General features: G+C 47.6%; 3 protein-coding genes across 11 annotated transcripts in view; all 3 read left to right on the forward strand.

Moving 5' to 3' along the window:
* Nucleotides 1-46,102: 46,102 nt before the first annotated feature.
* LEMD1 (LEM domain containing 1) lies at nucleotides 46,103-118,874 on the forward strand. Of its 5 annotated transcripts, none has more exons than XM_073011560.1 (8): nucleotides 46,103-46,207; nucleotides 82,556-82,675; nucleotides 83,781-83,903; nucleotides 87,147-87,211; nucleotides 99,350-99,433; nucleotides 106,180-106,218; nucleotides 112,890-112,966; nucleotides 115,700-118,874. In XM_073011560.1, exons 2-8 carry the CDS (start codon nucleotides 82,594-82,596, stop codon nucleotides 115,896-115,898), a joined length of 669 nt encoding a protein of 222 aa, XP_072867661.1. In that variant the 5' UTR covers nucleotides 46,103-46,207; nucleotides 82,556-82,593; the 3' UTR covers nucleotides 115,899-118,874. The 5 variants fall into 5 exon arrangements, with proteins under 5 accessions (XP_072867661.1, XP_007986927.1, XP_007986926.1 ...); XM_007988736.3 differs by lacking the exon at nucleotides 46,103-46,207 and adding an exon at nucleotides 46,423-47,306; XM_007988735.3 differs by lacking the exon at nucleotides 46,103-46,207 and adding an exon at nucleotides 53,242-53,337.
* Nucleotides 53,248-67,614, forward strand: BLACAT1 (BLACAT1 overlapping LEMD1 locus). 2 transcript variants are annotated; one of them, XM_073011561.1, is made up of 2 exons: nucleotides 53,248-53,337; nucleotides 62,106-67,614. In XM_073011561.1, exon 2 carries the CDS (start codon nucleotides 62,142-62,144, stop codon nucleotides 62,241-62,243), a length of 102 nt encoding a protein of 33 aa, XP_072867662.1. In that variant the 5' UTR covers nucleotides 53,248-53,337; nucleotides 62,106-62,141; the 3' UTR covers nucleotides 62,244-67,614. The 2 variants fall into 2 exon arrangements, with proteins under 2 accessions (XP_072867662.1, XP_072867663.1); XM_073011562.1 differs by lacking the exon at nucleotides 53,248-53,337 and adding an exon at nucleotides 53,345-58,155.
* A 22,079-nt stretch (nucleotides 118,875-140,953) lies between the features above and the next one.
* KLHDC8A (kelch domain containing 8A) overlaps nucleotides 140,954-142,806 on the forward strand; it is a 20,577-nt gene continuing 18,724 nt past the window's right edge. For 2 of the 4 annotated variants that reach the window (XM_037985653.2, XM_073011563.1), the window contains exon 1: nucleotides 141,325-141,709. The gene's annotated coding sequence lies outside the window, so the exon portion shown is untranslated. Of the gene's footprint in view, nucleotides 141,038-141,217; nucleotides 141,271-141,324; nucleotides 141,710-142,806 lie in introns of those variants that run through there. The other 2 variants (XM_037985654.2, XM_007988752.3) reach the window with 2 other exon arrangements.

The raw sequence follows: 142,806 nt of genomic DNA on the forward strand, positions 1-142,806 counted from the left end.
TGCTCTTTGGGTCATCCTAATTTTTCTGCTTCTCATCTGTATCATTCCAAAAATTCCCTCTTTGGACACCCTTGGTGTCCCCTGCCCTCCGATGCCAACTTTCTTTCTGTGCATCTCGCAATAAGCCCAAAACAGTCGAAGCAGCACTACCTAGGTCTTCCACTAAGGAGGGACTCCTTCCCTGCTGCCTTACCAAGCAATACTTTGAGCTTTAAAGCCACATAAACTGTGTGACCTTGGGCAGTTACTGATGTATCTGACTTCCTTTCCTGTCCATAACATGGAGATGGTAACAGTCCCTATGTCATGGGGCTGTTATGAGGTTTTAATAAGATGTAAACTTGGCACCCAATCAATGCTGTTTCTCTTTTCTGCAGCCCATTAACTCCCTCCTTGCAGAGGGACAGAAAACAGACTCTCAGCTGGGGGTTTCCCTGGCACCCCAGTCCCTGGGGCCCATCCCCTGTGGGCCCTGCAGCCCCCTTCCCCTCTGCTAGTCTAATGGATCTGTGGCATCCCTGGGAGGCCCTGGTCACCCTAGCCGTGAAGCAGTGTAATGCTGGCAGGCCTGAGCAGCATGACAATGGTGGCCCCAGCGGCAGCTCAGCCCACTCCCCGCTCTGCTCCTGTCTCTCCTCCCCACTGCCAGTGACATGCCACTGCTCTGCAGATAGGACAGGCATCCCTGGGTGCCTGAGGGCTGAGCAGGGAAACTGGAAACAGCTCTCCCTCACAGACTGTGTGGGCAGTGCATTTGAATAGCTTTTGAAAAACCAAAGTTCACGCCCACCCCACTTTCCCCTGGGAGGCACAGCATCCAGACAAGGAGAGTTCAGCCAACAGAGAATCTCCTTTCTGCACATTGTCACGGGCTCCCTTCCCCTCTGGCCCTGCATCCAAGCAGGCACAATCTCTGAAAGCCCTGCAGGGACCTTTAGGAAGCCGGAGACTTGACTCTGCCCCTAAGGTGCAGAAATCACTTTGTTTATCTGGGCTTCTGTTTTCCTCTATAGCAAAATGGGAATAGTGTGAATACCTGCCTTTCAGAATGTGAGAATTAAATGCAAAGGTGACTGTCAAAGTGCTTTGCACACTGTAGAACGATCTGCATGTGTATGAGATCATTAGTGTTTGGCCAAAGGGCCCTTCTTAGGGTTCCAGGAATCAAGTGAAGACATGAGAAATGAGAAGCCAAGTGAGAACAGAGAAACTCACCTCAACAGCCTGCCTTTGGCAGGCAGGAGGGAGATTGGCAGCAGAGACCTGAAGATGGACTGACCCATTATGGCCTAGCTAGTTAGAGGTCTGTGAGTCATTGGGACAGCAGGACTTGGCTAGACTGAGCCAACTCTTACTCCTCCTCTGGCTAAACCTAGGCCATTGTTTTCCAGTGATTTATGAGAAGTGGGGATGATTAGGAGAAAAATATCATTTACCTCATTGCAGTGTGATTCCAGCAGAGAGCCTGGGACTTTCTGCTTTATCACTGCACCAAGTGTCATATCCTTCCTTCACTATTTGCGGTGAAAGTACAGGCATGTGTGCACTCATGCATGTGTTTACACATATGCACGCATGCGTGCACACACGCACACACCATTCTAGATTTCAGATGAGGCAACAGCTGCATCCCCAGAGGGTTCTAGGACAGGGTGGACACATAAATAGAGTCAGCCAATCACAGACCAGTTGACCCTAGCAACTATCAAACCAATTAGAACCCCACCACTGCATCCAGTGGTGCCTTCCAAACTTACACACACACACACACACACACACACACACACACTCCCTTCAGGTTGACGCATTGCCATGACAACAGAATCACCACACAAAGCTGGTGTAAATGGGAAAGTGGTCCTTAGGAACAAGACTGAAAGTCTTTGGGGTGAGGCTGCAGGCCACACTGGCTGGGGTGGGCCGCTGAGAGGATCTCTATGCAGGGTGGGGGAGGAGAGACAGCTGGTTTACCTGGGCTTTCTAAGCCCATTCTTTACCCCTAGAGAATGGGGTCAAAGGCTCTTACTTGGATTATAGTGAAATATAATGAAATTATTTCTCAACTGATAAGGATAGGTACCATAGATTTTCTTTTCAGCAAACCTTAAGAATTTTGAGACTTTTGGACACAAGAGAGTTGATTGATCCCCAGGAGGACCTAAAACCAAACCCTAAAACCCAGCTCATGAGTTCATTGGACAGCTGGATCTCAGTTCAGTTCGAAAGCAGTTACTCAATATCTGCCATGGGCCAAGCACAGGTGCTGATTTTAGCCGTAGCCAGGTAGAACTTGAGGAGTCAGTTGAACATATTGGTGAAGACTTTTAGAAATGCTCCGGAGGCCTGTCGGATGGTGCTCTGGAGGTGGCTGACTGGGAAGGACTTAGCTCAGGGCCAAAGAAGAAGGCCGAGGTTCGAACCCTGCAGGCCCCACCGGCCCAACTGGCCTTTAGCTTCCAGGCTCCACACCCCTCCTTCAGACAGATGCCAGAGAGGCCTTAACCTTAGCCATTGACCAGTCTGCCAGTGGCTCCTCCTCTGCCCAGTTGCTTCCAATAACTCCCCAACAGGGGGCCTTTGGGTCCCCAACCCCTCTTTTAGAATCTGATGAAATATGAGGAGTCAAAACACATATGCACAATATTTTCCATTCATTTTCAGAAGCTATGGGCCTCCTTGTGCTCATTCACAGACTCCTTTGTGGCATATGGATCTCCTGCAACCCAGCCCTGCCTCCCTCGTCAACTCATCTTGATTTTCTCCCTCTCTTGTTCTGTCCGGCCACATAAAACTATGAGTACTTCTCTTGTACACGCCGCTGTGTTTCACTCCTTCCTGCCTTGGTACATGTTCCCACCTACAGGAGAGGTTCTCTCCTTCACCACTTACCTAGTAAACTCCTATTCATTCTTCAAAACCCAGCTCAAGAGTCACCGCCTCCTTGGCACACACAGGCTCAATGTTATCTGTGCAGGCTTGATCACTCCCCAGTCGAAAGCATGTCTGTTCTATATACTTCTCTCACTGTGTGCCTCCCGGTGCATGGGGGCTCCATGTCTTCCTCCTTTACTGGGCTGAGAGCTTCCTGAGGCTGGAGACCACATCTTTAGCCTTTGTATGCCCAGGACTAGTATATATGAGGTGCTCACTGGGGTCTAGGACAGGGGTCCCCAACTATTGGCGGCCTGTTAGGAACTGGGCTACACAGCAGGAGGTGAGCAGCAGGCAAGCAAGCAAAGCTTCATCTGTATTTACAGCCGCTCCCAGTTACTCACATTCCCACCTGAGCTCTGCCTCCTATCATATCAGTGGCAGCGTTAGATTCTCAGAGGAGCACGAAGCCTATTGTGAACTGCGCGTGTGAGGGATCTGGGTTGCGTGCTCCTTATGAGAATCTAATGCCTGATGATCTGTCATTGTCTCCCATCACCCCCAGATGGGACCATCTAGTTGCGGGAAAACAAGCTCAGGGCTCCCACTGATTCTACATGGTGGTGAGTTGAATAATTATTTCATTGTATATTACAATGTAATAATCATAGAAATAGAGTGCACACTAAATGTAACGTGCTTTAACCATCCTAAAACCATCTCCCTGCCCGGTCCGTGAAAAAACTGTCTTCCATGAAACTGGTCCCTGGTGCCAAAAAGGTTGGGGACCACTGGTCTAGAGAACCGACATGGCAGAACTGAATTGGCCGAGGAAGCAAAACTGATGAAGGAAGAAGAGAACAAGCAGACCAGAAGTTAGGACAGAAGCAAGGGGGAAGAGAGGTGTCGGAAAGGAAAGGGGAGTCAGGAGGTGCCCACAGAGCAAGATTGAAAGACATCATTGAATTTGGCAACTAGGAAGCCATTGGTAGGGTGGCCACAGGCCCAGTTTGCATGGGATTCTCCCAGTTCTAGCATTGAAAGTCCTGGGCAAACAGAGATGGTTGGTAACCCTGGATTGGTGACCTTGACAAGGGCAATTCTGGAGATGGGAGTAGGACAGAGACCTGAATGTGGTGGGCTGAGGGGTGAATGGAAGGCGGGAGAGGGAGACTGGGAGAACTGGTGGTTGCTGAGCTGTTTGGCTGAGCTGAAATGAGGCAGGAGCTAAGGACTGTGCCAGTCTCCTGGCCCTTCTCTCCTGCCCACCGCCAACCCCCACCCTGGAGAGAAAGCAAACACAGCTGCTGTCAGGAACACCGTGTACACCCTTAATGAATTCTTCTTGAAAAGCTCCAAGCCCACCACCTGGGTCGCCCAACTAGTCCCCCACCACCCCAATCCCCGCTAGACCAGCGGTTCTCTGTTGTCTGACTTCCTGCAGTAAGTGTTCGGGGGTTTTATCCAGTTGGTGCAATGGATCCTGCTTGGACTGGAGGGATGGTTCTTCTCTTCTTTTGAACTGTTATTTACAAGTCTCATTTGTCTTTGCATATTAACAGACTGTCTGACTAATTCGATTCTGGACGTTTTCTTTTTGAGACCGAGTCTCGCTCTGTTGCTCAGGCTGGAGTGCAGTGGCGCCATCTCATCTCGCTGCAACCTCTGCCTCCTGGGTTCAAGCAATTTTCATGTCTCGGCCTCCCAAGTAGCTGGTATTGTAGGCGCCTGCCACCACACCCAGCTAATTTTTGTATTTTTAGTAGAGATGGGGTTTCACCATGTTGCCCAAGCTGGTCTTGAACTTCTGACCTCAGGTGATCCACCCACCTTGGCCTCCTCAAGTGGTAGAATTACAGGCATAAGCACCTTGCGGCCAGACCTCTGAACTTCTTGAAGGCAGGGATCATGCCCTCCCTCACTGCTTCCCTTTTTCCCTCTCCTTCCCCTTTCCTTCCTTCAGTAAACACTAATTAAGTGGTGTTTGAATTCAGTAGTCCTGGTGACGGCCACAGTTCCTGCCCTCAGGCACCTCATAGTCTGGATTCCAGCCTTCTAAATAGGAGAGTTTTATATACCTATTTATATCCCTATTGTATCCCTGAGCAGCAGAAGAGGGTCCTTGCAGGGCTTTAGTGAGTCTGAAAACCCATAACATATGCCAACATTGTGAGTGTAAGTGTGTATGTGTGTGTTACGTGAGATAGAGAAACAGAGACTGTATGTTTCTAAAGAGAGAATCTCAGCTGGGTGCAGTGGCTTATGCCTGTAATACCAGCACTTTGGGAGGCAGAGGCAGGTGGATGGCTTGAGATCAGGAGTTCGAGGCCAGTCTGGCCAACACAACATGGTGACACCCTATCGCTACAAAAAAAAAAATGCAAAATTTAGCCCAGCATAGTGGTGCATGCCTGTAGTCCCAGGTACTCGGGAGGCTGAGTTGGGAGAATCACTTGAACCTGAGAGGCGGAGGTTGCAGTGAGCTGAGATTGTACCTCTGCACTCCAGCCTGGGTGACAAAGCGAAACCCTGTCGAGAGGTGGGGAGAGAGAGAGAGAGAATCTCTACAAATTAACATGTTCAAGTGGAATCAATCTGCCATATTCAAGTCCTGTCTATGTGATATGAGGAAATTATTTGGTACTCTGTACCTCCATTTCCTCATCTGTAAAATGGGGGTATAGCACCCTTCTCATAGGGCCATGATGAGGGTTAGATGGGATAAGTACGTAAATTTAACATAGATCTTGGAACATACTAAGAGGACAATTAACACTAGTTATTGTTCTTTTAGAGAGAGAGAGGAACTTTTGTGAAATTCTCAAAAGGTTCCAAGAGCCACTGGTCCAGTGAGTGAGCAACCTGAGTGCTGAACGTGGCATCCCACTGGGACAGATGCTAAGGGGAGTTAGTCTGAGGTGCACTTAAGGCACCTTGAACTCCCCTCTGCATCTCCCAACCCCCAAGTAGCTCAGGACCCTGCCCTAAACAGCTACTCAGGAGGAAAGAGCATTTGAGTGGACTGTCCCAGTGACACTGAATAGCGTGTCCAGGTTAAAACACGTTAGGAGAGAAACCAGAACTCTGCTTCCCCCAGGGGAATGGATTTTAAAAGAAAAAGAAAAGAAAAGAAGGCCTTTGCTCTTGATCATATTAAAAGCAATAGCCTCCACAGCAATTAGGCACCCGTAAATTACACAGCCTGCCTCTGTCAGCTGGCTCCACACTATCTCATTAGCCAGGGTGCCGGCAGACACTGCACACCCTGCTGGGAGCCGCCTCATTGCCAAGTTCCTGCTCCATAATTAAACACAAAATCCCAACCTCATGGAGGCACCCGCACCCCTCCTGTCAGAGACAGAGGCAGTGAGGGAGGGACAGAGCCAAGGTGAGGCCTTGCTTCTAGGAGTGAGCTGTGAGCAGACAGCCCAGGGCTCTCCCATGACCTTGGGAGGGGATTTGGGACAGGAAGTGAAAGGGCATGGAATGAGAGGAGGGAGTCCCACCTTCTTCCTACCTGAACGCCTGGGACCAAGAGAGCAAATGGGCCACGCTGGCTTCTGCAGGATATTCTGAGGTTCAACTTTAGGAAATGAAGTCCTAGAAAGAGGAGGATTGTCTGAGAACATCTACTCACTCCACCACCCACATCTGAGCACACCCACGTAGACTCCATTGGTTCGGAGCCAGACAAAGGCTGATGAGATGCATGCTGGGGCACTGTCAGGTTGCTAGACAAGGTGGACCCCAAAGGGCCTTGTAGCCAGAACTGAAGTAAGGGGTGTCCAGCTGGCAGGTCCACAGAATGCCCTTGGAAAGTATCAAGATGTATGGTTAGAGAAATTGTTTGGGACCGGGTGCAGTGGCTCATGCCTATAATCCCAGCACTTTGGGAGGCGGAGGCAGGAGGACTGCTTGAGTCTAGGAGTTTGTGATCAGCCTGGGCAACATAGTGAGACATAGTGTCCCTCCCCCACTGCCTCCCTGCCAGCCCCCCAACCCCCTTTCTACTAAAAGTTAAAAAAAAATTAGGCCGGTGCAGTGGCTCACACCTGTAATCCCAGCATTTTGGGAGGCTGAGGCGGGTGGATCATTTGAGGCCAGGAGTTCAAGACCAGCCTGGCCAACATGGCAGAACCCCATCTCTACTGAAAATACAAAACTTAGCCAGGCTTGGTGGCACAAGCCTGTAATCCCAGCTACTCGGGAGGCTGAGGCGGAAGAATTGCTTGAACCTGGGATGCCGAGGTTGCAGTGAGCTGAGATCACACCACTGCACTCCAGCCTGGGTGACAGAGTGAGACCCTGACTCAAAAAAAAAAAAAAAAAAAAATTAGCCAGGCATGGTGGCTTGTGCCTGTGGTCCCAATTGCTGGGGAGGCGGAGGTGGGACGATTACATGAGCCCAGGAGGTCAAGGGTGCAGTGAGCTGTGACCGCACCACTGCACTCCAGTCTGGGTGACAGAATAAGACCCCGTCTCTAAAAAAAGAAAAGGAAAGGAAAAAACAAATTGTTTGACAAGTGTGTAAGCTGTAAGCGAGCCCCTCACTATAGTGACTTCTCTAATGACAAGCTGGTGGGACTGGCTGCACAGCAGGGCTCTTACTTGCTGGGTGAGGAACACAGACCAGATTGGGGAGGGGAGAGGGACAAAGGCTGGCCCCAGCAGTTCTTCGCTGCCCACCCCACAAAGCCCTTGGCATCTCTTCTAAACCTACTTTGAACAAATATTTAAAAGATGTCCCCATGAAGAGGTGGCAAGTGACTAGCCTGCCCTGCTCACCCACTTGTCTCCTGCCAACCGTGACCATGGGGGGATGGAGAAGTTGCTCCAGGCTTCTAAATCCCACCCAACTGCTGCTGCCCAGGGAGAGTCAGGATGGGAGCAAACACAGAGGAGAGAGGGCAGCTGCCTGGAGCCTGGGGAGGGGAGCACTCCCACCTGCATCCCCACCTCTGGGTTCTCTGGTTGCCCCGCCTGGGCAGCTTGGGCCCAGATGACGCCAGGCTCCAGCTCCAGCCACTGGATCTTGATAGGGAAGGACAGAGCCTGAGAGAAAATCGTGCAACACAGGGAAGCAGGCGAGTTTACTGGAGACAGAGATGGGGGACGCAGAGGCCAGAGCCTCTGAAACCAGGGCATGGGTAGAAGATGTGGATGCTATTTGGCAGAGATTTGCATGGCATTTTATGTTAAAACTGAGTCGCTGCATTGGTGCCAGCATTCAGCTAGAGCCCAGGGAACTAACTCTGCTGATAGCATCAGAAAAGTGCACAGAAATTCCCCCAGCCCCTGCTCTTCTCCTCTGGTGGTTCTTCTGGCTCCAATTGGCCCCAGCCCAACACTGTGATTTTTGGCCCCAGACCTTGCCTCCTCTGCTCACTCCTTGCCTCCCTCCATCTTAGGGGCAGGGGTGAGGACAGCCTTGTGGTGGTGACTCACAGTGTTGTCTTCTGAGGTTAGCACAGCCCAGAGAAATGCCCGGGCAGGCTGTGCTCCTCTCACTCCTCACGCAGAAGCTCAGTTTGAGAAGCAGCCCTTGACCAGGCTTGGGGCCTGTGCCCAAGACTGAGGAGAAACAGCTGTCATCCCCCACCTCAGCCTGGAGGCACCCAGTTCCCTTGCCTGTGGGACCAGCACAGAGTCCTGAGCCCAGTCCTGGGGATATTGTTTCCTGGAGTTGCAGCTAATTTCCCTAATTTCCTCCCAGACCAGGTTCCCCTTTCCCTGCAGCCTGGGAGGGGCTGGGGCCCACAGAGCAGCCAGGTGTGGCCCCAGGGATGGGAGTGGGGCCTGGCAGAACAGGGAGGGGTCAGGACGTGGGAACAGTCTGGACAGGCGCAAGGTGGGAACCACATGGGGACCAGCGAGGAAGAGGTCAGGGTTTAAACTCACACTTCCTTTTCCTCTCGGCTGAGCCCCGGGAGGTTCGCGTTACCAGGGCTTCCCGGGCATGCAAGCGGAGTGATGGGGCAGATATCAAGCCTGTTCAGCTCAGACATCCTGAATGATCAGCGAGACTCAGGGGCCTGCACCCACATGAACAGGTATATCCAACCAAAATGCACCTGAGTGTGTAGGTTACTACCAGGTGCCACTACCTAAGTGGCCAGGCAGTGTGGTACCTGGTAAGTTTACCTGGTATAATACCTGAATATGTCAAACTGCCTCCAAATCAGACCATCATGCCAAATGTCCTGGCAAGAAAGACCTACGCCAGGGGGCCAGCTCCTCCAGGGCCAGCCTAGCTCTGCAGGTTGGTATCTGGCAGTACCTGGTGTAGCCAGGGAAACAAAGGGATTGGTCAGCCGGAATCTGTACTTCCCCAGGCCCACTGTTTGCTCCAGGAGCTCTCCTGTGGGTCCCCTGGGGCACTGATATTTCTCAGCATGTCTTCCCTGAGATCCCAGCCATTCACGATCCCACAACTGACTTTGCTCTTAGTCGAACAGCTGGTGACTGAACCTGATCCAATATTTACTCCTGGAAAGAGGGCAAAGGGGCAGGTGTCACTCCAGGCAGCCTGGAGTTGCAGTTGGCTGGGTCTGGGGGAGGGGAAGGGAGGATTTGCTGTTTTCTCTGGTGCCAGAGGCTTTCTCAGACCTTAGGTATTCCCCACCTAACCATCTGCCTCCTCTTCCTGACATGGGCTGGGGAGGGGACTGGAAGGGGAACTTTGTCCCCAGGGGACTGTCCCTGAGAGGAGTGAAGCCAAGTAGATGAGGAACCTCAGCCAGGAGGTGAGAAACCCAGACCACCAGCTTGAGAGGAAAAGGAGCCTCCCCAGTCGGAGGCTTCCAGGGAAAGGAGGCTGTCCTGCAGGAAGCGGCCTTTCCCTGAAAGGGGATGGGGAGGAGGAAAGACCAGGGACTGGAGTGAGACCCTTAGTGAGGAATGGAAGTGGGTGGTCCATGAGTACCAGGGCCGGAGCTGCCACCTCAGAAAGCGGTCAGGCCACAGCCACTCCAGAAACCTGGTGAATCCAGAAACTTGGTGATTTCCCCACCCTTGGCCTTGTAACTGAATTCTCCCTGGTGTGATTAGCAATGAATCTTGGAACCCAAAGGGCGATTGCAGGGAGAGGCAGCCAGGAGCTCTCCCTTACCAGTGCGGCCTCAGGGAGAAGCCCTAGGGACAGTGAATTTGGGGTGCTTCAAAAGCAGCAGGAGCAGGTGGGCTGGGACTTGCTGAGGAGAGAGGGCAGGGGCAGGGAGGGGGCAGTGGGGTGCTGTCCTGGGGAGAACAGGCTTTGCCATGCACCTACCGTGTGTCAGGCACCCTATACACCAGACTACAGTGAATCTTCAGGACAGCACGAAGTTGCTGTGGTTAGCCAGTCTTACAGACGAGCAAACTGAGGCTCACAGGGGTTATCTGACTTTCCTAGTCACTCAGTATGAGGCAGAGCACCCAGGTCTGAGTCCCAAGCATGTGTGCCTTTTGTAACAGCTCCAGACCCAGGGAGGGATGCCAGCAGCCCAGCACAGGGCAGGTCAGACTCGGGAGGGCGTCTCTGCCACACCTCAGTGTGCCCATATTCTGGTGCACGCCTGCTTCCTGGCAGCCCCCTAAAGACTCTGAATCAGAGGCAGCGCCACTCAGGAGAGGACATAGGCTCTGACCTCAGAAGACTCTGGATCCCGATGCCACTCATGAGCAGATGTGACCTTGGGCAAGCCATTGAACTTCTCTATGTTTCCACATCCACAAAGAGAACCTCGTCATGCCTTTGTCTAAGGTTGTTTGATAATTAAATGAGATAATGCATATAAAACATCTGGCACGGACCACGTGTGGTGGCTCACACCTATAATCCCAGCACTTTGGGAAGCTGAGCAGGGAAGGATCACTTGAGCCTAGGAATTCAGGACCAGCCTGGGCAATATGGTGAGACTCCGTCCCTACAAAAAATTTAAAAATTAGCCAAGCATGGTGGCACGTGTCTGTAGTCCCAGCTGCATAGGAGGCTGAGGTGGGAGGATCACTTGAGCCTGGGAGGTCAAGGCTGCAGTGAGCTGTGATTGTGCCACTGAACTCCAGCCTGGGTAACAGAATGAGATTCTGTCTCAAAAAATTAATTAATTAATTAATTTAATTAAATAAAAACATGGCACATAGTAGGTGCTTAAAAAATGATAGTTCTCTGCAGAGCTGGCTTCAATGGGCACGCATCATGCAGTCTCTCAGGGCCTGTGCTCAGAAAGGCCCCACACTCAGAGGGCCTCCTGCTTGCTTTAATGCTTTATTGTTCTGTTTAAATTCTTAATACTTTTTGAACAAGGAGGCTTGCATTTTCATTTTGCATCAGATCCTGGAAATTATCTAGCTCATCTGCGTTATTGGTGTGGGTTTAGTTCCTTGAATCCAGAAAGGACTACCTGTGACCCACACTATGAAACAAGCCACCATTTCATCATTTCATGATTTTGTCTGCCCAGGAAATGCTTCTCTGCTTATCCTCCGTGCATCTTGCTGTTGCTTATAAGAAATCAGAGTGAGCCAGACAGAACTGCAACTCTCCTTCGGTCTCTGGCACCTCAGGGAGATGAAAATAGATCATACCCCTGCTTGTTCTGAGGAGAGGGACTTTTGAGGGAGAATCCTGAGCCCTGGTTTCTGGCAACAAAGGGTGGTCTCCCTGATGCCACCAGCCCAACAGCAAGATATTAAATGCCTCGAAAGGTTAGAGGCCCCTAGCTTCCAGGGACTCACATCTTCCACCGGGGCCCAGCACTGTGCTGTGGCCCCTCCCCACCCACTAGGGTGAGGGCTATAGGCCCGGGGCACACACAGAGCTCTGAGCAGCAAGGTCAGGAAGTGATCACCTGGGCAGGTGTTCCAGGAGCCGGAGCTCAGCCCACCACCTCCCTCCATTGCATCCTGTGTGGAAGCATCTGACCACCACAGTGCCTGCACCTTAGCTGTTCTCAGACTCCTGTTCCCAGGGGCCCAGGCGTTTGCTAAATTGGCAGTCTTGACCCATCTACTGACCCCTGAGAAGCACGGCTGTAGGGGAAATGAAAATCGGGAGGCTGTCTGTCTGCTCTTTCTTTCTCTCTCTGTCTCTCGAAAGACAGTTTAAGCCATTTCTAGGTCTAGCAGCCTTTTGCAAGGACACTGGAGTTGTGGGGGTGGTGATGAGGGAGAGGACAGTGGAAGAGGAGTCTGAGGTGCAGCTGCAAGCCTTGGGGAGGAGAATCATAGGCTGACTCAAAGATTATGAAATGTCTCAGCTAGAAGGGAACTTTGAGAAACTGAGGTCAGAGAGGGAAAGTAAGTTGCCCAAAGTCACAGAGCCAGGACTGGAACACGGGTGACCTAATGCCCAGCCCAGGGTTCTTTCTGCTTCACCATTTGACTTCAGGATCAGGGACAAACTGGAGTGGTCAGAGAAGAGGAGAGATTTCACCCCTGTCCACCTGCACCCCCGCCCACACACACACATTTAGGTTTATTCTAGATGCAGTTCTTCCTGGACGCTGGAGAAAGGGAGGTGTTACACCCTGGTCAAGTAAAAAACAAATCAAGGTAAGGAGGTATGTGGCCTCTGACCCTACCCTTCCATTGGCATGACCTCTGAAGTCTGAGGCTCCTAGAATGGCATGGTGTGGTACCTGTCTGCTAGGACCCTTCTCCCAATAGCTGATCTTACATGACTGGTACCTTTCTGAGTCCCAGACTTAGATCTTGGGGCCTCTTCATAGGAAAGCAGGACTTGAAGGGTTTCCTATTCAGGGATGATTTTAAAGATAATAACATTAATCACTAATATTTATAAGCACAACATTATAAGTGCCAAGTGCTGTTCTAAAAACTTTTCACATGTCAACTCATCTAATACACAGCCCTATGGAGATAGATACTATCATTGTCCCTATTTTATAGTCAAAGAAACTGAAACATAGACAGGTTAGATAGATTGCCCAAGGCCACACAGCTAGTAAACAGTAGAACTGGGATTTGAACCTAGATACCCTACCCTTTGGGCTCCTAGTTAAGTGCTTCTCGCAATGTAACATCTTGATCCCCATCCAGTGAGGTTTGTGTTTTTGCTTTTGTTTGGAGACAGGAGATCTTGTTCTGTTGCCCAGGCTGGAGTGCAGTGGTGTGAACACGGCTCACTGTAACCTCACCCTTCTGGGCTCAAGCGATCCTCCTGACTCAGCCTCCCAACTCCCAAGTAGCTGGGACCACAGGTGCACACCACCACACCTGGCTAATTTTTTAAAATTTTTTTGTAGAGACATGGTCTCACCATGTTGCCCAGGCAGGTCTTGAACTCCTGGAATCAAGTGATCTGCCCATCTCAGCCTCCCAAATTGCTGGGATTACAGGTGTGAGCCGCAGTGCCTAGCCTCCAGTGAGTTTTTAGTTGGAAAAATCTACTTCCCTCTGATTCATCTCCACCTGCTTCATCCCCCACTCACCACACCACCTGGGTGCCAGGCACCACTGCCCAGCTAGCAGGTAAATCTAAAGTTTGGGACACCTGCTTCTCTCTCCTGAGTGCCCCTTTCCTGCCCCTCAGAACACCCCTTAATGGCATATACTGCCACCTCCTGGCCACCGAGGGTTAAGACTGACCCTATGTGCATATTTCAGGACTCTGTCCCTGGTACTCAACTTCTCTCTGGGTGACGACTCCTCGCCACAGCTACGTGACCATCTGTGGCATGCTTATCCAGCCTGCAGCCTGTGGGCTGCATGTGGCCCAGGACGGCCTGGAATGTGGCTCAATATAAATTCGTAAGCTTTCTTAAAACATCATGAGATTTTTAAAACCTCATCAGCTATTGTTAGTGTATTTTATGTGTAGCCCAAGACAGTTCTTCCAATGTGGCCCAGGGAAGTCAAAAGATTGGATAACCCTGATCTATAAGCTGTTGACTCCCAAATATTTATCTCTTTCTTTTTTTAAGAGTCTCGCTCTGTTGCCCAGGTTGGAGAGCAGTGGCACAATCTCAGCTCACTGCAACCTCCGCCTCCCGGGTTCAAGTGATTCTCGTGCCTCAGCCTCCCGAGTAGCCAGGATTACAGGTGCACGGCACCACGCCCGGCTAATTTTTGTATTTTTTAGTAGAGATGGGTTTCACCATGTTGGCCAGGCTAGTCTCAAACTCCTGACCTCAAGTGATCCACCTGCCTCGGCCTCCCAATGTGCTGGGATTACAGGTGTGAGCCACCGTGCCTGGCCCCAAATGTTGATCTCTTTTGAGATCAAGGTCTATCCTGATGCAAATGGCTTGAGCCCTCCAGCACCCTGTAACTTCCCTCAAGTCACAGGGCTACAAAATGCAGAACTGGAACCAGACCCCGGGGCACCTGGCTCCTACTCAGTGCTCACATCACAGCACCACACTGCTTCTCCAACACTAGCATAAAACATGGACACAGTGAGTGCCCAGAGAGGGAAAGGATAAAGATCGCGTGCTGGCTGGTGGGACAGTCAGGATTTAGATCCAAGTTAGAGTGGTGGCAAAACCAGTCTGCTTTCTGTAGCGTGCCATGTCTCTCCTGAGGATTTGGAGAAGGCAAATGGCTTTTTTTTTTTTTTTTTTTTTGAGACAGAGTGACAGAGTCTTACTCTGTCACCCAGGCTGAATGGTACAATCCCGGCTCACTGCAGCCTCCACCTCCCAGGTTCAAGTGATTCTCATGCCTCAGCCTCCCAAGTAACTGGGATTACAGGCACCCACCACCAGGCCTGGCTAATTTTTTTTTTTTTTTTATTTTTAGTAGAGATGAGGTTTCACCATATTGGCCAGGCTGGTCTTGAACTCCTGACCTCAAAGTGATCCACCTGCTTTGGCCTCCTAAAGTGTTGGGATTACAGGTGTGAGCCACTGTTTTAAGAGCAAATGGCTCTTAAAACACACAGATGTCGAGGTGAGGTATGAGGCAAGCTGAAGGATGGGTGAGCTGTCGGTGGTCAGAAAAGGCTTTGTGGCTGAGGAGTGAGGGCAAAGGGGCATACGCTGGCACTTCCTGTAGCTGACTGTGACAATGGAATGAAAAGTCCCCTGGAAGGGAGGACAGAGAGGTGAGGGCAGGACCTTGGATTCTGACATCACTGAGGGCACTGGAAGAAGAAATGGAACAAGGGAAAGGGACTTGGAACAGTTACACGAGAGGAGCTGAAGCATCAATACTTTAGAGATGGACTCCTGCATCTTAGGGCAGGGATCAGGAAATCACGGACTGCCTCTGTTTTTGGGCTGCCTGAAAGCTAAGAATGGTTTTTACTTTCTTACATGGCTGGAAAAAAAAGCTAAAATGAAAAACAGTCTTTCATGACACATGACAATTATATAAAAACTCGAATTCTAGTGTCTATAAATAAAGTTTTATTGGAACACTGCCGTGCTCATTCACTTATGCATTGTCTATGACTGCTTTCTGCTACAACAGCAGAGTTGAGTAGCTGCAACAGAAACCACAGGGCCCACAAAGCTTAAAATGTTTATTATCCGGCCCTTTACAGAAAAGCTTGTCAACTCCACCTTAGAGGATGAGGGTCATGGGCCACAGGTTCAGCCCTTGTATTGGAAGGGAAGTCCAAGCTGCAGACAGAGACGGGGGGAAGGGGGTGGGCTTTCAGGGGGTCTTTGCCAGAACACCAGCTGTCCAGATTTTCTTTTCTTTCTTTCTTTCTTTTTTCTTTTTTTTTTTTTTTGAGATGGGGTCTCACTATGTTGCCCAGGCCGGTCTTGAATTCCTGGGCATGAGCGATTCTCCCGAGTCGGCTTCTCCTCTCAAAGTGCTAGGATTATAGGCATCAGCCACCGTGCCTGGCTTTCCTGACAATGAGCCCATATCCTTCCCACTCCCAGCTCCACGAGACCTGGCCTAGAGGGACTCAGACCACCCTCCACATACCCTCTGGTGCGGAGAGGAAGCCCAACCCCACTATTATGGCTTTGAGTGATTCCATACCCTCCGAGCCTTAGGATCCACCTCTGTAAGAGGTGAATAATAATGCGAACCTTGAAAGGCTGTTGAGAATTCCAAAAGATAACAAAGTTCATGCCACAGTTGTTGGTGCCAGATGGCATTCTGCAATCTGTAGATCTTGCTGCTGTTAGGCCAGGCAGCCCGCAGGCCGCTCAGCTTCAGAAGTGGGCGCACCTCCTAACTATGTCCACTAGAGGGCAGGAAGGCCCTGCTGGCGGCCGGGAGGGTGTCAGATGGAGCTGGTCTGCAGGTCCCCTTGCCTGGGGAGAGGTGCCCTCCCCTGCTGTTTACAACCCTGGCCTTTGATCAGCTCCTGTTCTCCCCATGGCCTGCTGAGGGCCAGACGGGCGCAGAGCCTCCTGCTGGGGGCAGGACAGGCTTCCTTCTTGCCCTTTCTCCTCTCCCACTGGCAGGCCAGACTGAGGCCAGGCCACTGGGTAAACACTCCTTAGCCAGTCTATTTGCAGAGTTTTGCAAAGCCCTTCCGTGCACATTGCCTTACGTGCTCCTCCAACAGCCCAGGGATGTAGGCAGAGCACGCGACATGATACCCCTTCATCCAGGTGAGGAAACCAAAACTCAGAGAGGCTAAATGACTTCTCCAAGATCCCACGGCTGGTGAGCAGGGTGGCTAGGATCGTAGCTGGTGTCTTCTTCTTCTTCTTCTTCTTCTTTTTTTTTTTTTGAGACAGAATTTCACTCTTGTCGCCCAGGCTGGAGTGCAATGGCCTGATCTTGGCTCACTGCAACCTCCGCTCCCGGGTTCAAGCAATTCTCCTGCCTCAGCCTCCTGAGTAGCTGGGATTACAGGCATGCGCCACCACACCTGGCTAATTTTGTATTTTTAATAGAGATGGGGTTTCTCCATGTTGGCCAGGTTGGTCTCGAACTCCAGACCTCAGGTGATCCACCCGCCTCAGCCTCCCAAAGTGGTGGGATTACAGGCGTGAGGCACCACGCCCATGCACCATGCCGGTCGTAGTTGGTGTCTTCTGAAGCCAGGATGTGGCTCTCTCCTGTAAGCAGGCTGCCCTTAACAACTGCACCCTCCCTGAGGAGACTCTAATATCTGCAGTTTCTTTCAATGGTCCTGCTCCTGACTTCCTCCCTGGTAAAACACCAAACCTCCTTTTCTGCCCTGTCAGAACTCAGAATGGTGTAAGGTGCTTCCATGCACAGGAGCTCATTTCTATCAAGAACAGGCTCCCCCAGGGCATTTGAGGACAGCACTCTTACCTCAAGGGGCTTTGGATGCAGTTGGGAATACAAAGGCAGACGGTTCAACACACACAAAAATGGGAGGCTGGGCAGTGAGTCTGAGGGCCAGGCAACTGACCCAGACAGTGACAGAGAGATTGTGGGGCTGTGGTGGTCAGGGAAGGCTGCCAGCAGCATGGGGGCCTTTGGGAAGCTACAGGGGAGTGAAGAGGCAGGAACGCTCAGGGTCTTTCCAGGTATATGGTGAACCAGACAGACATCTGTACCAGACGGCAGAGCGAAGTCCATCAAGTTAGAGGAGGCTGGTTCTCAAATAGCTTCAAATGCCAGGCGAAGGGAGGTGAATGTAGTCATGTGGGAGATGGGGAGTCACTGAAGGTGTTTGAGGGAGGCGGGACAGGAAGCAGTGGCATTTCAGGAAGGCTGACACCAGGGGAGGAGGAGACTGGGAGCATGTCTGGGACGGAAGGGTAACTTTTGTAGACTAGGGGAGTATGTTTCTATGGCCCAGGCTTAAGATAACTAACTGTAGACGCAATGAAGAACTGCCAGGGTGTCCTGTAGGATGTGATGTTAGGGGTAAAGGAGAAGGACTAGCCCAACATGGGAATAACTGGAGAGCCAAGCAGTGTGTGTGTGTGTGTGTGTGTGTGTGTGTGTGTGTGTTGGGGCGGGTGTGTGATGTCAGGGAAAGGATCATTAGTTCTTTTTATATGAGCGTGAATTTGAGGACATCAAGTAGAAATGCTTTGTGAACAGATCAAGATACAGGACGGGATGTTGGAAGAGAGTCAGGGCTTCAATGTGGATGAGGAGGGAGTCAGCCACAGGGGCATGGTCTTGCAGCTGGGGAGGGACTCTGGACGCCGGGGGAACCAGTGTGGAGAGGGAGGCTGCGGCCAGCAGGAAGAGAACTGGAGGCGGGAGGGGTCAGGGCAAGGGTATGTGTTGAGGTCTCCCCGGTGGCCGGTCCCCTTCCCCACCCCAGCAGCTCCTATTTTCATTTGGAAGATCCTGGCAACTCTGGGGACTGGAGGCATCTCTGGCTCTGGAGTGGAACACATGGTATCATGATTGATTCGAGGGGGACATGTCTTCTAAGTCTTGCCAACCAGAGACTTACAGGGCTTTTGAATGACATCCTGGGACAAGAAGCTCTTTCTGTCACAAGTGTGTGAAGGAAGAGGCAGGTGGCACCAAGAGCACCAGCCTAGGAGGGAGGCTGAGGCTGAGGAAGACAGAGGGGCAGAGAGAAAGAACTGGCCCGATGTGACATCCCTGAGTTGCTCCATCAGTCCTTGCCGGAACCGTTTGTGAATGAATAGACGTCCTTTACTGTTTAGCCTGTTAGGAAGAGAGGTTGTCTGTTTCCTGCAAATAGAAGATTCCTAATTCCTATGGAAGATGGAGGAGAGCCTGAAGAATGTTGCTTTCAATAATTAAGGAAGAACATTTCAAAATGGAAGGAGGGGTGAATAGTATCAAACGCTGTGTCAGATCAGATACTTGTCTGAGGGGGAGCGGTGAGGGAGAACAGGGTCTTGCTCTGTTGCCCAGGCTGGAGTGTAGTGGTGTGATTGCAGCTCACTGCAGCCTTGAACTCCTAGGCTCAAGTGATCCTCCCCACTCAGCCTCCCAAATAGCTGGGACAGACGTGTACCACCATGCCTGACTAACTTTTTTTTTAAAAAAAATTTGTAGAGATGGGGTCTTGCTGTGTTGCCCAGGCTGGTCTCAAATTCCTGGGTTTAAGCGATCCTCCTACCTCAGCCTCCCAAAGTGCTAGGATTACAAGCGTGAGCCACCGCACCCAGCCCAGAGATGTTTTATAGTTACTCAAAAACTGTGTGACAGAAGAGCAACCTGGGAGTCAGAGAGGCTTATAGAATCTGGCAGCCCCTACAGCCAGGACTCAAGACTCACAGTCTGATCAGTTACCTCAAGGGGGAAGGGGAGCTGTGTCTTGGGAAGCTATTTCCAGAGCTCCTCCTCACCCATGTCTTTGCTGTAGCCCTCCCACCCCCAAACCCAGCCCCACTCAACTCTTTTCCAGGGGCTTAGTGGCCATCACCCTGCCCCCAGGCCAAATGCACCTGATTGTACCTCAGATAGAAGAATAGCTACTATTTTTAAAACTGTTTAGGGAAAAAGAAGCCACCTTCCTCTTTACTCACCATCCCAACACTGGGACAGTTCTTCCTCGTGTCTAACCTAATTCCCTTCAGCTGGGAGGGACCCATCGGTGCTCCCACTGACCCGCCCTTGTTGGGGGGCCTGTAGGGCATCTGAAGGTGACACATTGGACAAGGGAAAAGAGGCAGGCAGAAAATAGGAGTGGCTGCAGAGGCAGCAGGCGCTCTGCCCCAAATACGGCCCCCCGGGCTGCTGCGGCGAGGGCCGGGCTCTTCCTGAGCGGATTACCGCTGTGGTCTAAGTGACTGAAGCTGCTGAGAATGCTATTGTAGCAAGAGGCTTACCGAAATGTAGACACCCAGCCCTGGCATGTCTCGACACACAGATGGAAAAATAAGCAGAATAAGCTCCCAGCGCTAAGCCGCTCTATTGTCCTGTTGCTGCTAAAACACCTTGCTGGGTTTTCTGCCAAGTGCCCACCCCTCCAGCACTGCTCACTGTGGCTCTGTGGGCTTCCTCTCTCCTGATGGCTGAGAGGCCACCCTGCAGAAGGGTGAGACCGGGAGGTCCAGAGCCCAGGTGTATGGCTGCCAGGCTATGCTGTTCAGCCTGTGTATGACAGAGGAGATGCATGCGGTTGGGTAACATGCCCAAGGTCACACAGCAGCGCAGTAGCAGGGCCAGGGTTAGCATCTAGATTCCTGACCTCTGGTGAGAGGTCTCCCCCAGGGACACTGGGTCCCATCCCATCCCAAGCTCTGTCTGCCACATGTCCCCGTTCCTGATTCCCCTACCCACCCAGTCCTTTCCCCTGCCACAGTGCAGGTGGCTGCCTCTAGGATCCCTGATGAGCAGACTTGCACTATCAGTGTGCAGATTGGCACAGAATCTTCCTCAATTCGGTGTTGGTTCACTTAACAGGGATGGAGTCACGGGCTGTGGCCACATGATGTGGAGGGAGATCAAGTCCCTACTGCTGCCAGGGCAAAACAGACTGGAAAAGTCCCATCCCAGCAACTGAGGACATTAAGGGCAGGCAGGAAATGGGTGCAGATCTGCGATGCCCACTCCACAGGAGGCGAACTGTTGCTGCAGGGAGGAGGCCCTGGTGTCACACAGGTGCAGGGCCTTGCAACCCAGACGAAGCACTGGGACTTTCCAGGAATCTGGTGGCCCTAGGGTGGAGGGAGGAGGGGGGTGAGAAAGATGGGGCTGGGGGAGGGGGCAGGGTGGGTGGGGAGAAGGTGGGTCCGGTGTAGCAGCAGGGCTGTGAGGTTCTCCTGACTGCTGTGCACCTCCATCTGGGCGTCCCGCAAATACTTCCAAGACAACACACCCCAGCCTCAACTCAGCGTCACTCCGACAGCCTTTCTCCTATGTTGGGTGGCCTGGCCGGTGGTGCACCCTCCCCCAAGCACCCAGCCAGAGACCGGAAAGCCCCTCTTCACACCTCCCTCTTCACAAGCTTTCATTTCCTGTCAGTCACACATTTGGCCAAGTTTACCTTCTTGGTTTTTCTCAAATTCATCCTGTCCTCTCCCACCGCTGCCTTGGCCCTCTTCTCACCTGGCTGCAGCAACAGCCTCCTGGCTGCCCTCATGCCTCACCCCTGAAACCCATCCTCCAGTCTCATCCCTCTTTCCCGTTCAAACTTCCAGGGTCTCCCCATCCCCGGGGAGAGCATTTTTAGGCTCCTTAGTATGACCAAAAGAGTGGCTATGGTTTGACTCCTGCTTGCCACAGCCGTGCAGTATGGTGGTTAGAAGCACAGATGCTGGAGCCAGATTTCCTGGGTTCAAATCCTATTTGTGGCTGGGCGCGGTGTCTCACACCTGTAATCCCTGCATTTTGGGAGGCCAAGGCGGGCAGATCACCTGAGGTCAGGAGTTCGAGACCAGCCTGGCCAACTTGGTAAAACTCTACCTCTACTAAAAATACAAAAATTGGCCCAGTGTGGTGGTGCACGCCTGTAACCCTAGCTACTCAGGAAACTGAGACAGGAGAATAGCTTGAACCTAGGAAGTGGAGGTTGCAGTGAGCTGAGATCACACCACTCCACTCCAGCCTGGGTGACAGAGCAAGACTCTCTCAAAAAGAAAAACAAAAAACAACAACAAAACTACCTGTTACTTTCTAGCTGTGTATCCAAGGGCAAGTTACTGAAACTCTCCGTGCCATGGTTTTCTCACCTGTGAAATCGATATTTTAAGATTACCTGCCTCATAGACTTGTTGTGAAGATTGAATGAGTTTTTCTGTGTAGAAGCAGTTAGAACTGGGATTATTACCCCCCTACTCCTGCCAACCTGGCTTCTTCTCCTGCCCTTCTCTGTCTCACATGTTTGCGTCTGCGGCTCAGCTTTTCTTGTAATTCTCTCTCTAGCAATTGTGCCATTTCTCAGCTCGGTGTCTGGGCCCCTCAAAGGGATAATTTCACCCTGCAGTCTTCAGTCCACCCCCAAGAGTCAGCCACTGGTCTCCCCCGTGCCTTGGCTCTCCCTAGTGTGTGGCTGCCTGCTTTCTTCTTTATCTCCCCTGCTGCACTAGAGCTCCTTAAGGGCAGATCTGGGTTCCTGGTGCCTAAATCCTGCATGGTACACAGTAGGCCCTTGATAAATATGTGTTGAATGAATGGATGCAACATTGTTCCCGGAGAGTTCTGGGAGCCCTCTGAGAGTTTGTAGTGGGGGTGCTTATGTCCATGTAGGAGGATTTTTCCCGGGTGTCACCATGGTCCTGGGGATACATGTTAACATTCGTGCCCTGGCCAGGTTTGATGGCTCATGCCTGTACTCCCAGCACTTTGGGAGGTCGAGGTGGGAGGATTGCTTGAGCCCAGGAGCTCCAGACTAGCCTGGGAAACATAGCAAGACCCCATCTCTACAAAAATAGTCCTGGCTATGCCAGAGGCTGAGGTGAGAGGATCACTTGAGCCTGGGAGGTCGAGGCTGCCGTGAGCCATGATTGCGCCACTGCACTACAGCCTGGAGGACAGAGTGAGAACTTGTCTCAAAACAAAAAACAGGGCCAGGTGTAGTGCCTCATGCCTGTAATCCCAGCACTTTGGGAGGCCCAGGCAGGCGGATCACGAGGTCAGGAGTTCAAGACTAGCCTGGCCAACATGGTGACACCTCATCTCCACTAAAAATACAAAAAATTAGCAGGGTGTGGTGGCAGGCACCTGTAATCCCAGCTACTTGGGAGGCTGAGGCAGGAGAATCCCTTGAACCTGGGAAGCAGAGGTTGCAGTGAGCTGAAACCATGCCACTGCACTCCAACCTGGGCAACAGAGTGAAACTCCATCTCTAAAAAACAAAAAACAACCCCACATTTGTGGCCCTCAGGCCATGTGTCTGCTCCACTACTATGGGTTTCAAGCACACAGTGACGGGCCAGGCCAGGGAAAGGGACTACGGCCTCCTGGGGGACCCAGCAGAGGGAGGGGGCGAAAGGGAACGAAAGTGGGAGCTGTCATAGTGAGAGGTCTCCACCCCCAACTTTGTTTGGGCCTTCACTGGTTCCTATGACCGTAGGGACCTGCCCCCAGAGTGACCCAACAATGTTTCCTGGACTGGAGTCAGAACAGGGATCTGGTCCCACAGCTCTGCCATGCCACTGCCCAGGGCCCATGACATGGGGATAATAATACCTACTGCGCTTCCCAGGGTGATTGGAAGGCTCACGTTCATCTACTTGTCCATTCTTCACCCATCCATCCATTCATTCGGCAGCTTCATTAAGTCATTATCTTCTATGCCAAGCATGGTGCTAGTTGCAGGGGACACGACCTTGGTTAATACACACACAGCCCCTGCTCCCGGAGAACTTGGAGACTTAGGAGATAGACAGGCAATGAAATAAATGTGGCGAGTTATGATCAAGAAAGTATAGAGTGTAATGGAATGAATAAAATAAATGGAGGAGAGGCCTCATTAGGACCTCCAGGACTGCCCTCTGCTCATGTGGTGATATTGATGCCAAAGACAGGGTGTCTTAGCCAGGAGTAGTGGCTCACTCCTGTCATCCCAGTACTTTGGCAGGCTGAGGTGGGAGGATTGCTTGAGCCCAGAGTTCAAGACCAGCCTGGGCAACATAGCAAGACTCCACCTCTGCAAAAAATTAAAAAATTAGACTGGCATGGTGGCACACACCTGTAGTCCCAGCTACTTGGGAGGCTGAGGTGGAAGGACAGCTTAAGTCCAGGAGTTTGAGGCTGCAGTGGGCCTGGCCTGTTCCACTGCATTCCAGCCTGGGCAACAGAGCAAGATCCTGTCTCTAAAAAAATTTTTTTTTAAAGACATGATATCTTGTGGTTACAGATTCTTGGCACCATGGCCCTCCTCCTTCCCTGCCCTCCCATGCCAAGGGGCAACTTTGCTGCCCTTTAGTACCTGGAAGGGCTTTACATCATTAAGGGCTTAATACTGTGAGGCCCCAAGGCCCCTGCCAGCTCACTGTGTTTAGAGCCATATTTAAATCAGTTCAATGTCTCGGGGAAGAAAAAGCCAGCTGCCCAGTGATCCCTCATGACCTCTCCAGGCAGCTGAGATGCCCTCTGAGCTTCTTCCTCCTGGGTTCATCTGGAAGCAGTCTAACATTGTTTAAAGCTAGGCTCAACAGGCAGATCACTGGAGGTCAGGAGTTTGAGACCAGCCTGGCCAACATGGTGAAACCCTGCCTCTATTGAAAAATACAATAACTAGCCGGGTGTGGTGGTGCATGCCTGTAATCCCAGCTACTCTGGAGGCTGAGGCACGAGAATCACTTGAACCCAGGAGGCAGAGGTTGCAGTGAGTCAGGATAGTGCCACTGCACTCCAGCCTGGGTGATAGAGTGAGACTCAGTCTCAAATAAATAAATAAATAAATAAATGCTAGGCGCGAGCTGGACAGCTGGACAGCCTGGGTTTGAATCCTACCTCAACCCTGTAGTAGCCGGGTGGCCCTGGACAAATGTCCTCACCTCTCTGAGCCTCAGCTTCTGTATTTATAATGAGACTCGCACCATGGAGCTGTGCAACTACATGACCTAATGTACATAAAGTGCTTACAGCAGTGCCTGCGCGTGGTTAGCTCTGTTTTATGAACAATGCCCTTGCTTTTACTACATTGCGTTCTGTGTTACTTGCATTCCTCTCCCGAGTCCTTGTGGGCAGTACCCTCTAGCTTCCTCATTCATCTTGGTATCCCCAGGGCCTGGCACAGTGCCTGGCTCAGAGCAGGGAGGCCAAAAATATTTGTGGAGTGACGTCTGACTTAACCGTCAGAATGAGCACTGGGATGGGCTGGGGCCGAGAGCCAGTGCTGCCCAGAGGTAGCCGGGGGGCACGCTGCCTGGGGAAGGGTCTGAGGGAAGCAGGCCAGGGCCAAGGGAGGCCCAGTCAGGGGACGCTTGGTGCTGCTTTTCCTGCTTGCAGATCCCAAGGCGCAGGGGCCATCTGCCAGGGGTGGGAAAGGCAGGCCCGTCCTCTGAAGCAGGTGCCCAGGCAGGTAGAGTCTGGAGCCAGCCTAGAAGATTTACAGTTCTGCCACTGAGAGCCTGGACCAGGGACAGCTAGAGGGAGTCCACATGGCCCTGCAGAATGGAGGGGGCAGCTGGCCAGGCCAGGCCTGGGGCAGAGGGCACCCCTGGAACTGCCAGGGTTTGAAGAAGAGGGGCAGTCCTGATGGCTACCCCCTCACGGGGAAGGGCAGAGGATGTATCCTGTTGGAAGGACTCAGAATGTCAGCAGACAGCCAGCCCCGTGCCTCACCACACTCTGAGGAGACCGGGGCCAAGGTGGGAAGGAGCCTGCTCTGCACCTTACAGGGCCTCTACAGGCCCAGGGCTCACACCCTGCTCACCTGCGCACTCCTCACCCCACATATAGCCTCGCAGGGCACACATGGGGCCACGTGGTCTTCACCTTTGGAGCTCAGCTAGGCCATGGCGGGTAGGGGTAGAGGATGGGGGCAGGGACCTGACAGCGTCACTCAGTTGAGAGGGATGTTGAGTGACAGATGTTGGGAAGCACATTCTAATGGTGACTGGAGTGTTCTAAGTCCCTCAAGGACTGGCTTTCTTGCTAACAGATGAGAAAGGGTCTGGCATGTTGGATCATGGGTGAGGGGTGTCCTCTGCTCTAAACCTGTTCAGAGTTGGGCTCCATTTTCTCTTCTCAGCCTTTGAACTCCGAAAAATGGGACTGGCCAACCAATGGACGACTGAGGATGTCGGCCAAACCCCTGCGGGTGGGGACATCCTGCAGGGTGACAGTGACCTGCTGCAGGGGCCCCATACCACACACATATAAACATACTACATGAATATACACACACACCACACGTACACCACACATGCATATGTACAGCATCATATATACACACCATACACACTATATATACACACACTACACATACGTGCACACACACACCACACCGCACACATATACACATACTACACATATATACACACACAACATTCACACCATACACACTACACACACATCACACACACACATCCCCAACCCCATACACAGCACACACATCCCTTTCCCTCCCTCAGCATCTCACTAACACAGAAACACACCACTCCGCTCCTTTCGCAAGCTGACATAATTCCAAACAGACATGCCTGCAGACTTGATGTTTCCAGTAGGGAATGAGGTGGCAGTCGAGGCCTGGCTTATGGGAATGGAGGTATGGTTCTATTAGCAGTTGTGTGTGTGTGACGTATTAAACCTGAGTTTGCTGTTGTTCAATATTCAGTCAGTCATTCAACATGTATTTCCACGTTGATTAAACACCTACTATGTGCTAGTCACAATTCTAGGTTCTAGGGAATCCTAGTTTAGGTTTCCCAAGAAGTGAACCTTGAGACAAGGGCTTTAAAAAAATTAAAAAGCTGGCTGGGTGCAGTGGCTTATGCCTGTAATCCCAGCACTTTGCGAGGCTGAGGCGGGCAGATCACTTGAGGTCAGGAGTTTGAGACCAGCCTTGCCAACATGGTGAAACCCCATCTCTACTAAAAATACAAAAAATTAGCCAGGTGTGGTGGTGGGCATCTGTAATCCCAGCTACTTAGGAGGCTGCAACAGGAGAATCACTTGAACCTGGGAGGTGGAGGTGGCAGTGAGCTGAGATTGCGCCATTGCACTCCAGCCTGGGAGACACAGTGAGACTCTGTCTCAAAAAAAAAAAAAAAAAAAAAAAAAAAAATTAAAAAGCTTTATGAGCTATAACTCACATACTATATAATTTACCCCTTCAAAGTGTATAATGTGGTGACTTTTAGTATATTAAGAGTTGTGCAACCATCACCACAATTTTAGAACACTTTCATCACCATATAAAGAAACCTCATACATATTAGCAGCTAGTCCCATTCTCCTCTTCCCCTGACCGCTAGCAATCACAAATACACTTTTCGTCTCTATAGATTTCCCTATTCTGGACTTTCATATCAATGGAATCATGCAATATGTGCCCTTTGTGACTATCTTCATTCATCTAGCATAATGTTTTCAAAGTTCATCCATGTTGTAGCACATATCAGCACTTCATTCCTTTTTATGGCTGAATACTATTCCATTGTATGGATGTACTACATTTAGCTTATTCTTTCACCATTTGATGGACATTCGGGTGGTTTCCACTTTTTTGCTATTATGGATTATGCTGCTCTAAATATTTATGTACAGGTTTTCGTGTGGACATATGTTTTCAATTCTTTCAGGTATAGATACCTAGTAGAAATGTTGGGTCATATGGTAGTTCCATATTTAACATTTTGGGAACCTGCCAAACTATTTTTCAAAGCAGCTGCACCATTTTACATTTCCACCAGCAATGTATGAAGCATTCCAATTTGAAATAAAGTTTTAACTGTAGAATTTTACTTAGGAAGTGATACCAGGAACTACCAGGAGTGGAATAGGGAAGGGAAACTGGGAAGGGAAGGCAGCCAATAAAGGATCATTATCAGGCAAATTACCCCTGGGAGTCATCAAAGCTCAAGGCCACTGAGTAACTCTGGGAGCCAGGTTAGAACTTGCACCACAGAGTCATTTTACCTGGGAAGCAAAGGGGCAGAGGTATGTTATACACCAGCTCCCAGCAATGATTAGTTTCTACCCTAATCATCACCCACTGAGGCAACCAACGAGAACACCTCAATCCAAACTCATACTTCTTATTTTACACACTAGTAGGATCCTCTCCTCTACTTGTAACACTTGTTTATACTCAAAATACCTCAGGTTCACGAAATATGCTATTAATAATACTTGCTACCCAAGAGCTATTAACCGCCATTGGTTGAGGGTTTCTGGGGTGTGTGTTAGTTTCCTGAGAATTACCTTTTGCTGGACGCAAGGTGTATTAGTCCGTTTTCACACCACTATACAGAACTGCCTGAGACTGGGTAATTTAAAAAGGAAAGAGATTTAATTGACTCAGTTCCACAGGACTTGGGAGACCTCAAGAAACTTACAATCATGGCAGAGGGGGAAACAAACATGTCCTTCTTCACGTGGCGGCAGGAAGGAGAAGAATGAGAGCTGAGCAAAGGGGGAAGCCCCTTATAAAACCATCAGAGCTCTGGTGAGAACTCACTCGCTATCATGAAAACAGTATGGGGGAAACCACCCCCATGATTCAATTATCTCCACCTGGTCCAGCCATTGACATATGCAGATTATTACAAGTCAAGGTGAGATTTCAGTAGGAACACAGAGCCATACCATATCACAAGGCAAGCAAAGCAGGTACAGCAGGAGAAAGCCATCTGGCAAAGAAATGCAGATGCTGGTGGATGGTTAAGCACAGCTCTGTAGTTAGAGCAAAGGAGGTGAGCAGAGTACCAACAGCACCTACTACCTGGGGTGAACCAAAGTTCCTGCCCTCATGGAGCTTACACTCTAATGAAAGAGCTATAAACAAACATAAGTACTATACAGTCAGGTAGCCCCAGAAGGGAAAAAGCAGGTCAGGGGATGGAGAGGGATGGGGGATGCTGTGTTAGCTCAGGTGGTCAGGGCAGGCATCTCTGAGGAGGTGAGATTCTAGCTGAGACCTAAATAGAATGAGGGACAGGCTATCTGAAGCCAGTTGCCTGCCTGTATTTTTTTTTTTCTTTTTTTTTTTTTTGAGACAGAGTCTCACTCTGTCGCCTAGGCTGGAGTGCAGTGGCACAATGTCGGCTCACTGCAACTTCCACCTCCTGGGTTCCAGCAATTCTCCTGCCTCAGCCTCCCAAGTAGCTGGGATTACGGCCAAAATAGGGCTCCCGAACAGGGACTTGAACCCTGGACCTTCAGATTAAAAGCCTGATGCTCTACTGACTGAACTCTCCGGGCTCACCTGCCTGTATTAAAGTCTGGGCTGTGGTGCTAAAACACTGAGCGGGGAATAACCTTGGTAGGTTGGGACAAGGGTTGGAGAAGCTGCAAGAGGTCCACAGTGGCTTCTGCAGAGTGAAAGAGGCAGAGCTTAGTAGGAAATGAGATGAAAAATGCAGCCAGGGGCCTCGTCAAGTTGGGCCAGGTTGGGAAATAGTTTGAGTTTTACTCTAAAGGTAACAGAGGCCACTGGATGGGTGAGAATCAGAGGAATTTTAAAATCTGGTTTCTGCTTTTGTTTCTTGGTAATGAAGCCATTGGATCTCAGTACTGAAACTTCCCTATCCCAGTCTTTAGTGAACCTGTTAGGCACCCATAAGGTGCCAACACTTTGCTGCTGGGCATCCAAACCCAACACTGCAACACTCATTCATTCTACTTATGTTCCCAGCACTGTCCTAGGCGTGGGTATGCAGCAGTGAGCACATCCGACATAAGCCCTGCCCTCCCAGAGTATTCTACAAGGAGGAGACGAATAAACAACATAAATACGCATTATAGGTAACACATACAGAGCCCATACTAGAAAATGGGCAAGGGTTTAGACTAGAGAAAAATGAAGTAGATGCAAGGGATACCAAGTGCTGGGGGGTGCTTTGAAATTTCAAACACAGGGGTCAAGGATGGCTTCCCCATGGGGCTGACACACTGAGACAGCACCTCTCAGCCCAGCTGACTTCCGGGAAACCTTCTTCCCAGCTCCAGGGAATATGTCCATTTCCTCCCTAGCAGGGACCTTGCAGCCAGGAAGGAGGGGCATGGCTGGATCTGCCGAGGAGAGAGAGGACAGCAGGGACCCTGGAGTGGAGGACTGGGGTGTGCTCATCAGATGGTCCAGGCACATGGCCCTGGGAGGACAGTGTGGGGGGTTGGGGTGGGGGCAGGGGAGGAAGGGGGCTGGGTCTGACAAGCCACAGGGGAATATTGATGAGTTTTCTGGCAAGAAGTGACGGGGCTGGTGGGGACGGTGTAATGAAGACAGATGATCCCAGGCCAGCTCTGCTCATCTTCCTGCGGGAAGAGGAGGGGCACAACCTGGGCAGGGGGTGGGGAATGGGCTTGCCAAGTGCCCACTGTGCCCTCTCCTCTGGCACCTTAGCGCTCCAGCTGCCCCAGCTTCTCCCTGCTGCCCCTCCTTCCTCCTCTCACCTCAGCCCGCCCTCTTCTCTCCTTCCTGCCCTGCTTTCTCTGGAGAGAAGGCCCTTTCCCCTTCCCCACTTTTCTCTCTTCTTTCTTGTGTTTTTCCCTGTTTCTCCCATTTGCCTGTCTCTCCACAGCTCCCTTTTCTCACTTCTTTTTCTCTCTGCCCCTTCCGCCCCCAGCCTCCTGACTGCCCTCCAGAGCAATGAACTGTCTTTTCTCTGGGGATTTCCTACAAGTCTCTAAAACAGTGGCCACCCCCGATTCTATCAACAATTTATTCAACGCCCCCTGCATGGTAGGTAATGCTGTGCCATCCTGCAGACCAGGGCTGCACAGTACCAGGGAGGAGGGAACATGGAATATTCGATTTTCCCTGACTTCCTTTCTTCCTTCCTTTCTTCCCTCCCTCCCTCCCTCCTTCCTTCCCTCCTTCCTTCCTTCCTCTTTCTCTCTCTCTTCTTGCTTTCTCCTTCTTTCCTTCTTTCCCTCCCTCTTTCTTTCCTTCCTTCCTTTCTTTCAATTGTAGTAAAATACACAGAACATACAATTTACCACTAGTGACATTTATTTTTTATTTATTTACTTGAGACGGAGTCTTGCTCTGTCACCCAGGCTAGAGTCCAGTGGTGGAATCTCAGTTCACTGCAACCTCCACCTCCCAGCTTCAAGCAGTTCTCCTGTCTCAGCCTCCTGAGTAGCTGGAATTATGGACATGTGCCACCACTTCTGGCTAATTTTTGTATTTTTAGTAGAGACGGGGGTTTCACCATATCAGCCAGGCTGGTCTTAAACTGATCTTGTGATCCGCCCACCTCAGCCTCCCAAAGTGCTGGGATTACAGGCATGAGCCACCGTGCCCGGCCACTAGTGACATTTAGTACATTGGATGTGTGTCGTCACCACCATCTAGTTCCAGCACATTTCATCCCCCCAAAAGGAAACCCCATTCCCCTGAGCAGTCACTCCCTATTGCCCCCTTCCTCTCAGCCCCTGGCGACCACTCATCTGCTTTCTTGTTGGTGGACTTGCCTATTCTAGATATTTCATATAAATAAACATGTGCTTTTTGTGTCTGACTTCTTACACTTAGCAGAATGTTTTCAAGGTTCGCCATGTAGCATGTATCAGTATTTCACTCGTTTTTCTGGCTGAGTAATATTCCACCATAGGGTTATGCCATATTTTGTTTATCCATTCACCCATCAGTTGATGGAATTTGAGTTGTTTAGGACACTGAATTTTGAAGCAGAAGCCCTAGTGTTGAGTTCCACGCCACTCCTACCTGTGTGGCCTTGAGCAGCCATGTTTGTCTTGGAGCACTGATAATTTCACCTGTGAAATGGAACTGTAAAATTTTAAGTCTCTATGCTTTTTTAGAGCATAAGAAAAATGACCTATGATCTTCTAGCTTGATAAGTTGGAAACTGCCTCTCATCTCTCTCCTTCTGTACCTCTCCCATTTGCTATTGAATTTGGGATCAATGTTGAGTAAAAGAATTCATGTGCCAGACGGACTCAGTGGCTCACGCCTGTAATCCCAGCACTTTGGGAGGCCGAGGCGGGCAGATCACAAGGTCAGGAGATAGAGACCATTCTGGCTCACACAGTGACACCCCGTCTATACTAAAAATACAAAAAAAAAATTAGCCAGGGGTGGTGGCAGACGGCTGTAGTCCCAGCTACTCGGGAGGCTGAGGCAGGAGAACGGTGTGAACCCAGGAGGCGGAGCATGCAGTGAGCTGAGATCATGCCACTGCACTCCAGCCTGGGCAACACAGTGAGACTCCGTCCCAAAAAAGAAAATTCATGTGCCAAAGTCAGGTGGACTAATGTTTATTGTTGTGTTCATTGTCACCTAAACCATTTTCCTGATTTATTTATTTATTTTTATTTATTTATTCTTTTTTAGATGAAGTCTTGCTCTGTTGCCCAGCCTGGAGTACAGTGGTGTGATCTTGGCTCAGTGCAACCTCCACTTCCCGGGTTCAAGCAATTCTCCTGCCTCAGCCTCCCGAGTAGCTGGGATTACAGGCACCTGCCACCACACCCAGCTAATTTATTTTTAGTAGAGACCGGGCTTCTCCATGTTGGCCATGCTGGTCTTGAATTCCTGACCTGAAGTGATCTGCTTGCCTCGGCCACCCAAAGTACTGAGATTACAGGCGTGAGCCACTGTGCCTGGCCCATTTTCCTGATGTCAACATGCATTATTTTTCAAATTTTAGTATCTTTGAAATTGGCACATAGTTTACAAGCAATGGTTGTATAGTAACTAATAAAGCTCTTTATTTTTCTAGTGGTTTGTAAAATGATTGTGCTTATTCCAATCAGCGGTTCAAGGTTAGTGTAATATGCTAGGAATAGGTCAGTGAACATCACCATGAACAATAAGAGAAATAAAAACTGACTTCCTAATGAAACATTTTTGTGTAAGTTAACTGATATCCTGGTATGTGAACTCCCAGCTAAATGAGTTGGTTGACATGGAAATATTGATTTACTTGAGCTGACATAATGTCAACATCATTTAAAACACCATGCGGGCACACCTTGCTGGCACAAGTGGTTCTAAACCACTTGGCTGCTGTGGTGGGGCCATAGATTCCATGAGAAAATACATGTGAACAGACTTTGTGAACTGAGACGCTAGATGGTAGTGCAAGGTGCAGTTATTAGTCTCTCATTCTCCCAAAGCACCGCCTCCCCGCCCTGCCCCCTCCAACCATCTCCAACACGGGAGAAGTCGCATACAAATACTGAATATTTTTGCCTTCATTAAAACAGGCCAGATATTGTAATTACATCCCAGAGAGCAGAGGGTTTCATCTGAAGGGAGGAGAGGGAAGTGGATGAAAGTCAGTCAGACATGCAGAATTCATGAGCTTGGCTAATTGGGCACCTCCACTAAGAACAGATCTTAGCTGACTGGGGAAGAAAACCATATCCGGTTGTCCTGGCCCTGCTCAAACCTTGTCTGCTCCCGGAGCCTTGAGCTGGGCCAGCCTGCCTCTGAACTCCCATGGCAGCCCTTCGGTCAGGACCTGAGCACTAACTGCTCCTGTGGCTGTCCTCTTTCTCCAGCTAGACTGTGAATTAGTTGAGAGCAGAGGCGTTCTGTGAACTCTTTTCTGTGAGTTTTCTCATGGGTATGTGGCAGGAATGTAGTCGAAATATGGAGAGGAGTCAGGAATCAGGGCAGTGTTCCTCAAAGTGTCCACCCAGACCACCCGCATGGGCTATCACCTGCTGGAGCTGGTTACAAATGAAATTCCTGGGAATCCACCCAAGAGACTGTATTTCAGTAGGTAGGGCCCTGGAAAATGCAAAAAATTAGCCAGGTGTGGTGGCGGGCACCTGTAGTCCCAACTACTTGGGAGGCTGAGGCAGGAGAATGGCGTGAACCCGGGAGGCAGAGCTTGCAGTGAGCCGAGATCGTGCCACTGCACTCCAGCCTGGGTGACTGAGCGAGACTCCTTCTCAACAAAAAACAAAAACAAAAACAAAAAAAAAAAAAAAAGAAAGAAAGAAAGAAAAAAGGCATCTGCATTTAAACAATCTACTCTAAATAATTCTATGTTCAGTAAAGTTAGAAAACCACCAAGTCTAACGATTAAACTAGGTAATCCTGTAGGTGCTTTCCAACCCAATAGCCTGTGATGTACTTTGCTGTCTTCTAAGCATTCAGTCCTCCTCTTCCCTATCCTTGAAAGCCTACTGTGTGCCTCGCTTCTGCCAGTGTAGGAAACTGATGCTCAGCCAATGTTCAGGAAGAGTCAAAGGGGAGACTAGCATTGCTGTCCCTGCTCCCAGCAAGAGAGCAAGGAGGGTGGAGGAGGACAAGACGGGGATGTGGGCTGGGGAAGGGAAAGGACCAGGACAGGAGGGGGCTGAATGAGCCAGCAAGAGGTGCCTTGGACCTTGGCAGTCACTGGGGGCCCTGCTGGTCCCATGCCCCTGCACTCCCTGCCCACCCAACTAGCCTGCCCAGAAGGAGAGAAAGCTGCTAGCCAGACACCTCTCCGCTTTGATCACCAAGAGAACTTACTGCCACCCAGAAAATGGGCTGCTGAGGTTTAACAGGACTCATGTCAGAGGATGAGGAACAACTTGCGGAGCCTTTGGCTGAACTAAGCTACCACACAGAGCTAGTGGCTCTGGACCAATGCCATGGAGATCCCTGTCCTTGATCCTCCAGCCATGTCCCTGATGCGCCCCTTGCCTGAGGTGAGCATGCTCAGGGTTTAATAACGGCTGGTGCAGCTAACGTTTATTATGTCCGGCCCTGAGCTAAGCACTTTACATGCATTACCTCATTTAATCTCTATGCCAACCCTACTAATAAGCCCCTTTTGCAGATAGGAAAACTGACGTTGTGATGTATAATGTAACTTGCACAATGTCACCTGGTTCTTTCTCTTTTTTTGGTGACAGATTCTCTCCATGGCCCATGCTGGAGTGCAGTGGTGCAATCTTGGCTCACTGTAACCTCCGTCTCCTGGGTTCAAGCAATTCTCCTGCCTCAGCCTTCCAAGTAGCTGGGACCACAGGTGCCCACCACTGCACCTGGCTAATTTTTGTATTTTTAGTAGAGACAGGATTTCACCATGTTGGCCAGGCTGGTCTCGAACTCCTGACCTCAGGTGATCCACCTGCCTCGACCTCCCAGAGTGTTGGGATTACAGGCATGAGCCACCATGTCTAGCCTGGTTCTTTCAACTGGTGAGTGTTTCACCTCTTCCTCAGATGTCCATCTCTATTCCTGTTGTTCTCCTCTTTATCCTCTCTGGCCTGTCCCTGTCCCTCTTATAGCAAGGGGCCTGGAATTCAACCTAGTGCAAATGCTCTAAGGGTTCTGCCCTGGTGTGGGACACTTCCCTTCTGTTGATGCAGCCCTGTGGTGGGCTTTTCTGGAAGCCTCACCATACTAGTGTTCAACCTGAGCTTGCTGTCAGGCGAAGCCCCTAAATTGATGCTTTTTGATCCTAACTCCCTATTCCATTTTTATATAATGGGGATTCTGTGACCAGGTACAGGAATTTACATCCATCCCTATTAAGTATTTTCACCTACATGCTTCTTGGTTCTGTCTGTTACCTGTTACATCCCCTATGGACACACACACACACACACACACACACACACACACACACACTCCTCTTTCCCAGAAGACAGATGTATATTTTGGACAATCTACTCCAAGGGGACTATCCGTTTTCCACTCTTATCCTTCAAAGGAAGGAAACATGAGTTGTGTACATGTTTCCCTCAGGGTTTTCCTGGTCACATTGCATACTCAGGCAAGAAGGCTTCATGACCAAGCGTGCAGGCCCTGGGCCAGACAGTGTGAGTGGAATCCCAACCTGAGCATGTAGCCTTGTGGCCTTGAGATATTAATGTAGCCTCTGTACTTCAGTGTTCTTCTCCGTAAAATAGAGATAACTGTATCTATCTCACTTGTTATTCTGATGATTAAATATGATAGTTGGCCGGGTGCAGTGACTCACACCTATAATCCCAGCACTTTGGGAGGCTGAGCAGGTGGGTGGCTTAAGGCCAGGAGTTCGAGACCAGCCTGGCCAAAATGGAGAAACCCCATCTCTACTAAAAATAAAATAAAATAAAATAAATAGCCGGGTGTGGTGGCATGTGCCTGTAATCCCAGCTACTCAGCAGGCTGAAGCATGAGCATCACTTGAACCTGGGAGGCAGAGGTTGCAGTGAGCTGAGATCGCATCACTGCACTCCAGTCTGGGAGACAGAGTAAGACCCTGTCTCTCTCACACACACACCAAAAAATGTGATAGTAATTAGGCAGTAAATGTGTCCACCTCCTTGTTGCCTCTTCTGGCTTCTCTGGGTCCCCCAATCTTGCTTTCCCATCCTGACACCCTCCCACATCTCTTTGACCTTAGTTACAAAGGGGAACACAGAATTTCTGCAATGAAAGGGCTGCAGATGCAGTCCAATCCAGCCCCTTTGTTGTACAGATGAGAAACCTACAGTCCCTCCTGCCATTCCTCTGTTGCTTCATTTTTGTTCCAAAGTCGTTGTATTTCCAGCACTCCAGCTACCACCTTTTCTCTCTCCAGCTCACATAGCAATCAGATCAGGCTGCTTTTCCCCAGTGCAATCAGTGAGCTCCCAGCCTCTAGCTTGCTGGATTTATGGCTCTCTGCCGGCTCACGGGGTCCTTAGGGGTCTGTGCAGCTCAGGAGTTATGGGCCAGCCGAGACAGGGCTTTCAGTGCACTTGGCCCAACTTGTCAGTCACTTCCTGGGGCCGGTTGCATAGAAAAAAGAAAATCAAATACCAAGGCCAATATGCTGACCACATTTTTATGCTCTTAATTCAAATCCAAAATGTTCCCTATGGGGCATGCTGGGAGATGTGCAGAAGAGAAAGGCAGAGATCATTCTCCAACCGGCCAGGAAAGGAGGACTACAGGGAGGATGCCGCATATCTGAGTAGTTTGTGTCCCTTCTCAGAAGACATTGTGCCCATGTGCCAGGGCAGTGTAATGACAGAGGGTGGCGGGGGAGAGGCTCTGATTTCTCTGAATTCCCCATTAATTCCTTCAAACAAAGGTTAATAGTTATGTAACTAGCTTTTAGACAATTCCTCAACTTCCTCTTCCTAACCGAAGCATCAACTTTAGCCCCTCTAATACAGAAATTCTGGGGCCAGCCTTCTGCCAGAGACAAGGAGGGGCAGCCTACCTAGGCTGTTTAAGGTAGTTTTGTAATGGAGAGGGTGGATGTTGTATAGCTAGCTTTCTTTCCAAGTAAGGAAAAAATACAACAATCATTTCTTGAGATAAAGGACATTCTAGGCTGGGCACAGTGGCTCACACGTGTAATCCCAGCACTTTGGGAGGCCAAGGCAGGCAGATCACTTGAGGCCAGGGGTTCAAGACCAGCCTGGGCAATATGGCAAAACCCCATCCCTATTAAAAATGCAAATAATTAGCTGGGCATGGTGGCACATGCCTGTAGACTGAGCTATTCAGGAGGCTGAGGTGGGTGAATCACCTGAGCCCAAGGCTGCACTGAGCCGAGATCGTGTCACTGCACTCCAGCCTGAGCGACAGAGTGAGACCCTATCTCAAAAAAAAAAAAAAAAAAAAAAGAGAGCGAGAGAGAGAGATAAAGGACATTCTAACACTAAGGGCAGTGGGGAGAGGGGGAGAGAGAGAGAGAGAGAGAGAATGGACAAAATGTCAGACTAAGGAACAATCTTTAAATTGAATTAATTCACATTATTAAAATGCCAACAGATTGTCTTTGCATTTGCTTTTTACAGTAGCAGCACGATCCCCTGGGGCTGGAGTCTGAGATATGAAATTAACTCAGGGCCTGTCACTTAGCAACATGTGACTTTGGGCAAGTTAACTGACAGACTTGAACGTCAGTAGACTTGCCTTCAGTTTCCTCATCTGTAAAACAAGAAGGATAGCACTGATCTCATCAGGTGGCTGGGGAGAGAGGGGCAGAGAAAGGAATGGACCATTCACTGAGCAATTATGAAAAGACAGGCATGTTGATATAGGATGTTTCGTTTAATCCTCAAGACAACCTAATGAGGTAGGTGTTATCATGACCATTTTACAGATGAGGAAACTGAGACTCAGAGGTTAAGTAATTTGCCCAAGGTCACTCACAAACCCACAGTTAGCACCTGTGTTTGCTTGAGTGCAAAGCCCATACTCTCTCCAGAAGGTCAGGCAGAAAGGAGGAAAGGGAAGGAAATAGGTTGGGGCAACAGTTCCTGGTCCAGACCTCAATTTTCTCTGCGAAGTAGAAAGCAAGATCATCTACTGAGATGGGGAGGCAGGGAAGTGTCAGGAGTGGTGTAGGTTTGGAGAAGCTTCAGTGACCCCAAGACAGAGAACTTACCCATCCTCAGAGATAATGTTGCTAACAAGTTGTTCGGCACCTGGTTTTCTCTGGGACATGCTCCTCAGGGGAACGGTTGCTGTCTCGTTCCTACAGAAGAAACATATTTTATTGTTTGCTTATTACAAAAGCAGTACCTAGTACAGTGCCTGGCATGTAGTAGTAAGTTTATATATTTAATAAATAATATGGAGTCCCAGACCGGGCACGGTGGCTCTTGCCTCTAATCCCAGCACTTTGGGAGGCTGAGGCAGGCAGATCACGAGGTCAAGAGATCGAGACCATCCTGGCCAACGTGGTGAAACCCTGTCTCTATTAAAAATACAAAAATTGGCCAGGCGCAGTGGCTCACGCTTGTAATCCCAGCACTCTGGGAGGCCGAGGTGGGCGGATCACAAGGTCAGGAGATTGAGACCATCCTGGCTAACTCAGTGAAACCCCATCTCTACTAAAAATACAAAAAAATTAGTCTGGCGTGGTGGTGCTTGCCTGTAGTCCCAGCTACTCGGGAGGCTGAGGCAGGAGAATGGCGTGAACCCAGGAGGCAAAGCTTGCAGTGAGCGGAGATCCGGCCACAGGACTCCAGCCTGGGTGACAGAGCGAGACTCCGTCTCAAAAACAAAAAACAAAAAACAAAAAACAAAAATTAGCTAGGCATGGTGGCGTATGCCTGTAGTCCCAGCTACTCGGGAGGCAGAAGCAGGAGAATCGCTTGAACCCAGGAGGTGGAAGTCGCAGTGAGCTGAGATCGCACCACTGTACTCCAGCCTGGCAACACAGTGAGACTCCATCCCAAAAAAATAAATAATAATAATAATAATATGGAGGCCCTGCTGTGTACTGACTCTGCTGTAGGTATTGGGGCCCCTTACATTCTAATAGGAGAGTTGGAGAGTAACACAGAAGCCAATAAATAAAACATTCTCAGTTAGAAATAAAACTATGAATAAAGAAAGATAGAGTAAGGGGATAGAGAGTGCCTGTTGCAATAGGGAGCTTCTCTCGGGGGTAACATTTGAGATACACCTGGAATGATGAGACAAAGTTATCCATGCCAAGATAACGGAAGGGTGTTCCAGGCAGAAGGAACAACAAGTGTGAAGCCCTGAGTGAGAACAATCTTGGAATGTTCAGGGGAGCCAGAAGGAAGGCTTGTGCAGCTGGAGAGGAGGTGAGTGTGGGGGAGAGTTGTAGTAAACGAGAGAAGAAGGGTCAGACTGTGTAAAACCTCATAAGCCAAGTTAAGAAGCTTGGATTTTATTCTAATTCCAGTAAGAAGTCTTTGGAAGGTTTTAAGCAGTAGGAGGGATGTGATCTGATTTGTGCTTTAAAACACTCACTCTGGCTTTTAGATGGAAAGTAGACTGTAGTGGGAAGAATGAGTGGAAGCAGGAGGCCAGGGAGGAAGCTGGCACAGTCGTCCAGGAGAGGGGCGAGAACACTAGACTCAAGGGGCAGCCAGGGAGACAGAGAGAAGTGGTTGGATTTGACCAATGGGTCTTGCTGATAGATTGGCTGTGGGAGGGTGAGAAAAAGAGAGGAATCAAGGATGTTCTCTATGTTTTTGGACAGAGCTGAAGGTCCTATTATTGGAGGAGGAAAGATTGGGAGCAAAAGGTATAGAAATAAAGAATTCCATCATGGACATGTTCAATTCGAAGTTCCTATTGTAGACATCTGTTATGGGTTAACTTGTGTCTCTCCAAAAAAAGTCCTAATTCCCAATACCTGTCAATGTGATCTTATTTGGAAACAGGGTCTTTGCACATGTAATAAGATAAGGTCATGAGGGTGGCCCTAATCCAATATAACTATCATTTTTATAAAAAGAGATCGGCCTGATGTGGTGGCTCATGCCTGTAATCCCAGCACTTTGGCAGGCCGAGGGGGGCGGATCACCTGAGGTCAGGAGTTTGAGACCAGCCTGGCCAACATGGTGAAACCCCGTCTCTACTAAATATACCAAAAAATTAGCCAGGGGTAGTGGTAGGTACCTGTAATCCCAGCTACTCAGGAGGCTGAGACAGGAGAATCACTTGAACCCAGGAGGCAAAGGTTGCAGTAAGCCAAGATGGCGCCATTGCACTCTAGCCTGAGCAACAAAAGCAAAACTCTGTCTAAAAAAAAAAAAAAAAGGAAGAAGAAATCAATTAACCAGGCACAGTGGCTCACGCCTGTAATTCCAGCTACTTGGGAGGCTGAGGCAGAAGAATTGCTTAAACCTGGGAGGTGGAGGTTGCAGTGAACGGAGATTGCTCCATTGCATTCCAGCCAACAGGAGGGTAACAGGAGTGAAACTTTGTCTCAAAAAAAAAAAAAAAGAGAGAGAGAGAGAGATCAATTTCAGCAAAAATACACAGAGAAGAACAGCATATGAAGACACAGACACATAGAGAAGATGATCTCACGGTGATGAAGACAGCAGCAGAGACTGGAGTGATGCTGCTACAAGCCTAGGAACACCTGGGGCTAGAAGAGGCAAGGAAGGATCCTCCCCTAGAGGGTTCAGCCTGGCCCTGCCAACACCTTCCTTTTGAACTTCTAGCCTCCAGAACTGTAAGACAACACATTTCTGACATTTTAAGCCACATAGTTTGCAGTACTTTGTTAAAGCAGCTCTAGGAAGCTAATACAACAGCTGAGTGAAGAGGTCAAATGAGCATTTGGATATGCAAGCCTGGAGCTTAGGAGAGAGCTTGGTTTCTAAAGCCATAGGAATAAAATTGCCTACAGAGTGAGTTTGAGAGAAGTGAAAGGAGAAAAGAGCCCAGGGAGAGACAGGAATGGCCAGTGAGGCAGGGGTACCAAGGAGTGTCTCAGGGGAAGAGTTGGAAGGAGAGAGCAGTCAATTATGACGATCGGTGAAATGGAACTGGCTTCAGCCTTTGGATTTTGCAAGATAAAGACTGTCGGTGATTTTGACAAGAGAAGGGTCAGCAGGGTGGTGAAGACAGAGAAGTCAAACTGGAGTGAGCTGAGGAGTCAATAAAGGTAAGAAAGTGTAGAGTAATTACAGAGAACTATCTTGAGTTTTGCTGTAAAATGACAAAGAAAAGGGCTATTACCTAGAAAAAGGTGTGGGAGCCAAGAAAGGTTTTTTAATTTTATTTTAATTTTTATGAGACGGAGTCTCACTCTGTCGCCCAGGCTGGAGTGCAGTGGCATGATCTCGGCTCACTGCAACCTCCACTTCCTAGGTTCAAGCAATTCTCCTGCCTCAGCCTCCTAAGTAGCTGGGATTACAGGTGTGTGCCAACATGCCCAGCTAATTTTTTTGTATTTTTAGTAGAGGTAGTGTTTCACCATGTTGGCATGTTGGCCAGGTTGGTCTCCAACTCCTGCCCTCACGATCCGTCCACACCTCGGCCTCCCAAAGTGCTCTGATTACAGGCTTGAGCCACCGCACCCGGCTGTTTTTTTTAAGATAGGCAACATTAAGGAATGTTTTTCTGTATGTGAGGATGATCTAGGGTTGAAGGGGAAACATGACTCAGGAAAGACAAGGTATAATTTCAAGGAGCAAAGACACAGAAGTGAGAGTGAATGGGATCCAGTGCAATAATGCAGGAGTTGGCCCTAAGTAGGAATGGAGACTTTTCATCTATTACAGCTGCAGGGAAGGCAGAGAATATGAGCAGATATTGTGTAGACAGGTTGGTGAATTGTGATGGGAACATGAAGTAATTCTCATCTGTTTGCATCCATTTGTATTTATTATATCAGTGAAGTATGGGTTGAGGGATGGTATTAACATGCTTGATATGGTCATCCAGGAAAGTGGATGGTCAGTTAAAGCTACACACAGTCCAAACTCTTAGGTGGCAATGAGGACTCTCCTGAAGAAAAGGATGAATGAAATGAATCGTTGTATCCATGAAGTGTCTGGGGCTGTGCTAGGCACATGACATATTCACTGATGAAAACTGTGGCTTTCTATCTGGATCCCAGAGCTGATGCTCTGGTGACTATAACAGGGACAGGCTCTAGTCCACTGTGCTACACACAACAGACTCAGGATGCTGTGAGTGACGGTAATTTATAAGTACTTCTGATTGCTTAGCAAGGAAAGCATTTGCATTTTGTCCCTTCTGATGAAAGTTATCCCTGTTTTCAAGACTGACCAGGGACTGGGTTACAGTGTGTTTTGTGTTAGTTAGGAGAAGGGGGGCAGGAGGCAAAGGCAGGGGTCAGTAAGGAGACCTGTCCAAAGTTGGAGCTGCAGGATATCCCTGCCCCAGACTAAAACACCACACCCTCTGCCTCAGAAGGGAAACAGAGAGCTTCCCTTCTTTGGAAGCTCAGAGCAGAAAAAGGAACAGCCATATTTTTTCTTTAGATGAAAATATGACCACTCCAGTCCTGAGCCTTTGCCTTCCCTTTCTCTTCCTTCTTAGTTGCTTCTACTCCAGAATAAATTATTTCTATTTCTATTTCTTTTTTTTTTTTTTGAGATGGAGTCTCGCTTGGTCGCCCAGGCTGGAGTGCAGTGGCGAGATCTTGGTTCACTGCAACCTCCGTCTCCCGGGTTCAAGTGATTCCCCTGCCTCAGCCTCCCGAGTAGCTGGAATTACAGATGCACACCACCATAGCTGGCTAAGTTTTATATTTTTAGTAGAGCTGGGGTTTCACCAGGCTGGTTTCGAACTCCTGACCTCAGGTGATCTGCCCGCCTCAGCCTCCCAAAGTGCTGGGATTACAGCCATGAGCCACCATGCCTGGCTATTTCTATTTCTTTTAACTCTTTTTTTTGGGGGGGAAGGGGGGCAGGTAGAGACGGGGTTTCACCATATTGGCCAGGCTGGTCTTGAACTCCTGACTTCAAATGATACGCCCACCTTGGCCTCCCAAAGTGCTGGGATTACAGGCATGAGCCACTGCGCCAGTCCAACTCCTATTTTTCTAGCTTTTCTGATTCCACGTGCCCTCCCCCACTTCACTGAAGCTGGGGCCTGTCTTTGCCTTTTCTTCCCCAGGATCTCCCACAGAATGCTTCCTTCCTGTCCCAACCCTTCCACCAATACCACTAGATGTGAGAGTCCAAAGGTCTTTTTTTAAGATGCCTCTAAAGTTCCCACTGATGTTATGCCCCAGTGTCTGAGGTGACTGGACCTGGTCTCCGTGTGGCTGAGAGAGTGTCTCTTTGTGCTGGCTGATGAATGGCTGCCCTGCACTGTCCCAGGACCTCAATCCCTGGAGGGTAACAGGAGAAAGCCCACTCCCCTCCTTAGGCTCTGCACCTGCTGCTCTCAGCTTTCTTTGGGGCCGCAGGGTGGCTGGGCAGGGAGCTAACTCACTAAGCCAGAAAAGAGCAGCACCAGGTCAGCAGATCAGGAGTCTCTCTCTGCCTTATCCTCTCTGGACAGAATGGGGCCTGCTGAGGGGTTGCCCAGACCCACAGCCTTTCCTCCCCATGACTCCTGCTTTGTCCCCACACATCTCCTATTACCTGTAGGGATTTGGATCTCTCAATAGAAAGTGAGCCTGCTGGGATGCTATTTACCTCTGTGAGCGAGGGTTTGAACTGTAGAATTTCTGGGCTGGAAAACATCTCACCTGGATAGCCATCTTCACCCTTGCCTGAAGACACGGCACTGTGCAAACCTTCAGGCCAGCATCACTTTCTGAAGGAGACTCTGTGATTCTCCTTGATAATACATCTCGGTGCTTCAAATTACAGAACTTCATTCAGTTCAACAAAAGTGTATGAAGTGCCTATTTTAGTATTGTTGTTACGTTGTTTTACATATTATCTTATTAAAGTACTTCATTATTTATTTTGAACAGGTAGTACATGCACATGGTACAACATCACAAATACTAGAGGGAGAACCATGAAAGTAGATGCTCCATCCACTCAGGTCCCCTTCCAGAAGTACCTATCATTAGCAGTGTATTGTGTATTTTTCCAAAGACATTCCACACATATACAATTTCACTTAATCTTCACAACAGCCTTCCCAGATGGATATCTTAAATCCCATTTGGCAGATGAGGGAACCATGGCTCAGAGTGTGTTGGTAACAGTGGCAATTCCCATCAAAGTGCATGTTAAGTCCAAAGCCCAAACAGTTTCTGCTATAACATCTTCCCAAATCTACTATTTAATCATTTCCTTCCCTTCTACCATAGCCACTCACATCAGCAGGGTTGGCCCCAGAGCCTGGGTGTGCAGGGCCCTGTCCTAGGTGCTGAAGGCTCTGGTAGAGGCAGGGGATTACTTAACCCCTACCATCACCGGCTCATAGATAAACTGGGAGGCTAGCAAATAACTGAAGTCTAGTAGAGAAAAGGCAGGGAGCCAAACTATTCTGCTGGCCAATGAATTTGTTCATGGTACTAAGCAAGCCACTGCCTCTTTCTGACTCTGTTTCCCTATCTGTCCGATGGAGATAAACTTAACCCTCAGGGCTCTTGTGAGAATCTAGGGATAGTAAATGTATAGGAAAGCATGCAATCCCAGAACATGTAAAGGAGTCTAGCCAGTGCTATTGATAGCTTCCCCCAGTTGAAGGCCAATGGTCACTAAATGAGGAGGTAAACAGAGTGGTGCGGGCCACTGGGGAGTGACAGGTTGAAACAGGGATGTCGTCATCTATGTTCTTTATTTTGGGGTTGTCTTCAGCAGGAACAAAGTTGGCCCAGTTGCAACCATCAGACACTAGAAGTTAAAGGGGGCTGCAGTGTGGGGTTGGGCTCAGAAAGAGCAACACACAGCTGAGCCTCTTTCAAAACATTAGTCTTTGGAACCTGGAGAAGTCTGCCTGGATTACACCTGTAAATACTACTCTGGGCAGCTCTCTAGTTTCTGCAGGTCCTTCCCAGGCCCACCTGTGTTCCCTCTCTGCAAGTTGGACGATTCGCTGCCTTCTCATGAGCCAGTTACTAGCAGCTCAAGGGCCTCTCTACCGGTTCCTTCGGACCAGAACTCTTCCCTTGCCCCTCACCATCCCATCTTCACCCAGCTTTCATCCTTTATTTTTTTATTTTTATTTTTATTTTATTATTTTTTTTGAGATGGAGTCTGGCTCTGTCACCCAAGCTGGAGTGCAGTGGCCGGATCTCAGCTCACTGCAAGCTCTGCCTCCCAGGTTTATGCCATTCTCCTGCCTCAGCCTCCCAAGTAGCTGGGACTACAGGCGCCCGCCACCTCGCCCGGCTAGCTTTTTGTATTTTTTAGTAGAGACGGGGTTTCACCGTGTTAGCCAGGATGGTCTCGATCTCCTGACCTCGTGATCCACCCGTCTCGGCCTCCCAAAGTGCTGGGATTACAGGCTTGAGCCACCGCGCCCGGCCGCTTTCATCCTTTAGATCTCATTCCTCAGAGAAGTCTTTCTGGGCTCCCCAGCGAAGAGTAAGAGTCCACATTATTCACACTGCCCAAATGTCTCCTGATTAGCTCATATTGCACTAGTCAGTGTCCATCTTGTCCACCAGACTGTGCACTCCAGAGGACTGGGCACCACACGCACTGGTTTCCCTGTGTATACGCCCAATGCCTAGCACAGAGCCTGGCATGGAAGACATGCTACATTATTATTGAATGAACGGCTGAAGTTACTCAATCCTGCCTCTTGGGTTCAAACCTGGCCTGTACCTTAGTTTAGCACCTCTCACAATGGGATAGCACCTCTGACTCCAGTATTTGTTGCTTTTTTAAAACATGATTGTCTCATCTGGATCCTCTTCTTTTGCATTCCTGGCACCCAGCCCGTATCATGGCAGGGGTGGTGGTCGTTGGGGGTAGGGGGGATCCTGCATATTTCTTGCTAAATGAATGAATTCTTGGCAGGAAGCTGCTTTGAACCAGAAGGCATTTCCTTCCAGACAGTTAATGAGCTGTCTGCCAAGGTGGGCCAAAGGAAGGTCCAGGAAATTAGTAACAAGATTGGACTGGAGTTGAGGGGGCTGGAGAGAGGAGAAAAGCAAAGATCCTTAGTGCCATCTCTTCTTTGTCATTGTGTGTGGGGCAGGACATGGGCCGTGGTCACTGAAGGGATCCTCTCGAGGGCTCTAAAAGCCCTCTCTGACTGAAGCGGGTTGGGCTCAGGTGACTGACCCCTGCTGCCCTCCCTCCCACTTCCGCCTCCTCGGGAAGGGGGCGTGGCGGGAGAAGAGGAAGGATACTGGGATCTTCGGCCTCTGGGCCTCTTTTTCCCTAGTATCTTCGTCCCCAAGACCCAAGCCAGAATTGGGAGGGGAAGGGGCTGAGGCCGAGCCGGGTGGCGGGGGAGGGGCGGCGCGGCCAGCTGGCTGGTGTCCCCTGGTGTCTGGAGCCGAGGCCCCGGGCTCTCGGCCTCCACGAAGCGAGGCGAGCTGGAGCTGTGCGGTGAATGCAATGAGCCGGGAGAGCTCCCAGCCCGGCGCCGCCGACGGCGTCCTCAGCCACAGCCCAATGAGAAGAGAGCAGATAATTTATTCTCTAATCCCGGTTCGGGTACCCGGCGCTGGCGAGTGGCGGGGGTAGGAGGGGTGGGTCTCCTCTTCCTCCGTCCCCCTCCCCCGCCCCTGCGGGCTCCCGGCCGCACACACACACATTTCCTGACAATTAGCGAACACACCTTGGCCGCGCGGCCTCCGGCGGCGGCGCCGCAGCTTTTGTCTCCCGCCCGCCAGGCTGCGAGGTGCGGGCGCCTAGGCGCGAAGTTGCAGCTCCGACGCGCTGCTCCGGAATGCCGGCCGCCCGCGGCCGTCGGGGGGGGCGCGGAGGGCGGGGTGGGCCGGGCACGCCGGCCCTGGGGCTGAGGGGCTGCAAAAGAGAGAAGAGAGACAAAAGTAAGGCAGCGCTGGCCCCTCTTCCTTTGTTATAACCCTGAGTGTGTGCGGGCGTGAGCGCGCGCGGGAGTGTCTGTGTGCGCGAGGGTGTGCATATGTGTGCATGTGCGCGCATGTGTGTGCGCGCGTGTGTGCAAATGCCTGCATGTGTGTGCGGGTCGGGACCGACCGGGGGCGGCGGGACCCGAAGGCGCGAGGCTCTTTCACCCGATTGGGAGTTGAATCGCGTCCCGGTCTTTCTAGCTGTGCCCGGAACTCGGGCGTGCGGGCAGGTAGCCGTCCCGCTCTCGCCAGTTCCTCCGAGTACTGAGCTCGGAGTTTGTTCACAGGCTGAGCCCGTGCTGGGGGTGTCGCAGACTGGGTCCCGCCTGCAGGGGTGGGGGAGGAAGAAGCTCCGGCTGAGGGTCTGCCCCGACCGCAGAGGGCGCACGAGGGGGTCTCCCGGCACCGGCGCAGCGCCCATACCGCCACGGGGGCCCCCTGAAGCCCGGGTGGAAGCTTGTGATAGGCGTTGCGAGCCCGGGAAGGCGCGAGGCTGTGGAGGTGGCTCATGGGGCCATGGAGGGAGTGGGGGGCGGCGAGACGGAGTCCGTCTAAATGCCAATTCCCTGAAGTTCAGCGCATCGGTTGTCATTTCCTATCTTAATGCATATTTATGCCGCGCCGAAATAGGCTTCATAATTAACTCCCGGAGTCATCCGCAGAGGTTAAAGGGACCCCGAAGATTTGTGCATTGATTGGGTACCTCGGCGGGGTGTGTGTGCGCGCGCGTGTGTGCGTGCGCCCTGTGTGAACCCATTGAGAAGAATAATTATTTTTCTCCACTGGAAGCTACAGCAGAGAATCGGACAAGGAGGGAAGAGAGAGATTGGTGAGGGGGAGAGAGAAAGAGAGAGAGAGAGAGACAAAGGAAGTGAGTGCGAGAGGAGCCGGCTTAGCATCTAAACTGTGAGTACTGAGCGAAAACAAATAGGCAGAAAGTGCTGCGAGTAGGCGACCCCTTGGCCGGGTTGGGGACCCGAGAGCGGCTGAGGGGGACTTGCCTCCCTGCCCCGGGCTTGGCTGGGAGAAGAGGGGACCTTGAGGCATGGGCGGGATGCGGGTTCAGGCACTCACCTGAAAGCTGACCGGCGGCAGGCTGCGTCAACCGCCGCCCTAGGTCGACCAAAGAGGAAGCCCCCTCCCCGCCCCCATTGCCTTTGTTCCTTTTAAAGGATTTTGCCGCTGGTGGGATTGGGGGGACTGTGAGAGGGAGCCTTGGCTCCGGAGGTAGCCGATCCTCCTGTCCCCGCTGAGTGAAACCCACTTGCAGTGCCGCCACTGTTTCCTTTATACCCCATGGTATGGAGTGGTATGAGGAAGGGGCTGTAAAGGGGATAGGGATCAGGGCTTTGTGACACCTGTGCATATGTTTGTCTGGTACCCTTGGAACAGAGGGCCCCAGGAGACCCCAGTTTGGGGCCTGGGAGAAGCCATGTCTGTGGGCAAAACCACCAACTCCAGTGTATGTGGAGGCAAACACGGTCCCAGGCTTAGAGGGGACACCAGCTACTCCCCACAGACATCAGAGTCCTTCCTAGCCTTTGTGTCTGTGGGGTCTAGGTCTGGCGGGACCTGTTGGCCATAAGCCTGCCTCCCACCACCTCCCCATCCCTGGGGCCCTTGCATACCTCAGAAGGGCTGGAGCTGGGAGCCCACCTGGAGGAGGAGCTCTGGCCGGGTGGGGGCCCAGGAAGGCAGCTAAATTAGGATAGCTGCCCCCTTTTCTGAGAAAGGGTCCATAACAGGGTGCCCCCGGGGAACAAGAGCTGGCCAGCCCTGCCAGTACTGAGCTGGTCAGGAGAGGGCGTCTGGGGGCCCAAGGGAGAGCCCTCCCTTCTGACCAGCATTCCACAGCCTCTGTTTGGAAGTACTTGTATACTGCCTTCCTTTCCTTAACCCTCATTAACAAATTCTTCTTTTGGTCTGATTTAATCTTTCCTGATGAGTTTTTTTTTTTTTTTTTTTTTTAACATACTACCTTCATCTGCCAGTGAACAACTTTTCTCAACTTGAGCCTTAAAAAGGGCTAACTTTGGAGGAAAGTCAGCTCTTTTGAGGCTGGGATGGGAACCCCTGTTCAAAGAGCTCTGAATTGAGGGGAAATGGATTGTCCTCTAAGAAACCCCCTTCAGAGGTAATTTTGGTGGCTTATGCCCTCCAGGAGGCCTGGGGCTGCAAACAACTTCTGTCTCTCAGTCACTCAATTCCAGTTTTCCATTGCCCCACTGGGGCTGCCACAGAGGCAGGAAAAGAGGATCCCTCACACACACACACACAAACACACACTAACACCAGGTAACACTTCCTCCAAGTGGCATTGGGCACTCTGTGAGACTCAGGGCCCCTCCCATTGCCCATACACCACCCCCACCGCACCCCCACCCCACACACACCCCCACCCCACGCACACCCCCACACACAAAGAGAACATCCAGGAGTCTCAGAGCTGGGGACTACTGTCCTAAAGGCATGAAGAGGAAGGAGAGACCCTCAACTAGGGAGGATCCAGTTCAGTGTAATCCTGGAAGAGGTGACAAGAAGACTGGGTGGCGGGGGAAACCACAGTCCTGCTGACATGACTGCTCTGAATTGCAGTCATATGCAGGTGGGCCTGTCTTCCCACTGGACTGCCTGCCAGGCCTCAGTGAGTACTGTCTCCTGGCGCCTAGCACACTGCCCGTCCCACTGTGTGTGCTCAGTGCATGTTTGATACATGAGTGGCTGTCCCTGAAGCCATTCTCCCCACCCTTCTTCTGTCTGCCTCCTCCTCCAAGAGGTACTCCACAGGGGCTTGGGAGAGCCCAGCTCCATAGTTCTTTAGGCTGGGGCACCATCACCCCATGGGGGTTGAGGAGGGGCATGGAAGAAAACGGGTGGGGGCAGGAATAGTGCTTGGGCAGACACTGAGACATTTCGATATTCATAAATTGCTTAGGTTGAAATGCATGTGAGTTTGCCAGTGACCCATTCTTATATTTTTCTTTTAACAGCTTTATTGGCTGAGAGGCAAAACTGTGGCCTGGGTCTTGGACTTGGGGAGGCTAGATTCTTGTAACACAAGAACCTCCCTGTGTCCTCCCTCCCACAGCCCAACCTTGGAGCTTAGTGGAGATCAGATGCAGAGGCTGGGGGTACCCAGGCTGCAGAGACTCCCCCAGCTTCTGCCTGTGTTTGCTCTCCTGCCCCTGGGTCTCTTGCTATCTTCATTGCCTGGGACTACTGCCAGGTCTCCCGTCTCTCCCTTCCCTAAGAGCCCAGGGCTGCCAGGCTAGGACCTCCCTCTGTTTGCCTGGGAAGGCTCAGAACTGAGGCTCCTGGAACAACTAGAGAAAGCCCTTGGGGGAAAAAATTGTGCTTTCCTGCTCAGTGGAGCAGTGCCCACCCCACTTTACCTCAGGGAGTTGGGGGCTCCCAAGCTGTTAAATGAGAGGGAACCTGAGCTGTCTGTCCATGGTTTGGAGTAGAGATGGAACCTGGGAGCAGAGGGGACCGGAGTCATGGGGAAAGGCTACCTAGTGGCCTAAAAATAAGGAGGTCATCTTGTTCTCCGTAGCAAGCACACTGCTGGTCTAGTGCAGGCCTGGAGGACAATGTATGTGGCAGCCTGCTGGGTTCGTCTTCATGAAACTAGCCTTCTCTTGTGTTGGTTCTGGGCCAGGGACTGAATGCACAGATCTGTCTGAACCACAACTCCCAATCTGCGGGCTTGTTTGGGGCAGATAGCAGAATCAGATCCCCTGAGTCTCTCTGAAGTTTCAGCAGTGCCTTCCCACCCCCATGTGAGTGGAATTAGATTTCCAGGCTTTCTCCCCACTCACACCCCACAACGTGTTCCAGCCCAGGGACTCTCTTCCCTGAGGGGACAGGCATGAAGGAGCTCCAAGCACACACCAGGCCTGAAATACAGGAGAGCTTAGATCTCTTGCTCTTGTTTCCAAGCTTCATCAACCATTCATTCATTCATTCATTGAATGTATACCTATACCATTCAGCCAACATCTATCGAATAATCTGAAATGCTTCTGATTTAGTCTTTTTGGGTTGGAGTATATGTGGGGTGGTAAAGGCAAGTGGCTTAATACCCTGGTTCCCTTCCACCATGGGCAAAGGCAGGTCTGCTGAGCTCTAAGTCCCTGCAAAGGGTACGTAAGTCTATGAAAGGCTCTGAGAGGACGAGTCAGCTCCAATGTAGACTCATGAAATTTTGGAGTTGTTGGGACCTTAGGTTTTATCTATCTAACTTACTTCCAGGTGCAAGGATCCCTTCTACATTAGCTTATCATTTACTAAGCAGCTAGTGTGTGCCAGGCAGTGGGTCTGAGAAGTGGCTGTGTTCTCTGTGTTTGATGATCTCCAGTGACAGGAAGCCCACTGGCTCCTGTTGGAACAGTCCTACTTCTTTCCTTTCTTGGACTGATCCCAGTTTGCCCCCCTGGCCCTTCCCTCTGTGTCTTTCTCTGCTGTGGATGGGTAATGGTTCACTCTTCTTGCAAAGGAGCTCTCCTCCTGGCTTAGCCTCAACCAGAGCCATCTCCAACCAGTGCCCTGATGTGGGCTGAGGTCCAGGGTAACTGTGTGCCCTTGAAGGAAATGGTGGGACTGGGGGCTCCCTAAAAAGGGAGTTGCTGCACCCTGCTCCCTAGTGAAACAGGCTTTAGTTTTCATGCTGGACCTGGCTTCTGCAGCTTGTGCTAAGATTAAGGGACTCCTAGAGAGGAGGGGAGGGCACACCCACCAGCCAATCAGGCCAGGGACACCTGAGGTCTTCTTCCCAGCCCTCCCTCCACCTCTTCCCCCAGGACCCCTCATCTCTCCCTGCTGCCTCCGGTTCTGCCTGCATTCCACTTCTGCCTCCACTTTCTCTTTGTCAGCATTCTTCTTTTCTGGCTCTCTGCTTTCTCTTTCTCTCAGGCTTCTCCACCCCTCTCCTGTAAGAGCAAAAAATATCCATCCAGGCAAGTTGTAGCCTCCATCAACCTCAGTTTTCTCATCTACCAAATGGGAATAATAATAAATATTTGTGTTACTGAAAGATGATCATTAAGGGGGACCTAGATGCATGACACAGTTTTCACTCAAAAAAAAAAAAAGTTTCTTTTCCCCTTCTCTCCTTTTTTCTCCTGTTGAGTTTCTTCTACATTTCCATCTACTATCACCTCTGTCCTCTTCTTCACAATTTATCTGTGTCTATCTCTGTGTCTCTCAGTTCCATCTCCCCCTCGCTCCTGTTTTGTCTCTCACCTCTTTTTATTCCCTCCTGGTTACCCCCCTGCCCACTCCCCCCAACTCCTGCCACAGGCGGCAGGGCCCAGGCGTGCTGACAGCAAGGGCAGGCTGGCAGGGCGGGTGGCTGTCTCCACGGAGGCCCAAGAATGTGTGGAGTCATGAGGGACAATGGGAGCCTGCGGCAGGAAGAATGGGGCCTCTGTTGGGGCAGAAGTTTCCCAAATCCAGCTGAATAGGAGTACCTGAGGGCCAGGGAGGGGTGGAAACTCCTGAAGTGGAGAGGAGGCCACAGGTGGTAGGTGTGGGGGATGGGCAGGGCTCTAGAGTTGGCCACCATGGGAATTCTTAGCATCTGTTGGCATTTCTGGGGAGAACTCAGACCTCAAAGGTGACTGCCTCTCTCCCTGGAGTGGCCAAGAAGGAAAGGGATCCTGGGGGATAGAGCCAGGGGAAGCAAAAGAGAAAATGTTCCAGTGGCCCTGTAAGGTGGCCCTTATATACAGGGGATGTCCCTTGGGCCCCTTGGGCTGTTGGGCCCCAGTTCTCACCACCAGCAAGCTGCAGAAAGGTTGTGGTGGGCACAGAGGAGATAGGAATCGTGGGCATGGCCCCAGCTTGAGGAGGGGGAGTCCTTGGGGTTCTTGCCCAGCAGCAGCCTTTCACTGCCCAGGTTCTTGGATTGGAGGAAGGAGGGTTTCCTCGGGAAAGGGGGTGAGGCTTGACCTGCTTCTTCTTCCTCCATATTCCAAGTGAGGTTCAGTCCGGCCTGAGACATGATGGCTGTCCCCACCTCCATCCCCAGCCCAGTCCCTCTGGCCCAGACACCTTAGAGAGAGATGCCCCGCTTCCAGAGCTTACTTGGAGCTTGTCAGGTGGGCTGGGTTTGGTAGGCAGGCCAGAGGCTGAGCCCTTCATGTGCCCAGGGATAGGCAGCTGGGATTGGCAGGCTATCGCTAGGAATCCGAGCGAAGGACTGGGTGAGGGTGTGTGGAGGGGGCCAGGCTCGGGCAGGTCTGAGAAAGGAAATGGAAGGACAGACAAGTGCTGACCTTGTCCTCCCAGGGCAGGGGAGTGGTAGGAGCAGAATAGGGGTATGGGTGAGAAGAGGAACCAGGGCTGCGGAGAAGGGGAGGGGGCCAGGCAGGAGAGGGGGCCTGCAGGGAGCCATCTCAGGTCTCCTGCCAAAAATTAAACTATAAAAAGGCCGGAGGGGAGCGGCAGGGGAAGGAAGGAGAGAAAGGAGATGGGGAGGGAGGGAGGGACCAAACAGCCCCTCCGCACCAATGGCCCGGCAGGGGGACGTGAGTAATACATGGCTGGTTCAGAGGGAGTGAGATCAAAAGCCAGAGATACAAGAGGTTTGTGCTTCACCGACCAGACAGCCAGAGGCTCAATGAGACCTTTGTTACTCAGGCCCAAGTCAGGGTTGAAGGAATACCTGACCGCCCTGCCTGCCCAGCCCGCCCCCACCCCCACCGTCCTCAGGGCTGGGGGAGGGGCGGGTCACAAGTGAGTCAAGTTGAGTTGGGTACAGCTCAGCCCAGGCCGGTGGTGGGCGGGCAAGGGGAGGGAGGAGGCCTGCCCTCGCTGGGGCGTGGAGCTTCTCGGGGGTGAGTGGAGGAGTGAGTGGCTGCCTGGAAGGCAGGAAGTGGCTCTGCGGGGAATTGTGAGGCAGACTGCGAGGGAAAGGGGGCCTTGTTGAATCCGCCAGGTGAGCAGCCCCTGGGACCCCCAGCCCCTGGCCCAGCATCCCCTGGGAGGGAGCTGAGGGCATTCTGCCTAGAGTCCATGGCTTTATGCAGGGCCTGGGTCTGGGGTTCTGGGGGCCCATGAGAAAGGATGGAAAGGAGAACCAGAGGGGGTTGGGGCTGGGGTGGATGACCCAAAGTTCAGGTGGGAGGCTGCAGGATGCCTAGTTGTTTGGCCCTTAAGGTTGGGCATGGCTGGAGTGTGTGGAGGGCCGTGCTGTGCCGTGCTGTGCTGTGCTGTTGTTGGGGAATGCAGGATTCCTGTCCAGTGAAAGCAGGTTGCTTCAACCAGGGTCATGCAGAGAGCCAGCAAGTGTGGCCCTGGGGCTGAGGGTACAGTTGGGGTGGGAGTGGCAGCTACTGCCTGGCAGAGGTAGGGCCTGATCTGGGCCTGAGGCCTCTTACCATCTTCTTGGGGACCCCTGGGAGAGGTCTGAGGCCCCTGGGGCTTTCCTGAGCCTGGGCTAGCCGGAGCCCTAGAGGCCCACTTCTCTGAAGCTGATGCCTGCAGCTGACCCGTCACAGGGGAGGGGCTGGGAAAATGGTACTTGTGATTAGAACACATCTTTTCCAGGGCCCTGAGACCTTGGTTCCCCTCAACTCAGCTCTTCAGTCCATTCCTGGAGATGTCTGTACTAACCCCCATGTCCTGCCAATGAGAGCAGCAGGGCACTGCGCACCCCTCCCACAGCCTTGTCAGGGATGACTCCAGAGTGAGCTGCCCTCAGCCTGGGGAGGTTTCAGCTGCAGCCCTCTTTCTGCCTCCAACTGGGTCTGGAGATGGAGATCTCACTCTCCTCTGAACTATGCAAGAATGGGTGTTGTCGGTAACCACCCAGACTGGTCTGGGTAGGGTGGCCCAGCCGCCACCCCTGGGGGCACTCAAGAAACCTATTTACCCCTCTAAACAAAGGGCAGGTCGTCATCACTGCCCTCTTTTACCCAGACCCTCCTTTGCCCACTGTGCTTCCGGTGGTTGGACTAGAAAGAGTTAAGCTTTGCAAGGAGGGAGGCTAACTTGGGGCCCCCCTGTCCTGGGTACTGGCAGCAGCACAGCCTTGAAAAGATCCGGCCTTATTCTCTAGGGGAGGGGTAGTTAAGGACCCTGGGCAGGGGGCTGGAAGCTAATTAAGGGAATTTGAGGAGGTCCTTTATGGCCAGGAAGCCACCCCTCCTCATACCCTGGAGTGAGGACCATTGTGTGAGTCCTTTGTAGGGCAAGAACTGGAAACTCATTACTGGGATGGCTTTAGTGCAGGTGGTAGAGGATGGTGAGAGAATTTAACCTGGGGGGCCTCGTCCTGGAGGGAGGCAGTGTGGGTGGGTCTGGTGGGGGGGTTGCTGAGAAGGGGAGTGAGGGCTTCTCAGGTGCCTCAGCTTCTCACCTCCCTGTGAGATTCCTGCCGCTGGACCCCTCCACTCTGCTGTGGCCTATGGCTTTTCATTCCTATGTGATTGCTGTCCCAAACTCATGTAGGGCTAAAAGCCATGGGCTACAGTGAGGGGCGAGCTCCTTCTCCTGCAGCAACTGCACCTCCCACGGGACCAGGTTCGGAGCCAGCCACCAAGGGGCACCAGAAGGAGACTCTGCTTGGGGGTGGGGCATCATGGGATCTGGTAACCTGGGATCGGGGCTAGGCTGTGTGACCTTGGCCCAGTCACTTCCCTTCTGGCCCTGTTTCCTCACTCTGGAATGAAGAGACTGGGCCAGTGATTCCAGAGGGAGATTCCCTCTGAGGAAGGAAGGAGACCTTCAGGGTGTGCTGAGCTTTCTGAGTCGGTTCCTTCCCCCTTGCCAAGTTACTGAGGCCTGGCTCATGGCCAGAGATTTGGGGGCTGGAGTCAAGGGCCTCAGGCCATGAAGACTTGGGCCTGTGCTAGTGCCTCACTCCTTCACACCTTTCTCCGAAGTCAGCTTGGAATCCGCAGCCTTTTTTCTGTGTAAGGAGACCTCTGGGCTCTTTCTGAGGCTAAAATGGGAACACTCCATGCTGGCCACAAGGGAAGAGGAGGTTTCTGCCGAGTGAAACTAGGAAGGCAGGCGCTTCCCACTGGGCGGCAGGCTGGATTCCAGGGCCCCTCGCTCCTGGTGTGCTACTGTCTCCAGGAGCTGCCCCCTCCTGCAGTGTGTGAAGGGCACCAGCCCTCCCTGCCCTAGTCCTGCTTGTCACTCTGCTTGCCTGGCTCCTCCCTATGCCTGTCTCCACTCCCACATTCCTTCCCCTGCCCCCTTTTAAATCGGCCTGACTTTATCCCTACCATCCTGGAAGATTCCAACAGGTGGCTGTGGTAGAAGAGGAAGCATCCTTGTGTCCCGCCTTCTACCCCCGTTCCAGTCCCCAGTCTGTCTAAGACAGACCACTGAAGAATTATAGAAAGCACTAGATTTGGTATTGACAATCAGAAGGCAAGTTTCTTATAATATCTCAGAGCCCTTAATTTCACCAACCAACATTTACTGGGTACCTACTATGTACCCCATGATTCTAACCACCTTGTCTGCACTAACCCGTTTCATCCTCCAGACAGTCCTGTCTACTATTAGCCTATTTTACTTATAGGAAGTCTGAGGCACAGGGAGCTAAGAAATTGGCCCAAGTTCATATGGATAGGAAGGAGCAGAACTGGGACTTGAACCCACATGGTCTGGTGCCAAAACCCATGCTCTTAGCACATCATGCTGCATATTGGGAGAGCCAACACCAATATGCATGGGAAAGTACTCTGAAAACCAGGGAGTGCTGTACCCACACGGGAGGTTGTTCTCACGAGGTCTCTATTGGAGGTCTCTATTGGATGCACGTCCACAAATTGGCCCCATGGCCCAACTCCAATCACCCTTTGTCCATCACTGGTTTTCCTTTTCCCACAGGAGGTTGTGGGGCGGTGGGGTGGAGGGGGGTGGCGGGGATCAGAACAATAGGAGAAGCAAAGAGAAATCCCAAGCCAGCTGGGTTTTTGCTGGGGCTGATCCAGGCTACTTCCCCTCCTGCCCCAGCTTAGATGGTGAAAGGAACAAGGCATGAGAATTGGCCAGGGTTTCTTACTTGCCCTCTGGGTTCTCTCACCCAGAGTTCAGAGATGGCTGGCACCTTCTTCCACCTCCCTCATTGTCCAGCTGCCCTGGGCCCACAGTGAGCCTATCCTATTCCCTACCCTGCTCTGAGGCTGTCCAGGCACCTGATTTGCTTTCCCTAACTCCTGATCTCCTAACTGGAAAGCCAGGTTAGAGCCATGCTCGCTTCCTGCCCCCTGCAACTGGGTCCCTCCCAGGAATCCTGTTGTTCAGTTTGCTGGGGTAGTCCCCAGCACTGGGCTGGGCCTGGGAGGAAGGGTACAGATGAGCCATTCCAGAGATTAAACCTCTGTGAAGCTCTAGCAAGGCACTTGTAGGGATGGCTGAGTAAATGTTTGTTGAATGAAGTGTGAACTAGGAGAAAAGAGGTAAGCTGCCACCAGCAGGGACATAGAGCAAGCCCACAGCTCAGCAACTCACCCAAGACAGTCCTTGCTTTGCTGGGGCTGGGCCTGGATTGCTTCTGGAGTTACAAAGGTGGATCTCCATTCTATTCTTTGTCTTCTGTGGCTACTGCCCATGGGACAGGCCCGGAGAAGATACGCAATTGTATATTTCACATAATTGTTCAACTGCATTGAATAAGCAAGTTGCCCTCATGCCCCTTCTCCGTGGAGGATTCACAGATCAGAGGGCTGCGTATGTCCTGTCCCCTGCCTGCAGATGGCTGAAACTTTATTCCCAGCAATCTAAGTCTTTTTTACAGTCCTCAGATATACCCAGCATAAGGCCTCCCTTGCGAGAGTGGGCCCGTGTTTAACAACACTGAATTCAGATGACTCTCTCTTATTGTATTTGTTCCATTTTTAGTGGAAATAGAGTTTGACTGCTAAGCCATACTCCTTCCTAAATATAAAGACTATTGCGGGGTGGGGAAGTCTCTGTCCCCAGCTTTCAAAAGTTTGACACTAAAGTCAGACCTTTGGGGTTCGTTCTGGCGCTGACAGTCTGGTCCACTGGTTCCCAGCTGCTGCTCTCTGTCATGTTGCCCACTGTTAGGGTGGGCCAGCCTCTGCCCAGCCAGGCTGGAAAACCTAGGGTGCAGGCCACAAAGACATTTCAGGACTATTGCTCTTCTGACCTCTCCAGCTCCCGAGAATCTCAGAACCACTGAGAATGCCTGGCTGCCCTTGCAGTCTGGAAAAGTGGAGGGAGCTTTCTCCATAGGTGGGCAAGCAAGATACAAGGGGGGCTGGCCCGGCAAGCTAGGGTCTGTGGCCTCTGAAGGCCATTGGAGGCAGAGGCCTTGGCCTGTGATTCCAGAGAGCTTGGTGAACCAGAGGCTGGAGCTCAGGCTCAAACAGGCCAAGAAGGAGTTAACCTCCAAGGAGAATGCGGGTTTCTCCCAGACTGGAGGCCTGTGCCCAGTTTTGCTGCTGCCAACTCCAGGAAGAAGTCCTGGGATCTGTAGTTTGTGCCACTACCCACCCCTGGCCTGCCTGTTTATCAACACGGTCTTGTAGACTACAGTTCCCAGAAACCTGCAGAGGCTAGGCTTCGGGGGAAGGGGTGGGATAGGAGGCTCCGTGGTGGCCAGAGGGAGAGGGAGAGGGAGGAGGTGGGGAGAGAAAACCCAATTCACCCCCTTCCTTTTTAATTCTTTCTCCTGGTGTGTCTGCTCCACCGCCCGAGCTAATCCCCCAAATCCGGTCTCCTAAGCCGCAGCTGCTTCCCTTCGCAGTGATGAATGGCTCAGGGAGGGAAGGTGAATTCATATTTTAATTACTGAGGCGCGGTGCTAAGGGAGCCGGGGAGGGGGCGGAGGGCTCAGCTTTGTTCTAGAGGCGCCGAGGGCACACCCTCCTTACTGGGTCACTTCTCTTTTGCCTTTTACCTGGGGTGGGGGGTGGCGGGGAGTGAGGGTGGCGGTTGCCTTGCTGAGAGTGCCTCTGCTCTCCACCTTGGGAGATGAAGGGATGGGTCGTGGGGGGCGCAATATCCCTCTTCTTGTTTATCAGAGAATTCCTGGCATGTCCCAACACTTTTAAATAGCTTCCTAGCCTTCCACCCCCGCTGCCGCCCACTTTGATGAAGGACATTGCCAAAATTCGAGACACCTAGGAGTTTGTGGTCTGCAAGCCTGGGGCCCTGGATTTCTTTTTATCTTACTTTCTGGCCTGCTCTGAGTCTCCTCTTTCTCTTGGTTCTTCCACATGTTCATACTGCCTCTGACTCACTGCCCCATTTTTGCCAGAGGTGCAAGGGTTGGAGGACCCTGGGAGAGTATCTGGCACAGAGAGATGTGGGGGTCAGGCCAAGGGAAGGGATCAGCAGGGAGGCCGAGGAACCTCCTAGTGGTGGGGGAGGATGGATTGGCATCTCTTCTGCTTGGCTTCCACAGAGCTGCTGGGCAGAGCATCGTCTATGCCCCCAGACCGTAAACCATCTTGGACCTGAGCTGGGAAAAAGCCAGAGAGGAGGATGGGGAAAAAGCCAGGGCCAACAGCTTGCAGTCAGATGCAGCCAACTGTGTGATAGCAGGAGGTTTGTCCAGTGTCCACCCCGCCTCTCTGTCCTATTCTGGGCTTCTGGGAGCTGTTTTTCCATTCCTTAGTCCCTCCTGGACTATGGGCATGGAAAAGGAGCGGGAGGGTGGGAGGGGAGTTCCCATGAGGAGCTCTGATGTGTGGGGAATGGACCCAGGCACTAGTCCAGACTCCTCCCCCTCAAATAGATGCAGCAAAGGGACCTGACTTCAGGGAGCCTCTAGCTGGTACTGGAGCCCTCTGCCAAGGGTGAAGGGGTAAAGACAGGGAAGAGAGTCGACAGGACCCCTGCCCGGGCAGAGCAGAGAGGAGCAGAGACCACAGCCTGGCAGAGGGACTCCCCAGGTACCTGCTGCTGGGGACTCTGAGGGAGGAGTGGGGTTCACAGCGGGCAGGGACACTGAAGTGGGTTGGAATTCTCTGCCCCATGTCCCCCCACTTCAGGGGCCGGCCCAGCAATCTGCCTGCTGCAGACAGAGCCCAGACAGCCTCCCGGGCTTGGAGTTGTGCACCTTACAGTGAGGACCCTTTTAGAGACCCTGTTAGAGAAAAGGAAGGATAACCAGAGCACTTTAGAGCAAAGATCTAAGCAGAATAACCAGGCCCCGTTTATTATACTTTCTGCTCTTAGATACAAGGACCCAGGAATCCCACTGAGGCAGCCAGCCCTCGAACACCTCTTGGGAGCCAGGCTGCAGCCCCTAGCCCAGCTCCTGGCCGGCTTCATTAGCTCTCCTTTCCTCTGATGTGTAGGTCTGGTTCCTGTGACTTCACACCCTATCCTTCCCTACAGTGACAAGCAGAGCAAAAAAGCCAGGATTTTCTTAAATTCCCCAAAGGACCCTGGGGAGGAACGGGTCACCTAAGGGGGTATATTTTGCTGTTTTTTAAGAAAGAACAGTCATTGAAAAGGAAGTGAGGTGGAAAGGGAAGGGGATCGATGCACCCTGAGGCCAGAGACCCTAAGCTGCACCTTGACCTGTTTGTGGGGCTGCTACATGCCTGGCTTGTTTTAGTTGTGAGTTCCTTCCCAGATCAGCCTTGTTGTGCCTGTCAGTTTCTCCCCATGTATTTTTCAATAATCATGGGAATGCTTTGTTGATCGTACCCTTAACTTACACCCCCAGCAAGAGAAGTGCACACATGACAATAACTGATTACAAGGGAATCCACCTGCCCACCCTCCCTTCTTCCTGATCAAACTAGGATTCCACCCCCTTAGGTTTGGGGTCTTAGTGTTAAACCTTGCCTAACCTCCTGGTACACACTAAAATGAGGTAATGAAGGCCCAGAGAGATGTAGTCACTTGCTTAGGATGACACAGCATGTTAGCATCAGAGCCAGGAATAGAACCCAGGCCACTTAAGTCCCAGATTGGATCCCTGTCTCTCTCTAGGTTTGTCACAGGAGGGATCCAGAGATAGCTGCAGTGGATAGATCTAGAAATATAGTAGTTGTGTCTCGGCTCTATATATATCCTGGAGGTTGCTCTCTGCTAACTATATATACTCTGCCAGAGTGGGTGTGTAAATGATGCTGGAAATCGGGTTATTAAATAACCAGCCTACCTACCCATGCTGACTCAAGCTGGGCCTCCTGCCCATCCAGCTGGCCAGTGGAAATGCATTGCACCTATTAATTACAGCTAATAGCTGTATTACTGGGATGCTGAGCGACTGAGGCAGGGGAGAATCTTGACAGGACTTGGCTCCACCGGGCACCGTGCTTGGTGTGGGCCTCAGCTTTGTCTGGAGAAACACGAAGGAAGTTTTTCCAAAAGGGCAAGGTTGGCCAGACCAGTGGAACTGTCCAGAGAGCCACCACCTGGGCCATGCCACATTCCTCAAAGGCAGTGAAACCACTTTGCACATGTGCCTTGCTAGGGTAGCCCAGGACATCCTATGCAATCTCTATTGCTTGAGGGGCTGGAGAAGGGAAGTGCCTCATGCTTCTCTATTCCTAACCCCTCCGGCATAGCCCTGTGCCTCCCTCCTTCCCCGCAGCACTTGGGCTTCACTCACCTGCTTGTTCTCATGTTCTTCTTGGAGAGAGGAGTGATTCAGACCAGGCCCGGGCCTGACCTCCATGCAGGGCGCTTTCCTTCCTTTGTTCTCAGCTTCTCCGCTTGAGTGACTTGAATGCACTTCTGCTCCCTTTCCATAGGCCCAGGGGCAGAGGAAGGGCAGAGAGGTGAACTGGAAAAATCTGCAGGTGGCTAAGGCTAGGGAAACCTAAATGAGCCTTTGTAGAAAGGGATACTCTTGCAGACTGAAGCTGAGCTCCCGAAGCTCCCTCTCTTCCCCAGCCAGACTGCCACAGATACCAGAGCAGCCCCTGGCTCCTGCTGAGGGCCTGGTTAGCCAGAGGTGGAGGACGACATGTCCAGCTGGGGCAGATCCAGCCTCAGCCTCTACCTCAGACTTATGTGCCAGGGAAGAACCATGTCTTTACCCTTTTGCATCTACCTCTCAACCCCTTTGCCCAGCATAGGTGCTAAATAAAAGAGCCTGTTGGCTAAAAGAACCCTCTTTGCTGTCTGTTCTCTGCATGGTGAGGATGGGATTTGCATTGCTCTGAGCAGTCAAAGGAAGGGCATAATCGCTCCCTATAGGCTTTCCTAGGGTGTCAGACAACTTGGGGTTGTTACGCAAGGGAGGAATCTGACTCGGTCCCAGGTGTCAAAGTAAAGCTACACTGGATGAAGGGGTCTGCATTTGGATGGAGGAGGGCCTGTCGTGTGCGACCTGCAGAAGCGAGTGAAAGCCCCCAGCTGGAACCTGTGTAAGGTGGCACAAGCCAGAGTCTATTTTAAGCCAGCTTGCTTCCTGTTCCCCAACCAGGTGTATGGTGATGAGGTGAGGCAGAGCGGGTGGGAGGGGAAAAAAGGAGGCAGCAGCTGGGCTTTCTCTTTCCTACCTTGGACTCACCCAGTCTCCAATGTGAGGAATGACATCAGCTCCACACAGATCAGGAAACACTGAGGTTTCAAAGAGCTGTTGTTTGGAGGCCTGACTCCTCCCCCAGCCGGTGTGAGAGACCTAGTGGGGCCGCCTCAGGGAGTGGCAATGACTGGGCCAGACCCAGAGGGTTCTGGGAGCATTAACCCCAGCTTGCTTCTCTCTTCCTGCCTTTCTCCTGCCCCATCTCCCTCCCCTGCCTTTCCCTGCAGATCTCTGGTGAGTGTTCTCCCAGCCTGGTGTAGGGCATGCCCCAGTTCACTTTCGCCTGCTTCTGTGGTCTCCATGGCTTCTGCAAAATGAAGAGGAAGAAGGAGGAAGTTCACAGAGAGCGGGAGACGGCGGTGTGAGCAGAACCAGGGCCCCTCCATCAAGCCCCCAGCAGGTCCCCGGCCTGATGGTGCCCGCTTCTGGCTGGGGCTTGGAGCAGGAAGCCATGTGTGTATCTTAAGTCTTGATTTAGCCAGTGCTCTTCTCAGCCTGACTCTCACCAGAGGGCATCAGCCTCCTGTGTGCCTCTCATCCTTCTCATGCCCACCACACCCATTAGCTTCCAATTCTCAGACCTCCTTGGAGAGAGGCCCCAGCCACACAAGGGGGAACCCCAGGACCTGCCGCATGCCTTCCAGAGACTGAGAAGCCCCAGGGAGGCCAAGGGGCGAAACTTCTTTCCTGCCCTGAGAGCTTCGGGGGACTCTTCTCAGGGTAACCACATGAGGGATGTGCCGCCTTGGGCTAGGAGAGCTGTTGCTAAATAGGAAACTGGCTGCTCTAGCAGAGAACCTCCAGCAGCCCTGACCCTGGAGAAGGCCTCTGGGGCGGAAGTGTGAGACTCTCCTGGGATTCCAGGAACCGGGGCATGAGTCCTTTTCCAGCCCCCTCCCAGCATCCTTCTGGGCCAGGTGGGGCCAAGCCTGAGGTGGTCATCCCAGTGAGGAGGAGGGCAGAGGTGGCTGGTGGCTCCGCGGTTCCCTCTGTTCTTGCTCTCTGGAAAGCAGTGTTTCCTCCAGCCCTGGCCATGACCCACCCATGTTCGTGATGCCGGCGCCTCCTTGCCAGCGGCACAGATCGGGGGAGGCCTGTTCCCCAGGCCCTGACTCCCCTCCTCAGGGAATGTCTTGCTGTGGCCAGACCGAGGGACCCCTTTCCTGCACTGAGCCGTGCCCTCCCTCGATTCTCCTGTCTCCCCTGCCTTTTTCTTCTCTCCTCAGGAGCCATAGAGGGGACCGCGTTTGTATGTGGTGCCTTCAGGGGAAACTCTTGGGGTGGGGGACCTCTAGGACTTTCCTTGACTTTTCCCCTCATCTCCCACGCCCATCAACCTTCCAGCTTCAGTCTCTGCCCTTACCCCCAGCCCATTTCCAGGAGGTAGGAAGCAAAAGAAAAAAACATTTCCTTCCCTCTTTCCTTCTTCCTTCCTTCCTCTCTCCCTCATTTTGGTATAACTTAGCCTTTTGTCTTTAATCCTGGAGTTCTCCAGGGCTAGAAGACATGCAGACAGGAATGCCAGCGGCAGAGACGCTTCAGGCAGATTCTGTAAGCCTGTTCTCCCGCATCGGGGAACAGCTCAGCCAAGGAGCAGAGTCAGATCCCCTCTAGCTCCCCAGGGACAGAATAGCCCTTCTGACAGGTAAGCAGGTGACCCAGGTAGACAGGTCAAGGCCTCAAGATAGGAGAGTCTGGGCTCCCCTTTCCTTGGAATGTGGGCCTCTCTGGGCAACCAGGGAGGGCAAAAGGCTTCCTCGGCTGGTTCGCCCAGAACCTGGGAGAAGCAAGGGTACATTCTATGCTGGCAGCCTCTGCCTGCCCAGCTCATACCCACACTCAGGGCCCTTTCCTGGACTTTGGGCAGATTTGGTGGGATCCAGGTTCTCTTTATGAGGCTTGAGCACAGCTTGAGCTCCTCCTCCCATCCTCCATCCCCTTCCTTTGCCCCTACCTCCCAGCCCCCCCCTTCTACAATCTGTTATTTCCTTTTATATCCAAAGAATTATAAACAGAAGTCCTTCCCTCAAGGGAACAAGAAGATTCAGCAATAAAGGCCAGTGGGGTCACAAAGGACAGGAGAAAAACTCCCTGGTTATCTGTCCTCTTGGATAGTAGAGGCCTTGGGTGAGGAAAAGAGATGGGCAGAAAAGTTAGCTTGATACAGAGGCTGGAGAGCCACCTGGAGGGCATGTGTGTCCCTAGCGGTCACCTGCGAGGCTGCAGTCCTAGAGAAGTCACTTCTGTGGCAGAGGATGAAACTGTATCCCCGGAGACTCAGAGGTATTGGGTGTTATGTCCTGACCACACGGGCTCACCAGGAGGAAAGGTCAGGAAAGTGGAGAAAGTGCGTCCTGGGAAGTGGGTGGCTGAGGAGAGCTTTCCCCAGGTGTGCCTCTCAGACCTTGGCAGGGATTGCAGCTGCAGAGGGTTGGCAGGGAGCCCATCCAGAGAGCTTCTTCCCCCGGGAGAACTCCCTTGGCTCCAGAGGGATACTAGATATCTTGAGCCCTGGCTTTGGGAACACGGGTGGGGTCCCAAGGTCAAAATGTTCTGAGTGGAGGTCCAGTTGTCCTCTGCCACCAAGCTGGCAGTCCCTTCTTCACCCAGGGCTGAGGTGGGGGCCAGCACTGCAGCTGGAATGGTCTGAGTAGGAGGTAGCAGCTTCTAGCCAGGCACACCCCAACCCTACATTCTGCTGTCCCTCGGTTTCCTTCTCAGGGAAATGGGGACTTTGCTCCTTTTAGCATCTCCGGAAGCAATCTGGAGACCTGTGCCCTCCTCTAGGCCCTTGAACGAGTACAGGGAATAGGGAAAGACCAAAGCAGCTCCAGCATTCACAGACCCTGCACCCTGGGCCTCTGACTTCAGGCCAGGCTTCTACTCCTTCTGGGGTGGGCCTGGCTGCCCTGCCTTCCCATCCTCTCTCCATGGTTTTCTCCCAGAGACTCCACCTTGAGGTGGGGGCCCTGAGCCCTTGGGGTGAGGGAGGGGCACATGGGTTGATGATTCTGTGGAGGAGATCAGGCCTCTTGTTCTTGCTGTGTGGCACTTATTCCTCCTTGCAGACAGGTGGGGGCGTCAGTTTTCCCCATCTGTAAAGTGAGGACTTCCCATGGCCATTTTCCCTCTTGGGCTTCAGGCTGTTGAATGGAAAATCAAGAAGTGTGAAGGGTGCTTGGGGTCCCTGTGACTTGAGTGTTGCCTAGGACCCTGGCCCACAGGACCCAAGGGGCTTCTTGTCTCAGGTTGAAACCTTTTTATTAGAATGTCATTTCCTTCTCTGCTCCCAGGGAAGGGCTTTTTGAATGTAGCATATGGGTTCATAGAAATATATAGGGAGATTGTTACTTTTAGAAAAAAAGAGCAATAATTAACTAACTGAAATACACATGAAGTGTTAGAGTGGGATGCAAGGAGCACTGAGCGGGGAGCCAGGTCTCCTGGCTTCTAGCCCTGCTTGGAAACTAATGACCATGTGACCTTAGACTAGTCATGTCTTATTTCTGAGACTCAGGTTCCTCAACTGTAAATAGGGGATTACATGAATTTCCTCTTAAGTCTCCTTTGGAGTCCAGGGCTCTGTGAGTCTGGGAGGTTGAGCCTCAGTGGGGTGTAGGGTTATGGAACCAGAGGGTCACAGGTTTCCTCTGCCCTCACAGATGCACTCTGTGCAGACAACAGACAGGTGGGGAGGGTGGTACGGTGGCTCTGAGAAGTGAGCGGGGGAGCGAGAGGGAAAGGCAAGTCACCCAGAGCTTCTGCTAGTATCTTCCTCTAGCCAGGGCCCAGGGCTCCCTGCAGTTCTGCCTCTCTTCCCTCCTACAGCCAGGCCCAAAGGGAATAAGTCAGTTGGCCTGGACTCTGACTCCAGGTCCTGTCTAGGCCATCACAGGCGCCACTCTTATGTACGCTCTCACTTTCTCTCTGTCACATACACACACCATCACCACCACCACCACAACCACCTGCAGAAAGATGCTCAAGTGATTCTAGAAGAGATCTCAAGGACTGGCGCCCTGCTCCAGTTTTGTAACCCATGGGCTTCCCTTTGCACAGCTCCTCATGTGCCCATCTCCATGCTGATCAAACTACCCCACCTCATTCCTTGCCTTCTGCAAAGGGAAGAGCCTCAGGCTAGAGTTTGTCCTGTCTACAGGCTGAATGTGCATTTTGCCCAGTGGCTGGGGATGTGCTGGTGGAATGTGCTGGTGATCGTTTCTGGATGGAGAGCCACAGCCCCACAGTGTTCTGCCATGACTGACTCCTGACCTTGGCAAATTGCCTCCTCTCTCCCAGCCTCCTCCATAACAGGTGGCGATGAGTCCCATTTCCTCCCTACCTCACAGGAAGGCACGCATGATAAAGGGCACACTTATCAGATGTGCCCAGATGTGGCTGGAACTTTTGGAGACAGATACTTGGTTCACAATTGCAAGGGTGGACTTTTGCCAGAGAAGAAACTCTCTGGGCTGCTGAGTTCAGTGGGCTCCTTGCAGACTGGTCCAGGAGGTCTGGTGTTCCTCCTGAAGGTGGCTGCTGTGCCCAGCAGGCGATCAAGCTGACAATACCACAAGAACCAAGAAACAGAATCTGTTCCCAAGGAATGAACGTTCTATCTCTCTGACCCAAAAGCAAGAGCAAGAGAGAGCCTTCACCATCATCACCCTGCTCCCAACACAAACACAGCACCTCAAGTCCATATTGCTGACAACGGTGTCTGGCTCATCAGGGTGAATCCTCTGGACCCCCAGGCCATTCCTGGAGTGGTCAGTGCACACTGTGTTGGGGTTGTTGTGGCCAGTCCACCTGGGTTCCCTTCTCTGAATTTCCATGGGATAGGAACTATAGATCATGAAGAAGAAATAGGAACCTTGACTCTTCACAGAGGAGCCCAGGAGGTCAGGACCATCCACCAGGAGGGTGAGTGGTAGCTGCCCAGGGCATCCCTGGAGGAAGTCGTCATACTGAGGAAGAAACTGCAAAAGCCAAGAGCTCCTAGACCTGAGCAGCTCAGGAGCTGGCAGAAACCCCTCAAGTCTGGAGTTCAAGGGTTTTCCTCGTGGGCTGCTGGTCTGTCTCTTTCCCTTCTGGGGCAGCCGTCTCTCCTCCTTCAGCTTATTCCCGTGTTCCATCCGAGGTAGGGGAGGAAGGCAGGAGGGGGAGATGGCAGGACCCAGACAGATCCTCAGGACTCTCCCAGCCTCTGTTGCCATGGCAACACTGCTATTTTTATCCCGTTGCTCATGATGCTCAAAGCTCTAACTTTCTCTGTTCCAGAGAGGCCAGGCTGGCTTCTGCCCTCATCCTTCAATACAGCATCTTCTCCCAGAGGCCTGAGGATGGGAAAGAGTAATGGAGAAAAGGGGAGCCCCTTAGGTCACCCCTCAACCAGAGGGAACTGTTTAACAGGGGTTTGTCCCTGCCCTTTTGAGCCTTTGGTTTTCTACCTGGCTTAGGCACCCAGGTTTATGTTTTCTAGATCAAAACTCCCCATGGTCTCCCTGAGAGACCGCTCCAGAGAAAAAAGAGCTGCCAATCAGGGTGAATTTTTCCTACACACATATGACACTGCGGACACTTCCCTTCTTGGGAAAATCAAACTTCATTCTGAAGAATGTCCTGTTGGTCGTATAATCCAACCCCTGCCCTCCTAAAAGGGGATAGAGAATTAAATTTGGTTAATTAGCAATCAGATTCACTGGGGAATTGCAACTAGTACTTCCCTTTCTTCTGTCCCTCCACCAAAAAACTGGAACAAATGGCTTCATGTCTTTGTCCAGTCTTTCTGCCTAAAGCAAAATAGCATACATTCTCCAGGCTGAAAAGCAGGTTCCTCTCCACACCTACTCAAGACGGCCACATTTCAATCCAGGCTCTTGAAGACAGGGTCTAATGAAAGGATTTCTCTTCCTTCTCTGTCTGTTCCCTCTGGCCCAGCTTCTAGTCCTCCCCTTATGTCCCCACCTCCATGGCAGTGGCAGGAGACCCCTGAGAGTCAATGGTGCTAATGTTCCCCATCTATATACCCCTATGTAGTTTATCAAGATTTGAACCCAGCACCTGGGTGGCTGTGTTGGGCGGATACATTTCACATCCTCAAGACCACAACCCTGGCGACAGGTCTGGATTAATTCTGTAAACTGGGAATCTATATCATGCTGAACTCCCGCACTGTGGTTCTATCTTGGCTGAACTGACTCGTGGATGGTTAAGTTTCCTGGGGTGGCTGGGACCCATTTACTAAGCTTCTAATTGGTTTCATTTTGGCTCAAGTTGCATGGTTTCCCAAATCTATGCACCTGGAGTAAGCACTTTTCTGGTTGCCACTGAAAAGCATGCTGGCAAACGCTGCTCTGTTAATTGCTGTAATAAACAGACTTTATTATATCCCTTTGCAGTAAATGTATTATGTTGTCAGGGTAGAAGGGGCATCCGTGTTTATTTCACACTGTAATACACTGCAGCAGCAGAAGCTAAACATTTGTTTCCATCAAATCTGCTGAGAGGAGGGAGAATGGAGACTCGGGGGAAAAGTCAGGAGTATGGACATAAAGTGAGGTGTTGGGGCCAAGAAGGAGGCTTTGGGAGACACCCCAGGTCCCCTGGAACTCCGTGAGCCTCACTTGTGCTATCTCTAAACTGAAGGAAGCCAGGCCTCGTGCCTCTTACCATCTCAGAAATAATAGTGGGATAAAGCCAGCTAGAGTGGGTGGGTGTGGGGAACAGGGAAGGTGGTTTAGGACTACAATGTGATCACACAGTCTTAAGGTGCTTTTAAGAAAGAGAAAGGGCCAGGCGCAGTGGCTTATGCCTGTGAGGCCGAGGTAGGAGGATCACTTGAGCTCAGGAGTTAAGACTAGCCTGGGCAACATAGCCAGACTTCGTCTCTACTAAATATATATATAAAATTAGCCAGGCATGGTAGCATTCACCTGTAGTCCCAGCTACTTGGGAGGCTGAGGTGGGAGGATCCCTTGAGCCTGGGAAAAGATCATGCCAGCATTCCAGCCTGGGCAACAAAGCAAGACCCTGTCTCAAAAGAAAAGAAAAGAAAAAAAGACAGAAAGAGAAAGAAAGAAAGAGAAAGGAAAGAAGGAAGGAAGGAAGGAAGGAAAGAATCCTTAGCTGGGCTTCTCAGAACTGAAGACTGTGTTAACAGAATTTTCAGACTTATAAAAGAGAGAAAGATGCTGTAAGATGGCATAACATTAAGAACAAGAATTATATCATGTATGTGATTATATATCCGTAAAGCTGTTTGAAAAAGAATTATTGTGTCATAACTCCACTTGGATTGGGAGAACAGATACTCCAACGATCTCTGAAGCAGGAAGCCCTGAGAGAGGGCAGAGAGATCAGGCCATCAAGTCTAACCCCAAAGCCAGTCTCCTGTAAGGCAAGAAGTGATTTGGGGCAGGACAAGATTCAAGTATCACATAGGCAGCTGTTGTTTAGAGCTGTGGATTGACTGCTCCTGAGAGGGCTGGCTGCCTCTTCTGCAGGCTCAGCCACCATTACGCCTAGCACACTAAGCGCTCACTAAGTGTTTGTTAAGCGGTCTGGGGCAGATATGACCCCAAGCCTTTCCATCTTCAGGAATTCGCCGACATGCGTGCCACAGTCCCTCTGCTGTCTGCACCCTAGCCTTCACCCTCTTGCGCGGGGAAATGTATGCTGTGCACTGCTGTTGACTGAATCTATTCTATCAATATTGAGTCCTGGCTCTATGCAAAGCTCTGCAGGAGAGGCTGAAGGAGAAATGTAGGAAACTCAGACATTGCTCCAACCCTGGAGAAACTCACAATTTCTTCCCCCCCCCCCCCCCCGAGACAGAGTCTCGCTCTGTTGCCCAGGCTGGAGTGCAGTGGTGCGACCTCGGCTCACTGCAACCTCTGCCTATTGGGTTCAAGTCATTCTCCTGCCTCAGCCCCCTGAGTGGCTGGGATTACAGGTGTGTGCCACCATGCCTGGCTAATTTTTGTATTTTTAGTAGAGACGGGGTTTCACCATGTTGGTCAGGCTGGTCTCCAACACCTGACCTTGTGATCCCAAAGTGCCTCCCAAAGTGCTGAGATTACAGGTGTGAGCCACCACGCCCAGCCAATTTAATAATAATTTAGAAAACAATATGGCAAGTCTCAAAAATGCCTCAGCTAAAGTACAAGCAAAGTGCTCCAGGGCTTCAGAGGCCTGAGAGAACACAACTGTAGAGTAGGGAAGAATCAGAGAAGGCATGACAGAAGAGGTGGAATTTTTTTTATTTTTTGAGGCAGGGTCTTGCTCTGTTGCCCAGGCTAGAGTGCAGTGGTGCAATCATGGCTCACTGCAGCCTCAACCTCCCAGGCTCAAGCGATCTTCTCACCTCAGCTTCCTGAGCAGCTGGGACTACAAGCACGCACTACTATGCCCAGCTAGTTATTTGTATTTTTGGTAGAGGCAGGGTCTCACTATGTTGCCCAGGCTGGTCTCGAACTTCTAAGTTGGAGCTCGCCTCCTTCCTTGGCTTTCCAAAGTGCTTGGATAACAGGCAAGAGCCACTGTGCCTGGCCGAGGTGGAATTTCCCAGGGACCCTTCTCTCTTCTTTGCCGGTGTCTACAGACTTCTGCCCATGGCTGTATGTACGCATGGACAGAGTTAGCAATGACTCTGCCGGCAGGTATGATAGGAAGCCTCTTCTGTCACAGGTGAGACATATTGTTCCCAAATTCCTCTCCTCTCCAAAGTCTGACATCTGAAATTTCATGAGTGCTTTCTCTCTTTGACTTCAGGTTTTGATCCCTTGGGGTTTGTAATCCAGAAGGGAAGCAAACACTGGTCAGTTTTCAGGCACTTGTCCCACAGCATCAGTGATTACTTCAGATTTCCTCTTGGAGCAGGTTTTGTTAGGATGAGAGGAAAGAGCATGAGACCAGTGCATACCTGGCCAAGGAGGGCGAGGCCCCACCCGGTGGGAGACCGGGAGCACAGAAAGGAGGAGTTGCTGGGGGCTCTCTGAACTTCCCCATCTCATTGCACTACCTGGCCAGGCCGTGCATGTCTACACACACTTTTGCTTGTCCACTCTTCAGCCTTCCTCCCTCCTTTTCTCTTCCTCTTCCTTTCTCTAACTTTTCTCCTGCTACCTTTTCCCTACCCTTCTTTCAAAGAGGCAGTGAGAACCTCAAAGACATCACATGGGGTCTGTCACGCCCCACCACATTGCCTGGGGCCAGAAGATTGGGAAGGGACGTGCAGGCTGGCAATCCTAAAGCTTCTGTGTTGGCCCGGCATGGTGGCTTACACCTATAATCCCAACACTTTGGGAGGCTGAGGCGGGTGGACCACGAGGTCAAGAGATCAAGACCATCCTGACCAACATGGTGAAACCCCGTCTCTACCAAAAATACAAAAATTAGCTGGGCGTGATGGCGCACAGTTGTAGTCCCAGCTACTCTGGAGGCTGAGGCAGGAGAATCGCTTGAACCTGGGAGGTGGAGGTTACAGTGAGCCAAGATCACACCACTGCACTCCAGCCTGGCAATAGAGCGAGACTCAGTCTCAAAAAAAAAAAAAAAAAAAAAAAAGCTTCTGTGTTGTTGTCCCAGCTTTGCCCCAGCTAAAATGTGTTTTGGTGACCAGACAGACATGCAGCTTTTTCTGTCTGGACCTCAGTTTCCCCTACTTGTAGAGTGCCTCCACCACCCTTCCACTCAATTGGCTATGGAGGGAAGAGCACAAGACTTGTTGTCTTTACTATCTGTGGCAGCCTACAGAAGTCACTCAATCTCCCTAGACTTCTGTTTTTCATATGGAAAATGTAGATAATAATAGCCACAAGTTTTTGCAGGGGTCAAGTCAGATAGCCTGTGCTCAGGTGCTCACCTAGCTCCCAGCCTGGCATAAAGCAGGTGTTCAATATGAGTTAACTGAAAGGTTCGTTGAAAAGATTAGGAATCGCAAGTGTGCGAGTTGCACGTGTCACATGTTCCCCTGCGTCTAGCACGGTGTTGGGTAGGAAGTAGACATTCGGTCAATATCGACAGGTCAAATTGAACTGAAAACAGGGTGTGGAGAGGTCAGGAATGATTAAATTAGCTCACTTGTGTGTTGGCCAACGTCTCCTTTTTCAAGTAATAGACAATAAATAGTGTGTAAATCTGCTTATCCCCAAAAGGCGTGTGACGTGTGCGGTGAAAGTGAGCTGGGGTCCTCTTCCCCACCCCCAAGCTCGCTGGGCGCTCTAGGACGAGTCTCTTCCTCCTGCTGCATTTTGGGGAGCATCCTGCAGACGGCGCTCTCCCATCATCTCAGCCTCAGCCGAACTGGGCTGGGGTAGGGAGCGAGGGGTGAGGGGAAGTGTGAAGGAAAAACAGCCCCACGCGTCACTCACATATTTACATCTGAACTGTCAAAATAGTTATTTTTAAGTCGAGTTCCGTCTGCTGCGGGTTTAAAACTGAGCGGTGCGGAGGCGGGGACGCCCTGCTGCGGAGGGAGGGCGGCGGGCACGGCGGCCTGAGTGCGCGTGCGCAGTGCGCCTCGCCGGCTGCCTCGGGGGTCCCTCGGCCGAGTGGGATGCTCCTGGGGCAACGTGGGCGCGGAGGTGTGCATGTGGAAGACCGGCTCTTCCTTTGGCCACTTTGCACCTAGCTGAGGAGCTGCGTAAACTGTTGGCGTCCGCATGGTCTGCCATTCCTGGTTCTCCACGGTGATGGGCGGCTTTCTCCTGAATCATAGGAAGCACGCATCCCATTCCAGGAGGGAGATCTGCCCTGTTCTTACCTCGTCTGACTTTGGTTGTCTACCCCTACCCCACTCTCCCACCCCGTCCCTGACAACCCTCCGTCTGGAAGTTCTCCATAGCCTCCCTCTATACTTCCTAGTTACAACTGGGGCCCATGCCCATCTCTAAAACAAGACTTCATGGGCTCCATTCAGATCCGGGTCTGATTTAAGGATGCTCCTCCTGCCCAGCCGTCTGCAGCACAGCCCTTCCTAAGAGGGAAGGAGCTGGGGGCTTCTACGGGAGCTGGTCCACACTTGGGCGGGCCTGAAGCTGAGGACCCTTGGGTGTGCAAGCAGCAGAGAGAATGACTTGGCCTTCTATGTGGCAAGAATTCATTTTTCTCTGCAAAGTGAGGAGCCTGCTGGTTTGACACTCAGGATGGTTCTTTCTCGCTCTCTCGATTGCTCTCTCAGGGGCAGTGGGATTTGAGACAGACGCTGGCTGGCCCTGTTGCCATTAATATGTGTCCCAGCCCTGTCCAATGTCTGCTCTGTAATGAGTAGTGTTTCGGAATGTCACCTCTGTTAATGGGGAAGCGGCACCTGTGCACAGCCGGAACCACCTCTCTGTCTTCATTAGGCAGTCCGCGGCCTGGCTGCCGGCTGCCCTCGCTGGGTGACAGATGATGGGGATGAGGAGTGAGAGCAGCAGCCTCCTGCTGTCCAGGATTCATTCCCAGACAATGACCCCAAATGCCTGTCCCTGCTTCCCCCATCCCCCAACATCAAAATAGCCAAGAAAAATGCCCTTCTCGGGCAAGGTGCGGCAAGGACAGATAATAGCTAAAAAGCATGCTAAGGAGAGTAGAGGAGTCATTTCCAGAAACAGAGACCTGCGCTAGCCATTGTGATCTCTGGTTTAGATTGCATTTGGGGGTCTCTTCCTCCCCCCACCCCAGCTATCTCCACAGGCCACCTTTTATGCCTCTTCTAATAAATCTGTCCACCATGCAAAAGTCACAGTGTGAAGGTATAATGGTTGTTCTAATTCCAGATTTCCCTCTAGCCCAGACCTGCATATTGCCTCCCAGCAAAATCCTGATCCTTTTAAATCTCAGCCCTCATATCTGCCTGACACAATGCAGCATCGAAATGAGCCAAGTCACAAAAGGTCCTGAGACATTGACAGGGCTTCAGAGGACCCCTACCATCATGATAAGGTCAGTCTTTGAAACACCACCAGCATGGATATCATATTCCTCTGGTTCAGTTCAACGTACCCACCCTCCCCACAAGGCTGTGCTAAAATAGTTGCAGCATCTCCTTCATCTCCTCCGCTGCCCAAGCAAATTAAACTGGACCAGAAGTGTCCTTCCATACTCTCTAGGTCATTGGAGGTGGAGGTGGGGTGGGGCCACCTGTGGAGGGTAGGGGATGGTGGTGATGATCACTTGGAATTGCCTGAGGCAACAGTCTGATCCAGAAGCTGCATGGATAGCTGGTTACTTGACTGGGGTTGGTGGTGGAAGTGGCTTCCCGTTGCCAGGCCCTCACTTTGAAAGGCTCTGATGGAGCCATGTGGAGATCTGGACTTTTCGCCTGACCTCTCTTCCCTGTCTCAGGGAAGGGCACCTCTGTCTACTGAGATATTCAAGCCAGAAATCTGACTCATTCCTGACACTCTCCACTCTCCACCCCATTCTCAATCGGTCACCAAATTCTCATATCCTGTTGGCTCTCCCTCCTAAATCTCCCTCAAATCTATTTCTCTTCATCCCCACCTAGTTACTTAGTCCAAGCCAACATCTTTTCTCACCTTGCTCTCCAGTCTACCACCCTCTCTCTCATGCTATGCCAGCCTCCCTGACTTTCTTGCCATTCCAGGAACACACACATGGTCCTCCCTGACTATCTAGTCTAAATCAAAGTGCTTTCATCCCAAGCCCTTCCCTGTCACATCAGTCTGTCTCGTTATCACATTCTGAAAGGTTCTTGTTCACTCCATTTGCTTGTTTGTCTGCTTTTCCCTCCTAGGACATAAGCTCCAGGAGGGCAGGAACCTCATTTGCTTTATTTAACCTTGTATTCACAGCACTAAGAATAGTGCAAGGCATGTGGTAGGGTTCAGGAAATATTTGTTGAATGAATGAAGGAATGGTTTGCTGCAACCTAACGATACTCCTGTACCCAGTCCTGCACCCTTCCTCTCATCCCCTCCATAGCACCTCGAGGGCTCTTTCTCAAAGATAACTGTCATGGCATCACTCCCCAGCTCCAAGCTTTTGGTAACAGGATTGGCAAAATGTTGACAACAGTTGAAGCAGGGTGAGGAATATATGCGGGTTTCATTATGCTTTCACTTTACTTGCTTGTAATTGACTTATGTTCGTTGTAAATGTTTTAAAATTATGGAAACAAAAAACCACCATAAAACCTTCAGTGGCTCCCACTGTCCTTAAGATAAAGCCTAAGAGCTCCTTATCCTGCTTCCTAGGCCCTTGGCTGTCTGGCCCTCTACCAGTCTTCCAGCCTAACCCATTGCCAGTCACCCAATTGCCTTCCACACTCGGGATCCTCAGGAAACATCCACACTTCTCGTTGGTACCAGGAACTGTTACAATGCTCTGGGACAGTTGTTTGTTTCCATTTCATGAGTATGGAATTGACTAGACAACTGTATGGCTGCTAGAAGGCCTTGTCAATTTGGAGATCCTCCTGTAGGTACAGTCTATGTATCGGCCATGAGGGTTTCCATCTCAGCCTCATTCCTTCTCCATTTTATGCTGCTACTTTTTCTGTCTTCTTTTGCTTCCACTTTTATTATCTTTCTGTGACTGTCTTCAGATCCCTGCTGGTACAGAGTCTCCTTTAAGCCATGGGAATTATACGCTCCTGGATTTTAAGGACAGGAATGGATGTCCCACAATGTCCTTGCCGTCTTGGTTTGTGTGGTCTCCTATTTCATGACATTGCTCCTTACCATGTGTACTGCAGTGGAAACCCGTTCCCTTGAGTGTGCACTCTGTCTCTCTCTCTCTCTCTGTCTCTCTCTCTCAAATGTTCTTTTGAGAAAAAGCAGATCCCGACTAGCCTTTATTATGAGAAGCTGCTTTCAGTTTCCCCGAGTTTCCAGGTAAAGGGGTGAGCTATGGTATCAAATGAGATGGGAAGATGCCCCAATCATGAGTGATGTCCCCTTGTTAGCAAGAATCCCAGTGCAGGACCCCAGAGCCATTTTGTCATACTGGAACCTTACTCACAGTTCACACTTGTGAGCACTTACTGTGAGCACTTATAGAAAACAGTGTTTTTAGCTCCTAAGATGTGTTAACTCAGTCCTTAAAAATTCTGGAAGGAATGTAGTGCTATGACTACATTTACATTTCACAGATGTGAAAGCCAGGGTCCAGCTAGTAAGTGACACAAATAGAGGCAGTGATACAAAAATCCAGAATACAACCAGAGGCAGTATGACCCTGGAGCCTTTTCTCCTAACCACTCTGAAATTGCCTCTCAAGGTCCCCTGGGGCTTCCTGAGCTCCTGGTTAGTGACTCCGGTAATCGAAAGCTTCCCAGCATCTCCTCCACTACTGTTCATTATTCACAGAGATTGGGGTGAGGGACCCACTTGGTCTCCCTCCCTGCCTTCTTTCTCCCATCCTGCCCTGCCTTGCTAGATTATTCTTCTTGACAGCCCTGAACACCCTCCTTCAGAGGCCTCCAGGGTGGCAACCCATCGTCAGCTGCAGAGGGCCCCAGACCTGAAGGATCCTGGAACCTGAAGGGATCTGTGGGCCTAAACACCCTCAGGGAAATCCTGGAGCTGTCTGCAAGCTAGTTCCACCATACCCATCCACTTAGCTAAAACGCACCCTTTGCTGAAGCCAGCCTGGTCTCATCCCCACTTCTACCCCCAAGCCTTGTTCATGATATGCCTTTGCCTACAATGCCCATCCTTCTGCTTCCTGCCAATCCAGACCTTACCTGTTCTTTAGGTCCCACTCTGAGTTCTACCTCCTCCAGGAAGCTTTCCCTGAACAACACCACCCCCAACCAGGGGAGATTTTTCTCTGTTTCTGACCTTCTTCGGCATTTATGGCCACCACTGTATTGGTATTTGATTATGAATTTTCACTTCTTACCTTTGCCCATGTGTGTTTCTGGTTGGTTTCTCCATCTAGAATGTAATCCATTTGAAGAACTGCATCTTATATGTTTATCTATCCCTGTGGGTTGTCCAAAATTTCTTGCATGTGGTTTATGTATCATAAATCTCTGTATGCAGGACTCACAGGATTCCAGGAAAGGGGCCCCCAAGCTCTTGATTTACCGGCATCAAAGGTCTGATTTGCTTTCATGACAGGACAGGAGGCTAGGACCATTTAGGTTTTAAGCAGCAGCTCAGAAAATAGGGCAGATGGATACCTTCCTAACTTTGTATAGCAGGGGAAGTGTTCCTTTAAGTGTACTCTTCATGGGAGTCCAGTGTGTAAAGCAGATGAGGGTGGAGTCGTTCTGGCTCCCCTGGAGTGGAGCTGCTCTGTGTCCCCCACCCCTCCATGGCAGCTCCAGGCACTGCGGAGGAGACCTTGGGACTGGAGTATCATAGTTCCAAAAATTGCTAGGAAAAATCACGTCTTGCTCCAGATTAAAATAATTTATTAATTTGGATTATTGAAAGGAGAAATTATATGCACTCATTTTATTAAAAGCATTTTTGCTATTATGTTTATAGAATGGCAATTAGGCAGCATTTTCCCCTTTGTTATACACACTTGTTGGTTTTTTTTCCTCCATCAACCTTGTTCATGCCTCATGCTTTTGAAGGGAAGATGCTTCTGCCAGAACCTTCAGTGCATTTGAGTAAAGGTTCTGTTTACTCTTTAATTTACCCCATTACACCAGCATCTCCTTGAGAGTGGAGTCTACTGGGCTTTACTCTTTTCCTCATCTGCAGCCTTGCAGGGTGCCTGGTATGTAGTAGGTGCTCAGTAACTGAACTCCCAAGGGGTTTGAGTCTTTAATTATACAGCCACCTCTCAACGAGCTAGACCCGGCTCACGAGCTCTGCGGATGATCCATGGTGAATTTTAATGTGGCGTTGGCATCCTCCTGCTGCTCAGCTTAAGCCTGAGCCACTTCCCCGTCCTCCCCCTCCCCACCTCCCCGCTTCCCCTGCCCAGCTGGCGTGGGCTCAGAGAATATTAGTTAATTTTAATATTAGCCTAGGAAAGATTAATTAGGAAAGCAAATTTGCTCTAAAAGGTGTAATTAATTCCGAAGCCAAACAGAAGAGAGTTACGGATTATCTGCATTGCTGCTGCCTTCAAGTAGTGTGGATAATCAAGGGTTGACTAGACAAGTGCAGAATAATTTTTAAAGTGTCAGTGCTGTGTAGACCAAACTCCATATGGTTCCTTATGTAAGCAGGCTCATGCCTGAGACAAAAGATTTGTACTGAGATGGTGCCTATGCAAGTGAAGTGAAGAGGAAACACATAATCAGCCATCCTGTTGTGGCTATTCTGCCTTCTAAATCATTCATGAATCGTGTATCTTCCTCTCTAGTCCTCCCCCAAATGGAATCATCTCTTTTCTAGACTGTTGTAATAACCTCCAAGGAGTCCTGTAGCCTCCAGACTGTTCCTTACCAATTCATCCTCCACTCAATATCAAACTAGGTGTAATTATACCATGAGCTACTTATAAACCTCTACGTGTGCCCAGAGGTGAAGGCAGAGCCCTTAGCATGGCACACCAGATCCTTCACAAATTGGAAGGATCCACCTATTCAACCTGACTCATTTCTCATCTCGCTTACCACATCCTAGAATGTCTGTCCCCAGCCCCTTGTTTATAGGGAAAACTGTTGCTCGTCCTGGAAGTCTCAGCTTCAGCGTACCTTTGGACCCTTACGGTTCAGATTCTGGGCTCCTGCAGCATTCCTTTAACACTTTATCTTATTTTTTGTAGCTATTTGTTTCCTTTTCTCTTTAAGGAGACTGTGAGCTCCTTGAAAGAGGGGCTATAGCTTTTGCATCTTTGTATTTGCCTCTACCTCTCCTTGATTTAGGCCAAGCATAACCCCTATCCCACAGGAGATGATCAATAAATAATTTTTGAAAGAAATTGATCAGCTAATGATTTCAACAATGATGCCAACCAGATCAGCTCAGTGAAACCCAAACTTCTCCCTTTTCCCTCCAGTCAGTAGTAAATTCGGCCTGAAATGTCTGGGGAAATGCCTCCGCTTTCCACTTCCTTTTGCCTGCATAGTGGAGGCTCAGAGGCAGGTGGCTTCAGGAGGAAAGTTATCTGAGAATGGTGAGTGATGCGGGCTTTAGACTGACAGCTGCTGATCTTTGCTTTAGTTGATTTCTCCTTTTGCAAATGGTTATTGGCAATTGAAACTGCAAATCTACTATCTTCTCCCCTATGTAAATTGCATTTACATTTAAATTGTGCATTCTTCCAAAGAATGGGGTTAGTAAATAACTCGAAGATTAAATTTGAGGAGAGGAAATTGTGCCCCACGTCAAACCTGAGACTGAAGTGACATCTGGCTTTTACTATTTCCGTTATTTCAGTTTAATAACAGCATGTGGCATTAAGGGAAGAGAAATTGGATCTACATTTTAATGAAAAGAGGAAGCTCTCAGGGTTTAGATACCTTATCATGTTGAATACGTAGTCAATTGGCAATTAAAACTTGCTTCCCTCAAGAAATGGAATAAAATATCTTTGCAGCCATGGGGAGAGTGAAAAACAAAAAACAAGCTAATGCTCAGGACTGCACAGATAAAACTGAGGGAGATGGTGTGCTGCAAACAATTAAACCAAATATTTCAGGATAGCACAGAGTACAGGAATTCATAAATGGAATAATGCTGACAATAGAATCATAACTATGCTGGTGGGTTTTCAAGAGAATAATTTCAAGCAGAATAGTTTGCACATGATATAGGGTTCAACCCATAGATGTTGATTGAAATCATCTGATTTAATCCTTTTCAACCTAGCTTGTTTTAAACCCCAGAGATTTAACCAAGAAAATATTCTAGAAATGTCTGTTTCATCCCAATAGTCAAACTGTTTAAATGGAAGCAGTTCCACCTGCTGGCTGCTTTTTTGTTGAAAGCAATTCTGGGAAATGTAAACAAAATGCTTGTGCATCCTAATAACCCAAGCCTATCATTTATTTGCTTTGATGGAAACAAATGTGTCAATTTTCAAAGTCTTTGTTTGGTGAATGCAATGTTTGGATGTTGGTAAATGTTTGCATTACATGTTTGTTTGAAAACTGATGCTCTATTCAGAAACTGTGGAGCCATAGCCCTCGGAGCCACAGCCTGGGAGACTCAATAGCTTTCATAACCATCCACCCAAAGACGTTCAGCTCTTTCCCAGAATCTGGAAAGGACTGCAACTATAGACTCCCATGGGCAAGTGTAAATGAGATGAAGCCTCCTGAGGAAGATACTGGATGTGGGAACTTTCTGGGGCTAGGGCTCATGAGTAGAATAATGGAAAACATTTATATAATGCTTTCTATGTGCCAAGTACTTTATATGTATTATAACTCATTGAATAACATAGCCCTTTGAAACAGGTACCATTTTTATTATCCCCCGTTATGGACAAAGAAGAGGAGACACAGTGAAATTAGTAACTTACCTGATGTGATGTCACCCAGTTGGAAAATGACAGAACTGGGATTTGACTCTAAGCAGCCTGGCTCCCCTGTCCTCTTCACCCCTTTCGGATCATTCCCTCTATCCCTGCAATTTAATGAAGGCATTGCTTTTTCTCACAGTTACATTTTGTCTTGCACACGTCTTTAAAATCTAAGCAGTCTTTCTTGAAAGATGCAGGCTAATAGTCTCACAGATCTTTCCTTAAACAAAATAAGGCAACACCAAGTAGGTTTTTGCAATGTAGATGATAATATCTGTCTCAGCTGTCTTATAAAAGTGTCCAGAGGATGAAATGAGATATGAAAATGCTTTGAAAAGGGCAAATCCATCAAACTTCTGCAATGTATTATTATTTATCTGCCCTCCATCTTGATTTCTTGTTTTCTTAAATGAATAATCCTTAACAAATTAATATAGGTTTCTTCCACTTTCCTATTTTCCCTGGAGTATATGGTCAAATTGCCCAACTACTAATATGGGCCTTTTAATGGGTGGTCTAGACACTTGAGTTTGTTTGATTTCTCCTTTCTCTTCCTGGTTTCTTGACACCATTTGGTTTAGTAGCAGCTCCTTACTTACTGTGCATAATGATAACTTCTCTGCATCTCTTGACATTTTATCATGGCAGTGTGCCTATGAAGTCGACCAGTACCTCCTTCTGTTTGAACTTAGGTTCAATTAATAATCTGATTTGCACATCAATCTGTTGCTATGGGGGTTACTGATGTCACACTGTCAGTATTATGATTACCATAATATCTAACAGGCAAAAAGGGACTGGTTGCTAGTGGAAACCTCAGGGTGAAACTCACTCAGCTTTAGTAACCAACTCGATTGCATAGACTTTAGATAACCATGTGAAGGGGTAAGTGAATTAATCATCCAGTTGGATTCCATTTGAATATTTTTCTTCCATATGTGTGTTCCCTCTAGGCAATTGTCTAGTGTCACTTGAAATTGATGAGGGCTCTATTGGAGGTTATTTTTGGGAAGCTGGTGAAACAACAGACAGCTGTTCTCAGGAACAAATGTCACAGGATCTGCCGAAGCTAGCTTCCAGTAAAAAGGAAAGAAAAAAAAAAAATCTGAGGTGCTGAGGTGTATTGTCCTTTTTCTTCCTAGCATTAGTTTGTTTCCCACTGGCCTAAAAGTGTTAAGTCAGTTTCCCAAACACACAGAAAAGGAGGAAACTAACATTTACTAGGTACCTACTATGTGTGCTAGAATGTGACGCTCTTTAAAGCATTGCTTTAAAGTAGAGAACTGTCAAACTAGGTATTCCAGAACAACCCTATTATATATAACAATTCATGACTTTTTCTAGCTTGTATACAGTGTTCTTCCTAATTGGACATTGACTGATCACCAACAAAAGCAAAGTCATTATTTAAAATTGGTCTAGTCCTCCTACGCTGAATAATTATCTTGCTGTTGTTTTCACTGCAGTATTAAGCCTTGAAACATGATAGAAATGTGGTATAATAAACTCCAAAATTTTAAAATCTCTGTTAAAAGGTTTGACAAATGGGTCTGTCTTTTTGTGGATTTTGTCACGTAGGTAGAAGGGTCAACTCTGGGAGACCAAGGGATCAACTGGATAAAACTGATTGAACTTGAGGTTGTGCAGATTTGGAAAGCCATATCAAGATTTGCATAAATCTATATGAATCAATTTGTGTGCCAGAGAGTGAATAGCTGACTTTTTTTCAAATGCCAATTCAGCAATTACTAAGTCTGCTGGCGGTTAATTAAAAACTACCATCTTGTTATGTTCAGAGTTAAATTACAAGTGTGAAAGCTGCTACTGTTTGCAATAACTGAATGCTCTGTACTCGCTGTCCTGTCATCAAAAGGAGGGCAGGGATAAATAACTTTTATTTAACTCAAAAAAAAAAAAAAAAAAACTCTTAGCTCTTTCATATTTAATTAAGTTCTTATCTTCTCAGAGCTTGAGTTTTACTCAGAGTTCCTGAGCAGTAATGGAAGTATCTGTTTATTTTGTCCAGAAGATTTTTCTCATATTCATTGAACAGAACAGTTATAAATAATTGAGCCCTAAAGACACTGGGGAAAATGACACCCATCCAGTTTTACAATGGAGGCAACTAATCCCAGCAGGGATTTATGGCAGAAGTAGAAAGTGCTGATTTTTGCTTTATTGCCTGTGCACCTAGGAGGTTGGGGAGATAGGGTTATAAACACTTACGTGGATTGGTAACATTTTAGTACTTATTTGTAAGGTTGTCTTAATGCATTTAATGTTTTGCTATTTCAAGGATTCTACCATCAGAAAAGAGGCCAAACTTCTATCACCATGGTGGATGTGAAGTGTCTGAGTGACTGTAAATTGCAGAACCAACTTGAGAAGCTTGGATTTTCACCTGGCCCAATACTACGTATGTACAGTATGCAGCAAATATTAGAGACTTGTCATTTATGGTTTATAAACAACTTACAATAGAAGGAACATATGCAATAAAACCATTAAAACAGAAATAGGAACATAGAGAAAACAGAAAACCACAAAGAGGGAAGAGGCAATAAATATACCCAAATCCTATTTACAGATTAGGATTGGGTGTTTGTCTTACTGCAACCTCTGCCTCCCAGATTCAAGGGATTCTCCTGCCTTAGCCTCCCAAGCAGCTGGGATAACAGGCATACACCACCACATTAAGCTAATGATTTTGTATTTTGCAGAGACAGGATTTCACCATGTTGGTCAGGCTTGTCTCGAACTTCTGACCTCAAGTAATCCACCTGCCTTGGCCTCCCAAAGTGCTAGAATTACAGGTGTGAGCCACCACACCCAGCCCATGGATTGGGTGTTTTTCATCAGTGAAAAACCAGTTACTCTTTATTATGTGGTTCAATTTTTTTGTTTTGTTTTTAGTATGTAGACCTTGTTAACTATTTATTTATTATCTATATTCCCCATAGATAGGATGCACAGCCTTGTCTGTCTGCTCAGATGTGTCCAATGCCTGACTCTGTGGTTAATCCATACAGGTATCACCTAAGTGTTTGTGGAAACGAAGGAAGGAGTTGAACAGCTGCGAGTCTACCTCGTTTAAAAAGCCATAATTGGGCAGGGCGCAGTGGCTCATACCTACAATCTCAGCACTGGGAGGCTGAGGCAGGTGGATCACTTGAGGTCAGGAGTTCAAGATCAGCCTGGCCAACATAGCAAAACCCGTCTCTACTAAAAATACAAAAATTAGCCGAGTGTAGTGGCGCACACCTGTGGTCCCAGCTGCTGGAGGGGCTGAGGCAGGAGAATCGCTTGAATCTGGGAGGCAGAGGCTTCAGTGAGCTGAGATCATGCTACTGCACTCCAGCTTGGGAGGCAGAGTGAGACCTTGTCTCAAAAAACAAAAAAGCCATAATTAACCAATAATGTAAGGGATAAGAATAAAAATCTGAATTATGAAATACCTTGAACCCAGTAGGCTCATATAAAAAAAAACAACAATTTAATTTGTTCTCCAAATTCTTCCTCAGCTTCCACCAGAAAGTTGTATGAAAAAAAGTTAGTACAATTGTTGGTCTCACCTCCCTGTGCACCACCTGTGATGAATGGACCCAGAGAGCTGGACGGAGCTCAGGACAGTGATGACAGCGAAGGTACTATCATAAGCTATACTGCTAGATAGCAACTTTGCACTTGTTAATACCTTGCCCGGCATGATTTATGCAGGTTTAAACGGTGTGCAGCCTGACCCGTGAAATAGCCACATGGCCTCTTTGCACAGAGAGCCTGGAAAATAGGCCCCTGGGCTGTAAAAGGAATCTGTAACTTCACATCTGTATTCACGCCAGTGACTTGACTGGGTGGCAAGTTGGGGGAATGACTGCTCAACGTGCATGTCCTTTTACTAACTAGAGCCAAATGTGTGGTGATACCTTAAAATCAGAAATTCCTACAGGTAAATTTTGGGCCTCCTTTGAGGTCTGAACCTCTGCTTTCCTTCAGTTGATAAATCTGACCATTATTTTGGGGGAATTAAATGATTTTATGCCTATTAAGAAGGATGAACCACAGTGATGGCTCCCACCTACATGTAATCCTAGCACTTTGGGAAGCCAAGGCAGGTGGAGCACCTGAGGTCAGGAGTTTGAGACCAGCCTGGCCAACATAGTGAAACCTCATCTCTACTAAAAATACAAAAATTAGCTGGTCGTGGTGGCACACACCTTTAATCCCAGCTACCTGGGAGGCTGAGGCAGGAGAATCACTTGAACCAGGGAGGCGGAGGTTGCAGTGAGCCAAGATCATACCACTGTACTCCAACCCAGTGGACACAGCAAGACTCCGTCAAAAAAAAAAAAAAAAAAAAAAAAACAGATGAACCAGATTATAACTCCCTGAAACCCCTCCTATGCTGACTGCCCTCCTGATTTATATGACAACTGACAGCAGCTGGTCTCTTTCAGGTCACAGAATGTGTAGGGAACAGGGGTCTCCAGGATCTCTGGGCTTTGCTGACAGTGGCCTCTGCTCCGGGTACATCATTCTCCTGCAGTGGTTTCTAGCTTCAGGGATCTTAGGGGAAGGGCTTGGAGATTCCCACAGTACATTCCAAGGCATTTCCATTCAACAAATATTTATCAGGAGTTCTCTATGAGCCACAGTAAAATAACAGGAACTACCATTTATTGAAGGCCACCAGTGCAACCTGGGCCAAATGCCTATCATCCCATTTAACTCTCACAGCACTTGGCAGAAGCTCAGAGAGGCCAAGTGACTGGCCCAGCATTACTGAGCTCAGAAGCAGCCCCAGAAGATAAGCATGCATTAGCATGGGCCATGCAGAGCAGGACCAATCTGTCTTCATCACCATTCTGTGTCCAGCTCCTGGAACAGTTCCAGACACATACCGGAACTCAGTGTATGTTTGTTGGATGAAAGAAAGTGAGAGAACTGAGATTTGTACCCAGTCTGGCTCTCCAAATGTTGCTCTTTCCACTCCATACCCTACATTTTTCTCATAATTTCTATTGTGAGGATGAACACATTACATTTTTTTTTAATCGTGTCTGATCTACAAAAAAAGGACAGTATCATACAGTTCAAATTAAAAACTGGATAAACCATGCAAGTGCCTGGGGCCCTCTGAAAAATCCCCTTATCCCGACATTGGAGGTGGCACAGATACTGAAAGCTTTCCCCAGGGGTTAACACTGCTGGCCTCACTTGAAAAGGATGGCAAGGTTTAGGGATAAACTTCACTGGCCCTTGAGCAGGCAGTTAGCATGGGGATACCTCAGGGAAAGTGGCTACCCGAGGCCTGTCCTGGTTGTAGATTGTGTTCAGAGTCCTGTCCCAGATCTAAGCCTGCTTCTGTTTCCTGCCCTGGGGAGGGGCTCAAGAAACCAAACCAGCACTCTCGTGAAAAGCAGTGCCAGGTTTAAGATCTCAAAACTGCTCACGACTGCCCAAGACTTCAGGTTAAAGCTATAAAACCAAGCTGTTGTGGTCTCAGTCCCCGCTATCCTAGGTCCCAGCATGTAGTCCTCCACAGAATTGCGTTGATGCTAGGGCTAGGAGAAAATTGGTCCTTCCGTTTGTAAGGTTCGCCACTGCTTTAGATTGTACCTCACTGATCTAAGTCAACTACGGGCCATCAGGTCGAGGTGGAAGTGCTGATTCAGTCCTACCTTTGTAATGCAATTCTGTGGTTGCCACACGTAGCAAACCTAGTTCGCCAAGTTAGGTTTGAACCAGATATTTGAATTTGTTCATTGGAAAAGTCTCATAGCCACTGGTACCATTAGAGTGGAGGAGTTGTAATGAACTGGAGTGGGGCATCCTATGGACTCAGCCTTCTCCTTTCATGGAAACACCTAGTCCTGGAATGGGCTTGTAGTGGTGGTGGAGATGCAGGGAGCCCTAGACCTGAGGCTGAGCATGAGGTCATCCAAACAATCAGTGGGTTTGATTTTTCTCATTTTCACTCATTGACTGTCTTGTCGGTGGGCAGACATAACTTCAATTATCTAACTGCTTTCAAACTTTCCAATTTTTTTTTTTTTTTTTTGAGACAGAGTCTGTCTTCCAGGCTGGAGTGCAGTGGCATGATCTTGGCTCACTGCAAGCTCCACCTCCAGGGTTCATACCATTCTCCTGCCTCAGCCTCCTGAGTACCTGGGACTACAGGCGCCCACCACGCCCGGCTAATTTTTTGTGTTTTTAGTATAGACCGGGTTTCACAGTGTTAGCCAGGATAGTCTCGATCTCCTGACCTCGTGATCTGCCCGCCTTGGCCTCCCAAAGTGCTGGGATTATAGGCGTGAGCCACTGCGCCCAGCCCAAACTTTCCAAATATTTTCGACTCGGAGAACTCGTTTAAAATGGATGTGTAACTCCACCATTCCTTCAGGTTTATCAAAATGCTTCTTTGCAGGCTAATTAACAACATCGTTTTCTGTCCCTAGCAGTTCCCCCGATTTTAAAGGCTTTTAGCACAGGTCTGGCCTTGCCTTCCCTGGGTGCCTTTTTGGATCCAGAAGGAGAAAATCCTCCCTTCCTATCTTGGCATTCACGAATGCATGGGGCTTACAGCTGGTTCAAAGGGACAATGACTAGACTGCAAACAGCCACCCAGATGAGCAGCCAGCTTGTGTATTTCTCTCGGAGGCATGCAAATATGACAGGCCTTATTCCCAGAGGAAGGCCTAAGTCTGTTTCACGAAGGCTGCTACAGCTCAGAAGAAATGTTCTTTTCCATCAAAAGGGCCACGTGAATTTTCGTCCCCTTGCAAAAATGTCCTCTGATTGAGAGAATTCACCCTGATGATTGACATTTATTCTGTTTGCTAGCTCAAATGTTCTCATGGCCTATTTTCCTTTTGTTTCCCATGATGCAGAGCTTAATATCATTTTGCAAAGAAATATCATACTCTCAACAGAAAAAAGCAAGAAACTCAAAAAAGTATGTACCATTCATTCTAATGCCTGAATACTTAATACCCATATATCAAAAACAGGAAGTAGCTCTGTTCATCTGTATTAAGAAAGGGGATAGCAAGTTACTGCATTCTGTTATAGTGGTAAAATCCTAGTTTAAAGAGGATCATTTTAATGCAGGTTTCTGTATGATGAAATGATTTCCATGATCTAGCAGAGGACCCAGAATGATAGGGTCCGTCCTGCCCCTTCTTGAAAAAGCCACCATTCTGCTTCCCCCAGCTGTGACCCCCCCACTCCCCATTTTCACTATCTGTTGTTTACATTCACATATAGCACTGAGCTCGGTTCTGGGCCCACAGCAAACATAGATTAAACGTGAGTTTCCATCCCGTTCGCTTTTCTAGCCCCTGAGATCTGGCTTCTACCCCCAGCTCCGTATTGAAGCACACAGCCAAGTGTGTGAGGGTTATAGGTTTTGGGGTGACACCTAACTGGCTTAGGATTTCTGCCCTCCGCTTCCTGGAAGCGTGACTTTGGGGAAGTCAGTGAACAGATCTAAGCCTCCTAGCATAGTTTAACAGCAGTGCCTGCCTCACAGGGTGGATGTGAAGTGAAAGGCAGGTAAAGCTCTGAGCATCAAACACAGCCCATCATTAGTGCTCAGTAATGAACTCCAAGGTGCCAACTCTAGTGACTTTTTCTGTGTTTTGACCTCTGACCCTTTTTATTTGGAGATGGCTGCCTTCTTAGATTTCAGAATTCTGCCACTCCTTGGTTCTTGGTTCTGTATCTCTGTTTCTGTTCTGACTTTTTGTCTTCCTCTTGGTCCCTGATGTGTCTGTGCCTGACACCTCCTCCTTCAGCCTCTGCTCTGTCATTCACTCACCCACTCACCCCCTCTTTGTGGCCCCCACACACGCTTCTCTCCTGAGGCACAGGTCTGCATATCCAACTGCCCACTGGGAAGCGCCTCCCTTTTCCTTCTCTTTCCCTTCCTTCCTCACTTCTTCCTGTGTTCATTTGACAAATGGTTACCTAACATCATGAACATTTTGTGGGTTACACAGACGTGTTCACACTTCTCTCCATGGTTATCCCCCTGTACCTTAGGCTCAGGATGTCCAGGACTGACCAAGCACATTTCAGGCCACCCTGAACCTGCATCTATGGCCTGGGTTTATCCTGATGGTTCCAGCGTCTCCCCACTGTCCAGGCTCAAAGCCTTGGAGTTATTGGACAGCCCCCTCCCTGCAGCTCTTCACATACAAAGAGCTGCCAAGTCTTAGGGATTTGAATGATTTTTAAAAATCCATCCCTTCTCTCCCTTCCCCCTACTGCTATCCTAGCTTGCAACCACATTATTTATTTATTTACTTTAGAGACAGGGTCTCATTCTGTCACCCAGGCTGGAGTGCAGTGGCACCATGATAGCTCACCGTAATCTCGAACTCCTGGGCTCAAGCAATACTCCTCCCTCAGCCTCCCAAGTAGCTAGAACTACAGGTACACTCCACCACACCTGGGTAACTAAAAAACAATTCTGGCCGGGCATGGTGGCTTACCCCTGTAATCCCAGCACTTTAGGAGGCCAAGGTGGGAGGATTGCCTGAGCTCAAGAGTTCAAGACGGCCTGGGCAACCTAGGGAGACCATGTCTCTACAAAATAAAAAAAAAAAAAACAAAAAACTGGCTGGGTGTGGTGGTGCATGCCTGTGGTGCCAGCTACTTGGGGGGCTGAAGTGGGAGGACTGCTTCAGCCTGGGAGGTTGAGGCTGCAGTGAGCTGTGCATGATCATACCACTGCACTCCAGCCTGGGCAACAGCATGAGACCCCATCTCAAAAAAACTTCTTTTCTTTCTTTTGTGTGTGTGTAGAAACTCACACTGTGTAGGATCTCACACTGTCGCCCAGGCTGGTCTTGAACTCCTGGCCTCTAGTGATCCTCTTGCCTTGGCCTCTCAAAGCACTGGAATTACAGGCAACCACCTCACCCAGCCTCCGTATTACTACTTTATTTGAACAATTGCAAAATCCTCCTGTGTTTGCCTCTAACTTTTCCCAATTCCAGTTCAGATCTACAAGCAGAGATTTAATCATGTCACTGACTTGCCCAGAGACTTTCAAAACAAGATGCAAACTTGCTCTACACCATGAATCAACTCCAGTATCTCCTGTAACCTAATCTTCCTCATCATCCAACCCAACAAATGCTCACCTTGTTTCTGCACCTCTCACACTGTCTTCCCATGAACCATTACTTCAACTGTTCTTTATGCCTGAAATTCTTTTCACTCTTCTCACCCCCACTGCATTTTTCTTCCTGTTAAAACCCTGTGATCTTTTAAGGACTATCTCAATGGCCACTTCTGTGAGTCCTTTTAAAATGGCATTAAGGTGGGTAGATCACTTGAGGCTAGGAGTTGGAGACCTGTCTGGCCAACATGACGAAACTCTGTCTCTACTAAAAATACAAAAAATTATCTAGGCATGGTGGCATGTGCCTGTAGTCCCAGCTACTCAGGAGGCTAAGGCACAAGAATCACTTGAACTCAGGAAGCAGAGGTTGCAGCGAGCCGAGATTGTGCCACTGCACTTTAGCCTGGGTGACAGAGTGAGAGGAGACTCTCAAAAAAAAAAAAAAAAAAAAAAAAAAAAAGGCATCTTATCCTGGGCAACGTAGTAACACCTCATATCTATAAAAAAAATAAAAAAAAAAAAATAGCTGGGCATGGTGACACACACATGTGATCCCAGCTATTCAGGAGGCTGAGATAGGAGGCTGGCTTGAGCCCCAGAGTCTGAGACCAGCCTGGGAAAGATGGTGAGACCTCATCTCTACAAACGTTGTAAAAATTAACTGGACATGGTGATGCACACCTGTGGTCCCAGCTACTCGGGAGGCTGAGGTAGGAGAATCTCTTGAGCTTGGGATGTCAAGGCTGCAGTAAGCCGTGATGACGTGATGCACTCTAGCCTGAGTGACAGAGCGAGACCCTGTCTCAAAAAAGTAATACAAATAAAAATAAAAAAATAAAATGGTATTTTATCCTCATTTAGTAGCTATCACAGGGTCTTGCACATAGTAGGAACTCAAAGCTCACCTCACCAAATCTACCAAACAGCTCTAACGGCAAAAAGGTTAGTTTGCAAATATGGTCTAGTATTTAAACTAGTTGCAAAGTTTAAATAAATGAAAAGAAACCTTCAAGTAAACATTGCCACATATGCTATAGCTTCAGCTTCCCATTTAAACATAATTCAAATGTGATGAAGTAATTCTGATATCATACCAAATTTTCTGAAAGTATTTTTTAACTTCCAAATACCTCATTAAACGAATCCTTTCCATTCGGTAAACCTTGGTTCTGCAGAAAACCCTTTAATATAGTTCCTGCAAAGTTGCTACAGCAGTAAAAGCAACCTGAGTATTGAAAATGCATCAGGTAGGACCAGTGGCCTTCAGTCTCCGCTTTACATAAACCTGAAATAAAACCACATCGATATTTTGAATTGGCAATAGAATTAAATAGGAAGTTTGTGATGGCCTAAAATGTTTTGATTTGAAGGATTTATATAAGCCATTTTCATTCTCAGAAGGGCCTCAAGACATCTGTTCATCCTTAAATCTGAAAGTAAATGTAAATAAGCATTTGCATTTCCATGTAAAAGGTGGTAGAAGGTGTGTTTATTGAGGCACTTGTCTAACACTGTAGACTTTAATTACTTAAGAGCATTTCTTTGTACCTAACAGTCTTCTGAGTGCCCAGCTAGGTAGTATTTGCATTTCTTTGAAATACCACATTTTCCTCTCATTTTTAGTTGGTTTCTAGTGGAATACAAGCCACTTAGAGATTTGGAATATGCAATTTCTGGACTCTGTTTAACACTGTATGTGCCTGCTTTATCATGTCACATATGCAGCCCATTGGATTTGGTCGTTAAAGCCACTCATTAAGCCAGGTCAAAATTTTTTTAATTAGGGATTTTTTCATCAGAAAGACACTAGACACAGCTTATGCTACCAATAACGGAGTAGGACATTAAGTCAGTATGTGTAACTCAGTCTCTAAGTGCCCTTCTACCAAAGAGGGGAAAATGGGATTTGGAGTTGGTTGGCAGGGAGGCAGAGTAATCTACAATGTCAGGCTACATAAGGTAGGCTTTGAGTAAGGTGGCCGTATAATTTATCATCTCTACCAGTATGCTTTTGAAAAGGGACACTAACCTGAAGGGATGCTGGAACATCAGGAGTAAACTGGGACCATTTGGGCAAATGGGGGCAAATGGGGACATACGGTCCTGGGTTTGGGAGCGGTTCCAAGGGTGGAAGTGTTTATATCTGTGCCCCATCTTCAGAGGGCTGCTGCATCCAACAACCAGAGGGCAGCTGGCCCTGGGAGGTGGGTACTCTTGAGCCCTCCTGGGCCACCTGGGTGTTTCTTTACCCTCTCCCATGCTCATCCCTGCCGGAATCTCAGTTTACTCTGTTCTCCCAGCCTGCATGCTCTCTTCTCATCTTCCCACCTACCCTGCACATTCTGCAGGTCTGGGCCCAAGAATCAATCTTTGTTTTCCTTCCTTCCTTCCTTCCTTCCTTCCTTCCTTCCTTCCCTCCCTCCCTCAGTCCCTCCCTCCCTTCTTTTCTTTCTTTCTTTCTTTCTTTCTTTCTTTCTTTCTTTCTTTCTTCTTTCTTTCTTTCTTTCTTTCTTTCTTTCTTTCCTTCTTTCTTTTTCCTTCTTCCTTCCTTTCTTTCCCTCCCTCCCTTCTTTGTCTTTCTGTCTTTCTTTTCTTCTCTTCTTTCCTTCTTTCTCTCTCTATCTTCTTTCTTTTTCCTTCTTTCCTTTCTTTCCCTCCCTGCCTCCCTCTTTCCTTTCTTTTTTCTCTTACTTTCATTTTCCTTCTTTCCTTTCTTTCCCTCCCTCCCTTCCTGCCTTCCTTCTTTCCTTCCTTCTTTCCTTCTTTCCCCTTCCTTCCTCTCTCCCTCCCTCCTTCTTTTCTTCTTTCTTTCTCTCTCTTTCTTCCTTTCTTTTCCTTCCTTTCTCTTTTCTTTTCCTTCCTTCCTTCCTTCTTTCCTTCCTTCCCTCCTTCCTTCCTTCCTTCCTTTCCTTTTCTTTCCTTCTTCCTTCCTTCCTTCCTTTCTTTCTATCTTTCTTTCTTTCTTTCTTTCTTTCTTTCTTCTTTCTTTCTTTTCCTTTTCTTTCTTTCTTCTTCTTTCTATCTCTCTCTCTCTCTCTCTCTCTTTCTTTCTTTCTTTCTTTCTTTCTTTCTTTCTTTTCCTTCTCTCTCTCTCTTTCCTTCCTTCCTTCCTTCCTTCTTTCCTTCCTTCCTTCCTTCCTTTTTTCCTTCCTTCCTTCCTTCTTTCCTTTCTCACAGAGTCTCATTCAGTTGCCCAGGCTGGAGTACAGTGGCATCATAACTCAGTGCAGCTTGACTTCCTGAGCTCAAGTTAACCTCTGGCCTCAGCCTCCCAAGTAGCTGGGACTACAGGCACGGGGCACCATGCTTCACTACTTTTTCATTCAGCCTCTACCCCACCTCTGCCCAGGAGCTTTTGCTGCAGGCTGTAAAATTGTTGAAGATGAAAACCCACGCTTTGACTCCTCTGCATTGAATTCCATGCCAGGCATTTGGGAGCAGGGCGGGGCAGGGGAGTTACTCAGTCCCTGTTGGCTGAACTGAAAGGAGGTTTCCTCTACTGATGTTGATGATCTCTCTCTTTCTGACTTCTATTATGTACCATATACTTTGTCGCTTAGATGTACCTTGATGTAGTCTCTTGAGAGATGATGCCAGATCATTGTGAATGGATGACCATTCAGGGAATGGTTGCAACAGAGTTTCCACCCCCCTGGGTCTCAGCCTGTGAGTCAACAACTACTGAATACAGGATATTGTGCTAGATTTCTTGAGGAAGAAAATAAGTGGGGAAAAGGCATAGATCCCTGTCATGAAGAAACTTGAAAATGAGCTCTGGACACAAAGAATATGTGTATCAAAAATAACAAAGAATATGTGTAACAAAAATATGGACTCTGCTGGGTGCAGTGGCTCATGCTTGTAATCTCAGTGCTTTGGAGGCTGAGGCAGGAGGATCACTTGAGCCCAGGAGTGCAAGGACCAGTTTGGGCAACATGACAAGAACCCATCTCTACAAGAAAAATAAAAATAAATGAACTGGTGGCCGGGTGCAGTGGCTCATGCCTGTAATCCCCCAGCACCTTGGGAGGCCGAGGCAGGCAGATCACCTGAAGTCAGGAGTTCGAGACCAACCATGGCCAACATGGAGAAACCCCATCTCTACTAAAAGCACAAAAAATTAGCTGGGCGTGCTGGTGCATGCCTGTAATCCCAGCTACCCCCGGAGGCTAAGGCAGAAGAATCACTTGAACCTGGAGGCAGAGGTTGCAGTGAGCCGAGATCGTGCCATTGCACTCCAGCCTGGCAACAAAAGTGAAACCTCTGTCTCAAAAATAAATAAATAAATAAATTTAATTAATTAATTAACTGGTCATAGTGGCATGCAAGCCAAGCTACTCAGGAGGCTGAGGCAGGAGGATTGCTTGAGCTTAGGAGGTTGAGGCTGCAGTGATCCAAGTTCATGCCACTGTACTCCAGTCTGGACAACAGAGTGAGGCCTTCTCTTAAAAAAAAAAAAAAAAATTAAAAAGACTGTAGGGCCAGACTGCCTGGGTTCAAATTTCAGCTCTACTACTAACTTGGACAAGATACTCAACCTCTCTATGTCTTAGTTTCCTCATCTATAAATAAGCTTAAGAACAGTCCCAACCTCACAGTGTTGTGAAGATTGAAATATGCAAAACAGAGTAGTATATGTATATGTGATATAAAATATGCAAAGCGGAATAGTATATGTATATGCAATAAGAGGCAAGTACAAATAAGAGCTATTTTTATCATTAACATTATTGTTACATAAAAAGCATGTTATTTAATTACCTATAGTACAAAACAATATGCTTAGTGAAAAATAACACTGGAAAATGAATCTTCAGTATTGAAATTCTAAGTGCCACAGAATGTGATTTATCGAGTGCCTACAGATATATTTATAGAAGTAAATATACAGATATAATTAAAGATTACTTTCTGTAAGCCCTGCGTGTTGAATGAGGCAGACTGAACTTTAAAAAAACAATCATATGCTGGCCAGGCTTGGTGGCTTACGCCTGTAATCCCAGCACTTTGAGAGGCTGAGATGGGTGAACTGCTTGAGCCCAGGAGTTGGAGACCATCCCAGGCAACATGGTGAAACTCTGTCTCTACTAAAAATACAAAAAATTGGCCCGGCATGGTGGCACACACCTGTGGTCCCAGCTACTTGGGAGGCTAAGGTAGGAGAATCACCTGAGCCCAGGATTTCAGATCACACCACTTGCACTCCTGCCTGAGTGACAGAGGCCTTGGTTTTTGTTGTTGTTGTCTGTTTGTTTAAGTCATTGTGCCCTCCCAGTATTTGAGACTCCTCTTTCTTAATCTTATACTTAAATTTAGCTGAGCTTGATGGCTCACTCCTTTAATCTCAGCACTTTGGGAGGCCAAGGAGGGAGGATCACTTGAGCCCAGGAGTTCGAGACTAGCCTGGGCAACATGGCAAAACCCCATCTCTACAATAATTACAAAAAAATTAGCTGGGCATAGTGGTGTGCACCTGTGGTCCTAGCCACTCAGGATGCCGAGGTGAAAGGATGGCTTGAGCCCAGCTCGAGGCTGCAGTGAGCAGTGATGGCACCAATGCACTCCAGCTTGGGTGACAGAGTGAGATCCTGTCTCCAAAAAAAAAAAAAAAAAAAAAAAAAGAAAGAAAGAAAGAAAAAGAAAAAGTTATTAAATCTTTCTCCACACCTCTCGAAATATTTTCAAACTTACAGAAAGTTGTAGGAATAGTAGTACAAAGAGCACTCACATTCCTTCCGCTCAGGTTCCTCAGTTGGTACCTTGTATCATGTTTGAGGAGTGTGTGTGTGTGTGTGTGTGTGTGTGTACCCTACCATTTTCTCTTTCTGAATGATTTGAGAGCAAATTGCAGCTATGAAGCCCCTGGGCTCCCCAGTAAGTATTCTGCCCACCAAAGGACACTCTACTACATAACCACCATATGACCCTCCAGATAAGGAAATCCACACTGATTCAATGCTTCCAGCCAGTACTGAGACCCCATGCAAGTTTCACCAACTGTCCCTATGATGTCTTTTTGCTTTCTCATCCACAACCACTCCAGGAACACGTGCTCCCTTTAGTTGTCGTCTATTCCTTCTCCTTCGATCTGGAGCCATGGTGCCTCAATCTTTCGCTGTCATTCCTGCCCTTGACAGTTTTCAAGAGTACAGGCCTTTCACTCTGTAGGGTTACTAGGAAATCTCTGTACCCACAGAACACTTCTGATGCAAATGTGTGAGTTTTTTTTCTCATGACAACCAGTTCTCCAACTCTCCAGACACTAGTCAGGTGTCCAACAATTCAGTAGAATTCTGACACTATAGACCTGGAGTTAGCGTCAGATCCCACAGGTTAAAGGGCTCAGTCTCACAAGACGGCCCCCACTTAAAATGCCAATCTCAAGTCCTGGGTCTCCCATACTTCTAATTGACTCGCTAAAAATCAAAGGTTCCCACAACACCTTGGATTTGCTAATTTGCTAGAACAGCTTACAGAACTCAGGAGTGCCCTTTCCTTACTAGTGTATTTTAAAGGATATAGCTCAGAAACAGCCAATGGGAGAGATGCAGGGGGCGAGGTCTAGGTCAAGAGATGCAGAGCTTCCATGCTTTCTCTGGGCGTGTTGCCCTCTAAGTACCTTAATGCGTTCACCAACTCAGAAACTCTCTAAACTCTGTCTTTTAGGAGTTTTATGGAGGTCCTGTTACTTAGGTATGATTGACTAAATCATTGGCTATCGGTGATTAACTCAACCTTCAGCTCCCCTCCTCCACCTGGAGGTCAAAGGGTGGGGCTCCAAGTTCAAATCTTTTTTTTTTTTTTTTGAGAAGGAGTCTTGCTCTGTCGTCCAGGCAGGAGTACAATGGTGCGATCCCAGCTCACTGCAACCTCCCCATCCCAGGTTCAACCAGTTCTCCTGCCTCAGTCTCCCAAGTAGCTGGGATTACAGGCACATGCCACCACACCCAGCTAATTTTTGTATTTTTAGTAGAAACAGGGTTTCATCATGTTGGCCAGGCTGGTCTTGAACTGCTGACCTCGTGATCCACCTGCCTCAGCCTCCCAAAGTGCTGGGATTACAGGTCTAAGCCACCGTGCCCAGCCCCAAGTTCAAATCTTCTAATCACATGGTTGGCCTTTCTGATGACCAGACCCCATTCTGAAGCTATCTAAGGGTCTTTGGGCACCAGTCAACTCATTAGCATATGAAATAGATAACTCCTGTAGCTCCAGAGATTCCAAGGGTCCTTAGAAGTTCTTGTGTCAGGAACCTGGGACTGAGACAAAAATAGTATAATAAAAGATGCTTCTATCACACCTATCACTGAGGAAATTACAAGGATTTCAGGAGCTCTGTGCCAGGAAAGGGGACAGAAGACCAGGTGCATGTTTCTTACTGTATCACAACATCACAAGGGTGAACCTCAGATTGGATTTGTCTGATTTTTCCTTTTGACTAGTATTAGAAGCCATGCGTTCTTGGCCAGAATTCTTTAGAAATGGCGCTGTGCTCTTCTCATTACATCGCCACGGGACAAACAATGTCACTGTGTCCCACTGCTAATAATGTTAACCTTAATTACCTGGAAAAGTTGATGTTTGTCAGGTTTCTTGGCCACGCACAGTGGCTCATGCCTGTAATCCCAACACTTTGGGAGGCCAAGGCAGGTGGATTGCTTGAGCTCAGGAATTCAATAGTGGACAACATAGTGAAACCTCTTCTCTACAAAAAAAAAACACAAAAATTAGCTGGGCATGGTGGCACGTGCCTGTAGTCCCAGCTACCTGGGAGACTCAGGTGGGAGGATGGCTTAAGCCTGGGAGATTGAGCCTGCAGTGAACCGAGATTGTGCCCCTGCACTCCAGTCTGGGTTGACAAAGCGACCCTGTGTCAAAATGAAACGAAATAAAAACCCTCAAACATTATTTTTGCCTTTGTAATTGAACAGCATTCTGTGGGGAGATATTTTGAAATGACACCAACATATTGTTCCTCATGGACCCTCACTCGTTAGCCTTAGCATCCGTGGAACCCTCTGCCTGAATCAGCTTCCACCATGGTGATGGCCTATTGAGATTTTCTATTTCTATCAGTCCTTCTACATTTGTTAGTTGGCATTATACTGTAAGAAGCGTTTTCCTTTCTCCCTATTCATTCAATAACTCACTCACTCACTCACTCATTCATTCATGTAAGTATGAATTCATTGATTTCTTTTCGTCCAATGGGTTGTATCCATTGACATCACTATTTTCATACTCAAAATTTCCCAGCTTTGGCTAGTAGGAGCCCCTTCAAGATAGATACTGGGTCCTTTTGACATGTCCTCATCATTATTTGAGCACTTCCTTGGTTTCTGGCACAAAAAGATGCTTCAGACTCATCTTGTACTTTTCCTGCCCCAGGAGCCTTGATTCCTTTCACAAGATGGTGTTTGGAAGCCGAGATCTAGGCCTTCAGTGAGCACCTTTCTACTGGGTATCATTGCTTCTAGGCCCTTTTCAGTGGACAGAGCTAGAAAATAAATGTATGTCTCTGTGTACATACACATACATACATCTCTATTTTTATGTAAGTATATATAAAATCAAAAACTATGAGTTTTTATTTATCTCCAATTGCAATCTAACAATCCAATGTTCTTTCTAATCATTCACTTTTATAAAATCACTTCTCTGACAGTGATTCCATTATCCTCTGATTATAGATTCCATTAGCCTCACTGTATTTACATTTTCACTCAGTTTTCTAATTTTTTTTTTTTTTTTTAGATGGAGTCTCGCTCTGTTGCCCAGGCTGGAGTACGGTGGTGCAATCTCAGCTCACTGCAATCTCCGCCTCCTAGATTCAAGCAATTCTCCTGCCTCAGTCTCCTGAGTAGCTGGAACTACAGGCGCGCACCACCACACTCGGCTAATTTTTGTATTTTTAGTAGAGATGGGGTTTCACCATGTTGGCCAGACTGGTCTTGAACTCCTGACCTCAGGTGATCCACCTGCCTCGGCCTCCCAAAGTGCTGGGATTACAGGTGTGAGTCACCACACTCAGCCTCAATTTTCTAATTTTCTCAGTGTAACTAATCACACAATCACAATAACCACTTCCTTCTCTTTATCACCCGTAACTGCCTCCTTGACCATGGAACATACCAACACCTCCTTGCAGCCCCCACTACAAGAGGGCCCTCTTCCTTCCCCTCACTGTCCCTCTTCCTTGCCCCAGGGCACACTAATGTGTCCATGCTGGTCCCCCTACCCCTCCCACTGCTCTAATTCTTCTACTACCAGGCAGGCAGAAATCCTCCACAACCTCGCTACTCCATTTCTTGGCCTCCAGGCATGCCAACACCTCTGCATCCATGTCCCTTCTGCCTCCTTTCTCCATGTGCAGAGCATACTGACACCCCAGGGGATGATAAAGAAGGAAAGGAAAACTGCATGTCTCATTTTTACTTCCAAATTTTAAGTTTATTTCAATGTGTTTCTGCCAAAACTTTAATGGGATTTTAACTCTCTGTGCCTCAATTTCTATTGTTGCTTATGAGATACCTTGTAAGCCTACATTAGCCTGTGCAGGGCCCACCCCAAAGGCTGCCACAAGCAGGCTTAATGTATCATGGGAATATGTATTAAAGAACTACAATTAAGTAGTGTGTGATTCAAGTAGTATATACAGGTTTTAGAAGACCTGATGTTAAACATCTCTCTAATAGTTTCTTAATTAATTGAAAAACATCCTTATTCCCAATAGTAGTTGTATATTCAAATTGGGTCAAAGTGAAAAGAAAATTACATAGTTTCTTAACTACTTAATAAGCCCTTTCTTCTTACCTCTGATGTGTGCTAAGGGGGCTGCTAAATGCCATCTTTACAAGGAATTTAATTTAACATTCTTTCTGTAAAAATATTGACCTCCTGGTAGATATGATCAATATATCTTGATCTTATTGATTAAATGTTGATTTCTTTTCTGTGTAATAGAACCCAGTTTTTGAAATTCAAGAGCGGCAAGAGGAAATAGTGGAAATAAACCCTGAATATAATGATTCCAAGATGATAATAAAGGTAAACTTACTTATTTCATAAACCTGAATTATGAGCAGTGTTGTTCTCCTGTAGAAAAAAATATGGATTTGTTTAGAAAACTCAGCTTTCTTTTCTTTTTCATCTAAGAATATACCCATATTTAGCTAAATTATACTTTGCTTTGTGAGTATGGATCTATGTCTTCATTTTAGGAAGAGGAGTTTCCTGTTGTACCTCCCATATGAGCACCCCTGAGTTATTTTTAATCTCTTGAGACTTGTCAAGACTTCGTAAGCACTAGGCATTATTCATTACAATTCTTGAGTCCAGGAATGATTTATTATAATTTTTTTTCTTGAGATAGGGTCTCACTCTGTTGCCCAGATTGAAGTGCATTGGTGTGATCACAGCTCACTGTAGCATCGACCTCCTGGGCTCAGACTTCTGAGCAGCTAAGACTACAGGTGTGTGCCATCACACCCTGCTAATTTTTAAAATTTTTTTGGAGATCTTGCTGTGTTGCCCAGGCTAGTCTTGAACTCCTGGGCTCAAGGGACCCTCCTGCCTTGGCCTCCCAAAGCACTGAGATTACAGGTGCGAACCATTGTGCCCAGCCTGTAGATAATTATGGATCATGGAATTTCGTATTTGAAAGGCATCTTGGAGGAGGCTGTGTGATTTATCTTACAGATAAGGAAACAGGCAGAAAGGGAATATGACTTGCCCAAGACCACACAGAGGATTAGAGGAAAATTGGAAATAGAAACTAGTGTCCTAATTTCCATTCGGTTGCCCTCTCCATTATATCAAAAGGCCACAGGGGAGGAAAAACGACCAGGCACCTGAGTGATGAAATAGCTCCCCTCAGTGTCCTTTCCATGGTATTACAGAAGGACTCGGGACATCTGTTTTCCCATGGAAGCAAAGGCTGGTCTTTCTGATGATTGCTGCGTAGCGAGAGTCTATGGGAGGCACTTCTTGGTGACCCTTCCAATCGCAAACTAAAACCGTGGCACAGAAATCAGCACAGTTAGAAATGGGCTGACACATGCAGATTGGTAGCTGGAATTAGCCCAAGTGGGAAGGAAAAAACTGTGTCTGAAAATCTTTTAAAATAAAATACATTATGCATATGAAAAAGAATAAAGAATTACGTAATGAGAAGTTGGATTCCCATCCCAAAGATTAAAAAAATAAATCATTGCTGAATCAGTTGAAGCCCCCAGTGTATCCCTTGTGGGACATCTTCCTGTTCCCTCATGGCAACCACTAACCTGAATTTTCTACTTATTCTTCTTTCTCTTTTCTTCATAGTATTCACAAACTTTAGTTTAGGTTTTTGTGATTTTGTATTTTATTTAAACGATATTATACTGCAAGTTTTCTTCTGCAGCTTCCCTTACCATTTAGCATCATGCTGTGAGCTTACATGGTCATTACTGGTAGCTTCAGTTCATTTATTTTCACTGCTATACAGAATTATTGGAGAAGTATTTTTATTCATTCCCTATTTGTTGGACATTTGGATTGTTTTCAGATTTTCGTAACACAAACAATGCTGTTACAAACTTTATGGTACAGGACCCAGTGTGTATATGTGTAAGAATTTTTTTCTGATTGCGTGAATGTACCTACAAGTAGGACTGCTGAATGGAAGGGGTCTACACATGTTCAACTTAAGAGATTATATTAAATTGCTCTACAACATGGTTGCACCATTTTTTGCTTCCCCCAGCAATATATTAAGAACTCCAGGAGCTGGGCATGGTGGCTAATGCTTATTATCCCAGCACTTTGAGAGTCCAAGGTGGGAGAAGTTCAAGTAAGGAGTTCAAGACCAGCCTGGGCAACATAACAAGACCCTGTCTCTAAAAATAAAATTTAAGAAAAAAATTAGCTGAGCAGTCCTCGCTTCTCAGGAGACCGAAGCAGAAGGATAGCTTGAGCCTGGGAGTTCAAGGCTACAATGAGCTTTGATCCTGCCACTACATTCCAGCCTGGGTGACAGAGCAAGATCCTGTCTTAAAAAAGAAAAAAAATGCTCCATCATTCTAAATCTTCTTCAGAATTGAGCGTTGCCAGATTTATTTTTCTCAGTGTGGTGGGTGTAAGATGGTATTTTATTATTATAATTTGTATGTATTTTATTATTAATAAGTTTGGGCATCTTTTCACAATTATTGGTCATTTGTGTTTTCTCATCTGTGAAATGCCTATTCATGTCTTTTGCCCATTTTTTATTAGGTTGTTTATCTTTTTCTTGTTAATTTATAGGAGCTCCTTATATATTGTGGTTACCAATCTTTTGTTAGCTATATGTGTAGCATGTATCTTCTAGTAGTTTTGACTTGTCTTTTTACTCTCTTCTTGGTGCCTTTTAAAAATTAAATGTGCTTATATTTGTAGTTTTTATTTTGAAGTAATTTCTTTTTTTTCATTTTTTTTCTTTTTTGAGACAGAATTTCCCTCTTGTTGCCCAGGCTGGATTGCAATGGCATGAACTCGGCTCACCGCAACCTCCATCTCCCGGGTTCAAGCAATTCTCCTGCCTCAGCCTCCTGAGAGCTGGGATTACAGGCGTGCGCCCCCAAACCTAGCTAATTTTGTATTTTTAGTAGAGATGGGGTTTCTCCATGTTGGTCAGGCTAGTCTTGAACTCCCGACCTCAGTTTATCTGCCCGCCTCGGCCTCCCAAAGTGCTGGGATTATAGGCGTGAGCCACCGTGCCCAGCCTATTTTGAAATAATTTCAAACCATGTAAGAAGAATTCTTACATGGCCATATTGAATCTAACCATACCCAAATTCACCAATGATTAAGATTTTTCCATCTGTGTTTTACAATTTTATCTATCTTTTTTCCTTGACCTATTTGAGATCAAACTGCAGACATCATGTTTTTTTGACCTCTGCCAAAATTTCAGTATGTATTTCCTAGAATAAAGACATTATATCACTTCTATAATCACGGTACAATGACAAGAATCAAAATTTTTAAAAATCGAGATGAAATTTACACAACATAAAATTAGCTATTTTAAAGTGCACAATTTAAGGCTGGGCATAATGGCTCATACCTGTAATCCCAGCACTTTGGGAGGCCAAGGCAGGCAGATCATCTGAGGCCAGGAGTTCGAGACCAGCTTGGCCAACATGGTGAAACCCCGTCTCTACTAAAAATATAAAAATTATCTGGGCATGGTGGTGCATGCCTGTAATCCCAGCTACTCGGGAGGCTGAGACATGAGAATCACTTGAACCCAGGAGGTGGAGGTTGCGGTGAGCCAAGATCGCGCCAATTCACTCCAGCTTTGGCAACAAGAGGGAACCTCTGTCTCAAAAAAAAAAAAAAATTAAATAAATAAATAAATAATATAGTTCACAATCCAGTGGCATTTAGTACTTTCAAACTGCTGTGAAACCACCACCTCTATTTTAGTTCCAAAACATTTTTGTCACCCTAAAATAAAACCAATACCCATTAAGCAGTTACTCCCCAGTCACTCCACCCCCCACCCCACCCCACCCCACCCCTGCAGCAGCTATCAATCTGCTGCTTTAATGGATTTACTTCTTCTGGAGATTTCACATAAATGGAATTGTTCAATGTGTGATGTTTTGTGTTTCGCTTCTTTTGCTTAGTATAAGGTTTTTGAGGTTCATCCATGTGTCCATGTATTTGCATCAGCACTTCATTCCTTTTTATGGCTGAATTATATTCCATTATATGTAAAAACCACAATTTGTTTATTCATTTATCCACTGATGGACATTTGGGTTGTTTCTACCCTTTGGCTGTTGCAAACAGTGCCACTATGAACATTCATGTTCAGGTATTTGAGTACCTGATTTTCATTTCTTTTGGCTAGGTACCTAGGAGTGGAATTGCTGGATCATATAATAATTCTATGTCTGACTTTCGGAGAAAGTGCCAAACTGTATTCTGCAGCGACTGGGCCATTTTACATTACCACTAGCAATGTATGAGTGTTGCAATTTCTACATCCTTGCCAACACTTGCTATTTTCCTTTTTTTTTTTTTTTAAGACAGAGTCTTGCTCTGTCACCCAGGCTGGAGTGCAGTGGCACGATCTCGGCTTGCTGCAACCTCTGCCTCTTGGGTTCAAGCGATTCTCCTGCCTCAGCTGGGATTACAGGTGCCTGCCACCATGCCCGGCTAATTTTTGTATTTTTAGTACAGATGGTGTTTCACCATGTTGGCTAGGCTGGTCTCGAACTCCTAACCTGAAGTGATCCACCCACCTCGGCCTCCCAAAGTGCTGGGATTACAGGTGTGAGCCACTGTTCCCGGCCTTTTTTTTTTTTTAATAGCCATTCTACTGGGTATCAAGTGGTATCTCATTGTAGTTTTCATTTGCATTTCCCTAATAACTAATGATGTCATTATCTTATTATATCATTATATCAAGATATGTCATTATCTTATTATAAGGAAGTTTATGTGCTTATTGGCCACTTCTATATCTTCTTTGGAGAAATGTCTGTTTAAGTCGTTTGCCCATCTTTAGACTGGGTTTTCTTTTTCTTTTTGAGTTGTAAGAATTCTTTATATATTCTAAATAATAGACTCCAGATATATGATGTGCAAGTTTTTTTTCTATACATTGAAGTCTATACATTGTCTTTTTAACTATGCTCGCGGTGGCGGGTGCCTGTAGTCTCAGTTACTCCGGAGGCTGAAGCAGGAGAATGGAGTGAACCCGGGAGGCGGAGCTTGCAGTGAGCGGAGATCGTGCCACTGCACTCCAGCCTGGGGACACAGTCAGACTCAGTCTCAAAAAACAAACAAACAAACAAACAAACAAACTATGTTGCCCAGGCTAGTTTCAAACTCCTGGGCTCAAGGGGTCCACCTGCCTGAGCCTCCTGAATAGCTGGGACTATTGGCATGCACCACCACGCCTGGCTACTTTCTTGATAATGTCCTTTATTACACAAAAGTTTTCTGAAGTTTGATTATGACGTGTCCTGGCATGGATTTCTTTAGGTTTATCTGATTTGGGTTCATGCAGCTTCTTGATCTGTGGATTTATGTCTTTTGCCAAATTTGGGACATTTTCAGTCATTATTTCTTCAAAAAAAATTTTAGCCCCACCTCATTCTTCTCTCTTTTAGGGACTCTGATGACACAAATATTAGGTCTTTCATTACAGTCTCATAAGACCCTGAGACACTGTTTATTGTTTTCTGTTTTCTGTCTGTCATTCAGTTTGGGTGATTTATATTGTTCTATCTTCAAATTCATTGATTCTTTTCTTTGTCTTCTCTATTCTGCTGTTGAGCCCATATTTTGGTTGTATTTTTTTCAGTTATATATATATTTTTAAGGCAGAATTTCACTCTGTCACCCAGGCTGGAGTACAGTGGCACGATCATAGTTCACTGTAACGTCAAACTCCTGGGCTCAAACGATCCTCCTGCTTCAGCCTCCCGAGTAGCTGGGACTACAGGCACATACCATCATGCCTGGCAATTTTTTTTAATCTTTTATTTTTAGAGATGGGATCTTGCTTTGCTGTGCAGGCTGTCAGTTCTAAAATTTGCACTTGGTTCTTCTTTATATATTCTACTTCTCTGCAAAGAGTTTATATTTTTTCATTTATTTCAAACATGTTCATATTGTTCATTGAAACATTTTATGATGGCTGCTTTAAAATCTTGGTGAGATGGCCGGGCGCGGTGGCTCAAGCCTGTAATCCCAGCACTTTGGGAGGCCGAGACGGGCGGATCACTAGGTCAGGAGATCGAGACCATCCTGGCTAACATGGTGAAACCCCGTCTCTATTAAAAAATACAAAAAACTAGCCGGGCGAGGTGGCGGGCGCCTGTAGTCCCAGCTACTCCGGAGGCTGAGGCAGGAGAATGGCATAAACCCGGGAGGCGGAGCTTGCAGTGAGCTGAGATCCGGCCACTGCACCCCAGCCTGGGCGACAGAGCGAGACTCCGTCTCAAAAAAAAAAAAAAAAAAAATCTTGGTGAGATAATTCCAACGTTTGTGTCACCTTGGTGTCAGTGTCTATCATTGTCTCCCCTCACAAGACTCTGGGTGGTTTTTGTTTTTGTTTTTTGTTTTTTTAGACGGAGTCTCGCTCTGTCACCCAGGCTGGAGTGCAGTGGTGTGATCTTGGCTCACTTCAACCTCCACCTCCCAGGTTCAAGCAATCCTCCTGCCTCAGCCTCCTGAGTAGCTGGGATTACAGGTGCCCACCACCATGCCTGGCTAATTTTTTTTTTTTTTTTTTTTTTTCAGTAGAGACGAGGTTTCACCATGTTGACCAGGCTGGTCTCAAACTCCACCTGCCTTGGCCTCCAAAAGTGCTGGAATTACAGGCATGAGCCACCACGCCTGGCCTTCTGGGTGGCTTTTAAATCTTGTTTTAGCAGACCTTCTCTGACTGTACATTGGTGGGAAAAGAGGGGCACTGCCTCTTTACTGCCAGGTGGAGGTAAAAGTCCAGGCTCCCACTGGGGACACCTTTTGGGTGTGTGTGGAGGTGGGGGATGCCCCCTTACTACTGGGTTGCTGGGAGGGCCTCCCATGTGGCCTCTGTTGACACCACCCAGGCGGGGAGCAGGAGGGTTTGCCACATGGGGGTGAAAGTCCAGGCTTCTTATGCACCTTGGCTGATGGGGGTGGAGGTGGGCTGTTTGGCTGCCACAAGGAAGTTCATGTCAAAAAGTTTTTGTCTTACTAGGCTGCCTTTTACCGTGTCTTTTGGCTTTTCCGGGAGCTTTTTTTTCACCTGCATCCCTTGGTGTTTCCAGGTTGTCAGCCCCTCCAGCTTCCAGTCCAGGATATATAAGGTAAAAAGAAAACCACGGGAACTCACCACCTTGTCTTCCCTGAGTCTCAAGCTCCCTGGCCCATCGACCTTCTCTCTATATCTTCCAGAGTCTTCATAGGCTTGTTTTAGGTATAACGTCCAGGGGGATTGGCTGGACTTAGCGGAATAAATTGGAAGAAGTACATCTACCCCAATTTGTTCCCAATACCGTTTTCCAATGGTCCATTTTTTTTCTTCTGAGCTGCAATGTCAGCTCTTGTCATATATCAAGTTTCCATATAGACATCGGTATTTTTTAATGGATTATTTATTTATTTACTTTAAAATTTTAGATTCGGGGGTACATGCGCAGGTTTGTTACACAGGTATATTGTGCTGAGAGTTGGGCTTCGGATGATCCCATCGCCCAGGTAGTAAACATAGTACCCAATACTGTGTTTTCAACCCTTGCCTTCCTTGCTCCCCCTTTTGGAATCCCCTGCTTGTTTCCATCTTTGTGTTTCTGTGTATTTAAATCGGTATTTTAATGTCTTTACATTTACTGAAATTTCCTTTAATGTCCTTCAGTAAGATTGTATAATTTTCTTAGTAAAGGACATGCTAATCTTTTGTTAGCTTTATTAGTAGATAGGCTTTCAATTTTTGCTTCATTGGGAATAGGACCTCTTTTAAAGCATATTTTAAATTGTTGCTGGTGTATAGAAATGAAGTTGACTTCTGCATATTGATTTTACAACAATAAACTTTTTGCAATTATAATACTTTTTCTGCAGATTATTTTGTAGCCTGGTTTGAATATCTTTAATTTCTTTTTGTTTTACTGTGCTGGCTAAGACTTTTCATTATACTAGTGTAGGAGAATGACAACAGTGGACATTCTTTCCTTTGTCCTGATTTTAAAGGAAATACATCTAATATTTTACCTTTGAGTATGACTTATGGTGTAGGTTTTTGAAGATGTCTTTTATCAAGTTAAGGAAGTTCCTATTCCTGGTTTACTAAAAGTTTTTTTTTTTTTTTTTTTTTTTTTTTTTGAGACAGATTATAGCTCTGTCACCCAGGCTGGAGTACAGTGGCGTGGTCTCGGCTCACCGCAACCTCCACCTCCCAGGTTCAAGCGATTCTCCCACCCCAGCCTCCCAAGTAGCTGGGATTACAGGTGCACACCACCATGCCCGGCTAATTTTTGTATTTTTAGTAGAGGTGGAGTTTCACCATGTTGGCCAGGCTGGTCTCGAACTCCCAATCTCAAGTGATCCACCTGCCTCAGCCTCCCAAAGTTTTGGGATTACAGGTGTGAGCCACCTCCCCTGGTTGCCAGAAGATTTTTTAAAATTCGGGAATGGAGATGATCATAAGGTTTTTAACCTTTCTTTTGTTAATGTGGTACAGATAATTTTTAAAGCCTTTTAATTAATTCAAAATCATTACGTGGGTTAAGAGAACACAACGCTTTAAATAAAGGCTTTATCAAATCAGGATTCAGGTAAAAATAATGAAGTAAAAGTCTGCTATGATTATAGATCTTTTACTAACTTAATAATTTTAGTAAGAGGATTTGGAGTTAACTCAGTTTTAAAGATCTGTAAGTCAAAAGGAGGTTTTTCTTTTTTTCTGCCTGTAAGCAGGTCATAATTTCCGCTTTGCTATGTCATTTGTAAAAGTGTCCAATTCTACATATAGGCCTTTAAGAAATAATTGCATTATTGAATTAGAGCAATTGGAGAATGTATTATGTTTTAGTTTGGAGAGAATGCCATCCCCAAGCTTCAGGGACATCCCTGCCTTCTGACTTCTCCAAGTCCAGCGGTAAGGAGTATTGGGAGAATAAGAGAAAGAAAGGGTAGGAAACTGGGCTCTCAGCACCCTTTTTTTGACTTCCCTTAATTGTAGGTGTCAGCCCGTGAAATTTTGGCTAGCTTCAAGCCTACATGGTAAATATATGTCTTGTGGAAATGCAAACAAACTTGTATTTCTTTATGGATGGTTAGTGATGGCTTTAGTCAAGATAGATTATTTTTAAGAAAACAAATGTAGGCTGGGCACGGTGGCTCATGCCCTTAATCCCAGCACTTTGGGAGGCTGAGGCGGGCGGATCACTTAAGGTCAGGAGTTCAAGACCAGCCTGGCCAACATAGTGAATCCCCATCTCTACTAAAAATACAAAAATTAGCCAGGCATGGTGGTGTGCGCCTGTAATCTCAGCCACTCAGGAGGCTGAGGTAGGAGAATTGCTTGAACCTGGGTGGAGGTTGCAGTGAGCTGAGATTGTGCCACTGCACTCCAGCCTAGGTGATAGAGCAAGACTCCATCTCAAAAAATATATATATATATACTTTTTGATGATTTTAATGAGAATACAAAATGATTATTGTTCTTTCTGGCTCTGGATGTTAGCCCAGTGTTTTGTTGTTAACTATAATGTGATACAATATGACATAAAATATCATATGCAATATTATTTCAGATTGACTATGATATACCTAAGTAGGCCAGAATTAGCACAAAATAGTCCACCTGGAAAAAAAACCTTTATGAAAACACCAATTCATCTGAAATAATTAAGAATGGAACTACTGGCTAAAAATGTTACTTCCATAGGAAATTAATGATTTTGATAATTTATTAATTAATGAAAAGTTTTTAAAAACATGTTTTGACATATTTTTAATGATGAGTTTTTCTATAATAATATATATATTTTTAAAGCATTGGAGCCAGAATATCTGGGTTTAAATTATAGCCATGCCTTTTATGAATTGTGTTATCTAGGGCAAGCAATTTAGCTCCCTAAGCCTCTACTTCCTCTTCTGTAAAATGGTGACTGTAATAATTACGTCCTAGAGTTGTTAGAAAGATTAAGTGAATTGGCCGAGCGCAGTGGCTTACACTTGTAATCCCAACACTTTGGGAGGCCGAGGCAGGTAGATCACAAGGTCAGGAGATCAAGGCCATCCTGGTGAAACCCCATCTCTACTAAAAATACAAAAAAATTATCTGGGTGTTGTGGCTCACGCCTGTAATCCCAGCTACTCAGGAGGCTGAGGGAGGAGAATCACTTGAACTGGAGAGGCGGAGATTGCAGTGAGCCGAGATCACGCTACTGCACTCCATCCTGGCAACAGAGCAAGACTCTGTCACAAAAAAAAAGAAAGAAAGAAAGAAAGAAAGATTAAGTAAATTGAAGTATGTGAAATGCCCAAGATAACAGATGTCAGAACGTGGTATTTCTAATTCCCTCCACTCTCATGCTGCAGTACCATGTGGTGATTATGGGCAGGGACTGTGGGGCTCCACTGCCTCACCAGCTGTGTGAGTGTGGGAAAGCTACTTAAACGCTATATGCCTCAGGGCTCTCATCTGTAAAATGGGCATAATAAAAGCACCTTTCTCATAGGGTGGTTTTGAGAATGAATTTAGTTTATTGATATAAAATGCTTAGAATGGTGCCTGGTGCGCAGGGAATGCCATGTACGTGGTAGCTAGTGTTGTACTGAGACAGTCACAGTTTGCTGTATTGGCATATCTCTGACTTACTACTTTTATAACTAACTACAGCTGTGGCCAGCAATATGCTTCAGGCCTTGGGAGTGTGGTGGAATTTTCAGACTTGAATGCCAAGGGTATAGCGAAGAGGGTGGAAAAGCAGAGGGGGCCACGTATTCCCCAGCTCTGGGCTCCGAATGCTTTGCTAAAACAGCCATCTTTGCAGATTCTAGCTCTGGGCCTAAGGAGAAGAGAGCAAAGATATTATGTGTCTCCTGGGTGCCATTTACCCTCACTGAGCCACTGCTTTAATAAACACCAATATTTTTTAGCTCCACTGTAAATGTTGTTTATAGTGAAAATCATATTATAACAGCATTAATGGAATTTTTTAGAAGATGAAATATAAATCAACTATAAATGCACCACTTGATGCAAAAACTGATTTTATTTTTTCAATTTACCTCTAGTTTTTGTTTACATGCATATCTAGTATATGTTTACACAGTAGACATCACTGTTTATGTACAATTATACCCTGTTTATTAATACTAATCGATAACAGTTTTCCCTGTTATATGGTCTTTATAATAGTAATTATTGATAGCTGCACAATCAGGTAGATAGGCCATAATTACTCCATTTTTGAAAATGACAATGTCCACCTTCTACATACTGGAGGAGAACTTTACATATGATTAATAGCAAAGAAAACAAATTGTAAAAGAAAAGGAAATCAAAGGCCTAAATCTCCTTATGGCACAAGGGGAGTATTTGATTGCTTAGGAGCTGTAAAATTCTATCATTTGATTTTGCAATGCATTTCTACCCCAAATGCTTTATTTCATGTATGTATTTTTAAATTTAAGAGAATTAAAAAGAAGTTGCATGTGATGGGTATGTGGAGGTTCATTATACTATTGTCTATTTTTGTATATGTTTAAAATTTTCCATAAGTAAAAAGCTTAAAAAAGAATCTGCTTATAAATGATTTTTCCAATACCCTTGGAAATAGCTTGAAATATCTCTTGATGAACATGCCAACACTAGCCCACATGGCACCTTTGTGGGAAATTTCAAAGTATCTCTTCCTCAAGAGCTTCTGCTTCCCTGTTCCTGGAAGGGTATGTGGTAAGGGTATGTAAATCTACAGTGTCTACATGGGAAAAGGTGCTCCTTGCATGTGGCTCTCTTGCACGGTGCACAACTTCCCACATATGCAAGAGTTTTGCTTGAGTATCACTAAACCACTGTTGAGAACGTGTTTAAGAAGGGGGCACAGGGAGTACAGGGGAAGCAGAGGAGGCTATAGCTGTTCCATCATTGGTGACCTGTACTGGGTAGAGGGTGACTAGCAGTGCGTGATGCTACAGCAAGCCATGCCCTCCCCAACCCACCCTGGGCTGGGACCCTTGGGCCTGCCGTAGGTCATAGTCCACATTCACTGGAGGGGTCCACTTTATGGTTGTGTCCTGACCACATCCTTCCTAAGACCCAGGCTCTCCTTTCTCCTGGTAGCTCCGTGATGAACACAAATGCCCCTCTTCTGTCGGACCCTCCAAACACTCCAGTCCAGGCTACCTTGGGATTGAGGTCATTACTCTCCTCTTGACTTTCCTTGTGCTTGTGGTTCTGTCCTGGTCTCGGTCAGTCCTTTCCCTGTCTGACGCTAGTTCCAGCTCCTTCTCTCACTCCTGGGAATTCTCCAGTTCCTGACTCACTGCAGCCTACAGGCTCTGACAGCACAGCAGGTGTCAGAAGGCGCCTCTTATGTTCAAGGGTCCTGGGCTTCCAGCAGGGAAGTAGGTGGCAAGTTACCAGTAGCCCCAAATGTTAGATGCTGTGGCTTGATTAAAGAGAAATAGGAGACAGCTCCATGAGATCCAACAGATGGTCTGATTAGGGAAGAAGGAAGCCAGTGCAGAACACTTACAAAATAGCCATGCTTGGTAGTGAGCTGTTTTGGACAGGGACGGTTTGGCAAGCCCTTCTGAAATCTTCACAGCCGGCGTCAGGCCTGGCACTGAGCAGCATGCAACAAATGTTTGTTAGATGAATAAATAAAACATAAGGGCTGGGCACAATGGCTCACACCTGTAATCCCAGCACTTTGGGAGGCTGAGGCGGGTAGATTGCTTGAGTCCAAGAGTTCGAGACCAGCCTACCCAACAGGACAAAACCCTGTCTCTACTAAAAATATTACACAAAAATTAGCCAGGTGTGGTGGAGCGTGCCTGTAATCTCTGCTACTCAGAAGGCTGAGGCAGGAGAATTGCTTGAACCCAGGAGGCAGAGGTTACAGTGAGCCAAGATCGTGCCACTGCACTCCAGCCTGGGTGACTCTGTCTCCAAAAACAAACAAACAAAACACTACAGTATAAAATGTATATATTAGGACTGAAGAAATATAGCATAGAAGAGTGATCTAAGTGGATGAGAGTAATAAAGATTTCTTACAGGGGGAAATTATTTTTAGAAACTGAAGGGTAGAGAGAAGTCTAGTGCAGTGGTCCAAGCACTGATAATAATACTGTATAGCCTCTAGCAAGTTACTTAACCTTTCTGTCTCAGACTCATTTCCAAAACAGAATAGTGCTTACTAGATAGGGGTGGAGTGTTCCCTCGCAGGTGGCGCTCACTGGAAGGCCTCAGTGAGTTAATGGGTAAATGGAGCTTAGTGCTTGATCAATAGAATTAGCAACATCATCTGATATCCCATCTTCACATTCCTGGGAGTCCTCTACAATTGCTCCTAATTCTTTCACAAAGTAACATTTCATTTTCCTAAATTATTTTCTAGTCCTTGTTCATAGTCAACTTGTTTTGTTAAAATTACTTTATTCTTTGTAGAAAATGATGCATGCTCATAAAAAAGAGCTCCAAGCAATAAAGTACAAATAAAGAAGCAAAATAGAGTTGATATTTAAGAACAGAGTGCTGTTCTCATCACGTGGCCCTAGTCCCTTGTATGTGTATTGTTCTCATGCGAGTCACTGAAGCAAAATATTACTCCATGGAACCTGGATGTTTTTGCTAATTCTTGAATAAAGACAAACAAGTTTGTATTATAAAGTATCAAACTACTTTATCTAGACTTTTTCTAAATAAGAAAACTGAACTGACTTTTTCTAGAATAAAAACTGAGGTTATTTGTACAAGACATTGGAAACAAATTCCTCTTGACATTTTCTTTCTGTTTATCAGTGGCCTGAGGCTTCCACCACTAAACCCAAAGCTGTAGATACCTATTGCTTGGAGTATAAGCCTTCCAAGGGAAGAAGGTAATGATGTTTTTTAGCATATGTGGAAATTGATATTGCATCCTGTAACTCTGGAAAAACTCATTGTTCAGATTTATGTGAAGGGTTTAGCCTGAAAATAATCTGTTGAGAAAGGAGAAGGATTTGTAATATCCAACAATTTCAAAGCCAAAGTTTCTAGTTCATTGCTCATATTTAGAGATAAGGAAGTAGGCCCAGGAGAACTGGGAGGACAGGGCAAAAGTCACAGTGGACTAAGATCACAACCCAAGTCTCCTGACATGTAGCCATTTGGAAACATTTCTTTCTGTTTGCATCCTGGAAGATGGGCAAGAGGCAAAAAAAAAAAAAAAAAAAAAAAAAAAAAAAAAAAAAAAAATTTAAAAGGATATAAGGGCGGGCGCGGTGGCTCTTGCATCCCAGTACGTTAGGGGGCTGAGGCAGGTGGACTGCCTGAGGTCAGGAGTTCGAGACCAGTCTGGCCAACATGGTGAAACCCCATCTGTACCAAAAATACAAAAAAATTAGCCAGAGGTGGTGGCATGCACCTGTAATCCCAGCTACTTGGGAGGCTGAGGCAAGGGAATTGCTTGAACCAGGGAGGCGGAGGTTGCTGTGAGCCGAGATGGTGCCACTGCACTCCAGCCTGGGTAACAGAGTGAGACTCTGCCTCAAAAAAATAAATAAAAAAATGGAAAGGATATAAATATACAGTTAAATAGGAGAAATAAGACGTAGGGTTCAATAGGTCAGTAGAGTGGCTTTAGTTAACAATAATCCATTGAACACTTCAAAATAGCTAGAAGAGAATAATTTAAACATTCCTAGCATAAAAAGAAGATAAGTATTTAAGGTGGTGGATATCCCAGTTGCCCTGATTTGATCTTTACACATTATATGAAGGTATCAGAATAGCACATGTTGGCTAGGCACGGTGGCTCATGCCTGTAATCCCAGCACTTTGGGAGGCTGAGGTAGAAGGATCAGGCCAGGAGTTTGAGATCAGCCTAAGCAAAATAGTGAGACCCTGTCTCTACAGAAAAATTTAAAAATTTTAAAAATGGTGGTATGTGGCTACAGTCCCAGTTACCTGGGAGGCTGATGCAGAAGGATTAGTTGAGCCCAGGAGTTCAAGGCTGCAATGCAGTGAGCATTCCAGCCTGGGCGACAGAGTTAGACCCTGTCTCAAAAAATATATATGTAATATAAAATTACATATACCCCCAAATATGTAAATCTATTATGTACCAATTTTTAAAAAGGAATAAAAAGAGTAGGTAGTTCAACTAAAAGCTCAAGACAGGCAATTGTATTAGTCAGAAAGTAAAGCTTTCTGGAGAGTTTCCTAACTTCTGAATAAACTTCAGAAGGCTTTGCAGAATTAGACTAGTGGAAACATAAGGCTCATGCTAAAAAATTTCAGAAAGTGCTCTTGCCCTTTTAAGTGCAAAATAAGCAGATTGCAAAGGCGCTTTTCGTCTCCACCCTGAAAGGTGGTGTTTGTACCTAAGAAGGGAGGAACGAGAGGGCCTGAGTACTGAGGCTTCCCATCCATTTATACAATTTCCCAGTGGGGACCTGGGCATCTGAAAGGCCTGTGCCAAGTCAGGCTTTATGCCGGCATTGAGAAGTGCTACACAAGTGGGCAGAAACAATGAAGAAATGCTTTGTGGGATTAGAGAGACTTCACATCCCCCAATACGCTGTTAATATCACTTGTTGAAATTAGAGACTGGGCACAGTGGCTCAAGCCATAATCCCAGCACTTTGGGAGGCTGAGGTAGGAGGATCCCTTGAGCCCAGGAGTTCGAGACCAGCCTGGGCAACATGGTGAGACCACATCTCTACAAAAAAAAATTATTTTTTAATTTTTTTGGAAGCAGGGTCTCATTCTGTTACCCAGGCTGGAGTGCAGTGGCACAGTCATAGCTCATTGCAGCCTCAAACTCCTGGGCTCGACTGATTCCTCCATCTCAGCCTCCATGCCCAGCTAATTTTTTTTTTTTTCAGATGGAGTTTCACTCTTGTTGTCCAGGCTGGAGTGCAGTGGCACAGTCTCAGCTCACCGCAACATCCGCCTCCTGGGTTCCAGCGATTCTCCTGCCTCAGCCTCCTGAGTAGCTGGGATTATAGCCATGCGCCACCACACCTGGCTAATTTTTGTGTTTTTAGTAGAGTCGGGGTTTCACCATGTTGGCCAAGCTGGTCTCAAACTCCTGACCTCGGGATTCACCCGCCTTGGCCTCCCAAAATTCTGGGATTACAGGCGTGAGGCACCACGTCCGGCTTGTTCTCAGCTAACTTTTATATTTTTTGTAGAGACAGGATTTCAAACTCCGGGGCTCAAGCAGTCTGCCTGCCTTGGCCTCCCAAAATGCTGGAATTACAGGCGTGAACCACTGCACCTGGCCTACAATTTTTTTTTTTTTAATTAGCTGGGTGTGGTGGCATGTACCTGTGGTCAAAGCTACTCAAGAGGCTGAGGTGGGAGGATGTCTTGAGCCCAGGAGGTTCCGAGGCTGCAGTGAGCTGTGATTGTACCACTGCACTCCAGCCTGACAACAGAATAAGACCCTGTCTCAATAAAAAAAGAAAAAAAAAAAATAAAGAAGAAACTAGCATAGGTTTTTAGTGAGGAGAGGCTATCTCTAAATCCCCACCATGACTGCACCCTTGGGCTTCAAGACATACTTTAAGGGGGTGCTCAGGTACACCAGAGCTGTCCAATCCTAAGAGCCGCTGATGTTTTCACAGGTGGGCTGCAAAAGCACCAAGCATTAGAATCACATATGGGACTATCACCAAAAAGAGAGGCTACTGCGCGGAAGACCAGACTATTGAGAGCTGGAAAGAAGAAGGTTTCCCAGTGGGCTTGAAGCTTGCTGTGCTTGGTATTTTCATCATCGTGGTGTTTGTCTACATAACTGTGGAAAATAAGTCGCTGTTTGGTTAAGTAATTTAGGAGCAAAGCAATACTCCAAGCGAGGCCTCCTGCTTCAGGAAAGAACCAAAAAAGTACCCTGAAGGGCAAGCCTAGCCCGCAGCCCTCCCTTGCAGGGAGCCTTCCCTTGCACTGTGCTGGTCTCACAGATTGGTATCTGGGCTCAGCCAGGTGGAAGGAACCAATGGGAGAACGAGGCACCTGTATTAAGAGCGTGATGGTTAGGAAATTGCCCAAGTCATGTCAGCTCTCATTAAAGGTGCTTTCATATTTGAGCAGGTGTCAAACAAGGAAACTGTCTGACATTTTTCTTTCTAACTCTGGTGACAAGCCATAGGTCGCATTTTATTCACTCTTCCAATTGTATAGCCAACTCTGGGAAACAGCTAATTTACAGCAGAGAAATGTGTCTAGTTTAGCAAACACAAAGAAATGTCCAACACCATGGAAACAATTTAGAAGAGGATAGCATTTTTGCCTTTGAAACTTAGCAAGGTTCTAAAAAATTACCATCTGACAAAGAAATGTAATAACTATGGCCTCAGGGACCAGGCAGAGCTGTGTAGGCACCCGGCTCCTCTCTTTATCGGCCCTGTGACCTTGGGTGAGTTAGTTGTCCTCCCTGATTTTCAGTTTCAACTTTCAAGGGTAGAATAGGCCTCTTAGGGTGATTAAGAATTTGAGGAAATAATGTGCGTAATGTACTTAGTGTGGTCCACACCTGACTTGTAGTAAGTACTCAATAAATGCTTAAGCAATGTTACACTTTGGCACAATATTGGAGGAGCTAATTCTAGGTACAAAAAAGCACCAGAGGCTGGGCATGGTAGCTCAAGCCTGTAATCCCAGCACTTTGGGAGGCCAAGGTGGGTGGATCACTTGAGGTCGAGAGTTCGAGACCGGCCTGGCCAACATGGTAAAACCCTGCCTCTACTAAAAATACAAAAAATTAGCTGGGCATGGTGGCACACGCCTGTAGTCCCAGCTACTCGGAGGCTGAGGCAGGAGACTCACTTGAACCCAGGAGGCAGAGGTTGCAGTGAGCAGAGATCGTGCCACTGCACTCCAGCCTGGGCAACAGCCTAGGCTCGTGATCCACCCGCCTCAGCCTCCCAAAGTTCTGGGATTACAGCATGAGCCACCATGCCCAGCCTGAAAATGCTTATTTAAAAAAAAATTTTTTTTAATAGCTTTATTGTGGAATTGCTTGAGTCTAGGAGTTCAAGGATGCAGTGAGCTGTGATCACACTACTTAACTCCAGCCTGGGCCCTGTCTCTTAAAACATATGTATATATAGAGAGATAAATAATTTATATACCATACACTTCACCTACTGAGAATTACAATTCAATTATTTTTAGTATATTCATAGAGTTATGCAATCATTCCCACAATAAATTTTAGAATATTTTCATCATTCCAAAAAGAAATCCTTAAGGTGCTTATTTTAACGGTAAACAAAAAAGGACACAAATTTGTTGTACCATATTATCACAACCGCACAACAGTGGAAGAAAATATGTCAAAATGTTAAGAGTACTTTGGTGACTGGGGTGCTAATTTTTCCCCCATTTCTACTTTTTAAATATTTTTAAAGATTTCTGTAAGCAGTGTATATCAGTTTGCTAATGAGAGAATATAAACATTAATTTTTTTAAATTGCATTCTGTCTGGATGTGGTGGCACATGCTTGTAATCCCAGCACTTTGGGAGGCTGAGGTGGGAGGATCACTTGAGGCCAGGGGTTTGAGACCAGCCTGGACAATATAGCAAGACCCTGCCTGTAAAACAAAAAAAGAAGAAATTTTTGGAAAACTGCATACTGTATTACAGTTTGAATGCAAAGATCATAAAACTCTAGTAAGGCTGGCTTAAACAGGGATCTATTTTTATCTCATAAAAAGAAGTCTAGGGCCAGGTGCTGTGGCTCACACCTGTAATTCCAGCACTTGGGGAGGCCTAGGTGGGCGGATCACCTGAGGTCAGAAGTTCGAGACCAGCTTGACCAACATGGAGAAACTGTGTCTCTACTAAAAATACAAAATTAGCCAGGTATAGTGGCGCATGCCTGTAATCCCAGCTACTCAGGAGGCTGAGGCAGGAGAATCGCTTGAACCTGAGAGGCGGAGTTTGCAGTGAGCCGAGATCAGGCCATTGCGCTCCAACCTGGGCAACAAGAGTGAAACTCGGTCTCAGAAAAAACAAAAAAGTCTAGAGTTTAAGATGTTCAGTATTGTTTAAAATGACCAAAAATGTAATATAATGCTGATTCAAACAAACCAAGTGCAGAAAAAATTATGATCAAGGAGATGTGAAACTGACCCGATTTTTGGTGGTATTCAGAGAGGTTTGTTTTGACCCAGCTGCAGCAGCTGTCTGACTCCCAGGGGAAAAAGCGAAAGGCTAAGAGAATCCCAGACACTGGCCTGGCACCTTGGAACTGCTGAAATTCCATGAAGAATCCAGATAATGGCCATCACATTATCATTTAAGGCAGGACACAAGGACTAACCACGTCTCTTCTCCAGCTCTACGTATTTCATCCTGAGCAGCAAGGGAGGCTGAGAAAGTGGCATTGGAGCCTTAGCAGCCTCTGTGTCAGACAGACAAGGGAGAAGAGGATTGGTCATAGGAGTAAGCGGAGCCAACCTACAGCGGTGGTCACATGCACTTAAAAAGGAAAACTTATGTTGTTTTGTTTGTTTGTTTTGAAGCAGGGTCTCATTCTATTACCCAGACTGGAGTGTGGTGGATCACTGCAACCTCCACCTCCCCGGCTTATGAACCTCCCACCTCAGCCTCCAGAGTAGCCAGGACTACAGGCCCGTGCCACCACACCTGGCTAATTTTTTTTTGTATTTTTTTTTTGTTTGTTTGTTTTTTTTTTGAGATGGAGTCTGGCTCTGTCGCCCAGGCTGGAGTGCAGTGTCCGGATCTCAGCTCACTGCAAGCTCCGCCTCCCGGGCTTACGCCATTCTCCTGCCTCAGCCTCCGGAGTAGCTGGGACTACAGGCGCCCGCCACCTCGCCCGGCTAGTTTTTTGTACTTTTTAGTAGAGACGGGGTTTCACCGTGTTAGCCAGGATGGTCTCGATCTCCTGACCTCGTGATCCGCCTGTCTCGGCCTCCCAAAGTGCTGGGATTACAGGCTTGAGCCACCGTGCCCGGCTGTATTTTTTATAGAGATGGGGTTTCACCATGTTGCCCAGGCTGGTTCAGAACTCCTGGGCTCATGTGATCCTCCCAAAGTGCTGGGTTTACAGGTGTGAGCCACCGCGCTCCACCGAAACTTCTGTTCTTAATAAAACCAAACGTTAGAAAAAATAAAACTCCTAGAAAGTTGGCCGGGCGCGGTGGCTCAAGCCTGTAATCCCAGCACTTTGGGAGGCCGAGTCGGGGGGATCACAAGGTCAGGAGATTGAGACCATCCTGGCTAACCCGGTGAAACCCTGTCTCTACTAAAAAATACAAAAAACTAGCCGGGCGAGGTGGCGGGCGCCTGTAGTCCCAGCTACTCGGGAGGCTGAGGCATGAGAATAGTGTAAAACCGGGAGGCAGAGCTTGCAGTGAGCTGAGATCCGGACACTGCACTCCAGCCTGGGCGACAGAGCGAGACTCTGCCCCAAAAAAAAAAAAAAAAAAAGAAAGTTTCCTCCATTATTTTCAACTTTTCCTAGTTCTTTTATGTTAGGATTCTGGAATCAGTTTAAAGAGACTGCACTTTAAACTTTTGTGTCTGACCATTCAAGGTGTGAGTCCCCAACCAGCAGTATCAGCATCTCAGGCTCCGTCCCAACTACTGAGCCAGAATCTGCATTACAACAGGATCCCAGGTGATTCCTACCCAAATTAAAGTTTGGGAAGCATTGTGGTGGCACATCCCTATCAGATGCTGTGATATAGTGATATAATAAAAAATTTATATTTTGTCTCTGCCCTGGTTCCTGGCACACAGTTCCTAAAACCTTGGAATCTCCTGGGTGGTAAGAGTGTCTTTTGTATGCTATTTGAGATGACTGGTGACTGGGGGCCACTAGATAGCTTCAGAATGGGGACAGGTCACCAGAAAGACCAAAGCAGGATTCTAGAGTTAGAACTTTCAGTCCCATCCCCCCAGCCTCCAGGAAAGGGAGATGAACTGAAGGTTAAGTTGGTCATGAATGGCCAATGATTTGATCACTCATGCCTCCATAATGAAGCCTCCATAAAAACCCAAAAGGACTGGGTTCAGAAGCAGGTTCTGGGTAGCTGAACCTATGGAGATGCCTGGGGGGTGGAGTGCTGGAGAGAGCACAGAGCTCCGCGCCCCTTCCCGTATGCTTCACCCTGTGTGTCTCTTCCATCTGACTGCTCATCTGTACCCTTTATTATTAAACCAATACATGTAAGGAAAGTGTTTCCCTTAGTTTTGTGAACCACCCTAGCAAATTAATCTAACCCAAGGAGAGAGTCCTAGGAACCTTGATTTATAGCCGGTTGGTCAGAAGCACAGGTCACAATGTAGGGTTCATAACTGGCATTGGAAGTAGAGGGCAGTCTTCTGAGACTGAGCCCTGAACCTGTGGGATCTGATGCTGTGCCTAGGCAGACAGCGTTGGAATTGAATTGAATTAAATTATAAGGCATCCAGTTGGTGTCTGATGGATAATTTGGTGTCAGAATTGCTTGGTATGTGGGGAAAAAACCCATACATCTGGTGTCAGAAGTGTTGTGGTGGGTGGGAGTAGGAAAAAACACTTTGGTTGACCGGGCATGGTAGCTCACACCTATAATCCCAACACTTTGGGAGGCTGAGGTGGGCAGATCGCTTGAGCTCAGGAGTTTGAGACCAGCCTAAGCAACATGGCAAAACCCTGTCTCTATAAAAACTACAAAAATTAGCCATGTGTGGTGGTGCATGCCTGTAGCCTCGGCTACTTGGCTGACTGAGGTGGGAGGATCGTTGAACCCTGGAGGTTGAGGATATAGTGAGCCATGGTTTCAATACTACACTCCAGCCTGGGTGACAAAGTGAGACCCTGTCTCAAAAAAACCAAACAACAACAACAACAAAAACCCAAAACAAACAAATAAACAACAACAACAACAACAAAACCTTTGTTTTTTTCCTGTCTCTAATAGATCCATATATAGGAGGAGTCTCTAAAACTCAGGTCAGAGGACCAATGAGTTAAGTCTATCAGGAACCTAAGTGCAATGGGGGACACGTTCCCTCTTGGAGAAAAACTTGTCTTAAAAGAAGAGACTCAAGGCATACAAGTTTGGTCCCAGGCAATGTGTCACCATCCGTTCAACAATCGATTAGCACCTCTTGTTCCCTTGCAATAAAATGACAAATAAAACCAGTCAGTCGTGGTGACTCACATCTGTAATCCCAGCACTTTGGTAGGCAGAGGTGGGAGAATCACTTGAGGCCGGGAGTTGAAGACCAACCTAAGCAACATGGCAAAACTCTGTCTCTAAGAAAAGAAGGAAGGAAGGAAGGAAGGAAGGAAGGAAGGAAGGAAGGAAGGAAGGAAGGAAGGAAGGAAGGAAGGAAGGAAGGAGGGAGGGAAGGAAGGAAAGAGAGAGAGAGAGAGGAAGGAAGGAAGGAGAAAAAGAGAAAGAGAAAGAAAGAAAGAAAGAAAGAAAGAAAGAAAGAAAGAAAGAAAGAAAGAAAGAAAGAAAGAAAGAAAGAAAGAGAGAGAGAGAGAGAGAAAGGAAGGAAGGAAGGAAGGAAGGAAGGAAGGAAGGAAGGAAGGAAGGAAGGAAGGAAGGAAGATTAGCTACTCAGGAGGCTGAGCCCAGAGGATCACTTGGGCCCAGGAGTGAGCTATTATTGTGCCACTGCACTCCCCCTGGGTGACAGAGCAAGACCCTGTCTCTAAAAAAATTTTTTTTAAATCAGTATAAGATATAGTTCCTGCTCTCAAGGAACACACAGTCTGACAGGAGAGATGAAAAGTCAACAGACATTATGGTGTTAAGTGATATCCTTTTGATGGTGGCATAGGGTACCCTGGAAGCACAAAAGAGCAACCTTCTCTGATATTGGGAGTAGACAGGGGTAGCTTCCTAGAAAAAAATGGTATCACAGCTGAAGCCAGAAGGATGGGTAGGACTCAGTCCAAATAAGGGAAAAGTGGGCAAGGCTAAAGGAAAAGTCTGCCAGGCGAGGGAGCAGTATTTACAAAGACTAGCATGCGAGAGACAGCGTGGCAGGTTTAGGGAGACACAAGAGAGTGAAGAGGGTGGGGAGACATGCAGCTGGAAAAGAAGATGGGATTCAGATCATGGAGGTTCTTGGGACCATAGGAAGGAAAATATGGTCTTTGTTAAAGTTTGAACTTTAATGGAAGTCAATGCACAAGAAAAGGAACTCTTCTAAAGACTAACAGTGTCTGCCTCCCTGATTGTCTTCCATGTCAGTTGCCACAGCCTCCTGCCTGAGAGCTGGAGAGGCAGGCTTCTAAGGAGGGGCCAAACCAAGGAGCTGTGTGCTGAATTCCTTGAGGGACTTGGGACAGAGGAGAGGCAGGTCAGTTTGCAGTGTATTTGCAGCAATAGATGTGGGCAGCCCAACGTGGGTGCCTTTGACACAGGCAGTGAATGGGGCAATGCTACTGGAGCAAAAGCAGCAGAGAAGGAACGAGGAGCTGCTGGCCGGTGGCTGAGATAGCTTTGTGGGACTCCCAGGGATAACAGAATTGTGGCTGCAATTGCCCAGTGAAAATAGGGCAGGGGAATTGGGGGTGAAGAGGAACAGTTAAAACCTCTCTGCTTAGAAAACTCTAAGAATGCACTTGCCCTGTTTTGTGAGTATTTGTGATGTGACCCAAGTGTTTCCTGATACTCTTTTTTTTTTTTTTTTTGAGACAGAGTCACTGTCACTCAGGCTGGAGTGCGGTGGCACGATCTCAGCTCACTGCAACCTCCGCTTCCCGGGTTCAAGTGATTCTCCTGCCTCAGCCTCCCAAGTATTACAGGCACGCACCACCACACCCAGCTGATTTTTGTATTTTTAGTAGATATGTGGTTTCACCATGTTGCTCTGGCTGGTCTTGAACTCCTCACCTCAGGTGATCCACCTGCCACGGCCTCCCAAAGTGCTGGGATTACAGGTGTGAGCCACTGCACCCAGCCCATGATCTTCTTTTTAAGGCTCACCTTTCCCTGGAAATCTGGGGAAAACAGGTCCAGGGAATGGGGCTGACTGACGTCCCAGGATCACTGCCATCAAGCTGACCTCCGCAGAGAGCTGATGCAGGCCAGGCCAATTCTCCCATTGCTGCCCTGTCCCTACATTCTCCACAATACAGTGACATAGGCTGTGTTACATGTAACAGGCTTTTCTGACATTTTAGATGGAAGTGAAAATGTATATGACATTGAAATGTGGGGAGGGAAGAACCTTAACACCGAATGCTAAATGAATCATTCCTAGAATCCTAGGAAAACAAAAAGTGCTAACCCCATCAAAAGTGCATTGAAGCGGCTAGCTTTGCTTCCTGCTTCAGGATTCATCCTTTTCCAAGGGCCTCACCTTTAACCCTTCAGAGTGATTCTCCACCCTGAGACCCCTGTACAGGGCACAGTCATATCTCCCTCCCAGTGGCTTACAATGATTCAGATGTAGTTCTGGTCTCAGACGCAATCCTGCCTGAATCTATATAAAGAAAGAGAAAAATCTCCCTCACTCCAAAACAGCATAATATGCCAAGATTTCTCCTGCTTCCAACGTGTGGAGTGTATTTGTTTGTTTTCAAATCTTATGCTTCGTTCTGTTTCTGCAATTTCTAGAGCACACCTGGGGACCTGATACATAAAAAACTGGCCTTACCTCAGTGCCTTCTCCAACAGCAGAGTCATTGACCCACCCCCATCCCACCTTCAGCTATACAAGGACCCATGACCTTGAGATTTTCTTGACCCTGGGCCAAATCAAATTCTAAGGCAGGCCTCTCTCTCCCACTAGTCTCAGCAATAGGAAGAGAATCAGTCTAGAGATTATTTCTTCTTGTCAAGAGCAAACTCCCAGCCAGCGAGGTGTTTTATTTTTTCAATTTCAATGACTCGTCTGCCTCCCCTACAAATCTTGGAGCTCCCTGGGTCGAGGACTGTATCTTAATCATCTCTGGATCTCCTCTCGAAGTGATGTCTGTGCTACCTCCAGAAAGAGCCCATTTCCATTTTGAGCAGTTTCCAACTCAAATAGACATTTGAAACCACAAAACCAATACCCCAGATTTTGCCTCCTGTTTATCCCTGTGACAAGAAGTCCCTAAAATGAGCAAACTGCTGTTGAAAGGCATTCCCAATCAACCTCATTATGTAGTGTTTAGCCTTCTAACACACTATCATTCCCAGGGCATCGAAGTGCCCATTCCTATAAATGTCGCTATTTACAGCAGGGTCAGTCCTGCCACCCAGCAAAGGTGTTCTCCATCCCATGGCCAAACAGTGAAGTGGTGCCCTGGCTGGAGAAACAGGATTGAGCTAATTGCATGTCACACAGACACACTGGATTTCACCAGCTTGTGTTCTACAGATGGGGCAACGAGGCCAATTCTATCGCATGCATGCTGTTTAAATCTCTACCCAGTCAGTATTCAGGCTGGCAGATGGAAGAAATTCTTAAAGGCTCTACTTCTGTTCTTCGACATTCAAAGAAATACTGTGCTACCACCTCTTAAAAATAATTGGTTAAGTACCAAGTTATTTTCATTCCCACAGTCATAAATAAAGAAGTGCTAGACCACAATGTTTATATCTATAGTAGCTGATAATCTTACATGCAAGAAAAATGATTGTTGATGTTTAGGAGGTTGCTTTTCTTGCTTTTTTTCCTCCCTTCCTTTCCTCCCCTACCCCTACCTCCCAGCCAAGAAAAGTCTTGTTGATTAGAGTAACGAGAAGGGACTGATTTGGAAGTAAAATTAAACTTGACTCTTTCCTGAAGCAAGAACGTAATCTCAAGACTAAAATAAGAAAGTGCCTAACTAACTTGGCATTTTATTCTGAGGAAGATTCCCGATAGAAACTTGGATGGAAGAAAATGAAAGGGAAGCCAATTAGCCTGTGTTAAGCAATGCTAACTTTTAACAAGCTTGCTCAAGAAGAAATGAACCTGTTAAGAGGGTCATCCAGGGCTTCCTTGCCGCCTCGGTGCACAGCCAAATCATGCTTCCTTCTTGTTCATTTTGACAAAGCAGGGGAGTGAGAAGCAAGAAAAAAAAAATATGCGGAGGTGTTGCAGCAACTTGCTAATCAGCACTGCTACAGGATCGCCAGCATTTACAGGACCGCATTCACTGAGAAATGATGGCTCCTATGAATGCTCTCGTGTGTGGGCGTCACCTAAACACAACCCTGCCTAATGAATCAATCTCTGGAGAGCCAGAGGGGGCTATTCTAGGTACTGCAGATGTGGATGAGGATGGCTCTCCTCATTTCCTGGCAACAGGAGAGTGGTGTGACAACTCCAATTCCTAGAGAGCCATTGGCAAAGTCCTTTTTGGGTTCAAGGGTTAGCTAAAGATATGTGGAGGGGAAATTATGAGTTTATCTTTTTTGTTAATTTATTGTTACTGGACTTTTAAAAATTTGGCTCTTAGAAGGAGAATGGGTTATTAGTGTTCATTACTGTTCTGATTAGGAGGAAGCTCTTTTTTCCTTCCCAGATTAATGTCGGGTAACCCTTCAAATTGGCAAACAGAGGAGGGCAACTCTACAACGTGTATGAACAAGGATGGCTTTGCTGCTGTGAAGAACACATTGCCCTCACTTGCATTACTAGAAAAGAAAGGTGAGATCTGGTCTAAGAAGGGCTGAGGCAGAATTTTAAAAATAAATATTCATTCACTCCAAGAAAAGTAACAGGCAAAGCAAGGGTTAAAAAGAAAAGAAGCAAATTTTCCTCTGCTTAGCAGCTCACTTCAAGGACAGTTATAAGATAACGCTGTGCTGTCCGAAAAGCCAAGGCCAAAGGAATGGGCTCCAGACACCCACTCCTCCCTCCAGAGCAAGGTTGAAAGGAAAAAAAAAAAAAAGAGAGAAAGACAAATTCCTTTCCTGTTACTCCTTTCCCTGGCTTCTTAAGCATAACTGTTTTACAAATGTCTGTACTTAGCCAGTTCTTGTTTTAATTTGGACTCAGCTACAAGGCCACCAGCTATGCAAGGCCACAAGTTATGCCCTATATGATTAACTGCCTTTATTTTGCTTTTGTAAGCCCGCTTATAAAAACCCTGCTCTGTCTTTGTTCAATGCTCAGCTTTTTGGATGTGAATCCACTGAGCCGGTGCATACCTTAAAATAAATATCCTCCTGTTCTGCCATATCAATCTCTCCGTTCCTCAGTTTACCTCAACAGGGCAACGTTGGGGAGAGTGTCCTGAGCAGGAGATCCAGGATCCAATCCTACCTCTGCCCTGGCAGGCTCCCTTGGGGCCTCAGCTTCTTCATCTGTAAAATGAGCACCAGAATGATCTGAGCCAGAAACTATGCAACGGGGAAACTTAAAGACATTATGCTAAGTGACATAAGCCAGTCAGAAAAGGACAGATATTATATGATTCCATTTACATGAGTTATCTAGTAACTCATGAGTTACCTAGTCGGATTCACAGAGATAGAAAGCAGAATGGTGTTGCCAGGGGCTGGAGACTGTGGGGAATGGGGAGTTACTGTTTAATGGGTACAGAATATCCATTTTGGAGAATGAAAAAGGTTCTGAGATGGACGGTGGTGATGGTCGCACAGCAGCATGGATGTGCTTAGTGCCACTGAACTGTACCCTTAAAATGGTTACAAGGGTAAATTTTGTTATGTGTATTTTACCACTATTTTTTTGAGATGGAGTTTCACTCTTGTTGCCCAGGCTGGAGTGCAATGGCATGACCTCAGCTCACCGCAACCTCCGCCTCCCGGGTTCAATCCATTCTCCTGCCTCAGCCTCCTGAGTACCTGGGATTACAGGCATGCACCACCACACCCGGCTAATTTTGTATTTTTAGTAGAGATGGGGTTCCTCCATGTTGGAGGAACCTCAGATGATCTCAGATGATCCTCCTGCCTCAGCCTCCCAAAGTGCTGGGATTACAGGCATGAGCCACCGTGCCTGGGCCTTTCACAAAATATATTATAAAATAAACTAAGCAACTATCCACAACATTCACTCAAAGTATCAGGAGTCTCAAATTCAAGCACCCATAGGGGTCAGGCCATTTGTATGAGCGAGCCCATGGTCTTGCCTAGCGTACAGAGGGGATAGTAGCTCCCAGCCCAGCCAAGCCATGCCATGCAGGAATGTGATTAGACTTTTCAAGAAGAAGGGAAAAGTCTGAGTATTTATGTGAAATGTCTTAATTATTTAAATTGGCAACTAATTCAAAATTTTAAAAAGCAACAAACTGTGGGCAAACAAAATAAATCTGCAGGTGAGATTCTGTTTTCTACCTCTCTGTAGGTAACCAGTCTGTATAATCTACTTTTCGTTTCTTCTTCTTTTGCCAGCATTCCCACCCCACACATCTCCCTTAATAACAAGTCCTGGCCAAGACAAACTATCTGGATAAGTCCATTGATATTCTACATTGTGTTCCTATGGGAGCCCAGCCAGAATATGCCAGCATAGGCAGGGCACACCCACCTGCAACCAGGCAGGTGCAATGGCATCAACACTGCCATTGTTCTAGCAGAGCCTATCAGAGATCTGGGGTACACATGTGCATTTTCTAGCCCCAAACTCACTTTTACCTCAAGAATTCCACTAATTCTTATCATTATTTTCTTAGTTTTCTCAATGGAGACCTAGTGAAATAGTTCTCACCTCCTCTCCCATCACATCACCCTCCATGTCTTTGATCTCTTAATTTCTGGTGTAAAACCAGCTTCCTTACTACATCTGATGTCCACACTCACTACCATATTCAGAAGTCAGATGAGGCTGGGTGCAGCTGTAATCTCAGCACTTTGGAAGGCCGAGGTGGGCGGATCACTTGAGGTCGGGAGTTTGAGACCAGCCTAGCCAACGTGGTGAAACCCCATTTCTACCAAAAAAACACAAAAGTTAGCCAGGTGTGGTGGCACATGCTTGTAATCCCAGCTACTTGGGAGGCTGAGACAGAAGAATTACTTGAACCCAGGAGGTAGAGGTTGCAGTGAACCGAGATTGTGCCACTGCACTCCAGCCTGGGCGACAGAGCAAGGCCCTATCTCAAAAAAAAAAAAAGAAAAAGAAAAAGAAAAAGAAAAAGAAAGAAGTCAGATGATATCATGCATCTTTCTTGATTTTTGACAAGTGTGGAAGATACATCCCAATGTGTAAGCTTCCAGAGTACAAAGGTTTTACATTTCATGGGAGTAGTAGCAGCCATGCAGATTCTAGAGGTCGCCTGTACTGCATTTCACTTATAAGCCTGATACTACAACTTGGCAAAAGAACATAGGCAGCATTCCACATTTGCTAGCAGCTTCATTTAAAGGTGGGACGTTGCTTGCAAAAGTAGGCCATTTGGAGAGGTGTGGGGAACATATCACCAATCATCTGCCAGTTCGATGCCTGCTTATATCAAATCTGGTAGCAAAAAGGAGAAACTTGAGCATTTCCTTAGGCTAGACTTTGTACAATTAATTCTCAGTGACAGCGCAGATGTCTCTTGCTTGTAAGAAGCCATCAAAAGGTTCTTTTGGATGTGCTATGCTCTCCCTAAGTGGGGAAGCAGAAGTACTGCTTAGATAAACAGATCTGCATTCTCAGGAAATTCTGCTCTGCTGGCTACGGGAAGGCTGTAGGCTGTTTTCAGTGAGTCTTTCTGCCCAACCACCCATGTGGTTCAGTGTGGCCCTATGCCCAGCAACACCTCTTTCGATCAGCACTTTTCCCCAGACTACTACAGTTTACCTGTTTGAGAGCCATGACAATTTTTCTCCTGTTTATCATTCTGCTGGCAAGTATAGAGAGCCTACTATGTGCTGGGCACTGTGCTAGGAGCTGGGATATAACAATAAGTAAGACACTCTCCCCTCCCTCAAGAAGCTCACCAAATAGTGGGGGAAGCAGAGCCATAAACAGATGATTATAACCTGGCCTGAATGTTTGGATGGATGCAGTTTTGGTGCTCTGCCCAGATCCCCTTCCCTGGCTCAGCACACCCACTTCTGCGGCATGGGGGTTGGCTGCTGACAGCTCATGGGTGCCCCTCTCCTCCTGAGAGTTGCCCTCAGATGACGGGTGCTGCCTCTCCTACTCCCTTATACTCACCCACTCCCTTATATCCTTTGGCAGCCCACAGCCAAAGGATGGACGGATGTGGAAAAACAAAAGGTCAGCCCTGGGCACAGTGGCTCATGCCTATAATCTCAGCACTTTCAGAGGCCAAGGCAGGAGGATCACTTGAGGCCAGGAGTTCGAGACTAGCCTGGGCAACCTAGGGAGACCTCATCTCTACAAAAAATAAACAAAATCAGCCAGGCGTGGTGGTGCACACCTGTAGTCCCAGCTCCTCGAGAGGCTGAGGTGGGAGGATTGCTTGAGCCCAGGAAGTTGAGGCTGCAGTAAATCAAGATTGTGCCACTGTACTCCAGCCTGGGTGACAGAGTGAGACCCTGATTTTTACAAGGAGGAGCACTGGTCAAGCGCGGTGGCTCATGTCTGTAATCCCATCACTTTGGGAGGCCGAGGCGGGTGGATTATCTAAGGTCAGGAGTTTAAGACCAGCTTGGCCAACATGGTGAAACCCTGTCTCTACCACAAATACAAAAATTAGCTGGGCATGGTGGCAGATGCCTGTAATCCCAGCTACTTTGGCGGCTGAGGCAAGAAAATCGCTTGAGTCCGGGAGGCGGACATTGCAGTGAGCCACGATGGTGCCATTGCACTCCAGACTGGACAACAGAGCGAGACTCTGTCTCCAATAAATAATAAATAAATAAATAAATAAATAAGGGAGCATTAAGGTGGGGAGAGGATAATTCTGCAATATTATTTATGCTCCAGAAGACCCCACCCATCCACTGTGAATCCAGACAGGGCTAGACTTTACCTGGGACCACAGATCTGTTTGGCTCCTTCCCCTTATGCACTTTCAGACCCTTATAGATCTTTCTGGAGAGACTACTGCAATAAATCATATGCCTGGATCCCTGTCTGAGGCTCTGCTTCTACAAAACCCTACACATGACAGTCTTATGGGGACAATATTTGGTGGAAATCTTCCCTGAAATTTATACCTTTCTTTGAGGATATTGAATTAGATGATATTCCTACTAACTCTTTTTTTTTTTTTGAGACAAGTTCTGGCTCTGTCACCCAGGCTGGAGTGCCATGCACGATCATGGCTCACTGCAGCCTCGACCTCCCAGACCCAAGCAATCCACCCACCTCAGCTTCCTGGAGTAGCTAGGACTACAGACATGTACCAACACACCCAGGTAATTTTTAAATTTTGTGTAAAGCTCGGTTCTCCTTATGTGCCCAGCCTGGTCGTAAACCCCTGGCTTCAAGTGATCCTCCCTCTTTGGACTCCAAGTATTGGAATTACGGGCATGAATCACCTTGCCCAGTCCTTGCCACTTCTCAGGTGTTTTTGAAGTTATAACCATGAGCATCATTTCAGGAATAGAGTGGAAAGGAAGACAGACCTGGGTTTGAATTCTGACCCCACACCTAGCAGCTGAGGGCCCTTGCTGAGCTACAGGTCTTTCAACTGGAGTGGAGGAGTGACATCAATCTCATAGGGTGGTTGTGAGGACTAAAGGACATAGTCCATCTTGAAGCACTCAGTACAGCACCTAGCAATAACTCTTACTGTAATTATTACAAATATTATTTTACAACCGTATTAAAATAGGGATGTCTTCAGGGGACTACAGAGGCCTATAAGACAGTTGCCTCTACACTAGCTGGTCCCAGGCTGTTGTGTTTCTGAGTTGTTGGTTTTGTGTTTCTTCCCCTCCTTCCAGGCTGTCAGCCATCTCAAACAGTTTTTCCCTGCATGTGAATTTTCTGACTCTAATCTGTTATTGGTTGGAGAAATCCTCTAACCAGACTTAGGAGAATCGATTGGGTTTTTATTGTCATTATTGTCTCTTGGCCTAGTCTGACTTGTCACGTGGTAAATTGCAGATGTGTAGCTTTCAACTAGATTGTGAGCTTTTAGGGCATGAGGACGATGTCTTAATTATCTATCAATCTCTTTAATGCCCAGCCCAGGGCCAGCAGATAATAGAGATCAATACAGGATATTTGGGATAGGTTTAAAAATATAATTTTAATAAGAATTAAAAATGAAATGGGCCGGGTGCAGTGGCTCACACCTGTAATCCCAGCACTTTGGGAGGCAGATGCCAGAGGATCGCATGAGCCCAGGAGTTTGAGACCAGCCTGGGCAACATGGTGAAACCCTATCTCTACCAACAAATCAAATAAAAGAATTATCCAGGCATGGTGGCTTATCCGGTAGACCTAGCTATTCACGTGCCACTGAACTCCAGCTAAGGTGACAGAGACCCTGCCCCACCCCTTCAAAAAAAAACAGAAAGAAATGTGAGAGACTCCAAATGAGGGCCTAAATGTTTGCTGCATGAGTCAAAGTTCATAAATTTTAGTTCTGGATGGTTAAGGCTTCTGGGTAACTTATTCTGAGATTAAAAATAGGTATGAATACATATGTGGGGTCAGGTCTGGTGGCTCATACCTGTAATCCCAGCACTTTGGGAGGCTGAGGCGAGTGGATTACCTGAGGTCAGGAGTTCGAGACCAACCTGGCCAACATGGTAAAACCCCGTCTCTACCAAAAATACAAAAAATTAGCTGGGCATGGTGGCTTGTGCCTATAGTCCCAGATACTTGGGAGGCTGGGATGTGAGAAGAGCTTGAATCCGGGAGGCAGAGGTTGCAGTGAGCTGAGATATACCACTGTACTCTAGCCTGGGTGACAGAATGAGACTCCGTCTCAAACCAAATAAAACAAAACAAAAAAAATATGTGGATACTGAAAGGAAAAAGGGAGGATGGATTTTATATTTTGATTTGTGTTAACATGAAGACTAAAACTCAGAATATTAAAATTCTTTTCTTTTCCATGATCCCCACAATGGGCAGAGTGTCTTAATATTGTGGTTTTTGCAAACAATAGAGGACCCCAGAGGAAAAGCCACGTGGGTGTTTGTCTCCTGTAGCTCCTAATCATACTCCCGTCATTCTCCTTTGATGTCTTTCTTGTCTATTTCCTGAAATGACACTGATTCTCCCAGCCTGTTTTGGAGCTTAGCCATCCTTTGCTCCTGGAGGACCAGACAGGAGCCAGAGGAAAGAGCACTAGGATGCTTAATCAGCTGTTTTTACTGTTCAGGCCACCAGGCAGAGGTGAGAGTAGAGCTGGTCCCTCTGAGATCAAACTCCAGAAACTGCTGCAGTGGTACATTTTGTTCACACAACAATTAAACTGGTTAAACAATCGCCTGACCCCGGGATTGCTGGCTTGGAGCCCGGGGTTTGGGTTTCTTATCTAACAGGAGCTTACGACAAGAGAGTAGGCTAGGATGCCTTAGGCCTGGTAAGGGAACATTTTCCTTCTTTATCTTAAAGGCCCAGCATCTCATGGGTGAATATGATCTGGCCAAAGCTAAGTGGAATCGGGGCACCTCCTCGGAGTCCTTCACGGTGCAGGTTTGGACTAAAGGCTTGGAATCATTACTGCACAGATTCTGCTAAGTGAATGGTTCTCAACCTGGCTGCCCATCAGAATCTTCTGGGGACCTTTTAATGCTCTCTGATACCCAGGCTGCAGCTCTGACCAATTAGATCAGCATCTCTGGGAGAGGGACACAGACATCAGTGTGCCTCGACAAAGACGACTTTAGAGAAGGTTAAACATTTTCAAATGAGTTTTGCTCAGACAAGAGGTGAGAGTGTGACTTTAAGATTCTTCCTCATTGGTAAATCAGGCCAAGAATTACTGGGGCCTGGTAGTGTAGTAAAAGGAGAAGCTTCTATATGGAATCAGACTCAGGGGCCCGAGGGTCTGGTGCTGCCACTTAATACCTCTATGATTTTGGAAAACTACCTCTAGGCTTCCACTTTCTTATCTATATAAAATGGGGGGACCAGGCATGGCTCACACCTGTAATCCCAACATTTTGGGAGGCCAAGGCAGGAGGATCACTTGAGCCAGGAGTTCGAGGTCAGCCTGGGCAACATAGTAAGACTCTATCCCAAAAAAGTTGTTTTATTTTTAAATAGCTGGGCATGGTGGTGTATGCCTGTAGTCCCAGCTACTGGGGAGGCTGAGGCAGGAGGATCACTTGAGCCCAGGTGGTCAAGCCTGCATGAACTGAGATCATGCCACTGCACTTCAACCTGGACAACAGAGTGAGATCCCTTCTCAAAAACTAAATAAATAAAATGTGGATTAAAATATATCCCTTGCAGCCAGGCGTGGTGGCTCACGCCTGTAATCCCAGCTACTCGGGAGGCTGAGGCAGAGGTTACAGTGAGCCAAGATCGTGCCACTGCAATTCAGCCTGGGCGACAGAGACTCCGTCTCAAAAAAAAAAAAATACATATATATATTTTATATATATATATAAAATACATATGTGGCTCACACCTTTAATCCCAGCACTTTGGGAGGCTGAGGCGGGTGGATCATTTGAGGTCAGGAGTTCGAGACCAGCCTGACCAACATGGTGAAACCCCATCTCTACTAAAAATACAAAAATTAGCCAGGTATGGTGGCACATGCCTATAATCCCAGCTACTCAGGAGGCTGAGGCAGGAGAATCCCTTGAATCTGGGAAGCAGAGGTTGCAGTGAGCCGAAATCATACCACTGCACTCCAGCCTGGCCTTGGCAACAGAGTGAGACTCCACCTCAAAAAAAAAAAGTAACTAGTCAAATAATAATAATAATATGGGCCAAGCACAGTGGCTCATGTCTGTAATCCCAGTACTTTGGGAGGCCGAGGTAGGTGGATCACTTGAGGTCAGGAGTTGAAGACCAGCCTGGCCAACATGGTGAAACTGCATCTCTATTAAAAATGCAAAATTAAGCAGGGTATGGTGGCTCACGTTTGTAATCCCAGCACTTTGGGAGGCAGAGGCGGGCGGATCACGAGGTCGGGAGATTGAGACCATTCTGGCTAACATGGTGAAACCCCATCTCTACTAAAAATACAAAAAATTCACCAGGCTTGGTGGGGGGTGCCTGTAGGCCCAGCTACTTGGGAGGCTGAGGCAGGAGAATGGTGTGAACCCGGGAGGTGGAGCTTGCAGTGAGCCGAGATCACGCCACTGCATTCCAGTCTGGGCAACAGAGTGAGACTCCGTCTCAAACAAAAAAAAAAAAAAAAAAAAAAAAAAATGAGCCTGGTGTGGTGGCCTACACCTGTAATCCCAGCTACTTGGGAGGCTGAGGCAGGAGAATCGCTTCAACCCAGGAGGCAGAAGTTGCAATAAGCCGAGATTGCACCATTGTACTTCAGCCTGGGCAACAATAACAAAACTCTGTCTCAAAAAATAATAATAATAATATGCAGTTATTACTTCAGTAGTTACTACTAATGCAGGTGATACTTTCTTATCTAGATTCAGGCTCCTTTGGTTGTTTGTCTTCTCTTTACTTATAAGCCTTTCCTCATTTAAGTTGGACAAGAGGATTAATAAAAGAAATTTAAACCGTGAAAGTTGCTACTTAAGCTTGTTTTACATTATTTTCCAATCGAACTAGTTAACAGATCTTTTCATATGTTTACAGGCAGCTGTGCTTTCACAGCATAACTTGTATGTGTAAATACAAATATTTAATTTTTACGGTTCACATTTAGATGATGGAAAATAAACATATGTGGAAGCTATGAAAATTGTGACAGAACTTTTTCCTACTGCTCTGGTCCTGATTATACTATCTTTTAGTCAATCACATATCTACCTAAGATATCTTCTTAGAATTCCATTCAAAGGATGTGAAGTTAATATAAATACTCCCTACTGAGTTTGGCTATCAAAGCCAAAATTGGTTTAACTCTGGGTGTCTTCTAGTTTTGGTTTTTAATTCTGAGGATTGTGTTTTGACAACTGAGAGGTCTATTTTTTGGCTTTGAAATGATATGTGGGATTGCACAGCTGTCACTTCCCTAAATGTATCTGTAGCCCCATGAAGTTTTCAGGGAATACCCTCGTGTAACTTAAGGTGCTAGAATTAAGGATGGTCTGTAGTCACACACTAAAGTTGCTAGTCATCCAACCTTCCTAGTATGAGTCACATTAATTAAAAGCTTATTATAGGCTAGGTGCTGTAGCTCACGCCTGTCATCTCAGCACTTTAGGAGGCTAAGGTGGGAGGATCACTGGAGCCCAGGAGATTGAGACCAGCCTAGGTAATATATATAAAAAAATAAAGCTTATATGCCTGGAACTGTGCTAAGTGTTTTACACACATTATTTCATTTAATCCTCTCAACAATCCTGTGAAATAGGTACTATAAAAATCCGATTTTACAGATGAAGAAACTGAGACTCAGAAAGTTGATTTATTCAGGGTTAAGCAGAGAACTAGGATATGAACCCATATCTATCTAATGCTCAAGACTTTGCTCTTTAAAAAGAAAAACAGCTTTATTGAGATGTAATTCACACGCCATATAACTCAACCATTTCAAGTGTACAATTCAATGGTTTTTGCCAAATGGATTTGTGCAACCCTCACCACAATCAATTTTAGAACATTTTATCAGCCCTAAAAGAAATCCTATCAACTGATGAATAGATAAATAAAATATGGAATATTCATACAATGAAATATTGTTAGGTGAAAAAGAAAGAAAGCACTGATACATGCTACAACGTATCTATTTTTTCCTTTAGTTGCTTGTGCTTTGGTATCATATCTGAGAAACCACTGCCTAATCCAAGGTCATTAAGATTTATGCTTATGTTTTTGCCTGAGAGTTGTATAGTTTTAGCTCTTATATTTAGGTCTTTGAAGCTCTTTCTTGAAACCCCTATGCTTTACTGTTTTGTGTGTTCATAAAAACACAAATACAGCGATAACCCATGGGTGAGAGAGAAGCACGAAACGCCTGAGTAATTGGAATTTGGGGTTATCTCTGGATTTTAATGATCTGTTTTTCTCCTGCTCCGACTATGCTTGTAATTAAGAGTCGAATCACTTGATCATGTCCTGAATATATTCTAAAATCTTGCTTTGCAAAAACATCATACATTCCCATTTCCATGACCCTAATTTAGGTCCTCATCTTCTCACCAGTAGGCTATTTTGATAATCTTCTAAGTAGGCCAAGTTCTTCTCTGATGAAATGCACCGCCCTTTATTGAAATCAATTGCTTGTTAATTTATTCAGTCATAAGCTTCACTAGGACAGGAACTATTCATTTCTTTTTCACCATCGTGCCCTTGTGTCTGGCACATAGTAGGTGCCCCACAAATAATCACAAAGGAAGACTGTGTGGTCTCCTTATCACAAAACTCTTCTGGACTAAACACTGTTTACGCTGCTGTCAGATTAATATTCCAAACACTGCTCTGATCATTTCACTTCTTGGCTCAAAAACTTTCAAGGACTCTCTACTGCCTTCTGAGAAGCCTTGCCTTTTTTTTTTTTTTTTAAGAGACATGGTCTTATTCTATCACCCAGGTTAGAATGCAATGATGTGTGATCATAGCTCACTGCAGCCTTGAACTCCTGGGCTCAAGTGATCCTCCTGCCTCAGGCTCCTGAGCAGCTAGGACTACGAGCACATGTAACTGTGCCTGGCTAATTTTTTTTTTGGTAGAGATTGGGGGCAGGGGGTGTTGCAGGCATCTCTCTATGTTGCCCAGGCTTGTCTCGAACTCCTGGCTTCAACCATTTTCCTGCCTCAGTCTCCCAAGTAGCTGGGATTACAGGTGTCAGTCACCGTGCCTGGTCGTCTAACATGACATCCATGCAAGGGCTGCCATTCCCAGTTCCTTTCAGAACTCACAAGGCAACTTTGGAGTTGGGGAGGCTGCAGGAGACTCCAGGTATGAGAGTGGTCATTTGCTGTTGTCGTGAGGTTGCCAGATTCAGGAAATAAAAATGTTGGGCTCATGCCTGGAATTCCAGCACTTTGGAAGGCTGAGGTGGGAGGTTCAGTCGAGTCCAGGAGTTCCAGACCAGCCTGGGCAACAAAGTGAGATCCCAATCCTACCAAAAACAAGAAATTTCTAGGAATAGTAGACAGTGGGTAAAAAATAAGATACTCACTTAAATCTGATTTTCAAACAACAAATCATTTTTTGGTATATCCTAAATATTCAAATTTAACTGGGCAATCTCATGTTATATCTGGCAGCCCTACAGTTAGTCTCAGCCACACTCCAGTCTGCAACATGGATCCACTGTATCTGCCTGGAATGTCCGCCTCCCTCTCAATTTGGCCCAAATCTGACACCTCTTCGAAGGTCCCACTCAAAGACCACTTCTCTCACAAGGTCTTCTCTGGCATCCTCTGATAGTTATGATTACTTCTTCCTCGCCACTCCCAAAGCACAACGAACAGACCCATCATGTGTCCCATAGCACATGCTTCCTTCCACTCTGCAGAGGCGAGCCCTGTGTCTTAACCCCGCCTGAGCCTGGAAGCTTCCTGAGCACCAGACCAAGGTGCTCTGCCAGCTCATGCTGCGTACTCAGAAGGTGCCATTAGCTGGTTGTTCAATGAATATGTAAGACTCGATTGTCCTGAATCAGAACTACTTTCTATTTTTATTTTCAGAGTGGACTTTTCTCCCTAAATTCTAGGATCAGTGGCACATGGGCATCACAGGCAAATTATATGGCTTCTAAGAGACTGAATCTGAAATCTTCCAATTTAGGAGAAAGGAAGGAAATGTGAATCTTTTTCTTCTCTGAACAAGGAAATGAGAATTTGTTTTTAAAAAAAAAAAAAGATTGAGTATTGACAATTACTGATTACAAAATAAAGTAATATTATAGTTTTAAATGAAAACATCTCCATGTGAACAAACTTTGCTTTGTATTTTAGCATCTGTTTGAGTAGGTTTGTACTGCAAATCGGAAAAATGAAATCTCCCAGGCACCATTTGCCAAGGGATTTGCTCCCCTTCTTTGTCTGTTCGGATTAATCTGAGAGTGGCTGAGAGCTGCCCATTTTATCTCTGGGTTGAGGCAAAAGGGAGAAGTGTTTTCCAAAATAGCCCATGAGATGGCTGGACTCCCTCAGACAGAATTTGGGGGAGGACAAAGGAACCATGTGGGCATTTTATGTAGAGTATCTGGACCGGGTGCCCTGTCATTTGGAAGGCATCTGTTCCTGCCATTTGCACATCTTCCGGTAATCCTCCATTGATCGCCACCCCGCGTTCCTTCCTGCCCACTTGTGCCGGCCCTCCCCGCAGTGTCCTCTGACGTGAGGCCCTTCTTTCACTGCTCTAATTCAATGGCTTCTAATTGGATGCTCTGCCTGGCTAATGGCTTCTACCCAACTGCAGGGCTGACATTTACTTATTTGATTTCCACCCCTCCCTCTGCTCTCTGGCCTCCTTTGTGAGCAGAGCTTAAATTAGGCAGGATTTTAGATCCAGCACCTTTTTGTATTTCGGTGTGGGCCTCTTGTTTTTTGAGTGGGGAGGGGTGGCTGAGTAGAGAAGAGCCTTGGAAATACACACTGAGCTGATCAATCCTGACCCCTGCAGATAAACCCAGCTTTGTGACTTATCTCTGTCCCAGAATCCCAGCTGCCTCTGGCTGCTTTCTTTGTTTGCTTTTTAACCTGGACCCCAGCCTGCTAATTTCGGCTGGAACAAACTTTATTCTGTCACTGAATATCAGACCAATGCCAAAAGAGTTGTTGCTTGTTTTCATCATTGGAAAGGTTCTGGGCTAAATGTTAGATCTCTTCATCTCCAGGGTTTGACATTCAAGAATTGTAATGTAGGGCTACAATCATCTTAGTGATTATCTTAGTTATCACAATCTGAATTCATCCTCCTTTCTCCCCTGTCCCTAGATATAAACATTTCTGGAGAGATGAGAGTCATGATCTTGAAAGGATTTCGTCTTTGAAGGCTCTTCATCATCATCTTTACATTTGCCTCTTTTTCAATCTTGTAACCCCAAACAGAACAGAAGAGCCATTGTCCATCCATATTTGCTTAGAATGGATATTTACAAATTGAGTTTAAATTGTTCTCAGATGTGAATTATCTTATTTATTTATTTATAGACTTCACCCCGTAGAACAAACAGAGACAAACAGCAAGTTTCCCTTTGGTTTAGGACCACTTGGCAGCATGACTCCAATCTCCACTATCACCTGAGCAGCTATGGTTCAGGCAAGCTGTTAGCTTGAGGTCTATAGTCTATCTCTAGGGATTACCTTTACTTGATTCTTAATTACATACTATTCTCCATCCTTCCAGTCCCTTCACACACACACACACACACACACACACACACACACACACACACAATTCCTCTTTAATTAGGTTGTAGCAGTCTCTTCCATGTATATCTAACTCAGTTCATTGTGGGCTGTTCTGATGGATAGCTGTCTACCCTGGCCAACACTTCATTAGGAGTGATACCCTGCAGCCAATGGTCCCCAGGTCGCCTTGTTCAGGAACCAAAGTGCAGCCCAGCAGGGAGTCTGGGAGACAAAGGGATAATTGTGGTGGAGAAGTGATAGTGATGAAAAGGCTTCCAGAACAGATGTAGGAAGCACCCTGCAGTGCAGTTCACTTTCTTATACCAGGTTATGAAATTAGGAGAGTGTTAATAAAGGCAACTCAGTTACCCAGGTGTTGCCTCTGCAGCTGAGAGACTGATATTCAAGCCTCAGGAAATAGCCAGAATATCTGAGTCTCAATAGGTGGCCCGTTACCTACAAAAATCAATATGGCCTCTTGCCTATGCAATCCTCCTTTTTACTTTTTTTTTGAGACAGGGTCTTACTCTGTCACTCAGCTGGCATGCAGTGGCGTAATCTCAGTTCACTGCAGCCTCAACTTCCTCAGGCTCAAATGATCCTCCCACTTCAGCCTCCCAAGTAGCTGGGACCAAGGTACACACCACCATACTTGGCTAATTTTTGTATTTCCTGTAGAGGTGGGGTTTTGCCATGTTGCCCAGACTAGTCTCAAGTGATCCTCCCACCTTGCCCTCCCAAAGTGCTGGGATTATGGGCATGAGCTACTGCGCCCAGCAATTCTCTATTTTACTTCTTACTTCTAACATTCACTTTCTCTTTCCTTTCTTCCTGAAAAGATGGCTAGGGAAGAAGAAGGGAATAAATATTTCCTATGTTCTAGACTCTCATGGCTGCTTTACCTGGTGATATAAACCTATATTTTTAAAAATTGAGGTATAAATTACATACAATAAAACCCACAGTTTGATGGGTTTTGACAAATGTATACACCCCTATAACCACCACCCTATCAGTTATAACGGCATGATTCAACCCCACATTTAGTCTCCATGAGAGATTGGTGTCACTAGCTCAATTTTATAGCTGAGGAAAGGGAGGATCAGAAAGATTAACAACAATAGCAATAATAATGGCAAATACTATGAGCCAGGCACCGTTCTAAGCACGTTACACATATTACCTCATTTATTTCTCTCTACAACCCCATTGGTCCCATTTTACAGACGAAGAAACCCCAAGGTCACACAGCTAAAGAGTTAAAGCAGGATTTCCGATGCTCAGATTACCTTATTTCCCTTACAGTACTTCCAGAGAATTTTTTTAAGTTCCCTCATTAGATTTTCTTTTATCCCAGAGAGAAAAATCCCCCCAAACAGAACTAAAGGCCATGGGAAGGAAAGCCACATGTCCCACATCTATGCTAGCACCCCCTCCATCCCCGGCTTTCTCTAAACTATGGGCAGTCAGCTTTAACATCATGGATAGAAAAGGTTGGGCTTGAAGAAAAGCCTTGTTTTGCTACCCACTAAACACGGGGATTTTCATCTAAGAAAGTCCTTCAAGCCATCTGCCCAAGCAAAGTGATCAAATTGCGCTGAGGTTCAGCTTGACCTGGTAAAACACGTTGCTTTGTGGAACGAGTTTCGAGTTTCGCTTTGCCAGCGGTGCTGAGCATTTCCTCGGGAATTTCACACCCACGCTGGACCACTGATGCCTCCTCTGTGCATGGAAAGGCAAAGGTATGGCGTGGCTTTTTGGGACCTTCATATAAAAAGGTCAACCCACTTCTCTGCTTTTTACCCACAGCCCCACCCCAGAGGAGGGAAAAATCTGCAATTGTTGGATTAGGGCTGAGGTGCATATTTGCCCTTTGCATAACTGGCAGCGTTGCAAAGGACAGCCCCTTTCTCTCTTCCCTCCATTCTCTCCCATCTGGCAGAGGAGTCCGGCTCCCTAAATCTTCTTTTTGTTGGTTAGTTTCCATGGTAGTTATTGTCTGTGTGTGTGAGCGTGTCCGCCCCCTCACCCGCTCTCTTTGTAGCTGAGACTGGGTGGAGGGAGAGGCACGGAGACACTGGGGCTCTGACGAGCTGGCTAAGGCCCTCTCAGTAGGGGGGTCACGCCTCCTGTAACTCAGGGACCCCAAGTTTCTGTGCATTCAGGGCGGGGCTGGCCTCATGCCCTGTGCATAGAGGCCTGGCTGCATCCCAGTCGATCAGCCAGAGGCAGCAGCAGTGGACTCATCAATTGTGGAGGAAGCCCTGGGGACCCTGGGGACCTTGCTGACTCTATTCCCAGTCTGCTTCTAGGACAAGCCTCAAAGCCAACACCTGCTCGACCCTCTCCAGGCCCCTCCCCTTCTTTGTCTTTTGCAGATGATCGCCGGGTGTCCTCCTTTTCCCCCTAGTCAGGTAAGTTTTATTTCAATCCATCTATGCAGAGTGATGTCTTGGCATTCTGAGTGCCTGGTGATGGGGAGATAGGCAGTGGTGTCCGTGAGAGGAGGGCTGCCCAGGTCAGACAGGCTGGCATGGGGGTCAGGAGGGGCAAGGCTCTTTAAGGGCTTTTTCTCCTCAGCTGGGCCTCTCTGGCTTTGAAGTTAAAGGTTTCTTCTCACCTGGTCTTAACCCAGCTAATTAACTCCAAAGATTGCTGTCCAGGGCACAGACTGACCAACATACAGCCAACCTCCAGAACTTCTGGCTTCTGATCCAAATTCGGCTCAACTTTATGGAATATCAAACAGAAAACCAAATATTGCATATTCTCACTTACAAGTGTGGGAGGCAAACCCTGTACGCAGATGGACATCAAGATGGGAACAATAGACGCTGGGGACTCAAAAAGGAGGGAGGGAGGGGGACAAGGGCTGAAAAACTTCCTATTAGGTTACTATGTTCACTATCCAGGTGACGGGATCAATAGAAAGCCAAACCGCAGCATCACCAAATACACCCTTGTGACAAACCTGCACACATGTCCCCTGCGTCTAAAATTAAGATTTTTAAAACTTACGGAATATCTACTATGTACACACACAGTGCTACACTTGGCTCTGAAGGGATTGTGCTTTGGCGACCATGGTACATAACATGGTTCCTGCCTTCCATTGCTCACCACCTGGTAAGACAGAATATCTACACAGATAGGTATGCGGATTCTGGGGCCAGACAAGCTGGAATTCACATCCCTGTTCTGGTTGTGTGACCTTGGGCAAGTCATTTAACTTCTCTAAATTTCAGTTTTCACCTTTGTAAAATGACAATAATAATAGTGCCTACTTTATAGGCTAAATTATACACACACACACACACCTCACACACACATAACACTCTGATCAGTTCATGACACATACTGAGCACCATATACTGGTTAATGATTATTATTGTTATTATTGTTGACTTTTTATGTGGTTCAAATTATACAAAATATGTAAAGAATATGTAGTGTGGTGTTGAGCATAATGGGTGGTGGTTATTATCATGCTAACACAGTTACAGAGGAAGTT

The sequence above is a fragment of the Chlorocebus sabaeus genome, chromosome 25 (genome assembly GCF_047675955.1).
Source record: "Chlorocebus sabaeus isolate Y175 chromosome 25, mChlSab1.0.hap1, whole genome shotgun sequence".
Lineage (NCBI taxonomy): Eukaryota > Metazoa > Chordata > Mammalia > Primates > Cercopithecidae > Chlorocebus > Chlorocebus sabaeus.

Coding starts and splice junctions, on each gene's coding strand:
- LEMD1 (XM_073011560.1), top strand. CDS start 82,594: ATGGTGGATGTGAAGTGTCTGAGTGACTGTAAATTGCAGAACCAACTT. Junction 83,904..87,146: donor GGACAGTGATGACAGCGAAG/GTACTATCATAA, acceptor CCCATGATGCAG/AGCTTAATATCATTTTGCAA. Junction 106,219..112,889: donor TCCAGTCCAGGATATATAAG/GTAAAAAGAAAA, acceptor TCTGTTTATCAG/TGGCCTGAGGCTTCCACCAC.
- BLACAT1 (XM_073011561.1), top strand. CDS start 62,142: ATGCCCCAGTTCACTTTCGCCTGCTTCTGTGGTCTCCATGGCTTCTGC.